This window comes from Geotrypetes seraphini, chromosome 7 (assembly GCF_902459505.1).
Source record: "Geotrypetes seraphini chromosome 7, aGeoSer1.1, whole genome shotgun sequence".
Classification (NCBI taxonomy): domain Eukaryota; kingdom Metazoa; phylum Chordata; class Amphibia; order Gymnophiona; family Dermophiidae; genus Geotrypetes; species Geotrypetes seraphini.
In genome coordinates, this window is record NC_047090.1 from 28,701,853 (window position 1) to 28,846,031 (window position 144,179).

General features: G+C 44.3%; 2 protein-coding genes across 4 annotated transcripts; one reads left to right on the forward strand and one right to left on the reverse strand.

Moving 5' to 3' along the window:
* Positions 1-2,379: 2,379 nt before the first annotated feature.
* USP44 (ubiquitin specific peptidase 44) lies at positions 2,380-65,635 on the forward strand. Of its 3 annotated transcripts, XM_033951729.1 has the most exons (7): positions 2,380-2,552; positions 4,294-4,365; positions 8,988-10,478; positions 40,059-40,257; positions 49,015-49,123; positions 50,490-50,695; positions 61,411-65,635. In XM_033951729.1, exons 3-7 carry the CDS (start codon positions 9,045-9,047, stop codon positions 61,587-61,589), a joined length of 2,127 nt encoding a protein of 708 aa, XP_033807620.1. In that variant the 5' UTR covers positions 2,380-2,552; positions 4,294-4,365; positions 8,988-9,044; the 3' UTR covers positions 61,590-65,635. The 3 variants fall into 3 exon arrangements, with proteins under 3 accessions (XP_033807620.1, XP_033807619.1, XP_033807621.1); XM_033951728.1 differs by lacking the exon at positions 4,294-4,365 and having other exon boundaries at positions 2,381-2,552; XM_033951730.1 differs by lacking the exons at positions 2,380-2,552; positions 4,294-4,365 and adding an exon at positions 4,398-4,416.
* A 9,291-nt stretch (positions 65,636-74,926) lies between these two features.
* METAP2 (methionyl aminopeptidase 2) lies at positions 74,927-144,149 on the reverse strand. Its single transcript, XM_033951690.1, has 11 exons — positions 143,765-144,149; positions 131,362-131,463; positions 121,160-121,231; positions 118,110-118,212; positions 96,594-96,755; positions 91,247-91,428; positions 91,050-91,144; positions 87,795-87,891; positions 85,028-85,131; positions 82,435-82,550; positions 74,927-75,666 (listed from the first exon to the last, which is right to left on the reverse strand). The coding sequence occupies exons 1-11, from the start codon at positions 144,006-144,008 to the stop codon at positions 75,414-75,416; spliced, it is 1,530 nt and encodes a 509-aa protein (XP_033807581.1). The 5' UTR covers positions 144,009-144,149; the 3' UTR covers positions 74,927-75,413.
* Between the last annotated feature and the right edge of the window lie 30 nt (positions 144,150-144,179).

The following is a 144,179-nucleotide window of genomic DNA, read 5'->3' on the forward strand; positions in this document are numbered from 1 at the left end:
GCAGAGCTGAGAGAAAAAAATGTAGATGATGCCTTCTACACAACTCGCAATTAGAGGTGAATAAAGACTCATGCCTTTTGCACTAAAAATACTGCTTCAAAAACCATATAAAACACTCATTTTCATAAAATAAATCAGCACAGGCTTCACATCTGCAACACGCTAGGGCCAAGTGCAGTTCACAGTGTTACAAGCTGGACAGACACAAAGCATTACATAATTTAAAAATGATATTTTATTGCTATATGCTGCAGAGGTGAAGCCTTTGCTGCTTTATTCAAACTGTCAACCGAAGTTACTTTAACCATTCCATATTTCACCACTGGAGGCAGTGTGGTCTTACATACAGTATTATTTACTGTAAACACAGATGAGTTTGCTGGATTAAAGTCCAAGATGCTCTGAGGAAAAGTCTGTAAAAACTTTCTTTTGAAAAGCACAGGGAAATGAACCAAAACACAGAAAAGAATCCACACAAAGAAATACTGAATCGGAGGTGTAAAGCAGTTATTTATTTACCCTCCCCCCTTCACAAAACTGCAAAAGCGGTTTCTAGCGCCAGCCAGCGCACTGAATGGTCCATGCTACGCCAATGTTCATAAAGTTCCCATGAGCATCAGGAGCAATGCAGAGCATTCAGCGTGCCTGCTGGCGTCAAAAACCGCTTTCACGGTTTTGTAAAAGGGGAAGTTATTTATGAAATTTATAATCCATTTAAACCTAAGTGGTTTCCAAACTACATATATATTCATAATCCATCAAATAACCCCCCCCCCCTTTTACAAAACCGCACAAGAAGTTTTTAGTGCTGACCAGAACTCTCAATCAACCAGAAAGAAAAAAATCTATGAAATACTGTAATACTTTAAATAAAAATGAAAATAAAATCAATTTCTGGTGGAAATTTAAGTGCAAACTTGGCACGCCACACCTGAGAATGCCCATGCTTTGCCTACCACAGGTACAGTAGTTTGTCCAGAACAGTTTATGGTATGGCATTGTATGGCGAATAGTATTTGTTAGGCCTATTTTTAATAGCAACTCTCAAGCAATTAGAAACTACATTTATCCGGCACATATCAATCCCACTGGGTGCCGGTTAACAGAGTCTACTGATTACGTTTTATTCCATTTAAAAGGGGGGAGGGGGGTTGCCAGGCAGTATTTAATTTTTATGGGGGGCTCTATAGCAGTGGTCTCAAACTCACAGCCCGCTAGGTACTATTTTGAGGCCCTCGGTATGTTTATCATAAGAACATAAGAATTGCCGCTGCTGGGTCAGACCAGTGGTCCATCGTGCCCAGCAGTCCGCTTCCGCAGCGGCCCTTAGGTCAAAGGCCAGTGGCCTAACTGAGTCTAGCCTTACCTGCGTACGTTCTGGTTCAATAGGAACTTGTCTAACTTTGTCTTGAATTGCTGGAGGGTGTTTTCCCCTATAACAGCCTCCGGAAGAGCGTTCCAGTTTCTCTACCACTCTATGGGTGAAGAAGAACGTCCTTGTGTTTTTACGGAATCTATCCCCTTTTAACTTTAGAGATTGCCCTCTCGTTCTCTCCACCTTGGAGAGGGTGAACAACCTGTCTTCTTTATCTACGAAGTCTATTCCCTTCATTATCTTGAATGTTTCAATCATGTCCCCTCTCAGTCTCCTCTTTTCAAGGGAGAAAAGGCCCAGTTTCTCTAACCTCTCACTGTACGGCAACTCCTCCAGCCCCTTAACCATTTTGGTCGCTTTTCTCTGGACCCTTTTGAGTAGCACCGCGTTCTTCTTCATGTACGGCGACCAGTGCTGGACGCAGTACTCCAGGTGAGGGTGTACCATGGCCCAGTACAGCAGCATGATAACCCTCTCTGATCTGTTCATAATCACAAAAGAAAAATAACAGTTTCTTGATCATATGTCTCTTTAGCTATAAATTAGGTAGCCAAAAGGAAAGATTTATAAACTATAGAGTTTTACCTCATGCAAAATTGTCATTTCTTTAAGAAGACATTAACTATATACCTACAAATCCAAAAGGTGGCCCTGCAAAGGGTTTGAGTTTGAGAGCACTGCTTTGTAGTGTGACAGGGAGAAGTTTAAAAAAAAAATAAATCTATAAAAATAGCATTACATAAGGGAATGATCCCTAACCAGTTCATCCACATCGTTCCTCAGCCGCATCGATCTCATCATGATGATTCTTTCTTGCAGCCAGTCCCTGTATCAATTTGCACTACTTCAAAAAGAATTCCACCAGAGCTTCTCTGTAGGGACATGTGTCGAATAAAGCAGAACTCGACGGTGCCTTCCAGTCCCCGCCCCCGTCCGAACGTTACAGGGCCACTTCACGCGCCGCCAGTCGGCTCTAGGTAGGCAGCGGCTCGAGCCGCTCGGCGCAGGAAGTCGGGGGGGAGAGAAAGGCAGTCTCGCGGGCCTTTGAAAACCGCGAGACTTCCTCAACTTCCTGTATCGCGCGACTCAAGTTTACCTAGAGAGCCGAGTCGCGGCGGGGAAAGGGAGCGTGCAGCCTCGGCGAATCCAGCCCCCCGGATGACGGGATTATTAGGCGGTAGGAGAGGAGGGAGGTGTACACGATACACACACAGACTAGGCGAAGGCTGATGTGTGTGAGAGCGAGAGCTTGGGGCTTTGAAAGAGATGGGGTGAAAGTTAAAGGAGGGGGTACGATATGAGAGACTGGGGGGTTATGAGAGGAACTGGGTGAAGGTCGAGGAAGGGGATAGGATTACACAGGGAGAGGGGTGAAAGTTGAAGGAGGGGGTGTGGGAGAGAAAGGAGGGAGAGAGAGGCTGAGCAAAGCCTAGGAGGCGATGAGAGACTGGGTGAAGGCTGTGGGAGGGGGATGAGAGAGAAAGACTGGGTGAAAATTAGGGTGGTATGTGCGAGAGGAAAGACTGGGTGAAGTCTGGAGGGGTACTTGCGAGAGGAAAGACTGGGTGAAGTCTGGAGGGGTACTTGCGAGAGGAAAGACTGGGTGAAGTCTGGAGGGGTACTTGCGAGAGGAAAGACTGGGTGAAGTCTGAAAGGGTACTTGTGAGAGGAAAGACTGGGTGAAGTCTGAAAGGGTACTTGTGAGAGGAAAGACTGGGTGAAATCTGGAGGGGTACTTGCGAGAGAAAAGACTGGGTGAAGTCTGGAGGGGTACTTGCTAGAGGAAAGACTGGGTGAAGTCTGGAGGGGTACTTGGGAGAGGAAAGACTGGGTGAAGTCAGAAGGGGTACTTGGGAGAGGAAAGACTGGGTGAAGTCTGAAAGGGTACTTGCGAGAGGAAAGACTGGGTGAAGTCTGGAGGGGTACTTGCGAGAGGAAAGACTGGGTGAAGTCTGGAGGGGTACTTGGGAGAGGAAAGACTGGGTGAAGTCTGGAGGGGTACTTGGGAGAGGAAAGACTGGGTGAAGTCTGGAGGGGTACTTGGGAGAGAAAAGACTGGGTGAAGTCTGAAAGGGTACTTGCGAGAGGAAAGACTGGGTGAAGTCTGGAGGGGTACTTGGGAGAGAAAAGACTGGGTGAAGTCTGAAAGGGTACTTGCGAGAGGAAAGACTGGGTGAAGTCTGGAGGAGTACTTGCGAGAGGAAAGACTGGGTGAAGTCTGAAAGGGTACTTGTGAGAGGAAAGACTGGGTGAAGTCTGAAAGGGTACTTGTGAGAGGAAAGACTGGGTGAAATCTGGAGGGGTACTTGTGAGAGAAAAGACTGGGTGAAGTCTGGAGGGGTACTTGCGAGAGGAAAGACTGGGTGAAGTCTGGAGGGGTACTTGGGAGAGGAAAGACTGGGTGAAGTCTGAAGGGGTACTTGGGAGAGGAAAGACTGGGTGAAGTCTGGAGGGGTACTTGCGAGAGGAAAGACTGGGTGAAGTCTGGAGGGGTACTTGCGAGAGGAAAGACTGGGTGAAGTCTGGAGGGGTACTTGTGAGAGGAAAGACCTGATGGGCCGCCGTGTGAGCAGACTGCTGGGCATGATGGACCTCTAGTCTGACCCAGCAGAGGCACTGCTTATGTTCTTAAGTCTGGAGGGGTATATGCAAGAGGAAAGACTGGGTGAAGTCTGAAGGGGTGAAGGAGTCTGGGACTTTTCAGGGGTACTTGCGAGAGGAAAGACTGGGTGAAGTCTGGAGGGGTACATGTGAGAGGAAAGACTGGGTGAAGTCTGGTGGGGTACTTGCGAGAGGAAAGACTGGGTGAAGTCTGAGGGAGGTAAGTGCGAGAGAGAGAGAGACTGAGGGGGGGGCTGTCAAAGGCTCTGGTGATATGTAAAACAAAGAATCTTTGTTTCTTTGCTTCACTTATGAAGAGGGTGCTATCACACAGCCGACAACATGATTTGGATAGGGAAAATACTGGCATCTGCCAATGATTTGCAGAGGTACCTTAAAGTTTCTTTGCCTGCAGACACAATAGGAAAATAGAAAGCTTAGTAAGTCAGTTTCTAAAAGAGCTACTTTTGATATGGGAGGGATTCCACCTTCCCTCTCCCTCATTCACTGGGAACAACATTGGATGGGGAAGGAGAAGCAAGAATAGCCAAAAATTTTTGGGTTGGATCCCAGATTTAATGACAGTTTTTCAAGACATGGAACAAGTTTTCCCATTTTCCTTCTAGGTTTCTTTTTATTCTATTTGCTGTCCTTTTCCTGTGTTCGTTGCTGTTGCATGTGTAATTTTAGACTGCTAAGAAACAAAATAGCTCAGATTTCTCCAGCAGCAAAAGCTGGTAGTTAGTGGGCAGTGTATAGAAACATAGAAATGTAGAAAAATGAAGGCAAATAAAGACCATTGTCCTATCTAGTATGCCCAACCATGCATCCCTTCTCTCCCTTAGAGATCCAATGCACTTGTCAGATATACTCTTTGTCTCCACCACCTCCACTGTTGATTGATAGGTAACTCGGGGCCATTTTACTAAACTGCCTTAGGTGTGCTTAATGTAGGCGCACTAAAGCATCCTACAGTAGTTTTGCCATTCATGCATGCTAAATGCATGATAATTATTTTTTATTTTTTTTAAAGAGGGCATGTGGGGTGGAGACTGGGTGTGGATGCACTTATCAGCTAGCATGCCAGCATCACCACTGTGCTAATTGGTTAGCACGTTCATAACACAGTTGCCCTTATTGCCTCCTAAATAGGAGGTAAATGCTCCCATGATAGGTTTTTTTTCATTGGCCACTAGCCAACAATTACATTAGATTAGCACACAACCATATAATCAAGAAATGGGAAAAAGTCCTGATGGCCATGTTAAAAATGTGCCAGGTCAGGTTTTCAGGATATCTACAATGAATATGTATGAGATGGATTTGCATGCACTGCCTCCTTGAGATGCAAATCTATCTCATGCATATTTATTGTGGATATCCTGAAAACCTGCCCTGGCTCTTGAGGACCAGAATTGCCTACCCCTGGCTTAGTGTACGGGAAAGTCCCATGTGTGGACATGCTAAGCCCATTTCTTTGTGCAACTTAGTAAAAGATCCCTTCAATGTGTGTGAGGGAAGTAACCATTAATTTTTATACAATTTAAGTATATTTGATGAGATTTAATTGAAGAAAAATTTTACTGAGAAATTTGGTATGGCTAATTAAAAACAAGTCTCATTTTAAAAAAACTCTGCCTTAAGTGAGAAAATTGCATTTGATCTATAAAACATCATTGTCGAGACTTCATGGAAAGTATCTTTACATTAAAGATTTTTTTAAAATTCTATTTTAGGTAGTGCTAGAGACAGTCACATAATACAAAGTATAAGTGAATTATATAGACATGCATTTCATATTGTAATGGTAGTAGGTTATCTTAGCTAAAATTGATGAATTATCCAAGAGCCCTGCTATCCACTCTATTCTATTTTCTTGAGGATTATATGCAATTTTACTTTCATTAGATGAGCATTTTACTATTTATTTGTTTTTATTTTGTTGTCATTTTAACACTGTGTATGTAAGCCATGTAAACTGTTTAGTTTTAGACATAAGAACATAAGCAGTTGCCTCCGCTGGGGCAGACCAGAGGTTCATCCTGCCCAGCGGTCCGCTCCCGTGGCGGCCCATCAGGCCCACTGCCTGAACAGTGGTCTCTGACTAATTTTATAATTTACCTCTAATCCTGTCCCTATAACCTTACCTCTACTCCTATCTGTACCCCTCAATCCCTTTGTCCTCCAGGTACCTGTCCAGACCTTCTTTGAAGCCCTGTAGCGTACTTCTGCCTATCACATCCTCTGGCAGCGCGTTCCATGTATCCACCACCCTCTGGGTGAAAAAGAACTTCCTGGCGTTTGTTCTAAACCTTTCCCCTTTCAATTTCTCCGAGTGCCCCTTGTACCTGTGGTTCCCCTTAGTTTGAAAAATCTGTCCCTATCCATTTTTTCTATGCCCTTCATGATCTTGAAGGTTTCTATCATGTCTCCCCTGAGTCGTCGCTTTTCCAGGGAGAAAAGCCCCAGCTTTTTCAGTCTGTCAGTATATGAGAGGTCCCCCATACCTTTTATTAGCTTAGTTGCTCTTCTCTGGACTCTCTCAAGTACCGCCATGTCTTTCTTGAGGTACGGCGACCAGTACTGGACACAGTACTCCAGGTGCGGGCGCACCATTGCACGATACAGTGGCAGGATGACTTCCTTCGTCCTGGTTGTGATACCTTTCTTAATGATACCCAACATTTTGTTCGCTTTCCTTGAGGCTGTGGCGCACTGAGCCGACGCCTTCAATGTTGCGTCCACCATCACTCCCAGGTCTCTTTCAAGGTTGCTCACCCCTAGCGGTGATCCCCCCATCTTGTAAGTGAACATCGGGTTCTTTTTCCCAATATGCATGACCTTGCATTTCCCTATGTTGAAGCTCATTTGCCACTTTTTGGCCCACTCTTCCAGCGTTGTCAGATCTTTTTGGAGGTCTTCGCAGTCCTCCATGGTTATGACCCTATAGACGGTATATAAAATTTTAAAATAAATAATAAAGTAACTGGAATCCAGTGTCTGGAGGCAAAACCCTTTTTAGATATACATTATTGTCTGGAATTTTGTCTTAATTTATCAAATCGTAGTTCCACTGTTCATTTCTAACTTTGTAAATTATTTAAATGCTTTGTGGTAAGATGAGTAGCAGTTAGGGCGATTATAATATTCTCAAAGTAGTATGCTTAATTGGAAAAAAAAATCACTCCCCTTTTATGAAGCTGCGTTATCATTTTTTTATTGCCAACCGTGGTGGTAAAAGCTCTGATGCTCATAGAATTCTTATGCGCATCGGAACTTTTATCTCCACGGTCGGCAATAAAAAACGCTAATGCGGCTTCATAAAAGGTTGGTGGGTATTATACCTGATGCACATAATTGAGGGCTAGAGAAGCTAACTTGCGCTATTATTATTTATTGACTTGATATACGCCTGTACCAGTTAAGGATCTAAGGGCTAGATTCACTAAGCAAACCGATCGTGTACCGATCGCTTTGCAACCCCTTTGCGACTCGATTTCCCTCTGACCCGATTCAATAACTTCTGTCCCGATCATCCTCCGATCCGCGCATGCAAATGAGGGGGAACGGCATTAAAATGATGGCAGGCAGTGATTCACAAACAAAAACTCTGCAACACTGACTAGGCTGGCCAATTATAAACAAGCGACTACTGGGGACCAGTCGTTCACAGCTTTCTGACTGCCATCTTCTTCTCTGCCTGCTATCTTTCCAGCTCTATGCTCCTGACTCTCCTGCTCTCTCTGTCCTGACTCTCTGCTGCGATTTTCTCCTGCTGCTCTGCTCTGCCCTGAATCTGCTCTCCTGCTCCCGACTCTCTGCCCCCAAATCAGCTCTCATGCCACCCCGACTCTCCTGCCCTTCCCTGCACTACGAGCCCATGGTTTTAACCCACAGATTTAAAGCGGGTTAAAACCACGGACTTGCGAAGAGTAAAAACAAATAAAAAAATAAAAGTTAAAAAAAAAAAGGTCGCTGCTCTTAAGCATGTGCAGACCATCTACAGATGGTCTGCGCATGCGTCACAGTCGGATTTAAATGAGGGCGATTCGTGAATCAGCCCCCCGGACACGGATCGGATCAGATCCCTCACGGATTGGATCGGATCCCTTATGGATCTAATCCAATCCGTGCCCTTTGTGAATCTGGCCCTAAGCGGTTTACATACTTTCTCATCAGTGCTTGCTAACAGTTACCCCCAAATTCTGTATATGAAACCTTATGTGTGCAAATTGGTGCTGATTTGCACACACAACTTGTTTAATCATCCCAATTGGTACTGATAATTGGTAATTAACACCTCATAATCAATGCTAATTGGCACTAATTAAAGGTTATACACACAACTTGGTCAATGCATTCTATAAATTGCTGCTCACTAGTTCCAGTGCTCAAATCTGAAAAGGGGGCCTGGCCAGGGGAGAAGAATGGGCAGATTGTAGGCGTTCCTAAAATTTATGCACACTGTTATAATACGCCCAATATGTGCACAGGTTAGGTGCAGGTATTTATGCCTGCTTTTCCATGGTCTAAATAAATGTGCCTAAAAGTTATGCGATGCATGGCACTTAGTGTGATTGTATAAGATGTACATACCTTTTTATAGACTTGCACTAAGCATTATTATAGTCAGCTCTGATGTTTAGGCCACATATATAGAATTTGGATGTTATTGTGCATAGTTAATAGTTCACATTGTATAAAATAATGGGATCCTTCAACAAATCTGCATTACCAGTTAGCGGTGTGCTGAATGCAAAGAAGCTCATTCTATTCCCATAGGCTTCTTCACATTCAGCATGCCGCTAATCGGTATAGAGCAACTTTGTAAAAGGAGCCCAGTGTGTATTAACAGCATTGGCAGATTTAGCCCTTCTTAGACCTCTCTATAGAAGACATTTGTCTTTTCATAAACAAATTGATTATTCTAGAAGCTTTTTCTTTGGGAAAGTATTATACAGAATAATTTCTACTTGCTTAGCTTAAGTTGCTTTTTCTGTTCTGTTCATAGGATACTGTCTTGGACAGAGCATGCATAATATTGCAGTTTACCACGTAAGGATTAAAAATGGATAAATGTAAACATGTTGGGCGATTGCGACTTGCCCAGGACCACTCAATTCTGAACCCGCAGAAGTGGCATTGTGTGGACTGCAATACCACGGAGTCTGTGTGGGCATGCCTCAGCTGTTCTCATGTAGCATGTGGTCGATACATCGAAGAGCACGCTCTCAAACACTTTCAGGAAAGTGAACATCCTGTGGCTTTAGAGGTGAATGAGCTATATGTATTTTGCTATATTTGTGACGATTATGTTCTTAATGACAATGCAACAGGCGATCTTAAACTCTTGAGAAGTACATTGAGTGCAATCAAAAACCAAAACTATGACTGCACAACACGGAGCGGTAGGACTTTGCGATCTATGGGCACTGGTGATGATCTTTACCTTTCACACGGGGGCGCCCAAGCCCTGCTACAAAATGAAGACCGCATGTTCACTGCTCTTTGGCATCGGCGGCATACGTTGATGGGCAAAGTGTTTCGTTCTTGGTTTGAGCTAACTTCCAGTGGGAAAAAGAAGTTGGAAGAGGAAAGAGCTAAGTTAGAGGCAGAAATAAAGCGTGAGGAAGCTAGGAAAAGACGACAAGAGCTTAAACGCCAGTTGAAAGCAGAGCTGGACAGCATACCCCCAAAGAAAAGTTTACGTTTGCAACAGCGCATGTACCCAGCATCCCAGGAAGTGGCATTGGATCAGCAGAATGAACCACAGAAACCAGCATCCCCTACAGATCCGAAAGCAATAGCATCTACCTCAGAGGAAGTTAAACTGAAAAAAATCAGTGACTCTCCAGTTAAAAGAAGGCCCACTGTGACTCCTGGTGTAACGGGTCTTAGAAACCTGGGCAACACTTGCTACATGAATTCTATTCTGCAGATTTTAAATCATCTGCGTGTGTTCCGCGAATGCTTCCTGCAGCTTGATCTCAACCAGACTCAAGAGCTGTTGGCTAATGCAAGCGGTGGGAAAACGAGGTCTGCTAAATTTTTTCCAGTTACTGAAGTGTTAAATATAAAAGGGAAAAACAAGAAGGTAAAAGGATCTCTCTCGCTAAGGCGAACTAGTTTGTCATCAGGGCTTAGTGGTGGAGCATCGAACAGCAAAAACATGGAGCTTATTCAGCCAAAGGAACCAAGTTCAAAGCACATTTCCCTTTGTCATGAATTACACACCCTCTTTCAAGTAATGTGGTCTGGTAAGTGGGCTCTGGTGTCTCCTTTTGCAATGCTTCATTCGGTGTGGAGGCTGATCCCTGCCTTCAGAGGTTACGGCCAGCAGGACGCTCAGGAATTCCTGTGTGAACTTTTGGATAAAGTGCAGCAGGAGTTGGAGACAATTGGGACCAGATACCCAACTCTGATCCCTAGTTCTCAAAGGAAACTGATCAAACAGGTTCTGAATGTGGTCAATACTATCTTTCAAGGACAGCTGCTCAGTCAGGTATGTTGGTCAGTTATAAATAATTCAGAGACAGTTTTAGGTTTGAGAAGAGGCAATTCTTTTTTTTTTTTTTTTAGTATTTGATCTTTTACAAAAGTAGTTCATGCAGGCGTGTAAAATTTTTTTTTAGCTAATATGTATCACACTGTTAAGAAAGCCTATTAGGCTTAATACAATAAAGATTGTGTTTTCTTTTGGCATGCCATAGGAACAAATAATTTAGGAATAAGGGTCTTTGAGAAAAAAAAAAATAGAGCATTTTCTACTTGCTTGCATGGATGTTCTTGAATGAAAGGCATTGCAGTCGTTTGTGTGTCTAGAAGGCAATCTTCCAAAGCATTTCATTTTGGAAGTTTCTGTTTAATCCGTTGCTCTTTTAAGGATTTATTCCGTTAAGTTGAAGATTTTAGCTGGGCTTGACAGCACCATTTTAAGTCTCAGCAGGCTGCTGCTCTGTGCCCTGTGTTGTCAACGCTATAACTAAGATAGCGTTCTGCTTACAGTGTTCAGCTTAAATGCATAGAAACTATTTTTTATTTATTTCCTTATTTAAAACAAACTTGATGCAGGTTATCCAACATTTCATAAGTGACAGCATTTGATAGTTGATATCTATCTATTTTTATGTGTAATTAATATAAATTTAAGAAAATTGAGACATGTTGGACTTTTTATTATAATGAGGAGCAATTAGGCAAAAAAAAAATCATCTCTTTTTGCTTAGGTATATGATGGTCCTTATTTTGTAACATGCAAGTTTTGTAAAATGCCTCATGTTTGAGTCAGAAAATCATACAGTAACTTTTGTAGTAGCACAGAGGAGAAGCAAAATAAAATATGGGAAATAAACCAAAATACTCAAAAATATACATGTTCATAAATATTAAATATATATATGAAGTTCTCAGAACCCAAATCTCCCACAGGTGAGCCGCAAAAGAGTCGATCAGGGACCATCACCACATGCCACTGTCCCATTCATCATCTAAATATGCCACAAATAAATAAATATATATATATAATATGCCACAAAAAAAAAAAAAAAAAAAATATATATATATATATATACAGTCAAACCTCGGTTTGCGAGTAACCCGGTTTGCGAATGTTTTGCAAAACTAGCAAAACGTGTCTCGCAAACCGAGTGTTGACTCGATTTACGAGCACCCCCCGATGACCAGCATCTCTCCCCCCCCCGCTCACAAAGGGCCCCCTCCCGCTTGAATCGGCACCCCCCGCGCGAGAACAGGAATCCCCCGCCCGACCAACTTTAACTCACCCCCCCTTTGGCACCGACACGCAGCCCACAAGTGCCGGTGCCGCTTGAAGATCTTCTTCCTTGTCTCTGCCGGCTTTGAGCATGCATCTGCGCATGCTCAAGCCCTTCTAATTCTCCCTCTTGCCGAGAATCTCGGTGGGAACGTATCAAAGCGAGTTTCCATTATTTCCTATGGGGAAACTCGCTTTGATAAACGAGCATTTTGGATTACGAGCATGCTCCTGGAACGGATTATGCTCGTAATCCAAGGTACCACTGTGTGTGTATATATATATATATATATATTAGTGTTTAAACCCGTTACATTAACGGGTGCTAGAATAGATGTGTAGACTTTTAGCACAATAGGGCACTGAGGCGTTTCTTTTTTTCTTTCTCTCTGTCTGTCTTTCTCTCTCCCTGCTCCCCTTTCTTTCTCTCTCCCTGGCCCCCTGTCTGTCTCTCTCATGGCTGTCTGTCTTTCTTTCTTTATATCTCTTCTTTCTTCCTTTAACCTCCCCCGCTGTCCAGTAGTACCCCTTCTCTGCACCCCCTGTCTAGCAGTAGCCTTTCTCCCTTCCTTTTACTTCTCCCCTGTCCAGTAGTACCCCTTCCCTGCACTCCCTGTCCAGCAGTAACCCTTCTCCCTTCCTTTTACCTCACCCCTGTCCAGTAGTACCCTTTCCCTGCTCCTCCTAACCAGCAGTAGCCCTTCTCCCTTCCTTTTACCTCCCCACTGTCCAGTAGTACCCCTTCCCTGCTCCCCTGTCCATCAGTAGCCCTTTTCCCTTTCTTTTACCTCCCCCCTGTCAGTTCCTTCAGCAGTACTGTTCCAAGCTATCATCTTTGCCGCTTCTCTTTCACTCTCCGGTTTCCTGCATCTGTTTGCAGAACACCTTAGACTGCTGCTGCTCGAGCTCCGTCATGACCCAGTTAAGCGCGTAGATCTTCGCCCGCTGCTTCAGGTCCTGCTATGCCGATTTCTGTTTGGTCTTCTCCTGCCGATTCAGTTAAGAGGCGTCCCAGCAGCGACAGCGTAGTCAGAAGGCAGGAAGTCAGCCGGTGTCAGAGATCGGGGTAGGCATTGTGCATGTGCGACATGGCACCACGGCGATTGAAGTGCGCATGAGAGCTAAGGGTATTATTATAGCGGATATATATATGCTAAAGCATTAAATTGGAGTTTTATTTTCATTTTATAGTTTGTCACATCACTTTGCAACCCCTCCTGAAGACGCCAACAGGCGAAACTTAGGTCTGGGTAGAAGGGAGCAAATCTTATAATGCACTCAGAAATGAGCACTTAGTGTGTTTGAAGGAGTGTATTATCCTGCTGAGCTGCTTGGAACTTTGAAGTTAATTATTTATAAGCAAAGCTGGAGCGCCAAGTGCCTGTATATTTACAGATAAGTGCGTTAGCTCCAATTTAATGCTTTAGCATATTTATACATATTTGTGGCATGTTTGGTTGATGAATGGGGCAGTGGAGTGTGGCGAAGGCTCCTGATCGACTCCTTTATGGTTCAACTGCAGGAGATTTGGGTCATACTAAATATTTATAAACATGTATATTTTTTGAGTATTTTGGTTTATTTCCCGTATTTTATTTTATTTATGTAGATAGCATATGGGATTTCATAGTGTTTATAATCCTATACTTTTTGTGGGAGCACAGAGGATGCCGTGTATCATTCTGTTCCATTTGATATAAAGGGGGTCATGGTTTTGCTGCTATACTGTCGTTATTGTTGTTGTAAACTATTTTGGTTTGGACTGCATCCAAAGAAAGTGATGTAGTCACGTAACTTAAACATGGCATAATATTGTTATAATGTATACCGGGTTGTATCTTTGATGAACTTCACAGAAAATGTGCAGCAAGGAATCCTGGGCAATAGCACAACATCACAAACTGAGTGAGGATCTTTGTGCAACCCTAAAATGCTGTTAAAAGGAGATAAACCAGGGGTGTCCAACCTGCAGCCCCGTGAAGTATTTTGTGCGGCCCCGGTCGAGGGCAATGCAGTGTTTTCCTCTGCTGCCCCCGGGTGTTCACCGTCTTACCGGCTCCCTCCTCTGTCTTGCTGCAGCGTTTGTATGTTTGTGTGGCCCCAGAAAAATTTTTTTCGGCCAATGCGGCCCAGGGAAGCCAAAAGGTTGGATACCCCTGCGATAAACTAAAAAAAAAACCCCAAAACCCATAGCCCATAATGGGAAGCAGGGAGTCGATTTCCATATGACATGAATGTTTCCTTGGGAATAAACAGTGACTACATTTATCAAATATATTTTTCAGTTTATCTGTGTTATATCATTAATCAGTAGATCGAAACTATTTCAATTCGGTATAGCTTTTCATCAAATATAGCAGTGGTTCAGTGGCAGGTATTATGCACTGTCATGCAGAAGGTATCTGTTTTAATGCCCAGATTAGTTCTTTGATACCCTGGGTCTCTTGAAGTTGGGAATGATGCAAAGAGGGAAAGGAAGGTCAGAGCAGGATACCAAGTAGTGGATTTAGGCCTGGATGCACTAATGGCAATTGGTAATACCAACTAGATTGCTTTTGGCCGATTCTCTGCCCGATTGTGGACCAGCGGTCGATGTGCTACCAAGTTTGCGTGCAAATGATTTGCACGCAAACCCGACAGATCAATCGCTCAGTGAGCGATTGACACATGTGCAGAGCCCTAACAGCAGTGACAGGGGAAGCAGCCTCCTGTCACTGCAATTAGGGCTTTTTTTTTTTTTTTTTTATGGCACAGATGTTGTGTGTAACATGCGCAAAATATCTGTGCCATTGAAAAAAACGAGGCAGACCAGTTGGTAACACAAGTAGGTCTACACAGTTATTGACAGGTCTAACCTGTTGGTTTTTCTGATAACTAAAATCCCTTTTTTTTTTTTTTGCATTGCCAAGTGATGTTAGTGTATCAATCGCTTGGCTACTTTGCATGGGGTTTTAGCTAATTTGCATGGCCGGATCGGAAAATGGGTGATCGAGGGGGAAAAACACGCGTTGAGCTGTTTTGTTAATCAGGTCGGTAAAAGGTTTAGCAACGATCACTGACTTTAGTGCATCTAGCCCTTAAAAGTCCATGAGACATTATCTACTGGTAGACTAAAAATTGCTGGAGAGTGTTAAAATAAGAACAAAATGAAGGTTCATGATGCCAAGATCCCAGTGTTCTTTTCAACTTGGAAGTAAAGTAACTTCCAATTTGAGAATAATTTTAGAAGTTCTGAGAGAGAAAGGCAAGTTGGGGGGAAAATAGGATAGTTTATATCTTAGCACTTATTTCACAGGCTTTTTTGCACTTCATACATTTTTGGTGTTCTTTTACTAAATTGCAGTAAGCACTTACCAAAGCTTAAAAGGGCTTACCGCGGGAATTTGCACTGCCATCTTACAGTAAATCTGCCTATTCCCCTTACATGGGGAAATACAGAACACAGTACATAACTACATAACAAAAATACATTTTGTTACAATACAGAACATAAAATCAAGAGCTTTCCATTTAGTACAATCAGCATAAATACTATCCTAAGTTATCACTGGACACATTCATCCTTTTTTACTAGAGAAAAGTTCTCCTAGCATCATTTCAAAACTCTGGAAGACTTCACTATCATTATTCTCTTTATAAACATCAAAACAGAATGGCCCGGAAACAGTGCCTAAGCTAAGTGAAAAACGCCATTTAGCAACGTTTTAAACTGATTTTCAAGATGCCTTCTAGCACCGAAAAAAGACGGCACTGGAATCGCGCCACTGTAGGCTGGCCTAACACTGGAAGTGGCGTTACAGAACTGTAACGCGCCTATGGAGGCGTGATTCATGTCAAAGGCAGGCACCAAAAATGTAGGCCTTGAAAACCCTCGTCTACATTTCCGGCACCTACTTTTACCAGAGGTGCAATTTTCTAAATGGAACCATTGCATGATTGACACGTGATCGGTGGCTGCTGACAAAGGTGCCATTTAGAGAATCTGGGCCAATTTGCCCGCTCAGATTATAACGCCAACATGCACTTGCTTCAGTAGCACCTATACTAAACTTGGAAACACTAAAAACCAGTGTATTGCAAACTGTGTGCTGCAGCCAATTCCAGGTGTGCCCTGACAAGACGCTGGTAAGGAGGAGAGGTGCCAGCTGACTGCTTACAGGACGTGCCTATTGCGGTGAGAGGCACATCCTGTAGGCATTCAGGTGGCGCCGACGACTCTCCTCCTCACCGGCTCTCTTCTTGCACCTCCCTTCCTCCTGGATCCCCCACTGGTAAAGTGACAGGTTCAGGGTCATGGCCGGAAGGCCTCCACGCATGCACGTGACATCGTCATGTCGACATCCGCGCACTTCCGGGTGCCTTCCGGCTGGGGCAGTGGGTTTAGTGCGCCGCCAGGTCGAAAAGTTAGCGGGACACTGTGCAAAACCAACTTAACCAGTACTCCCAGAAAAGAAAACCCAAAGGAGTTCTTTTACTAAACCTGCAGCAAAAGTGGCCTCAGCGTGCCCGCTTATGTATGTCTTTCCCGCAACTGGTGCTGCAGCCGTAAAATGGCTTACTTTCCCATTTTCCAAATTAATGGCCATGCGCTGTCACCATGGCCTGTCATGCCCACTTGCCACTCCCCAGATGCGCCCTCTTTATGAAAAATAAACTTTTTCTTTTTTAACTGCACAGTGTATGCATGCAAATACTGATTTACCTTTTAAAAAAAATAACTGTCTTTCATGCAAGCATATAGGGTAGTAGACTTGCTTTTTTCCCTGTAACAGGGTGAAGGACAGTATCCCAGCTCTCTGAAGTGAGAAAATATCTCTTGAACAGTGGCCAAGCCAGGAGGATAGGATCTCCATTTAAGCCAGACAACAATCCACAAGAAAAGCAGGGCCTTCAGAAGGCCTGTTTCTTCCTCTAGTAAAGATATTCCAACTTCTAAGGGACAACATCAGAGTTTTGAGATTTACATGTAACACAGTAGCATTTAGCAGCAGTTCCTGGATTTTCCTTCCCTGTGTCTCCACCCTCTGTCATGATTGCCTATCTCTCCCTCAGCATAATTAACCTTTCCTTCTCTTTTCTTCCCACCCTCCTGCCATAAATTGCTTTCCACACCCCATAACAATCGCCTTTTTGCTCCTCCTTCAGGATCACTTTGGAGAAGGGCGGGCAGTAGGGTTCAAATTAGTGCTTAGCTGCTGCCTCTGCAGCTTTCTTCTGAAGTCACAACACAAGAGCTTCATAGTCTTGCAAGGCCTGCCAGTGCCAACCCTCCATGGCTCTGACTGAAGAGGGAAGGCAGTAGTAGGAAAGAAAACACAGGGGGGGGGGGGGGAGAAAGCTAGGCTTTTCCTGCCTGCACTGGTAGCTTTTCTCTCTGCCAGGCTCTCTGACATAGTGTGACCATATGGCTCCAGAAAAAAGGGGACGGATTGAGACATCCGGGTTTTACTTCCATTGAAAGCAATGGAAGTAAGGAGAACAGATTGAGACATCTTGGTTGCTTTCAATGGAAGTAAACCCGGATGTCTCAATCCATCCCTTTTTTTCTGGAGCCATATGGTCACACTAGACATGCCCCATTTATTTCTGCTGGTATCAGACCTTTGCCAGGAACATAATTATGAGCAAACATTTTTAGAAAAGAATGAGCAGGTAATATTTCTCAAGACAACTTTTAAAATATCATTTCATACATTGTAAAGAAAATATTTCAAGAAGCTTTTCAGTTTCTCCAAATGTTCCAGATTTTTCATTACTGATCTTTGAGAGGGAGCAAGACGAGAGAGATTGGACTAGTGGACTGGCACACTCGGTCACGCTTTTGAAATCTGTTGTGAAGGTGCCCCCTCAAAATTTTGTAGGGAGAGTTATGGCTCACTGGTGGAGCCGCTGCCCCTGCACCCAGAGGTTATGAGATCAAATCCCGGTGCTACTCCTTGTGACCCTGAGCAAGCCACTTAATCCTCCAGTGCCCGCCACTTTGAATGTCAGCTTTGAAATGCCAATGTGACAAAAAGGCGGTATACAAGTCCCCTTTCCTCTTTGAATGTTTATACATTCTCCCTGCTGCTCTTTTCTTCCCCTACCTGTTTGCTGTTGAAGTTTGTACACTTCTCCCTCCGTATTCAAGATTTCGATTATTCATGGTTTTTAGCTTGCTGACTCCTTCCCCAAAATTACATCAGCTTGCATAGAGAAATTGCTGATTCCAAGCGTTTACAGAGAAAATCGCTGATTCCCAGCACTTTCTTCACCGTGTTTTGCCTCTCCTTCAGGAACAGGCCACGTCTCCCACCATGTTATTCGCGGTTTCACTATATTCACGATGGTTTTTAATAGAAAACAGTGAATAACATATGAAAAAGTTATTTGCGTTTTTTCTGTATTTGCGGTTCTGTTAATCCCCTATCACAGCGAATACAGAGGGAGAAGTGTACTCTATATTTCTCTCTGTTTCTTGCGTATACCATATCTTTTCCCCCTTTTTTTTTGGCTTTTTAATCCCACGCTTTTTGCTTCTCCCAAATCTTCTATTTATTTTTCCTTTTGACTGATTGCTTTGCAGGAATATACCTGCTTTCTGTTTGTTTTGTTTATTTCTTTCCCAGGTTTTCATTTGGCTACCATCAATCCTTATGCTACTTCTTGTTTTCACATGCAGCTCTTGGAATTTTCACTGTTCTCATTTTGCAACCAAAAGAAATCAGTGAAACTAATCTATGGCACTTTGAAAATCTGAGTGCCTGGATATTCAGGAGAAAGTGGAAAGAGAAGCTTCTTGGGTGTCTGACCCTTGATTCTCCATGGAAACTAAAATCCTGATTCATTCAGTGAGGCCAAGGGAAATCTTAGGGCTCCTTTTACGAAGGCGCGTTAGGGCCTTAACGCGCAGAATAGCATGCGCTAAATTGCCACGCGCGCTAGCCGCTACTGCCTCCTTTTGAGCAGGTGGTAGATTTTCAGCTAGGGCGCGCAATAGCGCGCGCTAATCCGGTGCGTATACTAAAACGCTTAGTGCACCTTCGTAAAAGGAGCCCTTAGGACTTTCCAGCCTGAGGGAAACCTACTGAAGTCTTTCCACTCTAGAGTAAAAACGTCTGTTTAATATGTTGTTCTCCTTTCTTTGGACCTATCTATTCTTTTAAGAACATAAACATTACCAAAATCGTGCTTAGAAATCTAGAGTGGAAATAAAAATTTTGAGCAAAAATTGGTTAAAAGTGTCACCTGGAAAACTTAAACATTTTGTAGTTATTAAGGAGATGGCATTCATACCCCCTCTTTTATGAACGCATAGCAGCAGTAACTGCTCCAACGCTCATAGAATTCCTATGAACGTCAGAGCAGTTACTACTGCTGCCGGCACTAAAACCCACGCTAAGCGTTCGTAAAGAGGGGGATAGGTATTGTAAATGTTCCTGTTAAAAGTGAATTTCATTTCACTGTATTTGACAAATCACGGGTACCAGGTTGTCCTGAGGACTAGAATTTCCTTCTGGTACCTGGGATTTTTTGTGCTGTGTTGCAACCATTGTCACTGCTGTTAATTTGAGAGTATGAGCATGCTCTTTGCAGCAATTCTGGTGTTGGTCTATATGGCACAGAGAGAGTGAAGTTCTTATTCTGTCAGCGTTCCTGAGCAGCTGACCTGAGGAGAAAGGGCTGAGGGTACTCACTAGCTTCTAGATGGAGAGGGCTATCTGGAGTAGGGTAGCCTGGGGGTGGTGAGGAGTAGCTGGACTAGGAAGGTTGGGAGCCTTCCTGAGCAGTGAGGGCTAATTATGCTGGGGAAGGGAGTATACTCCTCTCACTATATTCTTTAACCTTCATTGGCGTTCCTCTCTCTTCCAACTCTTGTAAACCGTGCCAAGCTCCGCGATTGTGGAGAGGATGTGTTATATAAACCTAAGGTTTAGTTTAGTTTAGTTTAAACAATTTAAGGGAGGAAAGAGATGGTGGTGTGAAGCGAGTAGGGAAAACTGGGTGATGATAGGGGAGTAGGGCTGCTGGCTGTGTATTTTTATATCGGTGGCTGGCAGGACTACATTAGGGGCCTGATTTTACTGACTTTTTCCATAGGAACTGTGAAAATAGCATTGGTAAATGAAGGCTAAAGAAGCTTTGTTAAACATAAGGTGGGGGAAGGGGGTTAGCTGCTAGCTCCTGTTTATCAAGACCTGATTTAAGTACTATATTAATGGCTGCATTATTGTTTTGTTGTGTTATGTTTGAATGAGAAATAACTTGCTTTTGCAGTTAAATCAGAACAGACGGGGAATATTGATCCAAATATCTTTCTGTTCCCAGATTGCATGTGTAGAGCTTTTTTTCATGTTTTAGGTAGCAATACACTTTCTAATAAATAGAATTTTGTGATAATTAAAAACCCTGGATTAACAATAGGCTTGCAATATAAACAATTGTTGGACTGTATGGGGTGTCTTGTATAGAAACCTCATGAATTTACATAGTTCTAAGTGGAACTTTTCTTGCAGGGAGGCTGTGCTGTGCAAAGTTTAGAAACAGTATAAATCCCTGCCTTCAGGTGTAGATTAACATTTCATTTCACTAAGCTTGTCAAATATAAATGCCAGTTGCTTCTTTTGGGGCCCTTTAAGTTTAAAATTGTGTACCATGGAACACACTTAAGCGTCCTGTGGTAAGTGCCAGACGTGTTCGTGCTAACCATACACAAAACATTTTGTTTGCAAAAGTTAGATAGTTCTAAGTCTAATAGATACTGGCACTGTCATCTTGATATATGGACACTGGATTAGAGAATGACACGGTGACAAAATTCATCACCGTTCCTGTCCCCGCGGATAACCGCGGGAAATAATCCCATGTCATTTTCTAGTGTCTATTTCAACCTCGGTCCTTCTACACCAGCATTCTTCAAAGCAAAGCTTGCGGGTCAGTGGCTGTGGCCATTCATACTCTGATTCTTCCCTCTCTCCTTAAAGAATGACATGAAGATGATTTCCCGCAGTTATCCGCGGGGACGGGAACGGTGATGAATTTTGTCACCATGTCATTCTCTACACTGGATCATCTATTGTCCTATTGTCCCTTGATACTTAAATTTTGGAGATCTATTTGGGGTCAAATCAATATGATTTTGGAAGTTCCGTTATCATTGTCATATGATGTAGTGTTGTTTGGAATGTTATTAATGCCCAAGAGTCCAATCAATGCAAATAAGAATAAATGACTTCTCATCATGACAAGAGTTGCTATGCAGCTTATCACGAAAACTTGGGATAACTTAAATTATAATTTTTGGGTGGGAAACCTTATGCCAAATTTATAAGTTTGAACATATGAATTTGTTACAATTGGGACACTATAGTAAATTTAAAGAGATTTGGGATCCATAAACAAAATTTTGTAAGAATGAATTATTACTATTTCCCTTTGATTCCTGAAGGAGTGTTGTACACATCCAGGAGGGGTGGGTGGGAGGGTCCGGGATGGGGTTGTTATGTACTTCTATACCATTTGATTGTTGCGAGTGCTGTTTATTGTATTAATTGCTTGTTACCCTGTTGCACTTTATATTGGATTTTAAAAAATGAATAAAGATTTATTTAAAAAAAAAAAAAAAAAAAGGCATTTTATTTAATCTTTTTTGAGGGGTGTGTCTGGAGGTTGAGAGTGGGCAGTCCTGAAATAATCAGCATGCAGTAATGTTACTACACTAGTGCAGGAGTAGTACGTGAGCCCTTACTGCTTACAACTTGGGCGATAGGAAGTGCACACTCACTAATTTTTTTTGATGGACGCACACTAATGGGAACATTAGTGCATGGCAATTAATACAAGAACTAGAAAAAAGCCATTTTTATGGCTACAGTAAAATGGCCTTAGCTGTGCAGCTTAATAAAAGGACTCTTTTATTAGTAGGATTTAGTTGCAGTGCCATAGTCTGTGTCCCCTCAAATAGCATAGAAAATAGGAATATTGGGACCAGCCAAAACATTTAGGACTCCTTTTACGAAGGTGCGCAAACATTTTTAGCAAACGCAACAGATTGCGTGCACTAGCTGAAAAACTACCACCTGCTTAAAAGGAGGCGATAGGGGCTAGCGCACCTTTGTAAAAGGAGCCCTTAGGAGAACATAAGAACATAAGCAGTGCCTCCACCGGGTCAGACCATAGGTCCATCCTGCCCAGCAGTCCGCTCCCGCGGCGGCCCAAACAGGTCACGACCTGTCTGAATCACCAGAAGGGGCCCCCTTGCCACCTTGGTTTCCCATTGAGTCCTATCTTCCCATCGAAGTCCTAACCCTCCGGTCTTGCACATGCACGACCTGGTTGGGTTTCTATACTTATTACCTGGTTAGCTTTCTATACCTGTGTTACATCCCAGCACCTCTCTCAGTATCCCACGATCCCTTTATCCCTCAGGAATCCGTCCAATCCCTGTTTGAGGGATTGAGGAGCTGACTAGTTTACCTTTACTGGGGGGGGGGGGTCATTTTGCAATCCGGCGCTCAGCACCAACGGCCAGTTTGGGAGCCCTTTCCAGCAGGGCCTCCGACACCATCTCTACTCCTCCCCGTTCCAGCAAGGGAGAACCGACAGAGGAGAAGTGCAATCCAGCGCTCAGCACCAACGGCCAGTTCAGGAGCCCTTTCCAGCAGGGCACCCGACAACCATCTCCACTCCTCCCCCGTTCCAGCAAGGGAGAACCGACAGAGGAGAAGTGCAATCCGGAGCTCAGCACCAACGTCCAGTTCGGGAGCACTTTCCAGCAGGGCACCCCGCACCTTCTCCTTCCCTCCCCCGATCCAGCAGAGGATAAATGTGAGCACGAGGGAGACGCCAGGGCCACACCGAAACCAGTAGCAGACATTATTAGAATTGACTAAGATATTGTAACTGTCCTATCCTCAATCTTATACCATACTAGATATGTCAGGTTCAGTGAGCTTCTCATCTTGCACCACCATGAGAACCACACTTTTAAGTTATGCTCAAGCAATCCTTCTGATACTTCTGCTCCTCACAGATTGGAAAACAACTGCTCACAACATATATCCAATACCTATAATAGCAAACTCCAGAGGAATTACCCAGCCAAACTGGCATTTCATATTAAACAGAAACACAATTTATCAGCCCTTTACATATCAATCCTCCCCAAAATCAACAACTAGAAAACCAACAAATCCATACAATACCACAATACCACCCCACCAAAGATCACTCATATACCTAAAAACAACAAGCAACTCGCCAATAGAATACACCCCTCTTAAATGCGCCTATATGAACATCAGAGCTATTGGCCCTAAAACAGAACGCATAAAAAACTGGATAGAAGAAGATAACCTTGACTGCCTTTTCCTCACAGAGTCCTGGCTCACCTCTGATACAGACCCTAGAATAACTGAAGTCTGCCCAAAAAGCCACAAAATGACACTGGTATGCAGAGAAAACAAGAGAGGAAGAGGAATTGCCCTCATAGCCAGAGACACAATAAACATACACCTACAAGACAAAATAACAGACCAATACATGGATTTACTTGCCTGTCAACTCTCAAGCACATCACTTAAAGGAACACTCACATGCATACTATGCTACATAACCCCAAGTAACTGGAACACAGCCAAACCAATATTTGAAGAATTTATCTATCGAAACTCCTTAGCAACTACCAACAACCTCCTCCTAGGAGACCTCAACCTTTACCTTGAAAACCAATCCTGCAAAAATGCTGAAACCGTACTAGCATACCTAGAAGCCCTAACATCCAAAATCTTAGATCCTCAAGCTACACATGAAAAAGGTCACCAGCTGGATATTGTAGCATATATGTCCCAACAGACCTCACACCTAAATATTCAAACCTTAAACGGAAAATGGAACCGTTCCCTTTGGTCTGATCACTACATCTATTCCTTCAAAATCAATTGGCCCAATAACAAATACTACTCAACAGACCACCTTCCTCTCACGCAAACATATAGATCCCACAGTATTCTGGAAAAAAACAGACACCATAATCCAACACTACACACCTAAAGACTTCATCTCAAAATGGAACCTGCTAAGTAAGGCCACCATAAATGAACTAGCCCAGAAAAACCAAAATCCCCAGAAAATCAGACAAATGGTTTGACAATGAACTACTCCAACTCAAAAGACAATGTAGACAACTGGAAAGAAAATGGAGAAAAAGTGACCAAGAATCCACAAAAACAGCATGGATAGCAACTAACCGAAAGTACAAACAAAAATTGAAAGAAAAAATAAGGACATACTACTCGAAGCAAATCGAAGATGGACCCCAAAACTCAAAAAAGCTATTCCAGCTACTAAAAGTTCTCACAAACACAACACCATACATAGAGAACAACAATAAGCCCCCACCTACAGCCACCCTTTTAGCTACCTACTTCAAAAACAAATTTGCAAATATCAGAGCCTCTTTTAATAGTACACCCTCACACATATAGACATCATTTCCACCAACAGAACAAGAATCAGTCGCAGCAGATAGAACCTGGTCCCATTTCTCAACTATAGAATGGGCAGAGTTCAACAATCTTTACAATAAATACAGCCATGCAGCATGTGACCTCAACCATTACCCCCCATACCTACTGAAAACTTCAAGCACATTATTCCGCTCCCTGCTTCTTCAATGGATATACTCATCGCTACAAGAGGGATATTTCCCACAAGAACTCAGCGAAATCATTATAACTCCAATATTAAAGGACCCTAAAGGAGCAACAGACCAACCATCCAATTACAGACCCATTGCCTCAATCCCATTGTACATTAAACTGATGGAAGGTCTTGTAGCAAAAACATTAGCCTCTTACCTAGAGAATCACAACATACTCCACCACACACAATCAGGATTCAGAACCAAATACAGCACGGAGACACTTCTAGGAACACTAATGGACACTGCAAGACAACACCTCAGTACAGGCAAGAAAATCCTGCTGATACAACTAGACCTTTCTGCAGCCTTTGGCTTGGTAGACCATGACATGCTTCTACAAACTCTCGACTCAATAGGAATCGCAGGCAAAATACTTACATGGTTCAAAGGATTCCTACAATCAAGAACTTACAGAGTCAAAACAATGCAAGAAAAATCAGAACCATGGTCCAACCCCTGCGGAGTTCCCCAAGGATCACCCCTATCACCTACACTATTTAATATATACATAGCTTCCTTCAGCTACTACCTGGATAATCTTGGCATAATTTTATACAGCTACGCAGATGACATCACTATTCTCCTACCTTTCGACCAACCAGAATCCATCATGACAAGCACAATACACAAAACCCTCGAATCAGTTGCGATTTGGATGACAGAGCACAAATTAAAACTTAAGCCTGACAAAACAAATTTCATCCTATTAGAAAACAACAAAACTCCAACATTAACTACTCTCGTTATAAATTTGTTATCATACCCAATACAACCTACACTAAAATTGCTTGGAATCACAATTGACAGAAGCTGCACCATGCAACCCCAAATAACAAAATAATAAAGGCATCGTTCATGACCTTGAGAAATCTAAGAAAAATCCGAAGCAATTCCTACTATTGGTACAATCTCTTATTCTTGGGATGTTAGACTACTGCAACATGCTATACTTACCATGTCCCGCAACCATGATGAAGCAATTGCAGACAGTATACAGCCCTAAGACTTGTCTATTCACAAAAAAAAATATGACCATATCACAAAGGCATACCATGACTCGCACTGGCTTCCAATAGAAGCGAGAGTGCACTTCAAATTCTACTGCTTACTTTACAAGGCTATCAATGGAGAAAGCCTAACTTACTGGAATAACTGACTAAATCAATCCTCCTCAACCAGACACAGAAGAACCCACTCACTATTCTCCCATCCATCATCCAGAAATGTCAAACGAAAAAAACTTTGACAACCTTATAGCCTCCAAAGCAGCTAAACTGGACAGACAAATCACCACTCTGTTATCTTCAACTACAAATTACAAAACCTTCAAGAGAGATACCAAAACCGTACTCTTCACAAAATACATAAAATCTATCCAGCACGATCAATCCCAATCCAACATCTAACACTCTTCATACCCTTAATACTCTCTAATACTCTTCTATTTACCAAACGTTATCTAAAACCCTTAATTCACCCTATTCCTATCTCCTAAAAACTTCTACTTCCCGTTAACTATTTGTACCCGACATTATTACCTTAAAATTTTATCTCATCGCTTATTCTATTCCTTCAAATTTTGAATGTAATTCTTGTTTTAGTTTGGATGTAATCCGCCTTGAACTGCAAGGTAATGGAATAGAAATCACTAATGTAATGTAATGTAATTTTTTTCACTCATTTACCATATTTTTGATATTGTAGCTTTTATGCTGCCTGTTCTTCAATTAGTTTCCATCCCTATCCTGTTCCCATTTCCACCTAATGTTGTCCACCAAACTTTTTTGTCTACCTAATTTTGTCTACTATAACATGGTGGGGACCAGGAATCAAATGTTGAGTTTTATGGGATTTTTCATCCTTGGGTGCAGTTTCATTTGCCGGCTCAAAAGATTAAGCATACCATCTCCCACTGGCCATTCATTTGGCTGGTACAAAAAATTCAACGGTGCACTGATTTCAGCTGCTATGTTCTGTGTAGCTGCACAGATCTGCTGATCTTGTGTTAAGCCAGGGGTGTCCAATGTCGGTCCTCGAGGGCCGCAGTCCAGTCGGGTTTTCAGGATTTCCCCAATGAATATGCATGAGATCTATTTGCATGCACTGCTTTCAATGCATATTCATTGGGGAAATCCTGAAAACCCGACTGGACTGCGGCCCTCGAGGACCGACATTGGACACCCCTGTGTTAAGCCATAGGAGTGAGATTTGGGGCCACGCAGGCAGCGAAACTAGAAAAACCAACTCTCCACTCTACTGATCATGACACTTTCAGAAAAGAAATAAAAACCCTGCTATTCAAGAAATCCATCAAGACAAACTAACACCGCAGGAAGCACTTCAGTCCCCCGAAGTAACCCGCTCAACTCTGTAACTCTTCTGGAAATGTCCAGATAACCTCTTATGTATTCCACCTTGAACTGCAAGGTAATGGTGGAATAAAAGTCACTAATGTAATGTAATGAATCTCTGTCCCTGACTTCCTAGATGCTTGTGGAAATGAGCAGTCAGAGCTTAGAGAAGAAAATAAGCAAATTAGCAGCAATGAGTGAAAAGAAAAGTAAATTCCCTGCTTTTAAAAACTGACTGCTATGTATGTTTTCTAAATATATCTCCAAAACATGTGACTGTGCTGAGTGACTGGACAAAAGTAGTACTGACAGTGCAGCTGTTTGTCTTGCACAAACTATACTACCTCAACCCCCCACAAGCACCTCTGAGGTTGAGGACCGAGGTAGTGGCTGCTCATTTCTGCAGAGTGGGCTGATAATTGGCTTATCAAAGTTCTGTCCTGCTCGGAGGGAAAAAAAAATCAGTTGCATCATTTGTCGAGACACTGTACTATAATAATAATAATAATAAACTTTATTTTTGTATACCGCCATACCAAAGAGTTCTAGGCGGTTTACATCAAGAAAAGCTGGACAATCAGCGAATCTTATAAATGCACCACATGACATATCATAAATACAATACAAAAACAATTAAGATATTAATTTATCAAACAAGTAGGTTTTTAGCATTTTTCTAAAAGCATGGTAAGATTGAGCTTGAGGAATTAAGATATACCACCGGGTGTTCAATTTACTAGCCTGGAATGCTAAAGTTTGATCAAAAAATCTTGTATAACGACAAGCTTTAGGATGGATTGTGAACTTCTGGAAGAGCCACAATCCCTGGAATATCTGGGAGTCTTATGCAACACAGTGAACAACCGAGTCTTTCTTCCAGAAGCACACAAACATACGCTTCAAGCTCAGATTACAGCCTTGTTAGCCAAGCCAGAGCCTACTTTATAGCATTACTTGCAAGTCCTGGGTTCCATGGTATCCCTCCAGGATACATCACTGTCTTGCTGGTCACCTTAGAGGGACTCCTTACAAGCTCCACGTTCCTGGTCAGCAGCAGCCAAGCACAGCATGATCTGGTGGCTTCGTCCACAGTCTGGCAAAGGGGATCCCCCTTTGGATCGATTCCTGGGTCATCCTAACAATGGATGCCAGCATGTTCAACTGCGGAGGGGTGGACTCATTGCAACGGTCACCCAGTCCAAGGCCAGTGGACCCTGTTTCAGCAGAAGTGATCTATCAACAGACTTGAACTCCGAGCAGTTCTGAAGGTGCTGCTCTGACTAAAGTCTTTGCTGGAAGGCAACCAGTCAGTCTTCTCCGACAATGCCACAGTGGTGGCTTATATCAACAGTCTGTTATATAAGGAGGTAAAAGCATTGTTCTGTTGGGCAGCAACTCATCTGCAGGTGATCTCAGCGGCACACATGGCCTGAATAGTCAGTGTTCAAGCAGATTACCTCAGCAGGCAGACATTGGATACAGGAGAGTGGACATCTCAGCAAGCCTTCCAGGCCATTGTGAGCAGATAGGGTCGCCCAAAGTTCAACCTCATAGCAACTGCAAAAAACAAGTAGGCAGATCAGTTCTTCAGTTGAAGATATGAGCCCGGAAGTGCAGGCCTGGTTCAACCATGGCCAGAGACAGAGCTCTTTTATCCCAGGACAAGCAGGCAGCATATTCTTAACGTATGGGGTGACGTCACCGACGGAGCCCCGGTACGGACACTTTTAACTAGAAAGTTCTAGTTGACCGCACCGCGCATGCGCGGGTGCCTTCCCGTAATTTTCTTCCTTTTTTGCTTTTTTCCCTTCGGGTTTCTTTTTCGTCTAAAAAAAAAAAAAAAAATTCTTTAATTTGTCTTTTCCTTTATTTTTCTGGCCGGCCCCGGCGGGGCCTGTTGCCAACATACAGGCCTCCGGGTTTGATTTTGCGGAGGCCGTGTTTCCATTCATGCCCCCTCAGCCGGGTTTTAAGAAGTGCCAGCGGTGTGCACGCCCGATCTCTCTCACTGACCCACACAATTGGTGCTTACAGTGCCTGGGTCCAGAGCATCGGGCTGACACCTGCACCCGCTGTGCTACTCTTAAAAAACGTACGTTAAAGAATAGGCAGATCCAGCAGAACATCCTTTTTGGCACCGGATCTGCCATGGAGTCTGCCACACCATCGACGGCGCCGCTAAAGTCGGCACCGACTACCTCCACACCGCCTGATCCTTCCTCGGGGTCGATGGCATCAGGTAAGCCGGCTAAGAAGCCTTCCACTTCCCTTGAGCGCCCTCCTGCCACAGCGGCGACACCGGTCCTCCCGGCATCCAGCCGACCCCGTAAACGCTCCGCCCCGATTTCGGTGAGTGCCTCGTCATCGGCCTCCTCATCGCCGGGGCGTAGAGCAGCACCTATGGTACCGAAAAAGAAAAAAGCGGTACCGGTGCCTCCTCTGGACGACCGCATTGCGGCTATACTCCAAACTCAATTACAGGAGCAGCTACAGCAACAACTACAGCACCTGTTGCCAACAATATTGGCCTCGCTCCTTCCGGTACCGGACCGGCCCGAGCCTCGCACCATACCACCGGAGTCGACTCCATCGGTACCATTAAACACGTCCATGCCGGTGCTCGCGGCGGAACCCATCAACCCTCTTGTGCAACTACACTCTGATGCCGATCCTCTCCGACATCGGGACCGTCGCCAAGCCGACCGAGACCGGCACCGCTCCTCTTCCCCCGGTACCGTCTCCATGCGTTCTGGCAAATCTCTCTCTAAGACTCGCCACGCAGAACCATCCACACCACCGTCCCGTCCTATACACACCGACGTCAGGGACCCGGACCTCTGGGAAGAATCCCAACCCGGTACCGACGATGAGGCTTCTTCAACCGACGAGGAGCCCTCCACAATCGATACCGGTTCCAAGCCTGAACAATCCTCGTTCACCAAATTTCTTCGGGAAATGTCAGCGGCTCTCTCTATCCCATTAGAATCTGACTCTAAGAAGTCACAGGCTTTCTTAGATGCCCTAGACTTCGAGCAATCCCCCAAAGAATTCCTAAAGTTACCCGTCCACGACATCTTACGGGAAACTTTCTACAAGAATTGGGAGAACCCTCTCTCGGTACCGGGGGCCCCTAGAAAACTGGATAGTCTCTACAGGGTCATCCCTATCCCGGGGTTTGACAAACCCCAACTACCCCATGAATCTCTTCTTGTCGAATCCACCTTGAAGAAAACCCAGGGATCCAGTATTTATGCTTCTACCCCTCCTGGCAGAGAGGGCAAAACGATGGATAAATTTGGCAAGCGCCTTTATCAAAATTCAATGCTTGCAAACAGAGCCAATAATTACACCTTTCACTTCTCCTTCTACATGAAGCATTTGGTTCAACAACTCTCTTCATTACAAAAGTATCTTCCTGAACATAAGGTCCCTCTTTTCCAACAACACATTTCCAGTCTGCTCCAACTCCGCAAATTCATGGTGCGCTCTATTTATGATTCTTTCGAGCTCACCTCTCGAGCTTCGGCCATGGCGGTTGCCATGAGACGTCTGGCCTGGCTGAGAGTTTCCGACCTCGACGTTAACCACCAAGACCGCCTGGCTAACGCACCTTGTCTTGGTGATGAACTTTTCAGAGAGTCCCTAGACTCCACCACCCAGAAACTCTCTGCTCACGAGACCAGGTGGGATACTCTCATCAAACCGAAGAAGAAGACTCCGCCTGCTCGCCCCTATAGACAGCAGTCTTCATACCAACGCAGATTCTCAGCCAGACCTCTTCATCCACCTCCGCAACAACCTCGCCGACCTCGTCAGCAACAGCAAACTCAGGCTCGCTCCCAATCTCATCAACCTGCCAAGCCTCTCCCTCAGTCAAAACCTTCTAAGCCCTTTTGACTCCTTTCTCCAGGGCATAGCCAGTCTCTCACCAGCGTTAGCTCTTCCTCAACCTATTGGAGGACGCCTGCAACTTTTTCTCAGCCGTTGGGAGGTCATCACGTCAGACCAGTGGGTCCTTACCATCATTCGCCATGGCTACTCTCTCAACTTCCAGACTCTTCCACCAGACAATCCTCCCGTAGAGTCTGCTTCTCACTCCTCTCAAACCCTCCTCCTTCTCAAGGAGGTTCAATCCCTCCTTCTTCTCAATGCCATCGAAGAAGTCCCCCAAGACCAAAGGGGTCAGGGATTCTACTCCCGCTACTTCCTGGTACCCAAGAAGACAGGAGACCTACGTCCCATCCTCGATCTCAGGGACCTCAACAAGTGTCTGGTCAAGGAAAAGTTCAGAATGCTCTTCCTTGCCATGCTTTACCCTCTTCTCTCTCAACACGACTGGCTATGTTCCCTAGACCTCAAGGAGGCCTACACTCACATTCCAATCAATCAGACTTCACGTCGCTACCTCCGGTTTCAGATACAGCACCATCACTTATGAAGAGTCTCTGTATATGCTTTAAGAGAGGAATGTTTGAGCTCTCTAAATGTTCAGGCTGTTATGTTCTTGCTATTGGGTTGTTATTTTTTTTGCATTACTGTTCATTCAGTGATTTGCATTTATCTGAGCAGATCAGACACTTTATTTTGGGGAATTCCTCATATCCCTCCTCCTTTCTCTTCTTATAGGGCTGTCTCTAGCTTTGGTACGAACTGAAGGGGGCAACAGGGACCGGGGAGAAGGAGGAGGAGCTGAAAGCTGTGATTTACATCTTCTACAGAGTGCTCGTCAGTATGTGAGATAAGGTTCAGCATATCATTCCTATTTACTGGAAAAGATATTATCTCTTTTTCTTACTCTAGTAGATTGGTTAGACTCTTTATTACAAGATAGAAAGATCTTACTATTGTGCCATTGCACAAGAGATGCAAGAGCCAGGAGGGCCAGACTTCCAAACTTTTCTTTGAGGAATATTTGTAGCTGCTGTCTGAAAACAAGCAAGATTAGTCTAAGGCCTTTACTGTTTAAACAAATTTCTTGTATATGTGTTAATCAGACAAGCAGCCATGGTTTTGAATCTGGAGGCCAAGAGGCATTGGCAATCAAAAAGTGTTTTGGAGGTAGGAGCAGATCCCATACTTGGGAATCCATCCAGGGGAGAAAAGGCTATATTGTGCTCCTAGAAACATAAAAGCATGATGGCAAATGAAGGCCAAATGGCCCATCCAGTCTGCCTGCCTGCAGTAACCGCTGTCTTCTCTCCCTAAGAGATCCAAAGTGCCTGTCTTTTCTTGAATTTAGACACAGTCTTTGTCTTCACCATCTCCCTTAATTAATGAAACTATTCAATGAGAATAGGTTCATTCAAATAATGAAGGAGCTATATTTTCTTTCCCAAACTAGCTAAACTACAAAGGAAGAAGATGGAGCAACTGTTGCTTTCTTTTATCCCATCCCACCTGAGTCTCCTTTCTAAATGGAAGACTTGAGGCGAGGGGAGGAATCCTGGAGCTCGCAGCTTTGTGCTGTCTTTCATACTGCTAACCTCCATTTTTTTAACTTGGGCGTGAGATGTAGGTGAAAGGAGGTGCACCAAGGCTGAGATGAAGTGTAGTTGGTGAAAACAGAGCACTATATGGAGAGAGGGGGTAGGCAGAGAGCATGAAGAGGAGTACCCTGGTGAAGGATGTGTCTTGTCCCACACATTGTCCATAAGGAAAGAGAGAAAAACAGGGGAGGAGGGGAAATCAGTCAGTGCATTCTCAATGCAGTGATTTTTTAAATTCTCTTTCTCAAGTTCTACCCTTGAGTCTAGTTTTCAGAATTTCCACATCCTATATCAAAATCCTAGCTTGTTTCTGTCATAGGTCTCACAGTTTGTATCCTACAATTTTCCTTCTTGATGCCTTGGATTTTGATATTTTTCTAGTCCTGTTATATATTTAAGCTAGGGTGATGAAGTATGCTTAGCTTTTGGAGTTTTACCCAAAGTTAAATAAGTACAAATATTCTTTGAAACTTTGGTTGTGCTTATCTTTTTTGTTGTCAAATTTATTTGCGGATGCTACACATCTGTAATATGTTAGCCACACCTGTAGTTATATGGTTTGTATTGGTCATATTTCTTTCTGTTGGCAAGAACACATGTAAATCATCCTGTGTAGTAAACATAAAAAGGTAATTCATGGTCTGTCTTTCATCATAGTCCATTGGCCCAATAAGGAATGACCATATCACTTTGTCAACTCTGGAATGGGTATGGAAGCAACATATGACTTTCAGGTATAAGAAGCTACCCTGAAACTGGCTCCTATACGATGGGAGGGAGGGTACTGGGGGAAGGCAACCTAGAAAAAGACTTGGGGGTATTGGTGGACAAAACAATGAAGCCGGCGGCGCAATGTGCAGTGGCCTCAAAGAAGGCGAACAGAATGTTGGGCATTATCAAAAAGGGTATCACTACTAGAACGAAGGAAGTTATCCTACCACTGTATCGAGCGATGGTGCGCCCGCATCTGGAGTACTGCGTCCAATACTGGTCGCCGTACCTTAAGAAGGATATGGCGATACTTGAGAGGGTCCAGAGAAGAGCGACTAGGATGATGAAGGGCATGGAAAACCTTTCGTATGCTGAAAGGCTGGAGAAGCTAGGGCTCTTTACCCTGGAAAAGCAGAGACTTAGAGGGGACATGATAGACTTATAAAATCATGAAAGGCATAGAGAAGGTGGAGAGAAACAGATTCTTCAGACTAGCGGGGACAACAAAAACAAGCATTCAGAAAAACAGGCAACAAAAACAGGCATTCAGAAAAACTGAAAGGAGACAGATTCAAAACGAATGCTAGGAAGTTCTTCTTCACTCAGAGGGTGGTGGACACCTGGAATGCGCTCCCAGAAGAGGTGATAGGACAGAGTACAATATTGGGTTTCAAAAAGGGATTGGATGGCTTCCTGAAGGTGAAGGGGATTGAAGGATACAGATAGAGGGTAACTATACAGGACACTAAATGAATAGGGAATACATGATTTAGGTAATGGATCACTTACAGATCATGGACCTGGGGAGCCGCTGCGGGAGCACGATGGACCCCTGGTCTGACCCGGCAGAGGAAATGCTTATGTTCTTATGCTTATTTCGATTAGTTATTTAAAGTTAACCAGATATTTGGCCATTTGAATATATAGTCATTGGGGGGAGGGGGGAAGGAAGTGATTGCCTTTGTATAAGTCTTCCAGACCTCTTTTGGAGTACTGCGTACAATACTGGAAACCATACGTTTGAAATGGTCCAGAGGGAGGCTGCTAAAACCTTCTCAGTGATCTTCTTAGGAAAGCATATGGGGACACATTTAAGATCTAAATCTCTGTATGCTATAGGAAAGGCAAGGAAGTAGGTATATAACAGAAACATTTAAGCATCTCCAAGGTATAAATGCATATTGTAGGAGGCAGGCATCTATCAGAAGAAAAAAGGTTGTAGAATAACGAGTTGGGGGAAGGGGATGCAAGGGGTTAAAATAAAGAATAATTTCTTTATGAATGTGAAAAACAGCTTCCATTTGAGGCTAGAATGTTATTTAAATTTGGATGCATTTGTTTTTAGGTTTTATTTGGCTTAGCACCGGCTTACCTTGTTTCTCATTTTAGTTTTTTTATTTTTAAGAAAAATATCCGGTTGGTTTTATTTTCCTTCAGCAAATGCATGTCATTACAAAAAATTTTTGGATAGGACCCTAGCATTCCAAGCAGGATTAATGAATTCATGTTTGAATCTTCTTGTTTCTCCATTTCTTACTTACTATCAATTTCGAAAATATCTTGAAACTCATTTATTTAAACAATATAATATACATTATTGATTTTCATATTATCATGTAGTTATAATGTACTTTTTATCTGCACTTATTTTAGTTGATATTATGTTATCCTTATTCATTAGTTTTAATGCTTGTATTAGTTACTCTGATTTTATTATGCATGATGTTATTATTATGTTGTATGCTGAGTACCTAATTGTGTAAACCACTATGAACTGCTGGTTAGGCGTTCTATAAAAATAAATTATTATTATTATTATTCCCAATAGAGGTAGTAGATGAGGACAGTATCAACATTGAAGAAGATGGGTCGCGTACAGGGAATCTCAGGAAGATATTGTCGAGCTAATCAGGTGGTGTGGGTGGGCTACCCTGCTCTATATACTTCTGTGAATTAAGGACTTACCGGTACTTCCCTGGGGGAAGACAGATGAGACCCTCCTGATGCTGTTCTTCCCTAAATGTTTTTCCAAATTATTATTATTATTTTTTTCTTTTTTAAACAATTGTAATTTATCCCTGTCTTTCTTATGTATCACTAATCAATTATGAATAAAATTGCATGTTAATTGTTTCAAAATTGTATGTTAATTGTTTCAAAAGGTTTTATCTGTCCCCCAAATTATTATTATTGTTATACGCATTGAAAATACTTGATATTGCATTTACATCAAAATTTCAAGAAACTTGAAACTTGGAGGAGCATTGAGAAGCTACAATTTTAGGACCTAGAGAAACCAGAATTCTCACAGCTCTCGAGGGAGGTGGTAGAGAAGAAAACTGTGATGGAATTCAAAAAACCATGGGATGAACAGAGGATTGCTAATTAGAATATGAATGGGCTAACTTTCACGGTCTGAATCCTGCAAATGAGAAGGTTTTGATAGACTGTAGTGAACTTACGTCAATTCCAGTAGTTAGAAACAAAATTCAGTACCGTGTAGACTTCTAAGGTCTATGGCTCGGAAATAACAAAGAAAAAAGACATTTTAATTTAATCATGAAATTGTGATTACAGGGCAGACTAGAAGTACCATTGAGGTTTTTATTTGCCGTTAGTTACTATGTTACCTCTCCTGCCATAGCCAGGGTAAAGGAGATAGACTGGTTAAACAAGAATTGGGAGGGTTTGTTTATCTTCAGACAAGTATGTTTTAAGTGAGATAATAGGCAAGGGTAGAAAAATACTTAGAAGACTTTGGCACCAGTTTAAACTATTAGAAGCCAAGAATATTTTTTGCTCTTGTTTTTTTGTTGTTGTTTTGTGTGTGAGAGGGTGGTATTTTGTTCTTCACTCTCTCCCCATCAAGACAACAGGTTGGGACAAAATTTATACAATTTGAAAATGGGCTCTAGAGAAAAATTCCCTCCAAAATTTTAGCTTAATATATTTCTGTGAGAGAAACAGCTCCAACTTAAGCTACCATTGAAAGGTGTGAGAAATTCCTTCTATGCACAAATTTTAGAAATGCCTCTCATGGCCACAACTCCTTTTAAGATGCATGCCCTGGGATTTGGGCACACATTGTTATAGAATAGCACATGGCAAGATGTGTGCACCAATCCAAATTAGTGGCAATTAGCAGCTAATTATTGGGACTAATTGGCTTGTGAGCTGGTTTAGTTGGTCACACAATGTTGGGTGCCATTTATAGAATCCAGCTAGTGGCTGAACCATGGAATTTGATACTGATGCTGGATGTACAGCTTCATAGTGGTAGAGAAATATAGCAGTGCCTGTTGCCTTGGATAGAAATTTCACCTACCTCCAGCCATCCCCAATGGAATCTAGCCCATTCCCACCTCTACCCGTTGAGATTCATTCCATTTCATCCCCACAGTTAATTTCCTGCATCCCCAACCATACCTGCAGATGTCAACGCTTTTACTCATAGCCCTCCATTTCTTCCTGATACCAAGCAGCCTCCTGCACTTTTTGAGTGATATTCACTATTCAACCATTGAGTGTTCCAAGCCTCAGTCTGGTGTACCAGCTGCCTTTCTAGGCATTGCAAGTCTCATTCAGGCGCTCCATTTGCCTTGCTCAGTACATTCCAAGCCACCTGGCATCTCCAGAAGTTTTTACTATGGGAAACCTGCAGCAACCTCCTCTGTTTGTCAGTGGCACCCTGTGGGTAAACTGTAAAATTCATCTTTTCACAAGTGGCATCTTATGGTCTGACAGATTATCAAACTTGGTTTCATTTTATTATTCTTTGCAATTCATCAAGAATGTTTGGGTACTATTCCATTCAAACCCCAGCCTCTCCTCCCTCCCCCACACATATGCATGCTTGTACCCTCTTTTACATAACATAACATTGTGCTTATTGATTGCGTAACCAGAAGTTCAACGTAGTTTACAAAAAGTTATAAAAATAAGCATATTACATAAAATAAGATGGTTAGTTAATCAGTTAAATATTTAGAAAAGAGATAGGTCTTCATTTGTTTTCTAAAATGTCTATAAGAACGGGTTGTAAGCAATAATATTCGAAATTCATTGTCATGAAGAGCTGCCTGAGATGCCAAAGTATGATTAAGAAGTTTCTTACTCTGGACAGATGGAAAATTAAACAAAGGATGAGTTCTTCTACTGTGTCTGTATGAAGCCAAAGAAAATCTATTGACTAGGTAAGAAGGAGCTATACCATAAACAGCCTTATTTAAACAACACCCGAGCTTCCTTAGGCAACCAATGCAATTCACAATAAAAGGGTGTGACATGATCATATTTCTTCAGGAGCCTATTCCACACATCTACCACCCTTTCTGTAAAAAAGTATTTTCTTAGATTACTCCTGAGCCTATCACCTCTTAACTTCAACTTATGCTCTCTCAATCTGGAGCTTCCTTTTAAATGAAAGAGACTTGCCTCATGCACATTTATGCCATGTAGGTATTTAAATGTCTCTATTATATCTCCCCACTCCCACCTTTCCTCTAAAATGCACATATTGAGATCTTTAAGTCTGTCTCCATATACCTTATGACAAAGACTACTGACCATTTTAGTAGCCTTCCTCTGGACCGACTCCATCCTTTTAATATCTTCTTGAAGGTGCGGCCTCCAGAATTGCACACAATATTCTAAATGAGGTCTCACCAGAGTCTTATACAGGGGCATCAATACCTCCTTTTTCCTACTGGCCATACCTCTCCCTATGCATCCTAGCATCCTTCTAGCTTTCGCCGTCACCTTTTCGACCTGTTTTACTCCTGCCTTTCTCTCTCTAGTACTTTTGTACTCCCTAACCATCTTCGTTGCTCTCCCTTTGACTTCTTTGTCCTCAGCCTTCCCTCTAGCCTTTGCTTTACATTTTTTTCAGCTTTCTCTGTAATTAAATTTTGGTTTGAGCACAATGCAAATGTTCTTGAGCTTGAATGTTCTGGTTACAAGTCATGTCAATCTTGATTTTAGATTCTGTGAGATCTTGAGCTTGGCAATGAGAATTTAAGAGGTGCTGATGATTAACTAAAGGGACTCTTGCATGTTTAGTTGCCTAGAAGGTAGGCACACAATGAAGGAAGATGGCAAACAGTCATAGATAAGGAGTAGTGCTGCCCGATTCATTGATTCAAATCAATTCACTTTGGTGAATCGATTCATTGGCCAAAAAAATCAGACTCACCGATTCAGCGTAAAACATCCCTCCATGGTGAGACCTGACATATCTCCAGGTCTCCTAAAGCAACAGTAGCAGTGACTGGTCAGCAGAGGCAGCACTCTGAATGGGCTGCTCATGGCCTCCCCTTCTGTGGCCATCCCTCTGCTGCATCACTGATGACATGGTAGAGGGAAGCCCTGGCGGGGCAGGCCGGCCACTGCCACTCTGCTGCTGCTTTGGGAGGCCCAGAGGAATGTCAAGTCTCACGGTGGGAGGGTTGGTGGGGTGCTGCTGCACAGGGGGATGTGGGGAGGGATGGAAAGCTGCTGCACGGGCAGATGGGTGGGAGGGATGGAAAACTACTACAAAGGGGGATAGGAGGGAGGGGGGGATAGAAAGCTGCTCAGGGGGAATGGGAGGGGAGAAAAGATGCTGCATATGGGGGAGAGGCAGAATTGTTGGGGTGGAGGAGAGGAAGGGAGAGATGAAACAAAGAGGTAGAAAGGAGTGGGAGGGAGACAATCTGCATATGGTGGAGGGGAGGGAGACATGCATGGAGAAGAGAGAGTGAGAAATGTTGGACATAGGGTGGAGGACAGGGAGAATTCTATCACAGTTTTCCTCTCTACCACCTCCCTCGAGAGCTGTGAGAATTGTGGTTTTTCTAGGTCCTAAAATTGTAGCTTCTCAATGCTCCTCCAAGAGGGTCTCATCTATCTTCCCCCAGGGAAGTAAGTCCTTAATTCACAAATGTTTCACATGATAATGGAGGGTAGAAAGGGAAAGATGCTGCTTGGAGGGGAATAGAGAGGTTTGACCCAGGGTACAAGGCAGAGAGAGAGAGATGGTAGACGGTGGGAAAGAAACAAATGTTGAATATAGCAAAGGAAGGTAGAAAAAAATTATGTTATTTTCTATTTATGATTGAAATGTGGATCCTGCCAGAGCTGGTGTTAGACAGTGAGCATGGAGGAGTGTGTGGCACAGTGGTTGAAGCTACAACCTCAGCACCCTGGGGTTGTGGGTTCAAACCCCATGCTGCTCCTTGTGACCCTGTGCTAGTCACTTAATCCTCCATAGCCCCAGGTACGGTAGATAGATTGTGAGCCCGCCGGGACAGAGAGGGAAAATGCTTGAGTACCTGATTGTAAAACCGCTTAGATAACCTTGATAGGCGGTATATAAAATCCTAATAAAACTTGAAACTTGAACATGACAGAGAGAGGAAAAGTCTTTTTTGTTTATTTATACCATAGCTCTGGTATGGGGTTGGAGAGAGCAAAGGCGGTTGGAGTGGGGTGGGTGGAAAGGCTACAAAATAAACCCGCCATTGGGTGGGAAAATCGAATTGAAAACTCGATTCAATAGGCCGAATCAAATTGAAAAAAATTTTCCCTGAATCGAGCAGCGCTAGTAAAGATTGGTGGCCTACAGGCTGGCTGGAAGGTGCTTGGGATTTTTTCACATTTGATAAGGCTGTGATATAAGTTCTAAAAATAAGTTTTTTCCCCCCCGCAGTTCACAGCTAAGGAAAGAAAAAGCAAAAACAATCAGTGTTCAGGACAACATTCATCTTCTAAAAGATATTGAAGCAGAAGTTTGTTGATCATCCCAAAATGTTTTCACAAATAAATCAGGTTATTGTGATTCTCATTAGTTGAGCAAACTAGGAAATTAATCTATCTATTCCAGAATAATATGTTATGCTCTGAGTGCATTGTCAAATGCATAAAGCTTTGAGTGAACTGTTGGCTAAAACTTGATTGTAATAAATGTTCTTCCGCATAGGGGTTGTTATTCTACTGTAGCAGATAAAATACTAAAGTTCACTAGTATATGTAAAGTAGCGCTTGGAATGTTTGTATACTTGAACTATTTCACTGGAACAACTTAACTGAATTGTTTGTTCTGCAGGTTACATGTCTTGCTTGTGACAATAAATCTAATACAATAGAACCCTTCTGGGACCTGTCACTAGAATTTCCTGAGAGATACCACTTCAGCGGGAGGGAGACTGCTTCCCATCATCCATGCTTATTGACGGAAATTTTGGCCAAGTTCACAGAGACTGAGGCTTTGGAAGGAAAGATTTATGCATGCGAGCAGTGCAACAGTGAGTAAAGGCAGTATGTACCCAGAGATGTCTGTTCTGCACACAAAACTTGAACTCTTCAAACAGGCTATTGAGAGAAAGCCACTAAGCTAAGGGGCAACTGTAAATATGTATAATTTGATAACTTTATGTAGCATGTATAATACTTAACTCTTCCTGGATATATAAGACAGCAAATAAACTTGAGTAGTTTCAAGAAACTGTTAAAAAAAAAAACATCTTTTTTGTAAGATGAAATATGGGACCTGAACGATATGTACCTAGGTTAGGTGCTGGTAGCCTTTTGAGATTTTTAAGAGGTTAGACATTATGTTTGTATTTTGTTGTGACCTGCTTTGGGACAGGCGGGATGCAATTAAATAAACTAAATTAAACTATACAAAATTCTATGTGACAAAATGATGCCTGTGACCCGCTTAGAACTCTAATTAATGAGGATTTGGCAGGACATACTTGTAACATAACAAGCTCCGTCTCTGGCCATATTCAAATCTAGGTTAAAAGCCCACTTTTTGAGTTTGGTTTTAACTCCTAGTTCCTAGTCACTTCTTCAGTACCCATGTCTATTTTGTTATTCCCAAATCCCTTATATGTCCTGTTTCTATCTCAATTAGATTGTAAGCTCTGTCAAGCAGAGACCGTCTCTTACGTGTTTAGTGTACAGCGCTGCGTGTGTCTAATAGCACTGTAGAAATAATAAGTAGTAGTAGAATCACATGCATTTCTAGTGCAAAGAGTACAGTAGTCATGACAAGTGGGTTTCTTCCCTTCATCCACGAGGATTGTCTACATTTTCCAACTCTGCTTCCTTGTGTCACTGGGCAATGCCTCAGCGCCTCAGTTTTTCCTTCTACAAGCGAGAAGAGAAGGTGTCTTTTTTTCTGCTCTGCATTTGTTTTATTATTTTTGGATTTCTATCTGACTTTTGAGGCTTCCTGGTGGTACAGAGGTTCCCAGAATTTCTGGAACAGCTCTGCCTGGGAGAAGGTTTTTGGATCAGAGGGTTGCAGCTGGATTGGGGGGAAGGGGGCAACCCTTTTGCAGAGCACCTACCTAGTTGGCCTGCACTAATTCTACTCCTGGTGAAATTCTGCACAAATATTTTAAAATTCTGCAACGTGTAGGGTTTTGCATAGAATTCTCCTATTCAGAGGCCTGAAATTCCTTCCTGCCTTCTCCTTTCTCAGGTTCCAGCCTCCTCAGTTTCTTTTCTCAAGCCAGCTTCTGTCTCCCTTTGAATCCCACCCCTCTCTCACTTACACCCTGAATCTCCTCCTTCGCCCCAATAGTCTGGCATCACTCTCTCCCTCTCTTCACTGGTCTTGGTCACTCTCTTTTCCTTCCTCTAGCATCCTCCCATCCCCACTTGCAGGTCCATTTCTCTCCCTCTCTAGTCAAGCATCTCTTTCTTCTCAGCCCCCTTTCTGGCCTGGGTTTCCTTCTCACCCCCTTTCCCCTCTGCTTACAGGTCCAGCATCCATGTCCCCTCCTCTTCCTTCCCCCCTACTTGCAGTCCAAGATCCATGTCCCCTCCTCTCCCCCACACTTCCCTTTTCCCACTTGGAGTCCAGGATCCATGTCCCCTCCTCTTCCCCTTCACACTTGCATCCAGGATCCATGTACCTTCCTCTCCTTCCCCCCCCAAAAAAAATATATATTATGGTCTAGCATCCATGTCCTCATCTCCTCCTCCTCCCCAACATGGGTCTGGCCTCTCTCCCTCTGACCAACACTCCCGAAAGATCAAAAATAACTACGGGCCTCCCAGAGCAGCAGCCAGCCGGCAGAAGCAGTGCTGTGAATGGGCTGCTTGCGGCCGGCCGGCCGGTCTCACCAGGGCCTTTTCTCTACCGTTTCATTTGACTAAAGGAAGTAATGCAACAGAGGAAAGCCCTGGCGGGGCTGGCCGCAAGCAGCCTATTCATAGTGCTGCCTCTGCTGCTACTGCTCTGGGAGGCCTGCATGTATGTCTGATCTCACAAAATGGGGGGAGGGGGGAGTGTCTGTCATAGGGAGAGAGGCCAGACCTGTGTGGGGGGAACAGAGACAGGAGCAGAATTCCGCCAGGAGTATAATTCGTAGGGCAGCTTAGGGACGTTCCTCTGGGAGCTTGGCTCATCCCTGATTTATCAGGTGCTTGAGCGCAGGCTGAATGGCGCCGTGTTGGTCCAGAAAATCTTATGGCCAGTGTGGCAGATCATACGTCATTGCCAGACAGTAGATGGTGTGCCCCATGAGGGTCAAACCATGGTTCCTTTTGTGGCTACAGGCAGTCTTGCCATGTAGCAATGGGTTCCTCTGCTCGGAGATCTAGACAAAGGTTTGGGGGCTCCAGAAAACCTCAGGCCCCATTCTGCAGCTATTACCAAGAAGTCCCTGAATAGAAGGAAGACTCTCAGAGTACAAGGAGGCCTGGGCAAAGATCTGTTCAGAAAAATGGGTGCTGGACGTAATTTGAGAGGGCTATAAGCTTGAATTTTTCACTCTTTGCAATTTCTTTGTAAACTCTCCAGCAGGAAGACTGGAGACAGCAAAGTCAGAGCAACAGTAAAATGGCTTCTGAAGCTCTTGGCCATGGAGTCAGTACCAGGCACAGAATTGGGCTTGGGCAGATATTTGATGCATTTTATTGTGCCCAAGAAAGACTTGGATGATTGGAGGCCCATCCTGGATCTGAAGTCTGTCAATGTGGTACTAAAGGTACTCAGATTCCAAATGGAGACTGTGCATTCGGTGCTAGCCTCAGTGGCTCTGGGAGAATTTCTGGCCTCACTGGATTTGATGGAGGCCTACTTACATAATCCCATTTTCCAGGAACACAGAAAGTTTCTCATTTCAGCACTCCCTTTCAAGTTAAGCACGACCCTTTGCACCTTTACAAAGGTGATGGTGAAAGGACACAGTCTTGGTATTACTGGACGTGAGGAGAGTTCTTCTCCATTATCTTGCTCTTTCTTGTTCATGCATTAATGTTGTCATTAATGCATGCTTTTTTGGATGCCCTTGATTTTGATCAGCCCCCAAAGGAATTTTTGAAACTTCCCCTTCATGACATCTTGAGGGAAACTTTCTATAAGAATTTAGAGACTCCTTTAACTGTCCCAGGGGCCCCACGTAAACTGGATTCTCTATATAAAGTAATTCCCATTCCTGGGTTCGACAAACCTCAACTTCCACATGAATCCTTATTTGTCGAATCCACCCTTAAAAAGACTTCAGGAGCCAGTGTATATGCATCTGTCCCTCCTGGCAGAGAAGGAAGGGCCATGGATAAATTTGGTAAGAGGCTCTACCAAAATGCTATGTTAGCAAATAGGGCTAGTAATTATGCTTTTCATTTTTCTTTTTATTTAAAGCATCTCCTTACCACCATGGCTTCTTTCGAAAAATATCTTCCTTCACGAAAGCATCCCGCTTTTCACGCATGCTTGTCGTCTCTTCTACAATTACGTAAGTTTATGGTGAGATCCATATATGACACCTTTGAACTAACATCCAGAGCGACAGCAATGTCAGTAGCTATGCGTCGTTTGGCCTGGCTTCGGGTATCCGAGCTTGATGTTAACCATCAAGATCGGTTAGCCAATGCCCCATGCCTAGGGGATGAGCTCTTTGGGGATTCCATGGACTCAACCACACAAAAGCTCTCTGCTCATGAGACGCGCTGGGATACCCTGCTCAAGAATAAAAAGAAGCCTCCTCCGCCAAGACCATACAGGCAGCAATCGGCCTATCAACGCCGCTTCACAGCTCGTCCATTGACTACCACTGCTCAGCAACCTAGGCGTCAGAGGCAACAACAACGTCAGCCTCCCAGACAACAGCAGCAGCAACAAGCTGTAAAACAACCTCCTCAGCAGAAGTCACAGCCCTTTTGACTTCATTCTCCACAGTATAGCCAGTATCCCTATTCCTGCTCTCCTGCCTCAGCCTATAGGAGGTCGACTTTCTCTGTTCCTCAGCCGGTGGGAAGTAATCACATCGGACCAATGGGTCCTCAACATCATCCGCCACGGCTACTCTCTCAACTTTCAGACTCTTCCGCCTCAAAGCCTGCCAAAAGAGTCTGCTTTGAACAGTCCTCAATCGGCCCTCCTTATTCAGGAGGTCCAATCCCTCCTCCTTCTGAACGCTATAGAGGAAGTTCCTCTAGATCAAAAGGGGCAGGGATTCTACTCCCGTTACTTTCTAGTTCCCAAAAAGACAGGAGATCTCAGACCCATCCTGGATCTTCGCGATCTCAACATTCATCTAGTAAAAGAAAAATTCAAGATGCTTTCTTTAGCCATCCTTTATCCCCTCCTAAATCAAAACGACTGGCTATGCTCCCTCGATCTCAAAGAGGCTTACACTCACATACCGATCAATGTAACCTCAAGACCATATCTCCGATTCATGATCAATCATTGTCATTACCAGTACAAGGTACTGCCCTTCGGTCTTGCCTCTTCTCCAAGGGTATTCACCAAATGTCTCATTGTGGTAGCGGCATTTCTACGCTCTCACCACCTGCATGTATTCCCTTACCTGGACGATTGGTTGATCAAAGACACTTCCGCTCAAGCAGTCCTTCTGGCCACCAACCAAACCATCCAGTTTCTACAACTTCTGGGATTCGAGATCAATCTACCCAAATCTCATATCATTCCCACTCAGAGGCTTCAATTCATTGGAGCGATCCTGGATACACTCCTCATGAGAGCTTTCCTACCATCCAATCGTCTCCAGACTCTTCAGTCTCTATGTCACCAGGTGCTTCCTCTGCCGTCCATCTCAGCAAGACAAATGATGGTACTCTTGGGGCACATGGCATCCACAGTTCATGTCACACCTCATGCCCGTCTTCACCTGCGCACTCCTCAATGGACCCTTGCTACCCAGTGGTCCCAAGCGTCGGATCCTTGCTCACGACACATATCTGTGACATCATCTCTTCGTCAGTCTCTTCAATGGTGGTTGGTATCCTCAAATCTATCCAGAGGTCTTCTGTTCCATCAGCCTCCTCATCAACTAGTCATCACCACCGACGCCTCTCTGTACGCATGGGGAGCTCACTTGAACGAGTTCCAGACTCAAGGTCTTTGGTCAGCCCAGGAAAGGAAGCATCAAATAAATTTCCTGGAACTCAGAGCGATGTTTTACGCCCTCAAGGCCTTCCAACACCTTCTCTTTCCTCAGGTCCTTCTGTTGTGCACAGACAATCAGGTTGCGATGTACTACATCAACAAACAGGGTGGGACAGGCTCTCACCTTTTATGCCAGGAAGCCCAGAAGATCTGGACTTGGGCCATAGATCACCATCTCTTCCTGAAAGCTATATACATTCAGGGAAAACAGAATTCCTTAGCGGACAAACTCAGCAGAATTCTCCAACCTCACGAGTGGACACTCGATCCAGTAACTCTGCAGTCTATCTTCAATCAATGGGGCACTCCTCAGATAGACCTCTTTGCAGCTCCTCACAATCATCAGCTGCCCCTTTTCTGCTCCAGACTTTACTCTCCACACCGTCTAACAGCAGATGCTTTTCTCCTCGACTGGTCGAATCTGTTCCTGTACGCCTTCCCTCCTCTGCCTCTCATGTTGAGAACCTTGTTCAAGCTCAAGAGGGAACGAGCCACCATGATTCTGATTGCTCCGAGGTGGCCCAGGCAACATTGGTTCTCCCTTCTACTTCAACTCAGTTCCAGGGAACCTTTTCTTCTTCCTCTGTTTCCTTCTCTGCTTACGCAACAGCAGGGAACCCTTCTGCATCCCAACCTCCAGTCTCTACACCTGATGGCTTGGTATCTCTCGGGCTGAACTCGACTGATACTCTTTTGTCTCAGCCCGTTCGTTCCATTCTGGATGCCTCCAGGAAACCAGCCACTCTACAATGTTACCATCAAAAGTGGACGAGATTTTCTTCCTGGTGTCTTCTTCATCATCTTGATCCCACTTCCCTAGCAGTGGAGACGTTGTTGGATTATCTTCTTTCTTTGTCTGACTCTGGCCTGAAGTCCTCTTCCATCAGGGTCCACCTCAGTGCCATTTCAGCTTTTCATGAGCCAGTCCATGGAAAACTTCTTTCAGCTCATCCCCTGGTGTCCAGGTTCATGCGTGGGCTTTTCAATGTGAAACCACCTCTTAAAGCCCCTCCGGTTATCTGGGATCTCAATGTGGTTCTTTCAGCTTTAATGAAACCTCCATTTGAGCCTTTAGCTACGTCTCCTTTCAAATTTCTCACTTGGAAGGTTCTTTTCCTTATTGCTCTTACCTCTGCCAGGAGAGTCAGTGAGCTTCATGCACTGGTTGCAGATCCACCTTTTACGGTTTTTCACCATGACAAGGTGGTTCTGCGTACACATCCAAAGTTTCTCCCCAAGGTTGTTTCTGAATTTCATCTCAACCAATCCATTGTTCTACCTGTTTTCTTTCCAAAACCTCATTCTCATTCTGGGGAACAAGCTCTGCATACTTTGGATTGTAAAAGGGCTCTTGCTTACTATCTGGAGCGTACGAAACCCCACAGATCAGTTCCCCAGCTTTTTCTGTCCTTTGATCCGAATAAATTGGGACGTCCTGTTTCGAAACGTACATTGTCTACTTGGCTAGCAGCGTGCATTTCATTCTGTTATGCTCAGACCGGACTGACACTGGAAGGTTCTGTCACGGCCCATAGAGTCAGAGCAATGGCAGCATCTGTAGCTTTCCTCCGCTCCACTCCTATTGAGGAAATCTGCAAAGCTGCTACTTGGTCCTCAGTTCACACTTTTACATCTCATTATTGTCTGGATGCATTCTCCAGAAGGGATGGTCACTTCGGCCAATCTGTTTTACAAAATTTGTTTTCTTAATGGCCAACCTTCCCTCCATCCCTCTTTTTGTTAGCTTGGAGGTCACCCATCAGTCAAGAATATGCTGCCTGCTTGTCCTGGGATAAAGCACAGTTACTTACCGTAACAGGTGTTATCCAGGGACAGCAGGCAGATATTCTTGCGTCCCACCCACCTCCCCGGGTTGGCTTCTTAGCTGGCTTATACTAACTGAGGGACCGCGCGCCTCTGTCGGGCGGGAAGGCACTCGCGCGTGCGCGGTGCGGCCGAGCTAGAACTTTCTAAAAAGTTCTTAGAGTGCAATCACTCTAAAATTGTCCGTACCGGGGCTCCGTCGGTGCCGTCACCCATCAGTCAAGAATATCTGCCTGCTGTCCCTGGATAACACCTGTTACGGTAAGTAACTGTGCTGTCTTGGTATTACTGGACGTGAGGAGAGTTCTTCTCCATTATCTTGCTCTTTCTTGTTCATGCATTAATGTTGTCATTTTGCGGTAATCAGCTAACCAGTTAGAGTGTGATAATGCTGACGCACTAACTGATTACTGCTACAACTACCACTAATCATTTCTGTAGCGCTAGTAGATATAGGCAACACTGTACATCAAAACACAGAAGAGACAGCCCCTGCTCAAAAAAAGCTTACAATCTAGTCAAGACAGACAAACTGGACAAGAAAGTGCTCAGGTAGGGGACTTACAGAGGGAATAAGACAAGGCAGATACTTAGATGGTAGGGGAGTTAACAGAGGGAATGATAAGACAGATATTGGTGCTTAGAAGGTGGGTTGGAGTTTGGAATTGTAAGAATCTTCAAAGAAGTGGGCTTTGAGTCTGGATCTGAAAAGAGCAGAAATACCTGCTCTCTACCCCAGACATGCCCCTCCAAAAAAAATTTTTAAAAATCTTTTTTTTTTTTTTAGATTCAGCATATATTTTTATTGTTTTATCAATGGAATGAACACTATGTCATCTATTCTATTGTGCTAATGTTCATAATTATTGGAATGCTATTTTGGATAAAATGTCTACTATATTTGCCTTACTCCAAAAATATACACATGTCTTATGAAATGGTTGTTCTACACTCATCATCCTCTGATTTAAAAATGTCTATTGCTCATAATAAACTCGCTATTATTATGGTTGCAATAGCCACCCACCCATGTGAACATTTGTAGCTTAATGCATCTGAATGGTGGAATTATTTATGTTCAGTAAGAAAGCATGAAGAAATTATTAGCTCAAAAAAATCACAACTTGTTACAATTTTAAAATCACAACTTGTTACAATTTTGGAAGACATGGGCACTTCTTGACTCTTTTTGTAATATCTGAAGATACTGGGAGGGAGTATGTTTTTATCTCTCTAGTGGTTATTTTGTCTGTTTGGGCACCTTTTTAACAGCTGTTATTGAAACAGGTCCAGCCAAAAATATCCTGTGTTTTTGCCCTGGACGTTTCTGCGATAATGGAACACTGGAATAAATTTTCACATCATAAATCTACCCTAGTTCTGCTCAACAAGTGCCTCCAACATGCCTGGTTGAGATTTAGGACTCCTTTTACTAAGCTGCGTTAGGGCTTTAACGTGCAGAATAGCACACGCTACAATGCCGCGCGTGCTAGACGCTAACGCCAGCATTGAGCTGGCGTTAGTTCTAGCCGCGTAGCGCAGGGTTAATGCGCGCTAATCTGTTGCATGCGCACAAAACACTAGTACACCTTAGTAAGAGGAGCCCTTAGACATGTTAAAATGATGAATTTTGAAAATAGCAACTTGGACATCTTTGTGGAAAAAAATCCATCAACCGCTTTATGTATTTTTTGGGGACATAATATAGCAGTACTACTTATCTCCATGGCACTGTTTATGGATATAGTTTAATTACGTTGCTTGACTAGTCGGTATCTAATCACTATATTCCTTTTTTTTATCCCAGCAAAACGTAGGAAGTTTTCAGCCAAACCAGTTATTCTTACAGAAGCTCAGAAACAGCTTATGGTGTGTCAGCTACCTCAAGTACTGAGGCTTCACCTTAAGCGCTTCAGGTAAGGAGCCAATACAAAGACTTACCCCCTCTTCTATTAAACTGCACTAGCAGTTTGTAGCGCAGAGAGTCACGCTGAATGGCCTGCGCTGCTTCCGACGCTTATAGGAACTCTCGGGAGCAGCGCGGGCCATTCAGCGCGGCTCACCATGCTAAAAACTGCTATCGCAGTTTCGTAGAAGAGAGGGGTTCAATCAGTGGTAACCTGAATGAGTATATAGTCTTTCATTCCCACTGGACCCTTCATTATGTAGCTATCGGTATTCCAGACTTCCTCATGTGTTATTTTTAATACTCCTGTTTGAGAAGTGCTGTATCAGGTTGTCAGAAAGTATCTTCCCAGCATTGTGTTTAAGGTGGAGTAAAGTCAACTCAGCATAATACTATCTACCTGAAAGACAGGGATTTCCCCTGCACACAGCTCCTGTTGGATTGGTGGTCTAGTGGAAAAAAGCTGTATCAAGCATTGCACTACATTCTGTACAGGATAGTATCGTTAATTAAATGTATTCATTTCAATATTTATATTCCACTCTATCGACAACTTTACATACACAATTCTAAACATCACAATTTAAATGTCACGTTCCATGTTACTGGACAAACAAAATAAAGTAAAATTTAATAAAATCAAAATTAAATTACAATCAAAATATTGATCTCTTCTTATTTATATCAATATCTTAACATTCCCATTTCTCATATTTTCCTATCAGCTCTCAGTAAGACTCAGGATTCTCAACAGTCCATCAGTCAATTATGGTGTGTGTTGAGGGATGTTTTATTTGTTTTGGCTTGCATTGTGTTACCTGCTGTGACAGTGCAGGTGACCTCACTATCTGGCACTGCAGGTAATGTGGTGCCAAGCAATGGCATAATAAGGGGGGGGGGGCAGGGGAAGCAGTGCGCCCTGGGCATTGACTTGGCAGGGATTACATCTCTCCTCCACTCTCCCCCCCCTCCTGGTGTGGGGGGATCTCTTAAATGCATTTCACCCCAACAGACTTCTAGTCATCACCAGAAGCAAGCAGGGTCTCCTCCCCACTGCTCACACTAGCCTCAGCCCTCTCTCTGACTAGAGAATGACACGGGGAAAAAATTGTGCCCATTCCCACCCCGTCCCCACGCCATCCCCGCAAACCATTTGATCCCACCTGCACAAGCCTCAAATAGTTATGATTTTATACTGAACTTATTTTATTTAGCAGTCTTTTAGTAGTATACAGGAAATATTGTATCTAATATAAAAAAGCATTTTTAAAAAATTATTGTTTATCAGTAATAATAATACGAGTGTATCACACTTGAATATGAATTGGCTTGGATGAAGACACAATTTTTTTTTAACTCTCTCCTTAATATTACAGGTGGTCAGGACGTAACCATCGTGAGAAGATTGGCGTGCATGTCAGTTTTGACCAGATACTCAATATGGAACCCTACTGTTGTAGAGAATCCACTGGTTTGCTGAAGCCCAAGTGTTTCATGTATGAACTGTCTGCTGTAGTGATGCATCATGGGAAGGGCTTCGGCTCCGGGCATTATACTGCCTACTGTTACAACCCAGGGGGAGGTATGGATGTGCTAACGTTCTTTGATATTTTCATTTAAAGCATGTTTCTTTGATAAGTTGCCAAAGTGTGGTCACTGTTTATTGGTACAGAAAATAAATGAGACTGCTTTACACACTGACAAAATACTTAACAGAGCAACCAAGATGATAAAAGGGATGGAACTCCTCTCGTATGAGGAAAGACTAAAAAAGTTAGGGCTCTTCAGGTTGGAAAAGAGACGGCTGAGGGGAGATATGATTGAAATCTACAAAATCCCGAGTGGAGTAGAATGGGTACAAGTGAATCGATTTTTCACTCCATCAGAAATTACAAAGACGATGAAGTTACTTTTAAAACCAATAGAAGGAAAAAATTTTTCACTCAGAGAATAGTTAAGCTCTGGAACGCGTTACCAGGGGTTGTGGTAAGAGCGGATAGCGTAGCTGGTTTTAAGAAAAGTTTGGACAGTTTCCTGGAGGAAAAGTCCATAGTTTGTTATTGAGAAAGACATGGGAGAAGCCACTGCTTACCCTGGATTGGTAGTATGGAATGTTGCTACTCCTTGGGTTTTGGCCAGGTACTAGGGACCTGGATTAGCCACCGTGAGAATGCGCTACTGGGCTTGATGGACCATTGGTCTGACCCAGTAAGGCTAATCTTATGATCTTATGCTAACCGTGAGTAAAAGCTCCTTTTAAGATGTGTGTGCAAAGGATTTGTTTACTAGTACCAACCAGACCCATGACTATAGATTATGGAATGCTGTTTGTGTGGCCAGTGGGAAAGCACCACAGTTTGAGGCTACACAACAATTTTGACCTAGCTTTTGATGCAGATTTAGGGCTTGATTCTATAAATGGAGCCTAAAATGCAGTTACTGATTAGAGTGGTGCAATGCTATACAAGATAGGCACATTTTATAGAATCTCACCTAGCGTTGCCTAAAGTGGTTTTAGATGTCTTAACCTTAGGCGTGCACCATATTTATGCCAGGGTTTTCTTGGCCTAAATACCAGTGCCTAAGTCCAAAACAGGTGCCTACAAGTAAAACATGCCCACCATCCACCCCCTAACCACACCTATTTTCTGGTAGGCGCCTACCATCCAATTAAATGCAATTAACATCCATTACAAGTTAATTGCCAATTATCTGCACCGATTAAGCTTTTAAATTAGGTGTGTAGATCGGCTAGGTGCACCAATGTAGGTGCCTGACTTTAATCTGGGCCTTACGACAAAGTGCTGAAACGTTCTTAGCCCAACCAACTTCCTAAATTTTGAGCGTTATTTTGCCACTGTAGCTGAAGAGAGTGTTATTTTGCAAAGTATCAATTTGAGAATCATAATGCTATATTTTGACATTGTTTCAGATCATTGATTGAACCATGTCAACAAATTTCCAAGTGTAGACCGCCGAGCCGTCATGAAGTTTCTATTACATAAGAACATAAGAAGTGCCATCTCCGGAACAGACCCTAGGTCCATCAAGTCTGGTGATCCGCACACGCGGAGGCCCCGTCAGGTGTACCCTGGCATAGTATTAGTCCCCATATCACTCTAAGCTTCTCATAAAAGATGCGCATCTAGCTTATCCTTACCTACGTCACCTTAAGCCACTCATAAGGAGATGTACATCTATTCTTGCAGAAGAAAACTACAAAGGAAATCCATGAATGTATGATGCAAACATTGAGTGACAAATGCCCACCATACTCCACAGTGAAGAAGTGGTGTACAAACTTTCAGCGTAGAGATTTTGAGACTGAAGATACGGCAAGATCTGGGAGACCTTAAACGATGTCAACTCCTGAAATTGTTGACCATGTTTATGACCTGATATTGGCAGATCAGCAGATATTGTCTAAAACAATTGCTGAGACACTACAGATATCCAGAGAACATGTTGGATGTATAATCCATGAGTAGCTGGGTATGCAGAAGCTGTCAGCCAAGTGTTTGAATGCTGATGAAAAATGATGTTGAGTGGACACTTCCAAGTTAATTTTGCAGCATTTTCATCGAGCTGATGTCAATGTTTTGGAATGACTAGTTACTGTTGATGAAACATGGTTACACCATTATGATCCTGAGACAAAACAACAGTCCATGCAATGGTGGCATTCAGGTTCTCCAAGGCCATGGAAATTTAAGACCCAAAAGTCAGCAGGAAAAGTCATGACCACAGTGTTTTGGAATCAGGAAGGTGTTGTAATGACTATCTTCTAAGTGGGCCAGACAGTTAATGTAGAGTAATACTGTAACTTGCTGTGCCGATTACAGGAGGCATTGAAAGAAAAAAGGAGAAGGGAAGCTGTGGAAAGAAGTTCTCTTTTTGCAAGACAATGTACCTGCTCACAAAACGATGGATGTTTTGACGCATTAGGGCAGGGGTGCCCACACTTTTTGGACTTGCGAGCTACTTTTAAAATGACCAAGTCAAAATAATCTACCAACAATAAAATTTTAAAAAACACAAAGCACACTGTACGCAGAGAAAATGTTAATTATCATTTATATTCTGTTTTTTTTTTCCAAAGAGATCAAGGCAGATGACTTTATGCAATGTCATTTCAGTAACAACTATACAAAGATAGACAAATATACCCCCTCCTATTTTACTAAACTGCGATAGCTGCGCTGAATGCCCTGCGGTTTAGTAAAAGGGGGCCATAGTGCAAAATATAGACAGCAGATATAAATTCTCAACACGGCCACATTTTGATCACTAAATTGAAAATAAAATCATTTTTCCTACCTTTGTTGTCTAGTCATTATTCAAATCTTGTTGGTCCCAGGCTCTGGTTGTCTTCTGATAACTTGCTTGCCAGGGTCTTCTTTCTTCTTTCTCCGTGCTATCCATCTATCTTCTATCTCTGTCCTCCCCTTCCGTTTCCCTTCCCTCCCCTGGAAGTCTGGCATCTTTCCTTTTTTCGTCTCCATCCACAGATCCACCTTTTTTCAACTACCCTTTCATCCACCATCTCTCCCTTTCTTTTCCCAACTACCCACCTATCCAGTATTCCTATTCCCCCTCCACACCATCCCTTATGTCCAACTTCTCTCTCCTTCCCTCTCTAAATCCCATTGTCCACCATCTCTCTCCCACTCCTGTTTTTAGACACATTATTTCTTCCTCCCCAAGTCCGGCATATGCACATCTCTTTGAACCCCCCTTCCCTCCCTCCCTCCCTCCCTCCTACACCAGGGCCTTCACCCAAAGGCCTGTCCCCCCCCCCCCAAAGGCCTGCACCTCACCCCTGAAGGCCTGCCTGTCCCCCCTCAAGGCCTGCCCTACCCCCTGAAGGTCTGCATCCCACCCCTAAAGGCCTGTCTCCCCCCCCCCCCCCGGAAGGCCTGTGTGTTCCTCCCTGACCTCCCGCACATCCCTTTACTTAATTTTAGCAGGGAGCAGCCTGCAGAGAGAATCGTCAGTACTTTAGCAATCCTTGCAGGTTGCCATAGGCCTCAGGAGCTGTTGTCCCTCTGCCGCAGTCCCGCCCCTCCTCTGACATCAGAGGCAGGATCGCGGCAGAGGGAAGATAGTTCCTGAGGCCTATGGCAACCTGCAAGGATCGCTAAAGTACTGGCGATCCTCTCTACAGGATGCTCCCTGCTAAAATTAGCTAAAGGGATGTGCGGGAGGCCAGAGAGAAAGCTGGACAGCACAGAAGGGAAACCGCATGGCTCAGCGATCGACGTATTGGGCACCCCTGCATTAGGGGTTTCAGTGCATAGACCATCCACCTTACCCACCAGATCTTGCCCCATCTGACTATTTTCTGGTTCCAAACCTTAAAAAGAGTTTGAAAGGGTGATAATTTTCCAGTGATTCAGAGGCGATTGCAGCAGCAGAACAGTACCATATTTCAGTGACCAGACATCAAGAGTATTTTTTGGAAGGGTTACAGAAACCTCGGACATGATGTGCCAAATGTGTTGAACTTATGGAATAACTTCATAAGTTTCATGGCTGCATGTCATTCCCTTCTTTGTTGGGCTGAGAACATTTCAGCACCCCCTCATATAGTTCATATATAGTTCCTATAGTGAAGGTGCTTTGTCTAGAGAAAATATGCAGAGATGAAATTCATTAATGGTACTCCACTTATAAACAAAAGTAACAAAACACCCCACTTCTCTCAGGTTAAGATTAAAATCTGTACAGTTCATTAAATTTATAAATCAAGCTTTTAACTGGGTGAAGGTGGAGAGAGCATAGTAGGCTACATACCTAACTTTCAGTCTTTTCTGGTTTTGACTGAAAATGAATCTTCCTAATGTAAAGAGTTGTACACTTCCCCCCTCTGTATTCGTGGGGGTTCGGGGCAGAGCTGGCCTGCGAATATGAAAAAAAACGCGAATAATATTCAGGCTGGTTCTGCCCCCTAACTCCTGCTTCCCCCGGCTATTTTAAACCCTGAAAGCCCCCTCTTAAGCCTTAACTGGTTGGCTGGATGGGTTTTCAGGCAGGAGCGATCTTCCCACGCTCCTGCCCCGTGCAAATCGCTCACAGGAAATGGTTGCCTTGAACTCCCGTAGTCTCTCGAGCCATTTCCTGTGAGCGATCTGCATGGGGCAGGAGCGTGGGAAGATCGCTCCTGCCCCGAAAACCCACTAGACCACCAGGTAAGGCTTAAGGGGGGGGGGGCTTAAATTAGCCTGAAAAATGAAAGTGATTTTTTTTCATTTAAAACCGTGAATCCGTAGATACGGAATTCGCAAATACGGAGGGGGAAGTGTTATAATATTTTGAAATGATTTGTTTGTGTGCAGCCTTTTTGGCTGAAATTTTGCTGCCTTGTTTTTTCAACACTGATACTTGCTGCTGGGGCAATTCTTCACAATGCAGAATCTGCGTCAAATTCTTCAGTTGCTGTGCACAATTTGGTCCAGGGACCAGAGTGAAACAGCAGTGATGACTGTACAGGTTACAAGGTGGATGCAGTGGCAGTAGTATCCAGAAAATACAGGAAAGAGGCAGGGTGGGCTGGAAAACAAGGGAAATGTAGTAGGCGTATTGGACAGAGGAGAAAGCAAAAGCTGGAGCAGGAGGGAACATTTATTCCTGTGCGCACAGGAGTTTGGTTTTTTTTTCCCCAGTTAAGGATTCTTCCAAGACCCCAGTCCCTGGGAGGTGAACAGCTGCACCTCTGTGTTAAGCAGCCAGCTGGATACTGAATCGACATTCTTCGCTGTATAGTCAGGAGGGGACAGGGCTTTAGACTGGAGCCTGCTAATGCAGTATTTGACCTAGCTCTTTAACACTGAAGTGCAGCTGTTAGAGCAATCAGCCTCAAACAGCTTAAACTTGAAAACAGGTCCATTGGACAGAGGAAGTTGTGGAACAAATGGCCAGCTGAGCGTAGAGAGGGCAATGCAGAGGAGCATCCAGGCCAGAGCAAAGCAAGTTGTGGGTTTTGGAGGAGATGGGGAGGGGTTCAATGTACAGAGAGCGCTGGGGGGGGGTGACCTTTCTTGAATAGATTGAAGGAGAGAAAGTTGGGAGGGGGAAGAAGCAGAGAAACAAAGCTGAGTGTGTTTGAGGTAGGAGAGGGGAGATGAAGTAATGAAAGTCAGGACTTGTTTTATTATGCTGGAAGGATTCTACACATAAATTTTAAAGAAATGTAACATCTTTCAGTAAAGTTTTTTTTATATCATAGATTATTTAAAGGCAGTGGTTACATTATATGGGTAAAATTGCCTCAACAAAGAATGTGACTGTTGGGCAGACTGGATAGACCACACCGGTCTTTTATCTGTTGTCATTTACTATCTCTATAATAAAACCCTAAGCCGCGCATGCACACTTCTATTTGCGTGTTCCGTATGTCCGTGGCCGGAAGAAGTGCACACTCACGGCCCTGTTTGCATTCCAGTGGCAGCAACTGAGTGGTGGACTGGAGAGCAGCCCCGCTCCGCCCGTTGACCCTCCACAAACCTCCCGGCTCCAGCAGCGTAGGCAGCACTTTAAACACGATGCTTCGTGCCCTTCTACTGCCGATTTCCTCTGCCGCGTCTCTGATGACATCATCGGAGACAGACACGGGAGAGGAAATCGGCAGTAGAAGGCCACGAAACATCGTGTTTAAAGTGCTGCCTACGCTGCTGGAGCCGGGTGGTTTGTCAGTTGTGGGAGGGTCGGATGGGAGGGTCAGGAGCAGGCCAGATCGAGCAGGACAACACAGTAAAAGAAGGGGGAGGGGCCGAACGGAGCAGGCCAGATCGCGGTAAGAAAAGGGAACGGGAGATGGGGGAAAATGCTGCTACTGCTGTACAGGGACCTGGAGGGGAAGGGAAATACCGCTGCTGCTTCTGCACAGGAAAGGGGGGGGAAGGAGAGAAATGCTGTTGCTGCTGCATAGGGAAGTGGGATAGAAATGCTGCTGCACAGGGAAATGGGAAAAAATGACAGACAGACAGCGGGAGGGAGGGAGAAAGAAAGAAAGACGCAGGGGCAGGGAGAGGGACAGAAAGACAGAGAAAGGGGGCCAGGGAGAGAGAGAGTCAGCGGGAGGGAGACAGACAGATATATATTCTAGCACCCGTTAATGTAATGGGCTTAATGACTAGATAATAAAACCCTAAGCGGCGCATGCGCACTCCTACCTGCATGTTCCGTATGTCTGTGGCCGGAAGGAGTGCGCATGCGCGCCTACAACTGCCCCACACTCGCGAAGGGAGAAGATATAGAAACAAAAAAGACTGACAACAGCCAGGGAGAGAGACAGTAAGACAGGGGGCCAGGGAAGAGACAGAGACACACAGGGGGACAGAGACAGAAAGAAAGGGGGGCAGGGAGAGAGATAAAAAACATAAAGTAATAAAGAAAGAAACGCCTCAGCGACCCATTGTGCTAAAAGTCTACACATCTATTCTAGCACCCATTAATGTAACGGGCTTAAACACTAGTGTTAAATAAAGCTGCAAACTTTGAAACTTTTTTTGTGCAGAATTCCATCCACTTGCTTTATTTGGGCTGCCCTTAATAAAGAACTACTGAGTAGACATTTTCCAATTTTTAGCTCATTTCTTACATTGGCAATAGACAGTTAACAAGTTTTAAATGAAAAGTAACATCTACAGGTCCATTGGACACAGGAGAGCTCCATGGGGGGATAGGATGGAGAGGATATTGTCTCAGCAATGAGTAAATATAAACCAAATTCCAGTTGTCACTGAGATCATGGAGGCATGGTTTGGATAGATAACACTGAAGGCTCAAGGCAGCATTGCTCCGTGGAAGCCTTTTCTGATTGATCTGGTATCCTAAACATAGGAAAGCCAAAGGAGTAAATTCTGTGTAAGTGGCCCCTATGGTGAAGAGGGCACCCCAAGGAAGATGTATAGTTGCAGCTAGTCTGGATCGTTTGAAGTAGATTCTCCTTACTGGGAGCCCATATTTTGACTCTACCACAACCTGTGCTGTAAATTGCTATACAGGGGCTTCTGTTTACTGGGAAGAGAGGAGATATATGGAGGCCCTGTTCAGTTCCTGATGGGAGTTAGTCACTGCAGAATGGTGACACCTAGTGGCTATATTTTAGAGCCTATGATTGACTGCACTCTCCTCTCCTCTGGGGTGTCTGCCAGGCAATTCCACAGCAAGTGCTATGGTCTGGGACAGTTATTTGCCAGTGGTGAAAAAGGAGGAGCATGGGAACCTTTGCTGACTTCTGCCATACGGTGGGCTCCGTCTCTGGCAGTGTTCAAAGCCCAGTTAAAATCCCCCCCTTCTGGAGTGCTTTCACCTCCTAACTCCTCTCACCTCACCCATCCCCAACCCTATGTCACGTCTGTCTGTCCAAGTTAGATTGTAAGCTCTTCTGAGAAGGGACCGCCTATTAAATGTCAAAATGTACAGCGCTATGCATGCATTTCAGTGCTATATAAGTGATAAGTAGTAGTAGTAGTAATGTTCCTTCTGCTCTCCCTGTACTTTGGCAGGTAGCATGAGCAGGCTGCCCTAATCCTCCTGGCTTTCCTTCAGCCTCGAGTGTGAGGGGTGTGTAGGCAAGGGGATGTTGTGTGGGTGCCCCGACCATGGCACATATAACATGTTTGCATGTTCTGCAAGGGGACGGAAAATGAGTGTGGAAGGAAGGGGGGGGAATAGGGACAGTGCACATAGGACAATGTGTAGGATTTGAGAGTAGTGGTTCACTTAGTAAGGAAAAAAACAAAAGGAATTGACCCCAAAATATCCACAAAGAAGAAAATCCAGAGAAAAAAAAAAAAAAACTCACCACACAATTGTTTCCCACGTACTCACCTTATAGGACCCCCAGGGACCCCTGAAGAAGACTTTTTGTCGAAACACGGACCGTGTTGGGTCCTGTATCCCTAGCGGACTAGGTCCTTTAAGGCTCTTATGTGGATGATTTACTTTTATGTGGATGGAATTATTTTATGTGGATGATTTTAGTGTACCTTTGGAACTTTGATACTTTCAAATAAAGTCCATTTAGGAACATCGTCACTCCACAGAGTTTTTTTTGGTTTTCACTTACTAAGGACCCTTGCCTTTTTTTGAAGAGAGAGACCCAGGTACAATGAAAGGGAACATAACATAACATCGTGCTTCTTAACCACGTAACCATAAGTTCTACGCGGTTTACAAAAGATTATAAACTAAAGACAATTTAAGAATGACAGAAAGAAAAAATTTAACTAGCAGCAATAACAAAGTGAAAAGAGGCGGTGAGATTATAAGCTAAAGATAATTTAAGAATGACAGAAAGAAATTATTTAACCAAGTATTTAAAAAAAAGATAAGTTTTCAGTTGAGTTCTGAAATGTTTATAAGAACAGGCTCCAAGCAATAACAATCAAAATTCTCTGTCCTGTGAAGCTGCTTGGTTGCTAAAGGGTTTGGATTTAGTTCACATTCCTTTTCAAGAGTAGCTCAAGACAATCGGATGCAATAGGTAGTTTCCTGTTCTAGAGGGCTTACAATCAACTTTGTACTTGAAGGTTAAATGAAGATCACAAGTGAGATTTGAATCCTGGCTTTCCCAGGGCCATAAACATTAGGCAGCTACTCCATACTAGGAGAGATCTACAACTAAGCAATCCACTCTTAGTCAGACTCCTATCTCCTTGCCCTTATGTCTTCTCAAGGTGTGTGTTGGGGGACAGAAGCTTTTCTGACACATGTGGAAACAGTGCCATGGTCCTCGTTAGTCTTTGCCAGTAGGGGAAGGGTGTAAAACTTTGCTGGCATGTCATAGGATTTTCAGGAAGTGTAGGAAGATGAGCATTCCTACCTGAATGGATAGATAGCAGCTGGACAGTGTCTGTCTTCACCTTGGTGCTGCTGGAGAACTGGTCTTGGGGGGAGGGGAAGCCTTTGGCACTAAGCTTTTATTACAAACTCTCTTTTTTTTTATGAAGCCCCCTTCTAACACAGGGCTTCCCAGCAGCTTTTCATTATTTTTAAAGATCGCTGCTAGGATAAAACAGCCTATATTGCAGACCAGCTTGTGATACTATTGGATATCCTGAAAACTCCAGCTAGCTGCTGATCATTTAGAATACTTGGGATAAATCCTTTTAATGAAATTAATCTCCAAGACATTAAGCCATTGTAGAGTCCTATGTTTGACTCCCTCGGAGTATGGTTACTGAGTGATTGTGCTCCTCTGGTTCTGCCCCATTCAAGAACTGAGTGAAAGATACTGCCTGGCAGTGCACAGCTGTGTTTGCTGTGCACACAACATAGTAATGAATGGATGTGCATTAAAAAAACACCTCTCCAAAAATAAGGAGCTATTTAGTAATTACTTGTGTTAAATTACAATCAATAAAAATACTCCACAAGTTAAAGAGATATATCAAGTGCAAAAAATGCTATATACCACCAATAAATATAAGTGAAGTGCTCCGTCACCAACCAATCTGTGTAAAAAGTACAAGCGCCGGTTGTAAACAGGGACCATCATAGCACTACCAGTCCCTTAACCTTCCATACATGAACATTTGTAATCAAAAAGGAAATTAAAAAAATCACTTATCTTTGAGTAAATATGAGGATGGTAGTAAAATATTGGATCCTGCACTTGTATGAAATCTCAATCTTTTTTGTAAACCCCTGTGTTTGAAACTCCCATAGCCTCCCTTTTTTAACTTGTGGAGTATTTTTATTGATTATTCATTAAAAAACAACATAAAAATGTCAATATTTAGTACTTTAGTCAATTACATCAAAGATAATAGTGTTTTCAAGTTTTATTAAAATTTAATTCAATTTCTTATCATAAGTTACAAAAAATAAAAATGGGTGGCATAAATTAAAAACTCATAAACATACATACAGAACATGATGATAAACAGACTAACTTGAACCAAAAAGGAAGGTGGGTTGAAGTACATTCTTTATAGGAAAAAAGACATTTATGGAAAAAATGAATTGGAAGGGTTCAAAACAAGAGCCTGGAGAATGGAATGGAAGGAGCTTTATTGATGACCGATTATAAACTGAAGGCATCCTTGAATAAAAAAAAGCTTTTCAGATTGCCTTTAAATCTGTCTAGGTTTTGTTCCTCTCTCATGTGTATCGGTAGAGCATTCCAAAGTTGTGGGGCAGTAAAAGAGAAACTGTCTTGGCGTCTTGTACTAATCATCTTCAATGATGGGACTGTTAGTAGCTGTACAACTTTCTTGGTACAGTTTTTTATTGTATTTGATGTATGCATAGTGTGATGCTAATTTGCATTCGTGTGATGTTCTGTCCTAGGATTTTGGGTACACTGCAATGATTCCAAACTTGCTATATGTACTGTGGAGGAAGTCTGCAAAGCCCAAGCCTACATCCTGTTTTATTCCCAGCAAGTTCTCCAAGAGACCAGACACTCTCTAAACAGAATACCAGCCCCAAACTCATCGATTGCCACTTCTGACCCAGCAGCATATTGAGGAAGCTGCACTAAATCCAAAGATGGTATATTCAATGCATAGTGGAACTCCGCTCTTCTGTATATAAATTTTAAAGTAGATAAATATTTTCTGATGAATTAGTGTACAGTATGTTTATATACTTTGTATTAAAGCACTCTTTTTAAAATTAGTATAAACTGATTTGTACATATACAGCAGGCAACTTCAGCATGTGTGTGCACCCAGCTGTGTTCTTGGAAATATTTCCATGACTTTGATTTTTACCTCAAGCTGTTTTGTTAATTTGATAAACGGTTTATACATTATAGGCTATTATCATGTCTCTAAAGTAGATTAGAATGTAGTTGTACATCTTTAAGAGACAGATCCATTACGAACTGGAAATAAAGCAGCAGGTGCTTGTAATTCCAGAAAAAGTGGAAAATCTTATTGTGGTCGAGGTTCCACTTGGCAAGTGCATTGGTTGCTTGACTGATCCTAGGACTAGCAACATGTAAGAAATGTTGATAATAACATTAGTCTAACTCGTTCCCTTATGCCTAGTCTGCATAACACTTTTAAGCAAAGAGAGGCAGTGATTCCAAAGTTTCCATCTGCAAAAGATGGCACTACCAACAGGTGGAAGGGATTAAGAAGGCTCCATACTAGGGATGGTATTTAGCCCCCAGTCCTCTAGCTGCCAAAGGTCATTTTCAGGATAGCCCTATTGAATATGCATGAACGAGACTTGCAAGTGTGCCACCACCATTATTTGTAAAGTTCATATTCATTAGGGATGTCTGACTCAGTTATGGCCCTCAAGGACTGGGAGTGAATACCAGTTAGTCTGAAAGGGTGGAGTTTTACTAAGAGGGTACATTGACAATTCTTCATTCACTTAGCTTACTTAATCTGTTATAAATATGATGGGTGCCTTTTTCTTATTACTAAGAGTTGATTTTTGCATGTTCTTTCATCTCATTTGTGTATGTGAAGGATGGAGATCAATTAATTTAAATGCTAATTGAAGCAGGTTTCCCCCTTTTCCAAACTGTCCGCAGGATGCCATGGTGGAAGATAAATCTGCTTGGTTTCCTGAAATTAGCAATGAATAGCATGAAAGAAAACTTCCATAGAATAGAGGCAATGTATGAAATTTCATGCATATTCATTGTGACTATCCTGAAAACCTCATTGGTAAGGGGCTACTCCAGGACTGACTTATGAAATACTGATGTAGAGGAATGACAACAGTACCTAGCAAGAAGAAAAACTCATTTCCTCCCTAAAAATGAAACTTGCAAAAAGACTGCTCTGTTTGAAACGGTAATAATGTATTCAAAATCCTCAGTGCTGGTCTAGTTTTGTATGGGGAAGAGTAATCTAATGCTAGAACTGCTGCCTCAGCAGCTTGAAGTTGTGGGATCAAATCCCTCCTCCTTGTAACCCTGGGCAAGTCACTTAATCCTCCATTGCCCCAGGTACAAAATAAGTACCTGTATATAATGTATGTAAAACACAAAAAAGCAGTATACTAGTCCCTTTCCCTCTTATCATCCTGTCTCTGTTGCCCTGGTAAATAAATGAGACATCTGTGACACTTCTCATCTCCCTGAGCATTTTTGAATACTTCATCCAATTCAGAATGTTACAAATAGTGGAGTGTTTTGTTTTTTTTAGTCTGACAAAGAGAGATCACATTAATTCAAATATTTTGATACCCCACCCTTCTGTAGTACAACCAAAGCAGTTTATATAGATTGTCTCCCCTGTGGCTTACACACTAAATCTATTATTAAGATGGACTTGGGGAAATCCACTGCTTATTCCTAGAATAAATCACCTAAAATCTGTTTTATTCTTTGGGATCTTGCCAGGTACCTGGGTTGACCACTGGATGAACCTTCAATCTATCCCAATATGGTAACTCTTATGTTCTACTTATTTTGTAAGTAGGGCAATGGAGGGTTAAGTAACTTGCCCAGGTTCTCAAGGGGCCACCTTGGGAACGGAACTGTTCCCTAGGTTAGCCCACTACTCTAACCATTAGGCTACTCTACACTGTCCTAGGGAACACCCAGGTTTTGAGAATAACCCTAGTGAATATGCATGAGACAGATTTACATACCTGTTACTTTCATTATATGCAAATTTGTCTCATGCATATTCACTAGGGTTATTCTTAAAACCGGACTGACAGGGGTCCCCCAGGACCAAGTTGAATAGCAGTAGCCTAGAGTCTAGTTTGTTACAGAAAACTGGACTAATAGAAATTCTATACGGTATTTCACTTTTTAAACAAGGTAGATTACAACCAAACATACACAAAAAAATATATCAGAATTGCCAATTCATATAAGACTAATATCTGTGTATTTTCCTTTCCAAAAATAACTTTTGAACCATATAACCATTCAGAGTTTGGCCATATATAGAACAGCTTGTGTGTCTTTCCTCTTCTCCCAGAATCACCTACACACAGCAAAACTTTTATACCTTACTTTCTAAGAGAAATCCAACTCTTCATTCAACTTTCTGTTCCCTACTACACCCACTGACCCCCAACTCACAATTTTCAGGTGCCTTTACTTCTCACACACCACTTAGACTACTCCACTGTTTGTATTTAGTGCAGGAGAAACATTTCAGATCACATTCACTTTGCAAATATGCTAGACCACTGGTCTGTAGTTATCATATTCAAATTGTGGTACCTAACTATTCACATATCTTGCTAATAAGCTATTGCAAAAGGTGATTTGTTAGACCTTCAATAGAAGTCATCTATGTACAGTCACTTGTGCATGTCTTTATTGTTAGATGTACTACCACTATTCTGACTATTCAGGGCCATTGCCTAACCGCAGCACTTGCACAGAGAACTGAACTCAGAATAAGAAAAATTGGCATTTTAAATTATGAAACAGCAGCAGCAGGAGAAATGGGTCAGAATATAGGCCTATGAGGAGTTCTAATTTGTTAAATCAGTCAAGTCTCTATTAAAAAAAGAGGTGATATGGGTTAACATTAAAATTTTAAAATCAACTTCCAAATCTATCAAGTAGTTTAGCCGAACAGATCCCTCATTTTTAAGTATCAACCTTAACAGGTTTATGTTTTTTTTTACTAAAAAATTGGATTTAGCTGCAGGCTTACTGTGACATAGAAGTTTGTAGTTAATCACTGTTAACTAAAACCTCTCTGGCTACTAGCCTAGTTCAGCTATTAGAAAGCTCATTCCTCCTGCTGATGAAATTGGAATGAAATATGACAATGGTGTTTGTAGAAGGTTTATTATGGCAATGAAACATTTTTATGAAAAATGGAAATTAGTTTTATGGATTAAATTTGAATTGCCATAAACACCTATGCAAAGTGTTACCTCAGCTGTTCAATTATACCTCAATAAACAGTTTCATACTGTCTGTGATGGCTGATTTAGACATATTTAAGTCTTTATTTTGATAACCTAATCGTTGCCCTATTAGGGGAAAAATATTTTGGTTATTAGACTGTTCTCACTTGCCTTTGTTGAAGCTTGCATCGTATAACAACCACAGATGTTTTAAAGTTGCATATATCTGTATATTTGTGAGAGTTATAGACATATTTAGAGAGCTTCATTTTCTGAAATTGATCTATCCTTACTAAGAATTAGAGAAGGACATGGGGGGGAGGGAGGATATCTGTCCCTGTCACTGCTCCATCACCAGACCACCATCCCCTTCACTGTCCCATCCCTGCAGCATCCACCCTTCCCTCTCGCCACCTCACCGCCCTTCAGCGGCCTGAGAATCTCCCTCCCTCTTACCTTCTTGGCATAAAGAAACCTAAGGGAAGGACGGCGCGGTCACCAATCGCACGCACAGCCCCTTCCTTCCCTCCCTCCCCCTTACCTTTGCAGCGCTTTAGAAAAGAAACTGATGCCGGCGAAGCCTGTCTGTGTCGCCCTGCAGTCACATGTGTGGGGGCATAAGCTTCTCCTCTGACAATTGTCATTTTATAAACACAAATAAAACAGAGCAAGGTTCAACAAAACCCATCTCCCCTCCCTTTCACAAATATCCCCTTCACTATTGTGAAAACTGAACAGACCAAATTACAACAGAATGCTACATAGAAAAATCGAGCTAACAGAATACTTTAGTCACACGAGGCAAGAATAATGTTAGGGGAGTGCAACTAAGGCAACTGCCCCCTAGTCAGAGAGAGAGAGCCCTAAGCCAGCTGGAAGCTAAATAAGCACAGCCTGGACTTTGCAGTCCCCAGTTATGTCTAATACCAGCTCTAGCAAGATACATATTTAAAATCTGAAATATTCTAATCACAAAATATAAAATAAATTTATTTTTTTTCTTTTTGTTGTCTGGTAATTTTATTCTTCAAATCACATTGGTCTCAGGCTTTGGGTTTAGGTTCCTTCTGTCTTCATTGTGGCATGGCTGGCTCCTGAAGGTAAAATAGGCACAAGAGGAGCTGGGGAGAAGATGCCGAGTCTGACACGGGCACAATTTTTTTTTTACCACAGAGTAAGACTTTTCATTGCTCCCACGGGGCGGTAAAAGGTTTTGTCTCCATTCCCGCGGGGCAGTGAAAGGTCTTGTCCCCATTCCTGCGGATTTACTGCGGTTTACTGTTGTAAACAGTCCCCACGTCATTCTCTACTAAGAATAGAAGCATGCCAGCACAAAACAGTTCCAGTTTTATACTAAAACCCCTTCAAAATGAGAGCCAAGTACCTTAATAGGTTTACTTGACTGGACATGCAATATGAAAAGAATGTCATAATCTCAACAGACATCATGGTCCAAGGCTCAAAAGGCACACTCGTTCACTAAAAAAATAAAAAGGGCTACACCCAGATGATGTTTCAACAAGAAACTGAAGGTAGAACTGGAGCTCATTGGGGGGGGGGGGGGGGGTGTTACAATGATTACTAAAGGTCATAATCAACTTGTGACAAGACCAGCCTTACAACAATACTGCTGCCAACTAAGCAATGGGGGATAGTGACTTGCCCAGGGTCACAAAGCATCAGTAGACATGGTAAGTGAACTTGACCTTCCCTATTTCTCAGCAGACTATTTTAAAACTAATCTACTTTCTAAGCATATTTCATAACTTGAATTGCTGAACATACCTGACTTTTGATGTACATACATCAGTTTATTGTATTTGTAACTCATAATATCCATCATTGTATACAAATTCTCAAGCTGATTCATTCTTTGCCAACCAAACAGCAGCTGCATCTTAGTTGGCACAGCTTCAGTTGCTGTATTAACTAAATTCCTGAAATTTACAAGGTCCCTATAAAACCAGCACTTGTTAACTTTATTATTGAACTAGAGATACCTTCTGATATGCCTTATCCAGGGGTGTCCAATGTCGGTCCTTGAGGGCCACAATCCAGTCGGGTTTTCAGGATTTCCCCAATGAATATGCATGAGATCTATTAGCATACAATGAAAGCAGTGCATGCAAATAGACCTCATGTATATTCATTGGGGAAATCCTGAAAATCCGACTGCGGTCCTCGAGGACCAACATTGGACACCCCTGCCTTATGCTAACACTTCCATTTAAAGGCACTAGACTCTATAATCAGGCTTTAACTGTGGCCCAGATTTCCTGAAACATGTAAGCAAATTTTATCCAGCGGCAAAGATGGTGGTGGTGGTGGTGGTGGTAAGCTTTGGGGAGTCAAAGTGATTTAAATCAGCCAAAAACAGTTCCTGGCCACTTATAAGCACTTGTTTTTATGGGCTAACCCAGAGGTAGGGAACTCCGGTCCTCAAGAGCCGTATTCCAGTCGGGTTTTCAGGATTTCCCCAATGAATATGCATGAGATCTATGTGCATGCACTGCTTTCAATGCATATTCATTGGGGAAATCCTGAAAACCCCACTGGAATATGGCTCTCGAGGACCGGAGTTCCCTACCCCTGGGCTAACCAGTTATAACTGCTGAAAATGTCTAGTTAATGCCTAATGTAAAACTAGCTATTTTGAGAGTGCTCCAAGGCAGAATCAGCAATTGGCCAGTTAAGTACAAAGATTCAGCATTTAACATGCTAACTAGGACTATGTAAGTCAATCCTATTTAATTTATTTAGCCCATCCTCCCAAAGGAGCCCAAAACAGGTTACAGGAGTACATTCATAGTATGGGTAGAACATATTTTAGTGAGAAATACAGACTTTACAGCATTTACAGCCTGGACAAAGAGATTTAGATTATAGCATTTACACTATAGACATAACATGCAGACTTACAAATACAGACTTAGTGGACATAAGTTGGTTTAAATTGCAGCATTTTGAGTGTAGATATAACATGGAGGTGGAATAGCTTTTCTCCGCCGGTGGGTCGTCAGAGAATGTGGTAGTAATTCAGATTATATTTGCGGTGGCATGCAAATTTTAGTGAGATTCCGTTTGAGATCCATCCATCCAGGGTGTAGATGTGGATCTTCAAGGAGCTGGGTTTGTAAAGAGAAAAGTTTTCAAGGCTTTTCTGAAGTTCCAAAGACTAGTGATCTAATGGATGGGGGAATGATGTGCCAATTTCTGCACACATGTAATGAGAATATGAGCGTCTTTGGGCTGTCTCAAATGAGACTAAGCGGCCGGGTGGCAGGACCAGCCATTTTTCTGTTTGGGATCTCAGTGATTGGTTCTGGATGTAAATTTGTAGTTTTGATGCTATGTAGTTTGGTGTCATTTTGTGGAAAGTTTTGAAAGCTAACACCAAGGCTTTAAAGGCACATCATTTTTGGATAGGCAGCCAGTGCATGGATGTTAGTGCAGGGGTGATAGTCGTGGAAGCCCAAGTTTTTTTTAGAAGTCAGATTGCGGCATTTTGCACACCTTGTAAACGGGAGAGTGTTTTTGTGGGTAAGTCCACTAGTAGAGCGTGGCAGTAATCTAAGCAGGATAGTATAAACGCATATAGTAGCTGGGCGAAATCATTTTCTGAAAAGTAAGCACGGATGCATTTTAGTTGTCAGAGGTAATAGAAGGATGATGATACTATTGTTATGTAGTTCACCATAGTGGAGTTGAAGATTGGCCTAATGGTTAGGGCAGCAGCAGCAGCAGCAGCACCCTGAGGTTGCAAATTCAAGCCCAGCACTGCTCCTTGTGACCCTGGGCAAGTCACTTAATACTCCATTACCCAGGTAGTCTCCCCAACAGAGGTGGAGACAAAGACTGAATTCAAAAAAGTGTGATACAGGCACATGGGACACCTTACGGAGAATACGAGATAGTGGATCTGCTGCTGGGAAGATTGGATGGGCCATTGGCCTTTATCTGCCATCATGTCTGTTTCTCTCTTCAGTTGGACCAAGATAAATAACCTCTGAAAGAGAAAATGATAACAAAGAGGGGTGTTGGGCACTCCCTGATAACTTTGCTCTGTCCTACAATAGGAACAAAAATCAGTAAACAAACATTGCAAAACTACCACACCTTTTCACTCAAAACTAAAGGTGGAACCAGCTCACTACCTACCTGCGTGCAACCAGCACTAACACTTATATAGCTCTGTGAAAGCAGTGTTTAGTAGAACTCTAATCCACTGCCTTACAATAATTTCCTTTTCTTTTTTGCCTGCCACGAACAAAGTCACTAGAAATTCAACCCAGACATTCAACACAGCTGTATCCATCTCTGACAGTATGGGGCAGAAGGAATTGTATGCTGTTCTACAGGAAAGAGGATTATCGAGGTAAGAATCTAATCCTTCCTGTGCAAACATATTTCCTTACGAATGAGATGTGCCCAAGCAGTCCCTTGAACCTGCAACAAGCACTGAGGATCCAAAAGCCACTTCTGCTTGTGCCGACGCATCCACTCTGTAAAACGTCATAAAAAGTATGAAGAGTGGACCATGTGGCTGCTCTGTGAATTTCATAAGGTGACATTGCCCTGGACTCTGCCCAAGAAGCCACACTTCTGGAAGAGTGAGCTTTCAAAGTGACTGGCAGGTGCACAGAGAGTGTTACCTCAGGGTGAAGCCCCTTCAGTCTGTGGAGCTGCAGGAACCAGAGATCCAGGCAGAAAAGGACTAGGATGATTTGTGTCAGATATATTGCTCTCCAAGAAAACATCCGCTTTGGAGGATCAGTGGCATTCCTAGATCATAAGAACATAAGAAGTTGCCCCCGCTGAGTCAGACCAGAGGTCCATCTTGCTCAGTGGTCCGTTCCCGCGGCGGCCCATCAGGCCTAGTGCCTGAACAGTAATCCCTGATTAATTTTATAACTTACCTCTAATCCCATCCCTATAATCTACCTCTACTCTTATCTGTACCCCTCATGGAAAGGATCTAACAGTGCAAAGACTTTTCAAACTGTTGGATTTAACTGAAGTTATTACAGTTTCTTTGCGGGAGCTGGATCTAGAGTCCCTGCAGTCTCAGCTGCTTAGTTTTCACCATTATGCAGTACCAAGTCACAGTCCACGTGCTTCGCTTCTCATCCAGAGATTACCAGGGTAATAATGGTGCATATGAACATGCCAGAATGTAACAATATGTGAGACAGAGTCAAGTAGAGGGGAGGAAATGGTATCAGAGGGGCATGTAGTGGACTTGGCTGGGGGTAATAGTGGACATGACAATGAAGCCGTCGGCACAATGTGCAGCAGCCGCTAAGAAAGCGAATAGAATGCTGGGAATAATCAAGGGTATTACAAGCAGAACGAAAGAAGTTATCCTGCCATTGTATCGGACGATGGTGCGCCCGCATCTGGAGTACTGCGTCCAATATTGGTCTCCGTACCTAAAGAAGGATATGGCGATACTCAAGAGGGTTCAGAAGAGAGCGACAAGTTTGATAAAAGATATGGAAAACCTTTCATACGCTGAAAGATTAGAGAGACTGGGGCTATTTTCGCTGGAGAAGCGGAGACTTAGAGGGAATATGATAGAGACAAGATCACAAAGGGCATAGAGAAAGTGGAGCGGGACAGATTCTTCAAACTTTCGACAACTACAAGAACGAGAGGGCATTTGGAAAAATTAAAAGGGGACAGATTTAGAATCAATGCTAGGAAGTTCTTCACCCATCAGGTGGTGGACATGATAGGACAGGGTACGGTATTGGAGTTCAAGAAGGGATTGGACAATTTTATGAAGGAAAAGGGGATAGAAGGGTATAGATAAAGGGTTACTATACGGTCCTGGACCTGATGGGCCACCGCGTGAGCGGACTGCTGGGCATGATGGACCTCTGGTCTGACCCAGCAGAGGCATGGCTTATGTTCAGTTTCTTCCTCTGTGATTTCAGAGAAGGAAGAAAAGTTAGCTCAAGATGTTTATCCCTATCTTAAATTTAATCTTCTTGTTAGCCAATATTTACGGATCAGGAGAGTATGTTCATCTATACAGAGTTTTAATGAAGCAGCTAAAGATCTAGATCAGCGTTTTACTGATAGAGGTTACCTTAAAAAAAGCTATTAAACGAGCTTATCTTAAGGCTCGATATGTACATAGAGATCTCATAGTGAAGACTGTAAACTCATATGCATCTTACCTTTTTTTGAGTCTTCTACAATTTTGATATCTTATATAAAAAACTACTAGCACATTCTATAATACTATTACATTACTATGAAATATTTTCAGAAATACCAATGTTTGCCTTTACTCGTGGCAAAACGATTGGTCAAATGCCGACTTGTTATACAGGATGTCATAATAAATGTAACAGATGTCAATTGTGTTGAAGGAGAGTAATGGCAAGATCCTCAGTCTAAAAATTTTTTTAAAGTAAGACCCATACGACCTGTCGTTCTGCAAGAGTTATATATATTTATATAGGACACACTATGCGTCCAGTTCACCTAAGACTAAATGAATATAAATCGAGAGTATCAAAAATATTCAGGCTCCTATTGTTCAACTAAGAAACATAAACTACTGATTTAAGATGGAGAGTCATTGACTCTGGATATTACAGGAAGGGTGGAGGGACATTTAGAAGATAAACTTAACTATTCTGAACAGCGCTGGATTTATAGATTAAACTCAGTAAATCCGTTCAGATTAAATGAATTAGAATGGACCTCTTTATTCTAATTCGGAAGGGAGGATCATCCGATTCTCTATTAAGACACTTATTAAGATTCTCTGGCATTGAGCGGCTGTTAATGCTTAAAAATTGTATGGCTTAATTTTGGTCTTTCCCGATTTCCGTAGTCAGATCTTCTGGTTCCCCCGTACTTCCGGTGTTATCAGCTGACTGTCTGGTTAGATATAAACTGTTCTAAAAACGCCACCACCATCTTCGTGGATATAGAGGTCTACGATACTGGCGACTTGAATATGAGATGGGTGACTTACCAATTGAAAAGTTTTATGTACATATAGAATAATAGCTAATACTTTAATTCTATGCTTTTTAAGGACTTCACCTTGAAAAAGCTTATTAGCTAAACATGTCTGTGAATTTCAGTCCCCGATTCAGACTACAAGAATAAAACTAAGTACCAACTAATATATAAAATACTTTATGAAAGTGAAAGACAATCATATATAGTTTTAAAAATTAATGAAAATGAATTAAATATATTTATAAAAAGAATTTTTGTGAGCCGATGACGATCTAACACTTAAAGCTTAGGGTAATGAAATCAACTGAATTCTAAATGGTGCGTCTGAGGATCGTATAAACATCTAAACTTTATAAGGGTGTTATATTTATAGGGATCTTTAGAGTTTTCTTTCCCTATTTTTTGTGACTATCATTGAATAACCTCAGTCCTATTATTGGATATAGTGGTATAAGTTTGATATATCTGAAGTATATTTACTGTCATTTATTTTGGTAATGTCACACAATTTTGGCAAACACTATTAAATATATTTGGCTATATTGAACAGTACCTTCAATCTGAAAGAACATAAATCAGTCTACCAACGCTAAGTCAAGGCACACGATTTAATTAAGAAAAAATTAAGAAAAAAACACACACCACACCAAACTTTAGAATTATGAAATCAAGACAAAATTCTTGAATTGTTCTTCCAAATTGAAACTATACAGTATGTTGAAGTAAACTCCTACTTTAATGAATTTGATTGTATATTTTAGACAGCACTACTACATTAATATAAGAACATTAGCCTTACTGGGTCAGACCAATGGTCCATTAAACCCAGTAGCCCATTCTCACTGTGGCCAATCCAGGTCACTAATACCTGGCCAAAACACAAGGAATAGCAATATTCCATGCTACCAATCCATGGCAAGGATCACCACTACCTCCTACACTCTTCAACCTATACATTGCTTCCCTCAGCTCTTGCCTAGACAAACTAGGCCTTACATCCTACAGCTACACAGACATCACCATTCTACTTCCTTTCGACCAACCAGCACCCTCCATGGCAAGCACAATACACAAAATACTTGATACAGTAGAAATATGGATGAAAGAACACAAACTGAAACTAAACCCTGACAAAACAAACTTCATCCTCCTCAAAAATAGCAAAACACCAACTAACAAACCTAGTAATAAACTCAACCTCATACTCCATCCAACCCACTCTAAAACTCCTGGGAGTGCTGATAGACAGAAGATGCACCATGCAGCCACAAATCAACAAAACAATTTTAAAAAAAATCATTCGCAGTCATGAGAAACCTAAGGCAAGTTCGAAAATTCTTTGGGAAAAAACAAACAACCATTTTCAATTTATAGTACAATCCCTAGTCCTAGGTCTATTGGACTACTGCAACATACTATATCTCCCCTGCCCAACAACCATGATGAAGCAACTACAAACAGTACAAAACACAGCCTTAAGACTTATCTACTCACTGAAGAAATATGACCACATTACAGAGGCATACCACGACTCACACTGGCTCCCAATACAAGCAAGAGTACTCTTCAAATTCTACTGCCTACTATTCAAAGCCATAAACGGAGACAGCCCAGTCTACTGGAACAGACTAAAATCAATCCACCTCAACCAGACACAGGAGAACCCATGCATTATTCATGCACCCTCCAACCAAAAACATGACATGAAAAAAAACTGTATGACAACCTCCTAGCCACTCAAGCAGCAAAGCTGGACCACCAACTCTCCAATATACTGACTTCGACCACAGACTACAAAACCTTCAAAAAAGAAACAAAAACCTTACTATTCAAAAAAATACATAAAACCAAACTAGCACACCTAGATCTACCTCAAAAATCACCTGCAATTTGCTCCATTCCTTGGCAAACTAGAAAATATCCAGACCACTCCTTATGTACTTCTAAATGTCCTGACAATTCATATGTAATCCGCCTTGAACTGCAAGGTAACGGCGGAACAGAAATCACTAATGTACCGTAATGTAACTTAAGATACTATTTGGTATATGTTCCTCACTTGTACCTCTTTCCTGGAATTCTCAAAGATTGGGTCTAGTCAGAACCATGCAAAAACTTTAACTGTTTTTTCCCTCTCTCATAAGGGATTGTTTTCCCTGGCAAATCAGGTAAATCCTATTCCTTCAAATTAACAGAAATATGGAATGATATTACCTTAAAGCTAAGAGAATTGGGTCCATTTCAACTTTTTTGCAAAAATGTAAAAACATGGTTATTCTCTAAATTGTAAGTTTATGCCCTTTCTTTATTTCTACTTGATGTAAACCGAATTGAGCTTTATTATATGAAGATGACCCGGTCTATAAATCTAAGTTTTTAGTTTAGTTCTTGTGGGATCTAACAGTTTTTATCTGTGGGAAGGGAGACTCTGTGCTAAACATACTGTTTGAGTTTGAGTTGTCTCATATGAAAAGTGCTGTGCCATGCGAAAGGTCTCTGGTTCCATTACTAAGTCAGGTCTTCTGAGGCTACTATACAGGCCACAAGCAGAGAGTCATTGTAATTGTTTAAGAATAGTACCTGGTATCCAAAAGCTGGGTTACGATTACAGGATTTCAGAAGGAACTCTGGTGTAGTGCTGTCGCAGCAACATACCAGACTAGATAACTACAAATAAAGGCTCATGGTGCCAGATTCCAGCCCTGCTCCCAACTGAGCTGAAGCAGCTGCCAGATCAAAATTACTTATTTTGAGGACCTCTTCTGCCATGCTCCATAGAGGCGGGAATGCGTTACCTGCATCCTCAACACAGTGACTTACATTTTGCTCATCAGTATTACTCAGCCCCTTACTTCAAACAAATACTGTACATCTCATACAGCTTCTGTTTATAGGGCAAACACTTCCAGAGGCATGGTGGGACTGTAAAGTGATCAATCACTGAAATCACAGTATTTACACTAGAGAACTACTGCTTCTCATCTTTCTCTAAATGGTAGAGTGTTAAGGCCACTCAGAAATCACTACACAAGGCGTTGAATACTATATTTATAGATCTGAAAATTTCAACTTTTAATTTTATTTTATTTTTTACAAAATGGGTTCCAGGGAATTTTAAAAGGCAACATTGCTTATATGCAGAAATCAGAGAGAGTCAAGTTTATGAAAGCACTGAGGTTGGAATATAAATATTTGAAAAAACATAAATTTTATAATAAAGTGTTCTAAAAATTAAAATGTAAAAATGCTGAATCCAAACTAAGAATTTGGTTTTTTTTGTTTTAATTACACATTCCCCTGAACAGGGGAGAAAAAGGTAACAGTTGAACACATGAAATCTCTCTACAGGCTCAAAAGCTTTCCAACATTATATTAAAAGTCTTGACTTTCCCTGAATGCCTCCTATTCCGAAAAGGAAGGAAAATATTACATAGGTTCACTGTTAGTGAGATGTGTTGCAAATTAAATCTGGTATACTGCATTCCAACAAAGCAAAGAACAAGATGGTGACAATGTCAACATTCAGTTTAATAATCTTCTCCTCGACTGACAACTTCTTTGCAAGTAGGGCGTAGCAGTATAGTATGCTCAAACTGGGCTGTATAGGAACCTTTAATGTCGCACAGTGGAGGGTAGGGATCCACTATTCCCAAGTCACACAGATTTTTCAAAGCCATTAGGTATTTACTCTCTCCTAGGCGATCTAGCCACCTGCGACAAAAGGCAAGAGTGCCAAAGTTTTCATTGATGACATTCAGCAAGTGTTTTGCTCTTGGAAGCCTGTAACAGAAGAATTCAGTATTTTCTCTCATTCATGTGAATGAAACTTCATTTGAAAAGCTGAACTATATAGCATAGCTATCAAAAAGTAGCTTATAAAAACATAAGTAGTTTATTCATTTACCCAAAAATACTCACTAGGATATGCATTCGATTCGTTACATTTTGCACATACAAAAAATAAAATGCACATTGAATAAATTTATGCATATTAAAAAGGTTTCATTTTAGTATGGAATGAACCAAAAAAGAGCAAAAATGAGGTACAAAAGCCAAAAACCAACCAAAGTGTTTTGCCCTTTGCACATTCCTAATGTCATTTAGAAATGCCAAAATGTACTCCTGTGGTTAAGAGCCTAGAAAACTATTTCACACTTGTTACATTAAAATGCAAAAATCCAGGTTAGAGCATTTCTTTCCAGTTATCTTAATTTTAAAAAAGAGAAAATAAACCAGGTAAAGGCAATACTTTCAATCTCCCTGCCTATAGTCTGCTTACAAACCACATGCCGACTCAGGGGTGGGACTAAAGATTCATACCAGCTGTGATTCCTTCCATCAAGCAGCAGAGCTATGTGGGGTTTAAGAAAATTTTAACAAGCACAACCAAGCTCTGCCTATTTCTGGCCACTGTAAGGTTTCTCACCATTTCTTTTAAACGCAAAAGCATTGATGAGGAATGTTTAAAAAAGGAGCAAATTTAATCCCATTTTGGGCCATTTCATAAAGGGGGGACTTCAGGAGTGTGCATTTATAAGGACGACAATTTGAGTTGCCAAAAAGCTGTACATTAAATCTGCATGTGTACAGTCGTGCTGGATCTTATTTTATTACTAGCTTCTCGATCCAGAAGAAAATTAGAGGTCAAGGGATTCAGTAATATTTAATTTTCACTAGAAGTATTGCCCATCTTGCTCATATAGCACAGTTACTTACCGTAACAGGTGTTATCCAGGGACAGCAGGCAGATATTCTTGACTGATGGGTGACGGCACCGACGGAGCCCCGGTACGGACAATTTTAGAGTGATTGCACTCTAGGAACTTTTTAGAAAGTTCTAGCTCGGCCGCACCGCGCACGCGCGAGTGCCTTCCCGCCCGACAGAGGCGCGCGGTCCCTCAGTTAGTATAAGCCAGCTAAGAAGCCAACCCGGGGAGGTGGGTGGGACGCAAGAATATCTGCCTGCTGTCCCTGGATAACACCTGTTACGGTAAGTAACTGTGCTTTATCCCAGGACAAGCAGGCAGCTATTCTTGACTGATGGGTGACCTCTAAGCTAACAAAAAGAGGGATGGAGGGAAGGTTGGCCATTAAGAAAACAAATTTTGTAATACAGATTGGCCGAAGTGACCATCCCTTCTGGAGAATGCATCCAGACAATAATGAGATGTAAAAGTGTGAACTGAGGACCAAGTAGCAGCTTTGCAGATTTCCTCAATAGGAGTGGAACGGAGGAAAGCTACAGATGCTGCCATTGCTCTGACTCGATGGGCCGTGACAGAACCTTCCAGTGTCAGTCCGGTCTGAGCATAACAGAAAGAAATGCACGCTGCTAGCCAATTAGACAACGTGCGTTTAGAAACAGGACGTCCCAATTTGTTCGGATCAAAGGACAGAAAAAGTTGGGGAACTGATCTGTGGGGTTTCGTACGCTCCAGATAGTAAGCAAGAGCCCTTTTACAATCCAAAGTATGCAGAGCTTGTTCCCCAGAATGGGAATGAGGTTTGGGAAAGAAAACCGGTAGAACAATAGATTGGTTGAGATGAAATTCCGAGACAACCTTGGGGAGAAACTTTGGATGTGTACGTAAAACCACCTTGTCATGATGAAAGACCGTAAAAGGTGGATCTGCAACCAGTGCATGAAGCTCACTGACTCTCCTGGCAGAGGTAAGAGCAATAAGGAAAAGTACCTTCCAAGTGAGAAATTTGAAAGGAGAAGTAGCTAAAGGTTCAAATGGAGGCTTCATTAAAGCTGAAAGAACCACATTGAGATCCCAGATAACCGGAGGGGCTTTAAGAGGTGGTTTCACATTGAAAAGCCCACGCATGAACCTGGATACCAGGGGATGAGCTGAAAGAAGTTTTCCATGGACTGGCTCATGAAAAGCTGCAATGGCACTGAGGTGGACCCTGATGGAAGAGGACTTCAGGCCAGAGTCAGACAAAGAAAGAAGATAATCCAACAACGTCTCCACTGCTAGGGAAGTGGGATCAAGATGATGAAGAAGACACCAGGAAGAAAATCTTGTCCACTTTTGATGGTAACATTGTAGAGTGGCTGGTTTCCTGGAGGCATCAAGAATGGAACGAACGGGCTGAGACAAAAGAGTATCAGTCGAGTTCAGCCCGAGAGATACCAAGCCATCAGGTGTAGAGACTGGAGGTTGGGATGCAGAAGGGTTCCCTGCTGTTGCGTAAGCAGAGAAGGAAACAGAGGAAGAAGAAAAGGTTCCCTGGAACTGAGTTGAAGTAGAAGGGAGAACCAATGTTGCCTGGGCCACCTCGGAGCAATCAGAATCATGGTGGCTCGTTCCCTCTTGAGCTTGAACAAGGTTCTCAACATGAGAGGCAGAGGAGGGAAGGCGTACAGGAACAGATTCGACCAGTCGAGGAGAAAAGCATCTGCTGTTAGACGGTGTGGAGAGTAAAGTCTGGAGCAGAATAGGGGCAGCTGATGATTGTGAGGAGCTGCAAAGAGGTCTATCTGAGGAGTGCCCCATTGATTGAAGATAGAGTGCAGAGTTACGGGATCGAGTGTCCACTCGTGAGGTTGGAGAATTCTGCTGAGTTTGTCCGCTAAGGAATTCTGTTTCCCTTGAATGTATATAGCTTTCAGGAAGAGATGATGATCTATGGCCCAAGTCCAGATCTTCTGAGCTTCCTGGCATAAAAGGCGAGAGCCTGTCCCACCCTGTTTGTTGATGTAGTACATCGCAACCTGATTGTCTGTGCACAACAGAAGGACCTGAGGAAAGAGAAGGTGTTGGAAGGCCTTGAGGGCGTAAAACATCGCTCTGAGTTCCAGGAAATTGATTTGATGTTTCCTCTCCTGGGCTGACCAAAGACCTTGAGTCTGGAACTCGTTCAAGTGAGCTCCCCATGCATACAGAGAGGCGTCGGTGGTGATGACTAGTTGATGAGGAGGCTGATGGAACAGAAGACCTCTGGATAGATTTGAGGATACCAACCACCATTGCAGAGACTGACGAAGAGATGATGTCACAGATATGTGTCGTGAGCAAGGGTCCGACGCTTGGGACCACTGGGTCGCAAGGGTCCATTGAGGAGTGCGCAGGTGAAGACGGGCATGAGGTGTGACATGAACTGTGGATGCCATGTGTCCCAAGAGCACCATCATTTGCCTTGCTGAGATGGACGGCAGAGGAAGTACCTGGTGACATAGAGACTGAAGGGTCTGAAGACGATTGGATGGCAGGAAAGCTCTCATGAGGAGTGTATCTAGGATCGCTCCAATGAATTGAAGTCTCTGAGTGGGAATGATATGGGATTTGGGTAGATTGATCTCGAATCCCAGAAGTTGTAGAAACTGGATGGTTTGGTTGGTGGCCAGAAGGACCGATTGGGCAGAAGTGTCTTTGATCAACCAATCGTCCAGGTAAGGAAATACATGCAGGTGGTGAGAGCGTAGAAAAGCCGCCACCACAATGAGACATTTGGTGAATACCCTTGGAGATGAGGCAAGACCGAAGGGCAGCACCTTGTACTGGTAATGACAATGATTGATCATGAATCGGAGATATGGTCTTGAGGTTACATTGATCGGTATGTGAGTGTAAGCCTCTTTGAGATCGAGGGAGCATAGCCAGTCGTTTTGATTTAGAAGGGGATAAAGGATGGCTAAAGAAAGCATCTTGAATTTTTCTTTTACTAGATGAATGTTGAGATCGCGAAGATCCAGGATGGGTCTGAGATCTCCTGTCTTTTTGGGAACTAGAAAGTAACGGGAGTAGAATCCCTGCCCCTTTTGATCTAGAGGAACTTCCTCTATAGCGTTCAGAAGGAGGAGGGATTGGACCTCCTGAATAAGGAGGGCTGATTGAGGACTGTTCAAAGCAGACTCTTTTGGCAGGCTTTGAGGTGGGAGAGTCTGAAAGTTGAGAGAGTAGCCGTGGCGGATGATGTTGAGGACCCATTGGTCCGAAGTGATTACTTCCCACCGGCTGAGGAACAGAGAAAGTCGACCTCCTATTGGTTGAGGCAGGAGAGCAGGAATAGGGATACTGGCTATACTGCGGAGAATGAAGTCAAAAGGGCTGTGACTTTTGCTGAGGAGGTTGTTTTACAGCTTGTTGCTGTTGCTGTTGTCTGGGAGGCTGACGTTGCTGTTGCCTCTGACGCCTAGGTTGTTGAGCAGTGGTAGGCAATGGACGGGCTGTGAAACGGCGTTGATAGGCCGATTGCTGCCTGTATGGTCTTGGCGGAGGAGGCTTCTTTTTATTCTTGAGCAGGGTATCCCAGCGCGTCTCATGAGCAGAGAGCTTTTGTGTGGTTGAGTCCATGGAATCCCCAAAGAGCTCATCCCCTAGACATGGGGCATTGGCTAACCGATCTTGATGGTTAACATCAAGCTCGGATACCCGAAGCCAGGCCAAACGACGCATAGCTACTGACATTGCTGTCGCTCTGGATGTAAGTTCAAAAGTGTCATATATGGATCTCACCATAAACTTACGCAATTGGAGAAGAGACGACAAGCATGTGTGAAAAGCGGAATGCTTTCGTGAAGGAAGATATTTCTCGAAAGAAGCCATGGTGGTAAGGAGATGCTTTAAATAAAAAGAAAAATGAAAAGCATAATTACTAGCCCTATTAGCTAACATAGCATTTTGGTAGAGCCTCTTACCAAATTTATCCATGGCCCTTCCTTCTCTGCCAGGAGGGACAGATGCATATACACTGGCTCCTGAAGTCTTTTTAAGGGTGGATTCGACAAATAAGGATTCATGTGGTAGTTGAGGTTTGTCGAACCCAGGAATGGGAATTACCTTATATAGAGAATCCAGTTTACGTGGGGCCCCTGGGACAGTTAAAGGAGTCTCTAAATTCTTATAGAAAGTTTCCCTCAAGATGTCATGAAGGGGAAGTTTCAAAAATTCCTTTGGAGGCTGATCAAAATCAAGGGCATCCAAAAAAGCTTTAGACTTTTTGGATTCAGCCTCCAAAGGAATGGACAAGGACTCACACATCTCTTTCAAAAAACTAGAGAAAGAGGAAGTGGCCTGTTTGGAGGATGGGTCAGGGACAGCCGAATCCTCCTCCTCTGAGGAACATTCTCCTTCAGAAAGAAAGGGTTCCTCTGAGTCTCCCCACAGATCAGGGTCCCTTACATGGGAAGAATGGTCCCGAGACTCAGGTGTCGACGTTTGCATGTGTCGGGTTTTGCGCATCGACTTACCCGACCTCATCGATACCGTGTCCGGAGAAGTTATCGGACGCACCGGTGCCGAAGTCTGCACCGATTGATGGTGAGCTCTCGGCTCCGGTGCAAGGACTGGCATCGATACCGATGAGGTTAGGTGAAGCGGTACCGAAACAGTGGAAGCGGTTAATACGGGTTCCACAATCGGTACCGATACAGGTTGTTCAACAACCGGTACCGATGGCTCGGTGCGAACTGGCACCGGAAGGTTCGGTGTCATGATAGCAGGAAGGAGTCGTTCTAATTGCTCCTTAAGCTGCACCTGAAGGATGGCCGTAATGCGGTCATCGAGGGATGGCACCGGTACCGCTTTTTTCTTCTGCGGTACCTGCGGTGCCGCTCGACGCCCCGGAGATGAGGAGCCCGATGTCGAGGGACTCACCTCTATAGGGGCGGAGCGCTTCCGCTGGCGTCGAACCGGCGGCAGGATTGGGCTCACTGCACTCGAGGCCGGAAGACGTTCCAGCGGGGAAGGCTTCTTAGCCGGCTTACCTGACTGTTGGGATGCCGGTGTGGAATCACGCGGCGTCGAAGACGAGGGTGCCGACTGAATCGGTGCCGAAGCCGGAGTCGAAGGAACGGGGTCGGACATCTCGGCACCGAACAACAATCGCTGTTGAATTAAGCGATTTTTTAATGTTCGTTTTTTCAAAGTAGCACAGCGGGTGCAAGAAGAGGCCTGATGCTCAGGACCCAAACACTGTAAACACCAGTTGTGTGGGTCCGTGAGAGATATAGGCCTAGCACACCGCTGGCACTTTTTAAAACCCGGTTGAGGGGGCATGAAAGGAAAAACGGCTTCCGCCAAATCGAAGGCCGAGGCTTCGATGGTGGCAGAAGGCCCCGCCGGGGAAAACCGAAAATTGAAGAAAAAAATGAAAGATTTTTTTTTTTTTTTTTTAACAAAATAAAAGAAAGAAAAAAGGCAAATTAAGCCAAACGTTTACGCGAGCGGGAAGGCAAGTTAGGAAAAAATTTCAACAGCCGTTGAAAACGCGTCTTCTTAGCTCCGCGGAAACTAAGAAACTGAGGGACCGCGCGCCTCTGTCGGGCGGGAAGGCACTCGCGCGTGCGCGGTGCGGCCGAGCTAGAACTTTCTAAAAAGTTCCTAGAGTGCAATCACTCTAAAATTGTCCGTACCGGGGCTCCGTCGGTGCCGTCACCCATCAGTCAAGAATAGCTGCCTGCTTGTCCTGGGATAAAAACACCTACTTTTGAACCTGAGATAGAATTCACCTGATTTCTTGCTACTCATCTACAAAAACAAGGTAGAAAGTAGCAACATTTTGATGATTCCTGAACAGAACAAAGGCTAAGCCTCTAACCTTATTGGCACATGCCCAACATCAAAGTTCTTCATGTAGTGTGAGCATTCCATATCATCATGAACAATTCCTTTTCCTGTGCTTCCAAAGGTCTCGATAGCATATACTTCTCCTTCCTACAAAGGGGGAGAGTCAGTAAATACATGCAGTGTGCCTGGAACCACCTCTCAGAGCGTGTGCTCTGTTTTAAACATTCCATCAATCCAAGTTTGATATACAACAGATTTGCCTATAAAGAGGAAATCCCTTAGAATATTTTATTCCCCCCTCCCGCCAAACATTCGCTGCCATGCTGCTCTGGCTCCACGTAGCATTTTTGCTGAGGAAATATATATATATTTTTTTATATAAACTTTCAGAACACCAACCCCCCTAGCAGTTGAAAACAGCAGCCAATAGCCTAAATTGGGAGCAGGGGAACTGCCCCCACCAAGGACTTTAAATGAAGAGCATCACTGACCAAATATGTCCCATTAACCTGGACTAGCTGCACCTCAGCCCCACCCTGCTCAACAGGTTGCTCTGCCTCACTTGGGAGATACATTAACCCCCCACCCCCAAAATAAATTGCCACTGGAAGTTACAACCTAGGACAACTGGTGTTCCTCTCAACCAGGAGGAACAGGGAGCCCACCATCCTAGAAGCTGTAGTAGCTGTTCAACTAGGGGGTACAGCCTGGCTGTCACTCAACCTGCAGATCCAAAACCAGGTCCAAGAAGCCTCAATCCTCCTAAATCAGGCCACCATGTGCCATATCTGCAGAAAGCAGAGAATACTGAGGCATAGCCCTTTATATACAGTGCTTTTATTGCTACAAAAGCTGTTTTCTGCCTTCATCTCCTGTCTAGGTGACAAACCCACGCAGATAAAAAAAAAAGATAGAAAAAAATCATTTTTATTTTGAATTTAGCAATTAGAATGTGCCAGCTTTAGGAAAGTTTTATCATTTTTGTGCTTTATTCTATACTAGTGCAGGAGTGAGTTGGAGTAGAACGGGTACAAGTGGATCGATTTTTCACTCCGTCAAAAATTATAAAGACTAGTGGACACTCGAAATTACAGGGAAATACTTTTAAAACCCAATAGGATGACTTTTTTTTCACTCAGGAGAATAGTTAAGCTCTGGAGCGCATTGCCAGAGGATGTGATAAGAGCGCATAGCATAGCTGGTTTTAAGGAAGGTTTGGGCAAATTCCTGGAGGAAAGGTCCATACTCTGTTATTGAGAAAGACATGGGGGAAGCCACTGTTTGCCCTGGTTTTGGCCAGGTACTAGTGACCTGGTTTGGCCACTGTGAGAAAGGGCTATTGGGCTTGATGGACCATTGGTCTGACCCAGTAAGGCTATTGTTATGCCTATGCTGGTTTCAATCTCAAAATGGCAGTCACAGGAAATTGCAGCAGTCATTTTGACTGTAGAACCAGAATGGGCAGGAGCAACTTGGTAAGCCGGGATGGGAGGGAGGTGCTTGTATTATTTTTAGTTTCTGCTAAGGCCAAAACCATACTGTCAATTTTTGCCACAGATTTGGTTTCAGCCAAAACCAAAAATCAGCGTCACCCTTTGCCCCACTTCCCAACATCAGGCAGCCTTCCTTTTCAGTATTAGGTGTTCTTTTCCAACATAGCAACACAGATAGTAAATGATGGCAAATAAAGACTCAAGTGGTCGATCTAGTCTGCCCAACTATACATGCTCCATAAATTTATTATTCAGTTTAAAATAAATAATCTTTTTTCTTGGACCAGAAACCAGAGCCCTGCCCAGTAGTGTGCTTAGGTTCCATCTACTGGAGTCTTCAAAGTTCACTCCAGCCCATCTTAACTATCGAAACCCTTCCCAGCCCATTCTCAACTGAATGTTCATATACGGGACCTTATTCACCCCATCAGATCCCATCTTCTCTCCTTCCTTTCCCATTCAAGTGTATCCACTCATCTTCCCCCCACCTCTCCATCCGATTAGGAAACTTATTTGGCCTCGACTCTGGCCTTCTCTCCCTTCTTAATCAAATGTCTCCACTCTGGACTCAGTTTCTTGTCCCAAATCTAGTACCCCATCAAGCATACCTGGGTTCTAGAAACTTCTCATGATTCTTCACTTACAAGGTGCCCTCCCCTCCCCAACGTCCAAAAGCTCAAATGCACTCTATGGGTTAACACAGCAGGCAACCCTTTCCGAGTCAGTGGATACATAAATCAAGCATCCCCAGCAGGTGATAGTGCCTTTTCTCTCATTCTTCACATGTGTTTCAGACAAGCAGGCAGATACCATTTTGAATACCTAATTCCATACTTGCTGACCTCCAAAGAAGCATGAGGCATGCTGATTGACTCTTGCTAACTAATTACATCTGCCTGCTCCTGCGCCTTCCTCCACAAGGATCCCATTGGTCAGGCCTTGCTACATTACCACAAATGCATGCAAGTTTTGCAATTATGCACACAATTTCCTAGGGTGTATTAAGCAACCACCCTAAGCTCTTGGGTCCTAGGTGGCTCAAGTTCTCAGCATCTTTTGAATAAGTACTATACTGGAAAACCAGCAGAGAAAGCATTTTTAAAAGCTGGTTAAGAGATCTCAATATTTTACCTCCATTCTTGTTGCTTCTCCTCCTTTTACAATGGGGACAGTTTTGCCAGCATGTATTCTATATGGGCCAATGGAATGCCCATTCAGATTGCGAATCGGTTTCACTGTTGAGGAAAATGTTACAAGCTTTCAGAAATAAAATTTGAAAATATTGAGCTGTCAGATGAGATTCTACTGCAAATACAGGGTTCTAGAAAAGTCTGCCTCCTTGGACACTAGGGTCATTGGTACTTGAGGTCTTATGTACAAAGTTTCCCCCCTCCGCCCCATACATCCACATGAGGGAAAAAAGTCCTTAATGAATTAGGTTAATATGTTAGAGGTGGGATCCTAAATAGAAACATGATGGCAGATACAGGCCAAATGGTCCATCCAGTATGTGGCCTCCAAATCTTCTGAAATTTACCAAAGTAACCTTTCTGTGTTGCTATTGTGCGCTCCATTTTATATATATGGCATACCGAATTCCACCAAAAGTTATAACTTAATCTGTCATAATTTTTCCAGTTACATGTTATTTGTTGAATTGCTACTCCAGTTAATATGAATAAAAGTTTATTATTATGTGACGAAATTTGACTTTTTGCTCTCATTGTTGTACTTTCCAAAACAATAATATATATGGACAATAGAATAAAAGATTTCTTTAATAAGACATTAACTATTTTTTCTGAGGCCCTCCAAATACCTACAAATTCAAAATGTGGCCCTGCAAAGGGTTTGAATTTGAGACCACTGCTCTAAGAGATCCCATGTGCCTATCCCAAGCTTTCTTGAATTCAGACAGTTTGCATCTACCTCTTCCAGGAGACTGTTCCACACATCTACCACCCTTTCTGTAAAAAAAGGGTATTTCCTTAGATTACTCCTGAGCCTATCACCTCTTAACTTCATCCTATGCTCTCTCATTCTAGAGCTTCCTTTCAAATGAGACTCAATTCATGTGTATTTCAATGTCTCTCTAATATCTCCCCTCTCAAGTATACAGATTGAGATATTTAACTTTGTCCCCATACACCTTATGGTGAAGACTACACAGCATTTAAGTAGCCTTCCTCTGGACCAACTCCATCCTTTTTATATCTTTTTGAAAATGCGATCTCCAGAATTGTATACAATATTCTAAATGAGGTCTCACCAGAATCTTATACAGGGGTATCAATACCTCCTTTTTCCTACTGGCCATACCTCTCCCAATGCAACCTAGCATCTTTCTAGCTTTCGCTATCACCTTTTCAACCTGTTTGGCCACCTTAAGATCACCACATACTATCACACCCAAGTCCTGCTCTTCTGTTGTGCACAAATTCTTCACCTCCTAAACTGTACCGTTCCTTCAGGTTTTTGCAGCCCAAATGCATGACCTTGTATTTCTTAGCATTAAATATTAGCTGACAAATTTCAGACCATTCTTCAAAACTTTGCTAGGTCTTTCTTCATGTTATTCACACCATCCAGGGTGTCTATGCTATTGCAGATTTTGGTATCAACTGCAAAGAGGCAAATCTTATCCGACAGCCCTTCAGCAATAGTGCTTACAAAAATGTTAACGGGCCCAAGAACTATACCTTGAGGCACACCACTGGTAACATCCCTTTCCTCAGAGCGATCCTCACTGAGCACTATCCTCTTGTCATCTTCCACTTAATCAGTTCCTGACCCAGCCTGTCACTTTGCGGTCCACCCCGAGGGCACTCAGTTTATTTATTAGACATATGTATGGAATACTGTCAAAGGCTTTGCTAAAATCTAATGTACTCCCTTTACCCAATTCTCTGGTCACCCAATCAAAGAAATTGATAAGATTTGTCTGACAAGACCTACCTCTAGTGAATCCATGTTGAGGTCCTGTAATCCACTGGATTCCAGAAACTTCACCAATCTGTTTTAAAAGTGCTTCCATTGATTTGCTTACTGGCAACAATTCCCTACTTCTTCCTTACTTTCACTTTTATGGTGAGGGACCACATCCACCTTTCTCCAGTCCTCCGGTACCATTCCCGACTTTAGAGAAGCATTGAAAAAGTTAGTCAGAGGAGCCACCAGAACTTCCCTAAGTTCCTTCAGCACCCTCAGATGTACACCATCTGGCCCCATTGCTTTGTCTACTTTAATTTAGCTAGCTCCCCATAAACATAGCCATCTGAATATCGATCAGGGTATACCACGCCTCCATCCCTAGAAATATTTGTTAAGCAATTCAGCCTTTTAGCAGCTTCTATATATTTCTCCCTTTCCCCTTTGAGTCTCAATGCCACTTTTGCTCTTCTTCCTATACTGATACATCCCAAAAATCTCTTATTTTTTTCTTCCATTTGTATCTTTGCTTTACCGACTACTTGAGCAGCCTCTCACCTTTTCCAGATATTTTTGCCTGTCTTTCTGCAATCTTTTGTAGTTTATGAAAGTTAACCTCTTATTCCTTACCTTCTCAGCTACTACTTTTGAGAACCAAAGCGGCCTTCTTTTCCTCTTACTAGAGCAGAAACGTTTGCAAGAATACAATAAAGGAAATAGATATGACCTACCAGTTTACAGTAGCTAGGGAAATCTGACCTATATGAGAATGCCAAAAGTCTGCAATTCAAGTTAAGATTCTCAGTTGAAATGTAGAATGTAGTACAGTTGTATGCTTTAGGGCACTGAACCTCCAAAACAAAGAACGCCAATTCCTAGCATTTGCTAGGCAGCTGCTTTTCATCATCTAAACATTGACCACTGAGGGTTGAACAACCTTATGCCATTTAGAAAGTGAAGATCACATTACCTTGATATGTTTTACCATCGATCTCTACTTCATAAGACTCCATAACTTCCTGAACAGCTTCACCAACATCACAGAGACGAACATCGATTCCTGCATACTACCATAAAAACAAGGATTTCATTTATTCTTAAATATTTTAATGGTGAATGTGTAAAAACTTATGTTAATTTCCTCTCCTTGAGTCCTGCCCAATAAGTAACTATACACCCTCAACACTAAAAAGGAGACTCAGAGCTGACTTTATGTCCATTAAGTGGGGTTGATAAATATGCTAAGAGTGAAAGCAGCAATATGTCAAAACTAAGAACCTAGGTTAAAAACAAGAGAGACACACACAGACTCCTGGTTTCTCTGCTGCATTAGTTCACATGTCTGCATAATCTGCTGGAGACAGAGGGATATGGAACCGTGCAGTGGCAGACCTAAGGTTATGTGGCATCATTTTTTACCCCCCCCCCCCCCATATAAAAAATAATTTAATAGTTTTATTTATTTTTACATCCCATGCTTCCCAGAGATCTCAGAACAGGTTACAATTTAACATTCACAGTGTTAAAATATAACATTACATAAGGTTACCATCTCTCCAACCCCTTGCTGGCGCTGTGGTGTAAACAAAATAAATAAAAAATATTTTTCCTCTCTGTTAGGTCCTAACTCATTCTTGTTGTCTAACACCAGCTTTGGCAGGATACACATTTCACATTTAACATATTGTAATCACAAAATAGAAAATAAAACTATTTTTTCTACCTTTTGTTGTCTGGCCATTTTATTATTCACATCATGTTGGTCCCAGACTCTGGTTTCTGCTTGTCTTCTGTTAATTTGCTCGCTAGGGTCTTCTGCTCATTTGATGTTTTCTTCTTTCTCCATGCTCACCATTCATCTTCCAACTCTGTACCTTCCATTCCACTGTCATATCCAACATTTTTGTTTCTTTCCCACTGTCTACCAACTTTTTCTCTCTCTCCTTGCTTTGTGCACTGGGTCAAACCTCTATTTCCTTCCATGCAGCATCTCTCCCTTCCTCCCCTCCATTATCATGTGCAATATTTCTTTCTCTCTCCCTATGCACCATCTCTCCCTGCCCTCCACCCTATGTCCAACATTTCTTCTCTCTTCTCCATGTATGTCTCTCGCCCCTCCACTATATGCAGGATTTCTTCCTCTGTTGCATCTCCCTTCATCTTCTCCAGCCCATGACCAACAATTTTTTTCTCCCCAATGTGCAGTAGCTTTTTATCCCTCCCTCCTATCCCCCTGTGCAGCACCTCCGGAGCCGACCAAGCCCCACCCCGTTGTGAGATTTTTTGCAACCTGCTCTGCCAGGGCTTTTTTCTGCTGCATCATCAGTGACACAGCAGAGAGGAAGGCCTGACACCAGCAGAGCAGTAAAGTTCCCAGACCATGATGCTGACCCTAGGGGCACCCCCTTATGGCATTTTCTTCTTGGTTAGACTGAGAACTTTTCAGTATCTCCTCCTAACTCAAGGCATAAAGTTCTCATTGTAAAGCAACAAGGATAACATTTTCCTATAAAAATCTCAACTATGCTCTTACATATATGGTCACTCTATGCTGATAGTATTCTGGCTACTTAAAGAAATGACAATTCAATACAATCATATAACCTTCATGGGCAAGGAGAAATTGTAGCAACCTTTGAAGCTATATTATGATCAGAATGCCAGTGGGGTAACTTAACCCTCTTTGGTTGCAGTCGTCATCGATCCTCTTCAAACTTTAACAACATTTTTCACATGCATTTAATTCTTAATTTGAATTTTGCTATTAGGGCTATTGTTACTTTATCTTGTATTATAAAGATGATATCAAAGTTATCTTTGCAGCGGCATCTCTTCTGATGCAAATCACGTTTCAAGACTTTCATGAGGATCGAGGTGCTTAGAAATTATAATCGCAATTGGCGCTTAACCCATCTCATTCAGTTTAAAGTAACACAGCAAACTAGCAATACTGAGTGGGATGGACTAAGCGCCAATTGCGATTATAATTTCTAAACACCTCAACCCTGATGAAAGTCTTGAAATGCGATTCCTGAAGGAGTGCTGCTGCAAAGATAAGTTTGATATACATTCTTTATAATCCAAGATAAAGTAATAATAGCCCTAATAGCAAAACTCAAATTAAGAATTAATTGCATGTGAAAAATGTTATGAAAAAGTTTGAAGAGGATCGATGACGACTGCAGCCAAAGAGGGTTAAGTTACCCCACTAGCATTCTGATGATCCTCATGAATATAGCTTCAAAGGTTGCTACAGTTTCTCCTTGCCCATGAAGCCTACATATGGTGGCATCAAAAGGCAAACCTGTGATACTCAAGACCAACTTCCTAGTTATAGACCTTCACTAACCTGGTCAGGAAGTGATGTAATTATGGGCGAAGAGTAAGGAAGGAGTTTTACTCACTTATTACAGCCAACTTGAGGTGGTTCTCTGAGGAAGCCACTGGCAAAATGCGTCAGGACCCGCTGGAGTGAGACAGCGTCCTAACTACCTTACCTTCATTTCAAGCTAAGTTTTTTCAAAACAACTTGCACTTAAATTGATTGGAGTTTGCATTTTTTTTTTTTTTTTTAAATAAAGAAATGAACACATTTCAATATTTATTTAGACACAGTTAAAACCTTTCCACCGATTGAAGATGGTGCAATGATAAGACTACTGAAAACACTTACAGGAGCGTGTTCCCAATTTATGATTTTCTTACCATCTTATTGTTTCTAAGGATTTATATCTCTTGTACTCCCTCTTTTTTGGTTTATTGATTCATTCTAAATATTTGGCACAAGCCCAAATGATTCACCAGCACTGTGTTGCTTACAAGGCAGTGCTTAGGGCTCAAGAAACAGGTCCAGATAAGAATGAGATACCGTACAGATGCAAACCTATCCTGGCAGTACACCTAGCTAGTCCATTTTTCACGATTAGTGCTTAGGGCTCAAGAAATAGGTCCAGATAAGAATGAGATACCAAATGGAAGTGTTATGCAAACCTATCCTAGTCTGGTTTTCAGGGTTACTATAATGAATAAGCATGAGAAATCTTCATACATTGGAGATCCATTGCATGCAATTCTCTCCGACATATTCAGTGTAATAATTCTGAAAACAAACTAGCTAGGTTTGTCCGCAGGAGAGAGTTGAGAGGCACTGCCTTAAAGCAGATCTGCCTTAACAGAGTTAAGAACAAAAGCAAACCAAGTTGGCAGATTACCATAACATACATACTCTGATTCCAGTGTTTGTAGCATCTTGGACAGCTTCTAGCAGTTTGTCATACTTTGAATTAAATGTGACTGTGAAAGCACAGTCAATAATACGACCTGAAAAACAGAAGGAATTCCTTCAACTGTGTACATTTAACACTATTATCAACTAGTTATACAATTGCCTAAGAACATATTACATGAAAAGTAAACACTAACCATTAATATGGGTTCCAAAATCTATTTTGCATACATCGTCATATTGCAATACTGTTAGGTCCCCAGCATTGGGTGTATAATGAGCTGCACAGTTATTCAATGAACAACCAGTGGGAAATGCAAGTCCTGCATTTAAGCCATCCTCCTTTATCAACTTCCGTGAGCAATCTTCTAGTCTTTCACTGGAAGAAGAGAGAATCAAAACGGCATTAGTCACCACCATTGTTCGTTAATGAAATTTTAAACACATTGCAAACCTTCCAAATACAGCGTGGTATGAATGTATTAATACAAGTAGTCAATTAGATTGTCTAGGCCTAGACCTATTTATAAACCCCTCAACAAGTGATTTAAGTCCTAAAAGTTCCAAGAGTGTAATTTTGGAAATTTCTGCATGGGATACCAAGGAGACAAATCTATAATTACACAAAATTAAGAATCCAGGGGCTCAATCTGAAATATAGCCATGCAGCTGTTTTAAGTTGTCCAAGTATGTAAGTGCAATGCATACAAAATTTGGCACCACACAACATTTTCTGTGACTAATGGCAATCAATTTTAGTCTATGAATACAATACAGGACTTATTATTAAAGAAAGATTAGGTTCTTACCTCAGTAATTTTCTTTCTTGTAGAGGTCCTGAACACAAGGGTTCTGTATCCCAATTCACCAAATTGCTTGCAGAAAACTGTCAAATCATGTTTTCAACTCCGCCTTCTTCCTAGGGAGCTGCTCTTGTCCCCTCTGTTCGTACAAAAGCAATAAAGTAGCACTGTAATAAAAGACATAACTGGAAGGAGGGAAACGGAAAAATCCCCAACCCTACAATTTTGTTCTGCTCTGTTACAAATATTACCAATTAATATAACATTCAAGTAACTGCTGAAACCAGATACAAAATGTGTGCAACAAGCACTAACCTTATATAGCGCTTGTAGCTATTTGCATGTCCTGCTATGAAGCAGAGACTTAACCAGACTTTGTGTTCTTGAGTAGTTTGGGGTTTTGACGTTTTTTTGTTTTGTTTTTAAATATCTCTCAGTTCCATCTGAGACACAGAGAATTTTTCAAATCCAGACAGATCCTAAGGCAGAAGCAGGTGAAGCCCATTCACAGGGTGGGACTTCAGGACCACTAGACACATCTACAAGAAAGAAGATTACAGAGGTAAGAACCCAATCTCTCTATCTAGTGCAATGTATCTAGTGGTTCTGAACGCTAGGGACATATTAAAGAAGACCCCAGAATCTAGGGAGGGCCCGCTGAGCCTGTCTTTAAAACAGAAGCCCCCAAAATAGCATCCTTCCTGGCTGCTACATCCACCCTATAGAACCTAGTGAAGGAATTAAGGGTAATCATATAGCCTCTCTACAATTTCCTTGGCTGAGACAGCCCTAGTCTTTGCCCTTCAAGGCAGTAACTCTCAATGCCCTGGGCAGCTGTTTACCATAGCCCATGTAAGCAGAGGAAATGGCCATTTTAATCCATCTGGAAAATCGAGGCTTTGACGCTGGCCTTCCTTTCTTGGCATGACTGGTAAGAGCTAAAAGGTGATCAGAAAGGTGAAACTCATTGGTAAAAGAAGCACTTGCTTGACATTCAGCAAATGTAACGCTTTATCCTTTTTCTTAAGCCCCATAGGACGAAAGGGAGACAACAGGCTTCCTAATTGACATGGAAGAACAGAACCGTGCATAAGGAGAGCCCTACTTCCGTGATCCTAAGGAACGGTTCCATGCAGGAAAGAGCTTATAACGCGAAACTCATCTCACTGACAAATCACCAGGAACACGGTCTTGACTAAGATCCAAGGGAAACCTCCTGTAAGGGCTCATTTGGAGCTGTACTAAGACCTTGCAATACGATGTTAAGGTTCCAGGGAAGGAAAGGAGAACACAGAGGGTGCAACCAAAGAGCTCCTTTAATAAGTCAGGCAACATTTGAGTGATAAACTAGGAAGCCTTTTTCCCTCTGAGCTTGGAAACAGGAAAGGCCCTCCATCCACACTTTCAGTGATCCTACTGACAGCCTCTTCTGAAGTCCCTCCTGAAAGAAGTCCAGGACTATTGAAATTGAAGCTCGCGAACGCTCTACATCCTTCCCTGCACACCAGTTCTGAAATGACTTCCATGCCTTAGCATAGGCTGCTACTGTCGATGGCTTCTTAGCTTTGAGCAACATGGTCAGGACCTTGTCTTGAATAACCCTTGCTCGCCAGGGCCACCCACTCAAGTGCTATGCCATAAGCCCAAAGCATTCCGGATTCTCAATATGAACCGGTTCCCGAGTGATAAGACCCACTTGGACTGACACAGTCTGAGGCCTTCGTCCCTCTGGAGATGGACCAGGTCTGCATATCATGGTCTGTGAGGTCTAGAATTGGCCTCCAATTATTTGAGTCTTTCTTTGGCATGATGAAGAACATGGAGTATCTGAGGGCTCTCTTTGGCTGACCAGAGAATCTACAAAGTGGTCTGGTAGGGGAGCATATAACTCAACTTTGTAACCCTGCCTGAACAATGTCCAGAATTCAGTGATCTGTGCCAACCTGAGACCAGACCAACTAAAAGACTTGACAGCCTGCCTCCTACCTAGGAAGGCTCAGCCCTTGCTCTGGAATCATTATGTTTTCTTAAAGGCTGGGGAGGAATGAGAACCTGAGACTTGCTGTTTCCTGCCCCACTAAACCTCTGATGTGGCCCTTAAAAGGATTCTGCATTGCTTGGCCTTCCACATAAGCACGGAAACTTTAAGAGCTTCAAAAATTGCCCCATCCTGTGTCTGCTGTCTGGTTAGGCCTTGGAGCGACAGTCCACAATACTGGTCAGCAGGTAATCTAGACCCTTGCCAAAGAGCATCTGCCCCTGAAAAGGAGTCTTAGCGCAGCTTTAGAGGCAGATCCAGAGCATCCATTGGGCGGAGATACCATAGGCCGAGACCTTGCTCATAATCGATATGCAGAGCCTCTGCTATATAATTCACCACAGATAGGAGCATTTGGGGATCCTCAGGATCCTATGGGTCTCAGGTTCGAGACAAGCACATGCCACGAAGGAAGATGCAGCTTTAATCTCTAGAGCCAAAGTTTCAAACTGCTATATGAAGAGCAAGCTCACTTTGCAGACTTTAATATCCTTCAACATCACCCCCTGCTTTACTAGGCAGAGGAGTTTGGTTAGTGACCTGCGTTACCAGCGAGTCCATCTTTAGCTAAACAAAGAGCTGCTGACAATCAGGCGTCGCCAAATAAAGCTTGGCCATAGTCTTAGCCGTTCACAGGGACCCTTCTGAATACTCCCAGTGGTCTGTGACCAGCTTAGTGATGTCCGGATGGAGAGAGCGAACACATGGTCCGTAACAGAGTTGCTCATAACTGAGCACTGGGACAAGGAAGCTGGGAGGGACTTTCGGCTTTAATTCTCGCAGTGAGGTGTAAATAATGCCTGAGTGTGCAGAAGCTTTGAATGGCCAGTGCACTGAGGGGTCTTCCCCCTGATCAAGGGCAGCCATCGTTTCTTGACTGCTGCTGGTCTCATACAAAAAAGTAGACTCTGCCAGAGAAACTTCATCCTAGGACAAGAGGCATGGAATCGGATTTTCTAAACCTCCCAGTCTAACAGACTGAACTTCCTGGTCCAGGTCTATGTCCTCATTTGGTTGGGGTGCATGTTGAGGGGAGTGCCCCTGCACTACCACTAGTGAACTGTAAACAGATGCAGAGGACACCCAGCAGTTCAAATAGGTATTCCATATAAAGCTCAGAATTTTGAGTGAAGCCTTGTACTGGGGGATCTCTAAGACCTTGGAAAGGACCTCCTGATATCCTCCTGGGCTCCATAGCACCCAAGCAACTGTGCTTGGCGAAGCCACCTTTGGATGGACCTGGTAAGGGTCTCCTAGCCCCACACATGCATCTCCTACGTGTCCCAAGCCCTGGATAACGCGGAGGAGGCAGAGTCCAAGGCTCTTGCCCTTCCCCCCCATACACACACACACACGCAGGACATGGACACTCTCTAGTCAGCCATCCAGTGCAAACCTGGCATGATATAGGGTTAAGGTGGTCTGAGGAGTCCATCCCTGTCAATTTTAAGCAAAAAAAACAACAAAAAACACAAGAGGGGTTTTCAGGCAGGCCTCAGAGGGGGAAAAAAAAAAAGATTGTTTAAAATCCAAGATGGCCACCACCCATAAATTTGCGCCAAAAAGCAGCCCATGGAGACTTTCCCAAAAATGCAGGGAAATGAGTTTTAAAGGTGTGGTACTTAGGCCCTGCCTGCAGAAACCTTCAAAAATGAGTTTTGGAGACAACCTTCCCAATTTTCCCCGAAGGCTCACAGATTCACTAGATCAACCTGTCTTCTGGCTGCCAGTCGGACTGAGCCTCAACCCCCCCAAGCCTTGCTGTTAAGGGGAGGGGGGGTGGAAGACCACAAAGCCAGTCCATCGTTAAGCCAGAAAGAAGTCAAACAGTCTGCGCTCAAGCTCCTGAATAAGTCAGGGATGTGAGCAGCTATGCAGGGGACAGCCCCTGAGCTCAAAATATATAAAGCATGCTGGCTAGCTAGGTGTCCCCAAGGGCAGATCCTGCTAGCAGTAGACCTCCGCGGTGTGGGTCTGCGCATTCTCCCAGGCAGAGGTCTCAACAAATGGGAACCTCTGGGCACCGAGCCTCCAAATGAACAACAAGAAAAAAAAATACCTGAAAATAATAAAACCACAGAGCACATCAAAAGCACTTCTGAGCAACTTGCTTGCAGAAAACAAACTGAGGGGGCAGGAGCAGCTCCCTGGAAAGGAGGCGGAGTTTTCTGCAAACAACTTCCAAGTTGGGATATATAACTCTAGCATTTAGGACCACTAGACACATTGCACTAGAAATCAAAATATTAATTGACAACTTGTAAATGCTGTATAAATGCTTTAATTCTGCCATAGGAAAAGATTTAAAAATCAGACTTAATTTTACTAATTTGACTAAAATCTGTGATTCAGTGGTCAATGAAAGCACATAAGCTTCAATCTAGAGCTTCAATCATACCAGCAAGGGATTTACCAAGCCAGTATTTTGATGCTGTCAGCATATTTCTCCTGCACACTTTAAAGCAGATATCGAACCATTTGCAGATCTCCAATTACTGAGAAAAGAAAAAATCTGCTGCAACTCAAAGTCACAAAATATCTTCGTGCTCTTCTGAATGGTGAATACATGATTCAAGAGAGAGAAAAATAATGCCGAGGAAGTGCTCTATATAGTTAACACAAACTTTTTGAAGACATGCAGCTCTTAAGTTTCTATATGTAATTTAATAAAAGAGATTATTTTTAAATACTAGATTCCTTTACCAGATTTCTGTCATTGTCATTCCAGGCTTGATCCAACTCATCACATATTTCCTCACTTGTCGATGTGCTTCAGCAGCTTGCCTGAAGTCATTCCAAATCTCTTCACTGGCTTGATCTAATGCCTTTTTCTCATCATTAGTTACTCTCCAAGCTGCTGTACGCCTTCAGGGGACAAAAATCAAGGTGATAAGTTACAAAAGAAGAAGAAGAAAAAAAAAAAAAAAGCAGGAAACTACTAGTGGTTAACAAGCAAAAAAGAAGGCAAAAATTAAACAGTCGTTCGCTATCTGTTGAATCCACAGATTTTCTAGTTTAACTATGTAACAAAAGAGTAAGAGCTGTGACATGTTAAAAGTAATGAGAGCCAATTTTTAAGATCTGTAAATACTTGGCTGCTTTGTTCATACATTTACTAGGCTTAAATATAAAATACTTAATTCACAGACCTCAAGGATGGATTCCTGAAGCTTATGCCTGCTGATAGACAAGGTGGAAGTACAGTAGTGTCTCTTATCTGACCTGTACTAATCCGACCATCCAGCATATCCGATAGACCCCCCCAAAAAAACAAAACAAAAAGACATTGCGTTGCTGTTAAGAAGTATGCAAGTTCTCTTCCTCTTTTCCAGCTTCACATGCTGCAAGGAAGCCACGTTTGATCCGAGACCATGCTGTGCAGCCAATATTTCTTGCAGCCCTTGTTGCTGTTAAGAAACATAGAAACATAGAAGATGACGGCAGAAAAGGGCTACAGCCCATCAAGTCTGCCCACTCTGCTTACCCACCCCCTGTCTATGCCCTAATGACTCAATTTCCTTATCTTGACCCTCGTAGGGATCCCACATGGGTATCCCATTTATTCTTAAAGTCTGGCACGCTGTCTGCCTCGATCACCTGCACTGGAAGCTTGTTCCAATGATCAACCACTCTCTCTGTGAAGAAATACTTTCTGGTGTCGCCATTAAATTTTCCGCCCCTGAGTTTGAGCGGGTGCCCTCTTGTGGCCGAGGGTCCCTTGAGAAAGAAAATATCATCTTCCACTTCGACATGTCCCGTGAGGTACTTAAATGTTTCGATCATGTCTCCCCTCTTCCTACGTTCCTCAAGAGTGTAGAGCTGCAATTTGTTCAGTCTCTCTTCGTACGAGAGACCCTTGAGCCCCGAGATCATCCTGGTGGCCGTCCGTTGAACCGATTCAATTCTGCGCACATCTTTACTGTAATGTGGCTCCAGAATTGCACACAGTACTCCAGATGAGGTCTCACCATGGCCCTGTACAACGGCATTATGACTTCAGGCTTTCGGCTGACGAAACTTCTATTGATACAACCCAATATCTGCCTTGCTTTAGATGAAGCCTTCTCCACTTGATTGGCAGTTTTCATGTCTGCACTGATGATTACTCCTAAATCTCGTTCTGCTGAAGTCCTAGTTAAAGTTTCTCCGTTCAAGAAGTACGTCCTGCATGGATTTCCGCTTCCGAGGTGCATGACCTTACATTTCTTAGCATTGAAGCCTAGCTGCCAGGTTGAGGACCAACTTTCCAATGTAAGCAGGTCCTGCGCCATATAATTCTGTAAACTGCATTCACTTACTATATTACATAGTTTGGCGTCATCGGCGAATAGTGTTATTTTACCTTGAAGCCCTTGAGTCAGATCCCCTATGAATATGTTGAAAAGGAGTGGACCCAGGACCGAGCCCTGCGGCACTCCACTGGTCACCTCCGATGTTTTAGAGAGGGTACCATTAACCACCACCCTCTGAAGTCTGCCACTCAGCCAATCATTGACCCATGCAGTTAGTGTCTCTCCTAACCCCATCGATTCCATCTTGCTTAGCAGCCTGCGGTGTGGGACACTGTCAAAAGCTTTCCTGAAGTCCAGGTACACGACGTCCAAAGACTCTCCCAAGTCCAACTTTCTTGTTACCCAGTCAAAGAAGCTGATGAGATTGGATTGGCAGGACCTACCCTTGGTGAATCCATGCTGACTGGGATCCCGAAGATTCCCTTCATTCAAGATCGTGTCCAATTTGCTTTTAATTAGTGTTTCCATGAGTTTGCACACTATTGATGTGAGACTCACCGGTCTATAATTCGCAGCCTCTGCCCTGCAACCCTTTTTATGCAGAGGAACGACATTAGCTAATTTCCAGTCCAGGGGAACTTTCCCCTTACTTAGGGAGAGATTGAATAGCTCAGCCAACGGTTTCGCCAGGACATCACTCAATTCTCTGAGCATTCTTGGGTGCAAATTGTCTGGTCCCCTGGCTTTGTTCACCTTGAGTCTTGCCAGTTCACTGTAAACTTCACCTGGTGTGAACTCAAAATTCTGAAACGGGTCTTCTGTGCTTTGTGTTGCCTTCAACTGGGGACCGTGTCCCGGTGCCTCACAGTTGAAGACTGAGCAGAAGTATTCATTCAGTAGTTCGGCTTTATCGGAATCTGCTTCCACGTAACTTCCGTCCGGTCTTCTAAGGCGTACTATCCCGCCTGTGTTCCTTTTTCTGTCACTAATATACCTGAAGAAGGATTTGTCCCCCTTTTTAATGTTTTTTGCCAGAATTTCTTCCACTCGAAGTTTTGCCTCCCTAACTGCCATTTTGACCGCTGTAGACCTGGTCCTATATTCTACTTTTGCCTCTCTTTTCTCCGTGCGCTTGTAGGAAAGAAACGCTTTTTTCTTCTCCTTAATGAGGTGCGAGATCTCCGCGGTGAACCATTGGGGTTTATTGTTTCTTTGTCGTTTATTTACTGATTTTATGAAGCGGCTAGTTGCTTCATGTATGGTTGATTTCAGTGTTAACCACTTAGCTTCTACATCATCGGTCTCCGCTTGGTCCTGCAGCGTCTGATGGACGAAATCTCCCATGCGTGCGAAGTCTGTGCCCCGGAAATTGAGTACCTTTGTTTTCGTGTTTGATCTAGGGAAGCCTTTCCTAAGGTTGAACCATACTATATTGTGGTCGCTGGAGGCTAGCGTATCTCCTACTGAGACCTCTGAAACGCTTTCCCCATTGGTGAGTACCAGGTCGAGGATCACCTGGGCCCTAGTGGGCTCCGTTACCATTTGTTTGAGACGTGCTCCCTTTATGGAGGTTAAGAGCCTCCTGCTACCGCTGGTTGTCACTGAAAATGAGTTCCAGTCTGCATCAGGCATATTGAAGTCCCCTTCTTTGTCTGTTTTCCAGTACTGTATTTGCAGTACTGTACTCCCCCGAAATTCATGAGGGTTCCATTCCCGGAACTCCCGTGAATTAAAGAAAACCTGCAAATGCGGTTTTTCACCTTTCAAATGCAGGAGAGGACAGCTGGCACGCCGGTGGGTATAGAAAATCACTCGTGGTATGCTCCGACCACCTCTTCCTGTTACTAAAGTAAGGCTACACCAATCAGGAGCTTCTTTGACACACAGCTCCTGATTGGTGTAGCCCAACTTTAGCCTGAATCAGCATCCACTTTGAGGCAAACTATAAATTCAATAAATAAAACACCAAAGTACATACTGTACTGCTGCTATTATCTATTCCTAAAATAGCACATGATGGTAGAAACAAAATGGCCCTTAGTCTCAACAGGAGTGTTCTGTCCACTTTGAACATAAGAACATAAGAAATGCCTCTGCTGGGTCAGACCCGAGGTCCATCGTGCCCAGCAGTCCGCTCACGCGGCGGCCCAACAGGTCCAGGACCTGTGCAGTAATCTTCTATCTATACCCCTCTATCCCCATTTCCAGTAGGAATTTGTCCAATCCTTTCTTGAACCCCAGTACCGTACTCTGCCTTATAACGTCCTCTGGAAGCGCATTCCAGGTGTCCACCACACGTTGGGTAAAGAAGAACTTCCTAGCATTTGTTTTGAATCTGTCCCCTTTCAACTTTTCCGAATGCCCTCTTGTTCTCTTATTTTTCGAAAGTTCGAAGAATCTGTCCCTCTCTACTCTCTCTATGCCCTTCATGATCTTGTAAGTCTCTATCATATCCCCTCTAAGTCTCCTCTTCTCCAGGAAAAAGAGACCCAGCTTCTCCAATCTCTCAGAATATGACAGGTTTTCCATACCTATTATCAGACGTGTTGCTCTCCTTTGAACCCTCTCGACTAACGCCATATCCTTCTTAAGATACGGCGACCAATATTGGACGCAGTACTCCAAATGCGGGCGCACCATCACCCGATACAACGGCAGGATAACTTCTTTCGTTCTGGCTGTGATACCCTTTTTGATTATACCAAGCATTCTATTCGCTCTCTTAGCGGCCGCTGCACACTGTGCCGACGGCTTCATTGTCATGTCCACCATTACCCCCAAGTCCCTTTCCTGGGTACTCTTATTCAATAACATCCCTCCCATTGTATAGTTGTACCTCGAGTTTCTGCTCCCCACATGTAATACTTTACATTTTTCAATGTTGAACTTCATCTGCCATTTCGCCACCCATTCTTCTAATTTGTTCAAGTCCCTTTGCAACTTTTCGCAGTCCTCTGTAGTCCGAGCTCCATTAAATAGTTTGGTGTGAGGTACACACAGAATTCTCTGATAGAACCTAACACTAGATCCAGCTCCAGTTCCCACTAATTCATTCATGTAGAGAATGACACAGGGACAAATTTGTCCCTGTTCCCGCGAGTTTTGTCACTAACCCTGTCCCATTCTTGTAAGCCAGTGGTCTCAAACATGCGGCCCGGGGGCCACATGCGGCCTGCCAGGTACTATTTTGAGGCCCTCGGTATGTTTATCATAATCACAAAAGTAAAATAAAACAGCTTCTTGATCATATATCTCTTTAACTATAAATTATATTATTATTATTATTATTAAGACTTAGCCAAAAGGAAAGATTTATAAACTATAAAGAGTTTTGCCTCATGCAAAATTGTCATTTCTTTAATAAGACATTAACTATTTTTTTCAGAGGCCCTCCAAATACCTATAAATCCAAAATGTGGCCCTGCAAAGGGTTTGATTTGAGACCACTGTTGTAAGCTCTGCCTTAACCGCACAAACACTTATGATTCTGAAGTGTGAGGCTTGTGCAGATGAGGACCGAGCTTGCAGAAATGGGGCAGGGACAGGCAAAGAACTCACCGGAACAAGATGGGAAAACGAGTTATCGCAGGGACGGGGAAAAATTTGTCCCCATGTCATTCTCTACATTCATGTCTCTCACTCACTGCAGTGCAGGTTACCTTAGGTGAAAACACAACATTTAAATTATAGCATCTCACTTGTTTGGGGCTGAAACTGCTGCCACGTATGGGTTAGGTTACTCAGACCTTAATTTACATTCTTTGTATTGTAACCATTTTTTTCTCCACCTACTCCTTTGGAAGAGTATGCCAGACACCTATCACACTTCATGTTACACAAAAATCCCAATGTTGCTCTTCCAGTTCAACTGGAATTACACTATGGAGATTGTTGTTAGGAACCTTTATTTATAGCTCTGTCTGCATCCACCCCCCTACTCCCTCCTCATCACATCTAAAGTCCTTGGTATATGCACATACTGGTCTAGCCACTGGTGTCACACAAGGCCATGCATGCTGTTTGTAGACAGGTTTGAGAATTGAACCCAGGTATCCTACAGCACACTGCCAGTGAACTGGCTATTATTACTTAGCAGACTGACCGCCATCAGCATTACATATGCCAACTGTACTACACTGATAAAGTAAACTCCCTGACAAAAAATCAAGGACTAACTACTACTCCAAAGAACACCTTTAATGAGAAGAAAACACAAAAACTCAACTTAGGTCTACATATTACAGAAAACTCCCATATTACTAGACAGTTTTAAATCAAATTGTAATTCAGCTAAGGAATTATGGTAGAAGCTATCACAAAAATTACACAGGGGGGGGGGGGGGGAAGATTCAGTTGCCTAGCACTCAGTTGTAACTTGCGAATGAATTAAAAAAGAAAAACCAACAACCAAACAAATGGTGCTCTGATCCGAAAGGATCATAAAATGTAGTTGGAATAAAGTTTAACCCTAGCTGTAGAACCTCAACTTGAGGGGTAGTCAAAGTCCTTTTGGTTAAGTTTATGATTGCAGAGTGTTCCGAGTTATCGGGCCCCCTGTTCCTCTCATTCTCACACTCCGGCCCCACTTGCTGCCTCGGTTCGAGGTGCCTAAAAAAGGCTTTGTAATGCTCTTATTGTTAGTATTTTCATTACCACCATCACTAGAGTATTCAGATTCTCCTGTAGAGTTGTCAAAGGCTAGTTTTTTTTAGGTTGCTGTTTATTTGATTTAACGTTACTTTTACCCCAGTTATACACTATCATTCTGAGTCATATTCATCTCTCTTAAATTTTTTTAGTCTGTCGCAAGGAGTCCTTAAATGAAGGATTTCCAACAGACACTTACATCATCTGTTTATCATATTCCTCAGATTGAAAGTTATTTTTAAGTTCAACTTCCATACTAGCCAATTTTATTCTCACTATGTCCTCAACAGCATTGGTAGTTTCTACTATTAAAACCATCAAATCGTGGCTACAGCAATTGAAGATTGCCATCTATTTCTCTAAGAATACTTTATCTATAGTGAACATTTGTGGTTCCTTGAGCATTCGCAAACCCCGTGGTATTATTGCCTTTCTTAAATATCGGATCAGGGTGCTCCCATGGAGTTCGGCCCTTATCATTCTCTTATGAGTTTCTTATACCCGATTCACCACCTTCATCCAGAAGAGCAGGTTTTTGTAATCATTTCTGGACCTGCTCGTTGCTGTATCCCATAAATTGTCATTATTATATATTTCTATGAATTTTTCATTAAAATCATATTCTGAATAAGGAATGTGTACAGCAATCCTTTGTACTGGTATACTATTACATTACATATTTCTATTCCGCCATTACCTTTCGGTTCAAAGCGGATTACAAAAAGAGTTATGGAAGAAGGGTTACAATGTTAGATCAGAGAAGGTTTCCAAGAGAGGGAAAAGTAGGATCTGGGGTAGGGAAGGGGATGGTAAGAGGGGGGTTAAGCTTTATCATGGTATTAAGCTTTATTAAGGGATTTCTTGAAGAGCATAGTTTTTATTTCCTTTCTGAACATCTTGCAGTCTGGGGTTGTTGTCAATAGGTTGGAGACTTGGTTGTCTATCTTTGCTGCCTGAGTGGCCAGTAGTCCGTTGTATAGTTTTTTCCGTTTTACTTCTTTGATTGGGGGGTAAGTGAATGGGGTGTGTGTGTTTTTCTATGCCTGGTAGAGGTGGTTTGGATGAGGCGGTCGTTTAGGTAGTTTGGGCTATCTCCATTTATAGTTTAAAATAGTATACAGTAGAATTTAAATTGTATTCTTTCCTGGATTGGAAGCCAATGAGAATTGATGAATGCCTCAGTAATGTGATCATGTTTTTTCAATGAATAGACGAGTCTCAGAGCTGTATTCTGAATTGTCTGTAGTTGTTTAATCATTATTGCAGGGCAGGGGAGGTAGAGGATGTTGCAATAGTCTAGGATACTTAGGATTAGAGATTGTACTAGGAGCTGAAATTGTGTTTTTTCGAAGAATTTTCGGACTTGTCTAAGGTTTCTCATAACTGCGAAAGATTTCTGTATTGTTTTGTTAATTTGTGGTTGCATGGTGCAGCCTTTGTCAATAGTCATACCTAGAAGTTTTAGGGTGGTTTGCAAAGGGTAGTTGATAGAGTTGATTTCTAAGTTGGTTATGGTTGGGATTTTGTTATTTTCTAGGAGGATGAATTTAGTTTTGTCTGGGTTGAGTTTCAGTTTGTGGTCTCCAAAAACAGTACTTCACAACATGTTTACTTATAGCTTTTTACTTATTCATTGGTGTTCAGAAGTGCCAGTATTAGCCAATTGATTTGAGTGGCCAAATACTATGTGGCACTAGCCTCCTCATCAGACCGTTGTTTTATATAAAGTGCTTTAATGCTTCAATACTTCAGTAAATAAATAATTAAACATGTTTTGCCCGAAGGTTGTATCAAGAAAAAATGTCCCCTGCAATAAAATACATTCATTAAACTCAGTATAAAATATCAATTTAGTAAAAAAGTGTTCTATAATGTACTGCATGCGTTTTTCATATATGACTTTTCCCAGATCAAAAAAGGGACGTCATGAGCAGAATGCTAATCTGCACATGTTGCCAGTGGGGGGGGGGGGGGTTCCTGTTCTTTCCTTTTATTGAAAAAAATAGTATTTAGAAAATGGCAATTCATACAAGGAACATTTCACAGAAATGCATATGAGATAGGGCAGTGAGGAAGGATAGGGAAATTTACAGATCTAAAAAAAATGCTGATCTTTATGATCTTTTACCGTAAAAGCACAAAACCCGACGCACAGGAGAGTATCAAACTTCCTTCCCCTCAATAGACAGTGTACAAAACAGCTATTTGTTTAGCCATTAAATAAATATAAAAATAAGGAAAACTGATTACAGGTGGACAGAATTATCTGATGTGATGCTTTGTCCTGAATTCCTAAGGATCTGAGAGAGTACAAACAAACAAACAAAAAAGAGCAAACAGAAAGGGAGAAGGAAAACCAAATCAAGAATATCACCTGGCTTTATGCCATGTCAAAGCATAGCTAGATTAAAAAAAAATTAATGCCAGTGTTTTTAAATAAAGAATTTGGAAAAGGGAACCTGAGCAAACAAATTCAGTTATTGGTCTTGCCTGTTCTCTGGGAGCCTTTTGATAAATCCAGGAAGAATTGCTATGACTTTTAGTTCTAGCTTTCTTTCCCTCTGGTAAAAAAAAAATAAAAAATGCACAGATATAGGTTTTGTCGATGTTTGAGTGATTCTTAGCTTTGAAGTGGCTCCGTACAGGAAGGTTTAACCTGACTGGAGAGTTACAGGCATTTGAGGTGTTACTATCTGCTGAACTATTCTGCCCCAGACTGCAGCACTTTTTAACATCTTAAGCCGGAGCGTTGGGAGCCGAACCCCTGCAGGCAACCGCAGAGGATGACTCCTGACGTCACGCGGGTCCTCTTCCCGCGGTTCAAAGGGACGCCGCGACTGCAGGAGACTGGAGAGTTACAGGCATTTGAGGTGTTACTATCTGCTGAACTATTCTGCCCCAGACTGCAGCGCTTTTTAACATCTTAAGCCGGAGCGTTGGGAGCCGAACCCCTGCAGGCAACTGCAGAGGCTGACCCCTGACGTCACGCAGGTCCTCTTCCCGCGGTTCAAAGGGACGCCGCAACTGCAGGAGACTGGAGAGTTACAGGCATTTGAGGTGTTACTATCTGCTGAACTATTCTGCCCCAGACTGCAGCGCTTTTTAACATCTTAAGCCGGAGCGTTGGGAGCCGAACCCCTGCAGGCAACCGCAGAGGCTGACCCCTGACGTCACGCGGGTCCTCTTCCCGCGGTTCAAAGGGACGCCGCGACTGCAGGAGACTGGAGAGTTACAGGCATTTGAGGTGTTACTATCTGCTGAACTATTCTGCCCCAGACTGCAGCGCTTTTTAACATCTTAAGCCGGAGCGTTGGGGGCCGAACCCCTGCAGGCAACTGCAGAGGCTGACCCCTGACGTCACGCGGGTCCTCTTCCCGCGGTTCAAAGGGACGCCGCGACTGCAGGAGACTGGAGAGTTACAGGCATTTGAGGTGTTACTATCTGCTGAACTATTCTGCCCCAGACTGCAGCGCTTTTTAACATCTTAAGCCGGAGCGTTGGGAGCCGAACCCCTGCAGGCAACCGCAGAGGCTGACCCCTGACGTCACGCGGGTCCTCTTCCCGCGGTTCAAAGGGACGCCGCGACTGCAGGAGACTGGAGAGTTATAGGCATTTGAGGTGTTACTATCTGCTGAACTATTCTGCCCCAGACTGCAGCGCTTTTTAACATCTTAAGCCGGAGCGTTGGGAGCCGAACCCCTGCAGGCAACCGCAGAGGCTGACCCCTGACGTCACGCGGGTCCTCTTCCCGCGGTTCAAGGGATGCCGCGACTGCGGCGCGCGGCCGCAGGGCATGCCCTAAGGGGCATGATCTGCCCCTTGGGAGCCCCTTGGAGACACTGGGAGAGACGGGAGAACTGTATGTATGAATGTAATATGGGGAAGAGAAAAGGGAAAGCTAAGGTATCTACACCTATTTTGTTAGGACCCATAGATAGGCATTTTATTTCATCTAGTGCATTAAGCCATAATCAAGGAGCGGACTCGCTTTCAGGGGCATCTCTTAGTCCTCCAGGTAGAACTCCACCACCTCCACCAAATATTCCGGAAGTTTTGGAGCCCAAATCTGGCTCCAGTTCTCAGCTGGAGGGACTCTCTGAGCAACAGGGGTCACCCTTATTAGTTTATGGGTGATGCCAAAAGCCTTATCTTTTTAAGATGAGGCTTTATTTGCTAGAGAGCCCCAGGCTGAACCTCAGGAAGTTACCTTGAAAGATTTATGGCAAATTAATACTGGAATGGAGGGGTTATTAAAGTCTGTGGTAACACAGAATCTTAAGTTTTCACAGGAAGTGATTGATAAGTTCGTAAATTTTGATTCTAATTTAAAGATTATGGAAAAATCGATTAAAACAACAGACTCTCAAGTGGTTACATTACAAGCAGTTTCCTCAACAGCAGTTAAGGATTTTCATATCACTCATATGAAATTTGAAAAAATGGAAAATTTGCAGAGAGCAAAAAATTTATGTCTAGTCAATTTCCCCAAAACTCATTTGTTGTCTCCAGAAATATTGGTTAAGAAATATTTTAAAGAAGTTTTGGGGATGACTGATGTAGATAATTTGCCTCTAACAAATTTATACTATATTCCTCAGAGGAAGAAAGTTTCCATAGAATCGGGTGTAGATCAGTTGGAACAAATTGATTTTGATTTAACAGGATTTTTGGAGGATTCACAAGATATAATTCTAACTAGATCTACACTCCTAATAACGTGTACAAGAGAGATAGATAAATCCTTAATAATGAAAGCTTATTTTCAAAATAAGCAAGTTAAATTCTGTGGAGATAACGTATTGATATTTCCAGATGTGGCCCAAGCAACACAATTAAGAAGAAAATCTTTTTTGGCTTTGAAATCTAGGGTGTTGGCTTTGGGTGCCACTTTTTACTTAAAATTCCCTTGTAAATGCTTGATTACATTTGAAGAAAATGATTATGTTTATTGGGACTCGATTCAGTTAGAACAATTTTTCCAACATCATGAAGTTAGTTCTTCTTCTGGTACCACGTAATTAATATTTGGAGTTTTGAAAATATCAAGGCACCATTTTGTTTGATCATTTGATCATGATTATATTTGATTGTTTCTGATTAGTTTAAAGCCTGTTTGTACTCTCTCAATTTATGTGGGCTTGAGGAATCTATTGTAATAACCTTATGAGTTATAATTACTTTTCTTTATCTTGTTTCTGTAAATTTCCTTTCTTTATTATTTGTATAAATGATAATGTTTAAAAATCTGATAAATAAATAAAAAAAACAAAACAAACAAACCTGACTGGGGAGCCGGCGAGGGAAGAAATATGCAGTGACTCCAGGTTTTGTATATTTTATTTTTAGACTCATGCCTCTTTAGTGTTGTAATAGGTATTCTCCTGGGCTGTGCCTAGAAAACGTTATAATGGAACATAGTGGTTCTCAGCCCAGTCCTTGGAGCACTCTTAGCCAGTCGGGTTTTCAGGGGCTAGTTAGGTCTATGCGTTTTGAAAGTACTGAGAGCAAAATTCTCACACGAGTTGCCATTTTCATAGGAGCCAGCTCATAGGAGCCAATGGGTGCTGATGACTCCCAATATTGAGCAAGCTCTTTGAATTGGATCTGGACACAGGGGGGAAGAGAGAGACAGAAAAGGACCATGAGGAGGGGTGGGAAAGCAGACTTGAACCAAAAGGAAGGGGGAAGACGGAAAAATTATGTTCTTACCTGTTAATTTTCTTTCCTTTAGACGCAGCAGATGAATCCAGAGACCAACGGGATAGCATACATCTACCAGCAGGCAGAGATAGAGAAACTGATTAACAGGTGGTCCTATTGGCTGGCACTCCTCCTGTATCTCCAGTATAGCTCCTTGCCCAAGCATCCGTAACCATCAATAGGCATAGCATGTAAAAAAAACCTTCTTTCCCATTAACAAATCTCAAAAGGCAATAATACAGAATACAACCATCAATAACAACAAACTTTGAAAGTTGGAAAAGAAAAAAAAAACGAAAGACAATATCCAGAAAGGGTGGGGCTCCGAATGATCTGCTGCGTCTAAAGGAAAGAAAATTAACAGGCAAGAACATAATTTTTCCTTCCTTAGCAACAGCAGCAGATGAATCCAGAGACCAATGGGATATAGCAAAGCAATCCTCAATCTGGGTGGGAAGCAAACGCCACCTCCGCAACAACCGAAGCACTAAACGCATCTACCGCATGCACCCCCACATCCAACCAGTAATGCTGAGAGAAAGCATTCTCGGAAGACCAAGTAGCGTGAGACAAAACTTCTCCAAGGAAAAAACCTCTGGACCGAGTCCAAGAAGTAGCTATCGCTCTGGCGGAATGGTCATGAAGTTCTTTCGCCAATCGCTTTCCTACCATCAAGCAAGCGTAAAGAATGTCCTCCTGGACCCATCAAGCAATGGAGGCTTTGGACCCCGCCATACGTTTGAGGCGTCCCGTGAAGAAAACAAAAAGGTGATCTAAACAACTAAAAGTAGTTAGAAACCTAGCTCGCAGAGAATGCTATGCACTTTCAAAAAAATGCAGTGAATAAAAGCACGTCTCCCCATTTCTCCTCCCAGGAAGAAGGAAGGAAAAGTGAGAGTGTCATCAAAGAAAGGATGACACCTCCTTAGAAAGAAATTGTGGTACCATCCGAACTGACACCCTAGATTTTGTAAATCAGAAATAGGAATCCCCGCCAAACAAGGCCTGCAACTCAGAAAACTGCCAAGCTGAAGCCATGGCCACAAGAAACCCCGTGTTCAACGGCACCGCCCTTTAAGAGTCTCAAAAGACAAGGATAAAATGAAGCCATCGGTAAACTGCGAAGAAGTACCTCAAGACTTAAGGTGTACGAATATACCGTACTCCGTTTAGGAACTGAACTACATGAAGCTGAGAAGTAATCAAAGAGCAATAAATCTAGCCCTTGTAACAAGCTAAGAATGGCACTTGAAGCTGAAGGGAATTGAACGCTAAGCCGTTGGCAATACACTTGTGCCAAAAAAACTCTGGAAGGGTGCAAAGGTTGAGAAGTACCCAAGAAAGAAAAAAGCACAGTTACTTACCGTAACAGGTGTTATCCAGGGACAGCAGGCAGATATTCTCACATGTGGGTGACGTCATCTACAGAGCCCCAGCGCGGACAGCTTTTCAAGCAAACTTCATTGAAGTTTCAAGTTTGCTATGCTGCACCACGCATTTGCATGCCTTCTTGCCCACTAGAGGGCGCATCCCCACCTCGTGGTCCTCAGTTCCATAGCCAGCAAAGAAGCCATCCCCGGGGAGGAGGGCGGGTTGTGAGAATATCTGCCTGCTGTCCCTGGATAACACCTGTTACGGTAAGTAACTGTGCTTTATCCCAGGACAAGCAGGCAGCATATTCTCACATGTGGGTGACCTCCAAGCCAACCAAAAAAGGGCAGGTGGGAGGATGGCAATTTAGGAAAACAGGTTATGCAAAACCGACTGGCCAAACCGGCCATCGCTCCTGGACAACGTATCCAGACAGTAGTGGGAGGTGAAAGTATGAACCGAAGACCAAGTGGCAGCCTTGCAGATGTCCTCCGCTGGAGGAAAGCAACAGAAGCTGCCATTGCTCGGACCTTATGTCCCGTGACCCGACCATGCAGCGCGAGACCAGCCTGAGCGTAGCAAAAAGAAATACAAGCAGCCAACCAGTTAGACAAGGTGCGCTTGGAAACCGGACGTCTTAACCGATTAGGGTCGAAGGACAAAAATAATTGAGGAACCTTCCAATGAGACTGAGTGCGTTGAAGATAAAAAGCCAACGCCCTCTTACAGTCAAGCGTGTGAAGCGCCACCTCACCAGGTTGCGAGTGGGGCTTCGGAAAGAACACCGGAAGAACAATGGACTGATTGAGGTGGAAATCAGACACAACCTTCGGCAAAAATTTAGGATGGGTGCGAAGGACCACCTTGTCATGATGAAACACAGTAAAAGGTGGGTCCGCAACCAAAGCCTGCAACTCACTAACCCGCCTAGCTGAGATGAGTGCAATCAGAAAAATCACCTTCCAAGTAAGAAACTTAAGATGAGATTTGTCAATAGGCTCAAAAGGAGGCTTCATCAGCTGAGCCAAAACCACATTAAGATCCTAAACCACAGGAGGCGGTTTCAGAGGGGGATGAACATTCACCAGACCCCGCATGAAACGAGTCACCAGAAGATGAAGAGAGAGAGAGCGACCCTCAAGATGCCGATGGAAAGCAGCAACAGCACTAAGATGCACTCGAATGGAAATCGTCTTCAGCCCAGACTTGGACAAATGCAACAAATATTCCAGAACCGAAGACACCGGAGCCGAACTCGGATCCAAATGGTGCGAGGAACACCAGGATGAAAATCTGGTCCACTTCTGGGAATAACAAAGCCGAGTTGAGACCTTGCGCGAGGCTTCCAAAACCTCCCTAACCGACTGAGAAACCGAAACCGAAGTCAAGGGGAAAGAAACCAAGCCGTCAGATGTAAGGACTGAAGATTGGGATGCAACAGCGAACCCCGACTCTGAGACAGCAGAGAGGGAAAGACAGGCAGAAGCAGAGGCTCCCTGACACTGAGTTGAAGGAGTAGGGAGAACCAGTGCTGACGAGGCCAACGAGGCGCAATGAGAATCATCGTGGCTCCTGACGATTTGAGATGAACCAACGTCCTCAAGATCAGAGGGAAAGGAGGAAACGCATAAAGGAACCTCACTCCCCAGTCGAGAAGAAAGGCATCGGCCTCGAGACGGTCCGGGGAGTACATCCGAGAACAATATAGGGGCAGTTTGTGAGTCTCCAGGGAGGCAAACAGATCCACCTGAGGAGTCCCCCAGCGGTCGAAGACCTCGTGCAGAACTCGGGAGTTTAACGACCACTCGTGCGGCTGTAGAAGACGACTGAGTTTGTCGGCCAGACAATTCTTCTCTCCCTGAATGTAAACCGCCCGCAGGAAGATGTTTTGGGAAACCGCCCATTCCCAAAGGCGCAGGGCTTCCCGGCACAGGGACCAAGAGCCCGTCCCCCCTTGCTTGTTCACATAGTACATTGCCACTTGGTTGTCCGTCCGCACGAGGACTACCTGATCGTGCAGCAGGTGGCAGAACGATCGAGCTGCCAGAAAAATGGCACGAAGCTCCAACACATTGATGTGACAAAGACGGTCCTCCGCTGACCATAGACCTTGAGTCCGCAGACCATCGAAATGAGCCCCCCACGCGTACTCCGACGAGTCCGTGGTCAGGACCTTGCGATGCGGAGGGACGAGAAAGAGCAAACCCCCGGAAAGATTAGAAGAGTTGGTCCACCAACGGAGCGAGCGTCTCAAGGAAGGAGTCACTGCTACAGGAAAGGAGAGCGGGTCGCGGTCCTGACGCCACTGGGAGGCCAAGGTCCACTGAGGAAGCCTCAGGTGCAAGCGGGCGAACGGTGTGACATGCACCGTCGACGCCATATGGCCGAGTAGAACCATCAGACGCTGTGCCGACACCGAAGTCTGCAGCGAAATCTGGGAACTCAGGCGCAGCAGGGTCTCCAACTGCGGAGGCGGGAGAAACGCCCGTAGGCGAACTGTGTCCAGCACGGCCCCGATAAACTGAAGGGATTGAGCCGGGCACAACTGAGACTTGGGAAAGTTCACTTCGAACCCCAGACGTTGAAGGAAGATGATAGTCTGTCGGGTCGCTGAGATAACCCCCTCCCTGGAAGGGGCCTTGATCAGCTAATCGTCCAGGTAGGGAAAGACCTGCAGACCCTGAGACCGCTGCGACAACTACCATACACTTTGTGAAGACTCGAGGGGACAAAGCCAGCCCAAAGGGGAGGACCCGATACTGAAGGTGCAACTCTCCCACCTGGAATCGGAGAAACTTGCGGAAGGCGGGATGCACCGGAACATGGGTGTAAGCCTCCTTCAGGTCCAGGGAGCACATCCAGTCCCCTGCTTCCAACAGCGGGTACAGGACCGGAAGCGACAACATACGGAACTTCTCTCTGACCAGGAACTTGTTGAGCTTCCGGAGGTCCAAAATGGGGCGCAAGTCCCCGGTCTTCTTTGGAACCAAAAAATAACGGGAGTAAACCCCCCGTCCTCGTTGTTTGGGGGGTACCGGCTCCACCGCCCGAAGTCTCAACAAGGCCCTGGCCTCCGAGAGGAGGGAGCTGGTGTCGATTGGAAAGCGCCGCATCTGGCGGGTTTTCCGGTGGCGGTGTCAAGAAGTTGAGAGAGTAGCCCTCCGAGATGACACAGAGGACCCAAGCGTCTGAAGTTATCTGAGCCCAGACTGAATGAAAGGCTCGCAATCGGCCCCCGATGGGCAGCGGGCTCGGCGTCAGTGCGGAGGGGGCCAGCCCCCATCCGCGCAGCACGTCAAAAAGACGGCGCGGGCTTAGACGCCCCTTGCGCCTGAGGCTTCTGTTTGGGCGCTCTGCTCTGCTGAGGGGGACGCCGAGGTGGAGGCCTGGAAAACACCGGCGTCGACTTTTGTGGGTAGTGGTGTGGTGGCGGTCTGAATGGTTTCGGCGTCGCCACCCGGGGTTTGGGACGGACCAAAGAGGCGATGGAGCGCTCATGTTCCGACAGGCGTTTGGTCGGCGCCTCAAGAGATTCATCAAACAATTCAGATCCTACACACGGCAAATTGGCCAGGCGCTCCTGCAAATTCGGGTCCATATCAACCGTGTGGAGCCACGCGAGACGGCGCATGGCCACCGCAAAGGCAGCGACCCGGGAGGACAACTCAAAGGCGTCGTACACAGCATGGAACAGGTACAGATGCAGTTGAGACAAGGAGTCCATAAACTTGCCAAAGTCCCGTTTATGGGAATCCGGCATGACCCCGTGAAAATGGGGCATCTCCTTCACCATGTGCCGCAAATAGGATGAAAAGGTGAAGACATAATTAAGGACCCTGGTAGCCATCATCGAGTTGTGGTAGAGGAGACGACCAAATTTGTCCAGGGTCCGCCCCTCCCGCCCAGGCAGGACCGCTGCAGAGACCCGAGAAGGCTGCGATTTTTTTCAACGCCGACTCGACCAACAAAGATTGGTGAGACAACTGCGCCTTCTCGAACCCCTTACAGGGGACCGTACGGTATTTCGACTCCATTTTGGAAGGAACCGCTGTGACGGTCAGAGGGGAGTCCAAGTTCTTGAGAAACGTCTGGTGAAGCACCTTGTTCAAAGGCAGACGCGGAGACTCTCGCGGAGGAGAAGGCAGATCTTGTTCCTCCAAAAATTCCTTAGTGTATTGAGAGCCCGACAAAAGGTCGAGGTCCAATGCCCTCCCCATGTCCAAAACAAATCGATAGGATGAGGGCCTGGAAGGCGGGGAAGGAGAGCGAGAGGCCCGCTCCGCCAAAAAGGAAGGAGAAGCCTCCCGGGAATACCGGGGTCTACCAGTGCCAGACTCCGAGCCCCAGGAAGCCACACCCAAGGACTTGGTTGGGGTCGGAGACCTCCGATGCCCCGAGGACCCCCTGAGGGAAGTCCCCGGGGTACGAGGCACCGAGGCAAGCTCCCTCAACTTCGGCGAGGGGTCCCTCGATAACCCTCCCTCGGAAGAACGAACAGCCTCGGATTATCGAGGCGGAGCTCCGAGACGCGCAGGGTCTCCGTCCGGGTCGTCGAGGAGCGACCGCGTCGTCGATGAGAGCCCCGATGGCGATTGGGCTTCCTCGCCCGACGCTTCGCCCGAGGCCGACCCGAGGGCGATGAGCCCCGGGAGGACCTCGACGAGGAGGAGGTGGAGGAAATCCGGCGAACCCTACGCACCTTGTCCCGAGGCCGCACACTCCGCTCAGGCTGGTCTACTACCGAGGTCGAGGGCAAGGACGGGTTCGAGGCCGGGGCTACCCCGGGAGTCGAGGCCGGGGCCGAGACTGGGGCCACCGAGACCAAGGCCGCCGAGGCCGAAGCTGTCGAGGCGGCAGCCGGCTGCAGATGCGTGAGGGCGCCGGACAGCTCAGAGGCAATAAGCGCCCGGAGCAAGTCCTGGAATACAGGCACGGCAAACATGGACGGTAAGTCCGGGGCCGGGGGGTGCTCCCTCGAGGGCGACCTCGGTCTCGAGTATTCCCGCAGGGCACCCGTCTTCGACGCTCGGGGCGGGGCCGAGGACGACCCACCCGCCCCCGTCGAAGAGCCCGAGGATGGTTTCTTGGAGGACCCTGGAACAGAAGAAGGAAGTGAGGACTTACCCACCGTCGACTTCGGGGTCGAGGATGCCGGCTTCGACGAGGCGGGCTGACGCGGCGAGGTCGAGGGAGTCGAGGCCGAGGTCAAGGCCGGGGCCGAAGCCGAGGCCGACATCGAGGCCTTCCCCGCCGCGGGGTCCACAGCAAAGAGCTCCGCCATTCGAGCGCGACGGCGGCAGAGAGCTCTCGGCTGAAAAGTAGAGCACCGAGTGCAGGAGTCTGTTGGATGCTCAGGACCCAGGCAAAGCAAGAACCACCGGTGGGGATCGGTTATGGAAAGCAACTGATCACACCGGGTGCACTTTTTAAAGCCCGTCAAGGGATGGGACATGAATCAAAAAACCGGCCGGGAACGAGCGAGGTCCCGCGGCCGCGGCTCCCGGGAGCCCCCGGCAGCCGAATGAAAAAATATTTTTTTTTTTTACAAAACGCACACGCGAACGACGAAAATAAGAAATAAAGCACAGCGACCGAGAAAAAACAATCAGTCGCGGTGGCAGAAGGCCAAAATGCACGGAGCACAAAACGAACAGGGCTTCTGGCTCCGCGGAAAAAACAGAACTGAGGACCACGAGGTGGGGATGCGCCCTCTAGTGGGCAAGAAGGCATGCACATGCGTGGTGCAGCATAGCAAACTTGAAACTTCAATCAAGTTTGCTTGAAAAGCTGTCCGCGCTGGGGCTCCGTAGATGACGTCACCCACATGTGAGAATATGCTGCCTGCTTGTCCTGGGATAAACCTCCAAAAGGAAGCAGAAGCCACAGGTGAAGATGTCTGTATCGCCTGGATAGGAGAAGAAACAACCTGCTTCGCATAACCCTTACACGTCAGCCATGACTTTTCAAAAGCTAGGTCGCAATACCAAAGTAGTACGAATATCCATGTTGATCGGACCCTAGGTGAGCAAATCCAGAGATACCAGGAAACTCAACAGTCCAGCTGTCGAAAGACTCATCAGATCCACATAGAAAGGATGGCACAGCCAATCCAGAGATTCTACACATACTGTGCTCTGAAAGCGAGCTTGAGATGGCAAGTCCAAGCCATCATCAGCCAGGGGAAAACACTGAAAAAAGAGAAACCAGAGGCGAGAAAGAAGCCACGCTACTACCCCCTCTGACTCCCACTCCCTGTGCCTGTCGAAAAAGCTAGGAAGCTTAGAATTTTGATACGAGGCCATGAGGTCTGGTTCCAGGAGATCTCACTTCTATAAAAGAGCTGGAACGCCTGAGTCAAAATTCTCAATATCCAGGATGTAGATTTCACTAGTACTAACATTTACACTTTCTAGAGCGCACACAGCGCTGTACACTGTAACATACAATAAATGGGTCATGCACAAATTTTGCGGAGAGAAAGTCTATCCAAACTCTTTTCCTGACCTATAAAATGATCTGCCTACAGAAGAGGAAGACGAGGGTCCACCCACTGGAGTAGAACCACAACTTTACCTGCCAACTGAGTACATCACCTACTGCCCAGGCTGTAGAGAAATACCCCCATCATAATACTGACTGAAAAGACCTTCAGCGTCATTCCGGAAGAATGGTCTGAAGCTCCAAAAGCGGTAGCCGGACCATTCTCCAGAGTAGAAGAATGAACAAGTACTGAGTCGCCTCTTAAGACCAGACTCCTGGAGCTGAGGATGGAAGGCACCGAGCCCCCCAATCCGACAGCCCAGGATTATTGGTGGCTATGAGCTAGTCCAGCAAAGACCGAGACATGCCTTCGAAAAGAGAAATCTCGCTGAGCCACCAAATCATACAGAGCGATGCTTGAGGAGCCTACCAAATAATTGGAGCCCTGAGATACCAGGAACCAACGGAACAAAAGAGACTGCTATAGCGTTATAATAGGAAAGCAAGCCGAAGTTCCCAGTGGAGTCAGCAACATGGATCCTAGAACCTGCACAGAATCCCATACTCTTGGTCATGGTGACCGAAGAAGAATGCAAACCTGAGACTGAGAAAGGGCGGGACCGCCAGAAGACGAAGCAGCGTAGACGCAGGGCTCACAGAAGGGCCGGGACTGCCAAGAGGAAGCAGCAGGACACCGGTAGGAGCTTCTACATGATAAGCGGGGGGGGGGGGTCGGGAGGCTGTTAGGGTGCGAGCGGTCCTTCAGGGTGGGGGTGCGGGTGGGAGTGCGTGCGAGCGGTCCTTCGGGGAGGGGTGCGAGCGGTCCTGCGGGGGGGTGTATCGGATGTCGGGGGGGGCATCAGGCTTTCAGGGTGGGGACAGGACTTCAAGGGGGAGAGGAGAGTCGGGGCGGGGGAAAGGAGAGTCGGGGTGGCCAGAGGAGAGTCAGGGCGGGCGAAAGGAGAGTCGGGGCAGCATGCGCGGTATACGGGTGTGCGCAGTATATAAATTTTTTTTTTACATATATGTCGGTTTCCCGCGCGTTTTACACGGGTGCGCGTTATGTACGTGAAAATACAGTAGTACCATCTTTGTGGTTTAAATATTATATCCAGGTACCTTCTCTGTCCCTAGTTAGTTCCCATCTAAGTTTTTATACCTGGGACAATGGAGGGTCAAATTACTTGCCCAAAGTCACAAGCATCTGCAATATACTGTGGAATCACTGCAGTTCTGCCAATGATGGCAATAAAAAGGTAAAGCCATATACACATGCAACAACATATGAAACAGCCACCTTCATGATAATATCTTGACTGATTTCTGGTGGAGTAGTCTGCAGTTTGCTACTGCATTCCTCAGTCAACTTTACCTCCTTCTCCTCCCTTACCCCACTCCAGACCAGATATTCATTTACCAACCATGTGGATGGATTGATGGATGAGCTGGGCAGAGGCCAACTACTTGACAGAGATACACTGGATTTGAACTCAGTCATAGATGAAGTAAGCAAATGACCTGACTACCATAAGTTCTCCCAATTATGGTACTGGAGAAAAAAAAAAGCCAGTGTGCTGGGCCCTGGCATTTCTACTGCTTGCAGCACAAATGTGGGCAGCTCTGTTCACTCCACCAATTTCTTAAATTGTAGCCTGGGTCAATGTTTATAACAAGGTTGATTCTTATTTTCAAAATGAATTTGATTCTCCAACCCACTATTGTTATAAAATTCCATGAATAACTAAGTTGTACCATCAATGCCTTAAAACAGTTTAAAATTCATACATACCCATCTTGTGTCGGTGGGTATTCACATTCCTCTCCTTTTGGAAAAACCCCACTAGGATATAGATCAAATATTGGAATAGAGGGTGGATCTGTCTGTCCTTTGGCTGTTGAGTAGAAATGAACGTCTTAGAATGTTTAGTATTACCTGCAAACACTTTGTATATGTGGTTCTTTCACCACAGAAGCTTTAAAAAGGAATTTAAAAAGAACAATGTATAACAGTTCAGGCATGAAAGGAAGAGGGTAGCTGAAAAGGGCCAATGCTCGCTTTACTGTTAAAGTGTCTTAGATTCAGCATCTATACTGATATTTAAAATTTAAACAAAACAAAAAACAACAACAAAACAAACCACACACCATATTTTTCTCCCCCAAAAGTAGGTGGAAATAAAGTTGTGTCTTATGCAGTGAATTACCCCCCCCCCAGTACCTTTTTTTTCCCACTCCCGTTGGTCCAGCACTGTATCAGCAGGAGCTTTCTGCACTCTTGCCGATACAGCACTGGACCAACGAGAGTGGAAAAAAAAAAAAAAAAAGTACCGGGTAGGGAGCTGCCTATCACTAGACCTGCCCTGTACCCTGTCCCAGCCTACCACTAAACCACCGGGGGGGGGGGGGGGGGGGAGGAAACAGGGGACAGGGCAGAGTGGTGGGCAGATTGATTATTTCCTTGGCTTTTCCTCCTTTACAGGGGGGTGCGTCTTATGGTCAAGTGCATCTTATAGAATGATTTTAAAAATTATAATAATCGCATCTGAAGGAAACCTAAGTTGCTTGTATATTAAAAAAAAAAAAAAAAAAAAAGCTTTTCATCTCCCAGCACAAATATCAACCAGAAAGTGTGACTCCCTCCTGGGCATGCTCCCAGCTATAATAATGTACGAGAGTTCAGGCCCGAATTTCAGCCTGCCTGTCTGACATTGCCGCTTGGATGTCTCGCCGCCATCTCAAACTGAATATGGCTAAAACTGAATTCCTTATCTTTCCCCTCAAAGCAGCCTCCCCCCTCTCGCTGTTCTCTCTCTCTGTGGATAACGTTATCCTCCTCCCTGTTTCGTCGGCTCAAAACCTTGGGGTGATCTTTGATTCGTCTCTCTCCTTCTCAGCTCAGATCCAACAGACCGTCAAAATCCTGTTGCTTCCTCCTCTATAACATTAACAAAATCTGTCCTCTTCTCTCTGAAAACAAGACCAAAACCCTTGTCCATGCTCTAGTCATCTCGCACTTAGACTACTGAAACGTACTTCTCAGGCCTCCCATGCACCTGTCTTTCGCCTCTTCAATCTGCTCAAAATGCTGCTGCGCGACTCATTCTGTGAGAGCTGCTATTCTCACATTACCCCTTTTCCTCAAGTCGCTTCCTGTCCATTTCCAAATAGAGTTTAAACTCCTCTGCTGACCTACAACTGCGTTCGCTCTGAAGCCCCCTCCCCCCCCGATATCTCTCCTTGCTCACCTCCCCCTATGCTCCCCCCACCAATGATCTCTGCTCATCGGGCAAGCCCCTCTTATCTATACCCTTCTCTTCCACGGCTAACTCCAGACTCCATCCCTTCTTTCTTGCGGCGCCTTATGCCTGAAACAGGTTGCCTGAATCAATACGTCGTGCTCCGTCACTGGCAGTGTTAAAATCCAAGCTAAAGGCCCACTTTTTGAAACTGCTTTCAACTCTTAAACTCCCCCTCACTGCTGTCAGATACCTAGACCCACTATAACCTCCCCAACCCTGAAATGTCCCATCTAAATTAGACTGTAAGCTCTTCTGAACAGGGACTATCTATTGTAAGTTAAAATGTACAGCGCTGCATATGCCTTTCAGCGCTATAGAAATAATAAATAGTAGTAGTAGTTGCCACAGTTAACTTTTCTCAAAATAGCACATAAGAAAGAATAGCATTGGGACAGGTTTAATGGTACACATTGTAACTACAGTTTATTTAAAAAACAAAACAAAACATTGTGCTGGGGGGGAGGAGGTGGAGTTTACATATAATGGGATTTGGTGTATTATAGAAGAATCCAATATCTAGTATATGAATACTGTTTTATACCCTATACACAAAACACAACTCTTGTAATATCCCAAATAGCACAATTTTCAATTAAGAGAATTCCAAAAACAACAAAAAAAAACACTCAAGCTTTGAAGAGACTTAAGTGTTAATATAAAGCATTCAAGAGCAGATTAAAATTTCAGTCTAGACAGGACCTGAAACATGTTTGTCAAAGATGTAAAATGGAAGAAAACTAAGCAAAACATCAGTCTGAAGAATCTGTCCCTATCCACCCTCTCTATGCCCCTCATGATAGAGACCTTCAAGATCATGAGGGGCATAGAGAGGGTGGATAGGGACAGATTCTTCAGACTGAAGGGGACAACAGGTATGAGGGGGCACTCGGAGAAACTGAAGGGAGATAGGTTCAAAACAAATGCAAGGAAGTTTTTTTTCACCCAGAGGGTCGTGGACACTTGGAATGCACTGCCGGAGGAAGTGGTCGGGCAGAGTACGGTACAGGGATTCAAACAGGGATTGGACGGATTCCTGAGGGATAAAGGGATCGTGGGATATTGAGAGAAGTATCCAGGAAATAAGTATAGAATCCCGACCAGGTCATGCATGTGCAAAACCGGAGGGTTAGGACTTCGATGGGAAGATAGGACTTCAATGGGAAACCAGGGTAGCAAGGGGGCCCCTTCTGGTGATTCAGACAGGTGACCTGTTTGGGCCGCCGCGGGAGCGGACTGCTGGGCATAATGGACCTATGGTCTGACCCGGCGGAGGCACTGCTTATGTTCTTATGTTCTTATCTCTTGTATGCAAAAATATATATATCACAAAATGTAATCTCAAATACATAACTGCAAGTCAACATGGGACAGACACAAGTTCAGCTAATTAATGTTATACACAAACACACTTTCCCATCATGTTCACTATAAAAATGTTTTCATGCACCTAATAGGAACCAGACGGGAAAGGAACCAGGTGAAACCTCTCTGAAATAAAGGCAGACAAAAAGGACACAAAAATTGCTGTCTCAGGACTCACATCCTCGCTTCTTTTTCTTCTTCTTCCTTTTCTTCCCTGCTGCTCCATCTCCTTCTCCTTCCCCTTCTCCATCTAGTAAAACCAAAATACTACTGTCAGTAAGAAAAGACATGTTACCCACAAAAGCAGTAGAAGCAAGCATTTAAAAACAGCTCGTTAGCAGTACCCAAGCTTCAAGAAACCCAATTTCATTTATGAAAGCTGGCCAGATACTGGGCGTTGCAGGCAAAACTGTTTCACAGTTTCATAGTAACATAGTAAATGAAGGCAAATAAAGACTAGAGAGCTGCACAGGAACGGGGACGACGGGAATCCCGCGGGGATCCCACGGGTTCCCCCTTCATGTCGCGGGGATCCCGTGGGGACGCCCCCTAGGGTCGCGGGGTTCCTGCAGGATTGGATGCGAGGCTCGTCTTCTCCCTACCTGCCCTGCCGCAGCACACAGCCAATCGGAACGGAAGTCTTCCACGATGTCAGCGCAGACGTCTGAGGGAGGGCTTAAGCAAAGCCCTCCCTCCCTCCGACGTCAGCACTGACATCTGGAAGACTTGCATTCCGATCAGCTGTGTGCTGCGATCGGCAGTGGCATACCAAGGGGGGGGGGGCGGGGAGGGCGGTCCACCCTGGGTGCAGCCATAGGGGAGGGTGCACAGCCGGCCAGGTCCCCTTACCTTTGTGGTGCTTCCTCCGACCGACCGACCAACAGGCCCGGTTCGACAAACCTCCCTGCCCTGTAGCCGCGAATCTAAATTACTTTCTTACAGCAGCTTCAATACTCCAGCTGCTGTAAGAAAGTAATTTAGATTCGCGGCTACAGGGCAGGGAGGTTTGTCGGACCGGGCCTGTTCTGTTGTCAGTCAGGCGGGGAAGCCCCACAAAGGTAAGGAGCAGGGAGGAGAGGTGGAGTGGAAAAGATGCTTAAGGTAAAACTGAGGGGGGAGGAGAAGGACGCTGAAAGGACATGGGGAAGACGGGGGGGGGGGGAGGAGAAGGACGCTGAAAGGAAATGGGGAAGAGAGAGTGGGGAGAAGAAGCTGTCAGGGAAGAAGACAGAGATGCCAGACTATGGGGGGAGCGGAGGGAAGAAGATAGGTGCCAGACCAATTTGAAAGGGGGGAGAAAGAGAGAGGCACAGTAACAGAGCAAATGGAAGACGCAGAGAGAAGAGAGATAGTGGATGGAAGGAATTGAATGAGAACATGAGGAAAGCAGAAACCAGGCAACAAAGGTAGGAAAAAAATTATATTTCTTTTTTTTTTTTTTGCTTTAGGATAAAGTAGTATATTAGTTGTGTTGATAAAAATTTATAAACATTAGAGGTTCTGGTAGAAACCCGTTTACAAAGTATGTATTCTTCCCAATTAATATTTCCAAATTAATAACGTCTTTTTGCTTGTTTGTAAATGGGTTTCTACCAGAGCCTTTAATTCAGTAGCATAATTAAATGAAATAACTATTTCTTTAGTTTATAGGGACGGGTGGAGACGGAGGGGTTTCCTCGCAGGGACGGGTGGGATTTCTGTCCCCGCGCAACTCTCTAATAAAGACCCGTATGGTCCGTCCAGTCCGCCCAATCATATATGCTCCATAAATCAATTTAATTTAAATGGTCCTTTTTCTTAGATATTTCTGGGCCAGAAACATCTCTTTCTATGTTGTTCCATATTAGTGTACATTTCATTATTTTCTTTTTAATAAATAACAAAAAAAACAACAAAAACACAAACAAAAAAACAGTACATCCCTTTGGGGGCACAAGTGGTGTAAATCTCAGTAGGTGTCAGTTAAATGGCTATTTCTGGAGTTGCTCTGTTTTGAGGAAATAAATCATACAGCAGTGCCCTCTAATGGCACTACCTGATTTGGTTCAGATTCCGTATGATTCTTCAATTCCTTCTGATCATAAGCAAAAACAATTGCCAAAGTGTAGGTAAATGTTTAGAAGACTGAACTTACTAAAAGGTCTTAACCACACAAATTCAGAGATACTGCATCCCTTTTTAGCTCACTAGTTTCTTCCTGCTTTGCTAGGTGTCTGCCAAAATCAAAACCAGATCAAGGCTCAAGGCACTACAGCCCTAGTAGAAAACCCATTTTTATCCTTCGCCCCTTTCCTTATTTAGCCCAGCCATCAGTGCAACAAACTGTACGCCTGAGCTTCCTAGGAAAATGGTACATGCATACACAGAATTATAGCCACTGCGTGCTAGTTTTGCAATGGCTGAGAGATTCCTCCACCCAGGAACTGTGACCGAGGTTGGGTAATCGAATAGAATTTGCAAGCAGATGGGTATCCAAGTTCATTAGGCAAGTTGTTACTGTCTGTGCTCTTCTTCACTGTAAGCTCAAAGTTTTCCACTTTTGCAACATATCAACTTGGGAAAGCTATTCTAGGTTTAAGTCACACTCCCTTTTTACACATCTTAAGACTGCTTTTACACTAAGCTCACTGCTTTTACACTAAGCTCACAGAGAAGGGATTCTCATCCATCTCTTTTTTGTGCACATATATCTAACAACACTATAGAATAAGTAATAATTGAGAGAGTATAACGTGGTTAAGTTGTACTGAATACTGTTTTAAGATTACTAGTTGGAACAAGCTCTAAGGCAGTGTATCACAAACTGTGTGCTGCTGGCTGACTGTCTACATACAGGATGCGTCTCTCACGGTAAGTCTCTCATGGTGAGAGGTATATCCTGTAGGCAGTCAGCCAGCACCTCTCCTCGCCTCTTCTCTTCCAGCACCCCCCCCAATGGCAGTTCAGGGCCTCATCTGGAGGGCTTTTTAACATGTGTTGATGTCGCCTAGGTTCCGAGTCTTGACGGCTGAGGAAGTCTGCTTGAACGTTGGCCACTCCATCTCATGCACTGCCATCAATATCAGGAGATGAAGTTGAGCCTCCTGAGCCAAGGAAGAGTTCTTGGTTCCTCCCCAATTAACATAGGCCACTGCCGTCATTGATCGACCACTTCTTTGGTGACGGAGTCCAACAGTCCTGAAAAGAACAATGACCGCGGTGAGACCCTTCAATCATGAAGGTTGGCATCCATGATTACTACAATCCAGGAGGCAATGCTTACCATAACACCCTAGCAGAGGATTGAGGATGAAGCCACCAGGTCAAACTCACTCTGGCCTCCACAGTCCACAGGAGACTCAGCTCTAAGCCATCTCGTTGGAGCGCCCAGCAAGAGAGTAAGGCATTCTGAAGAGGACACATGCACCCTCGGCCCAGGGAACCACTTCCAGCTTGGCAACCCTGGAACCCAGAACCTGTAGGACATCCCATGGTGAAGGGGCTGCCATCTTCAATATCTCAAAAATCTATGCCCAGAGATTATGTTCCCAAGCCTCGGGCAGGTAAACATGACCCTCTACCGTATCGAAAAGAACTCCAAGGTATTCCAGTGACTGCATGGGCATCAGATGGCTCTTTTTGAAGTTGACAATCCAGCCCAGGTCTTCCAGTATGCAGAGCATTGTCGCTACCGTAGTGTGCCCCTTTTCCGAGAGCACTCTGAGCAACCAGTCGGCCAGATAAGGGTGAGCCTGCAACTCCACTTCCTCAGTTGAGCCACTACTACCACCATCACTTTGGTGAAGGGTGCTGACACCAACCCAAAAGGCAGGGCCGAAAACTGATAATGCTGATCTAGCACGTGAAATCGCAGAAACTTATGGTGATCTGGAAAAATGGGAATGTGCAAATTCGCCTCTAAGATCCAGGAAGGCCAGAAACTTCCTCAGAGCCTCTGCTATAAGGATCAACTGCATGGTCTCCATCCAGAACCGAGGAAGCTTGAGAGCCGGATGGAAGTGCTGCAAAATCAGAATCGGTCTCCAATCTTTCGATCCTCTCTTAGAAACAATAAAGTAAACTCGAATGGTCGCTTGGCACCAGTTCTACTGTTCGAATATTCAGCAAGCGCTGAACAGCAGCCTGGACTTAGCTTGCTGTGTCTGGGCTCTCAACAGAAGACACAACCAGTCTGACAGGAGCTGGGCAAATTCCAGCTTGTAACCTGACTGAATAATTGCCAAGATCCACTGGGCTGTCCTAAAATGCATCCAGGCAGGCTGAAACTCCGAGAGCAGACCCCCTAATCCACAAAGGGGCCCTCAGTTCCCTGTGTCATTGTGTTGTATAGGCAGGTCAGGCAAGACGGGTGGTGGTAGGCAGAGTGCGCCTGGAGCCTGGAACCCTGAGAAAATCTTTGTGATGAGGAAGGAGAATCTTGCCTGTAGTCACAAAAATTTTGTCAGGATGCCCAGAACCCTTGGGCCATGCTCTACTATCCAGCAAGGTCTTTGTGTGATGGTCCATTACCAAATTCATGACGTCATCCATACCCTTGCCAAACAATAACTGCCCCTTAAAAGGCAGTTGCGCCAGAGTTGCCTTGGAGGTGGAATCACCAGCCCACTGTCAAACCCAAAGCATTTGGCGGGCCGAAATAGAATACGCTGACACCTTCCAGCACTTTTCAAAAGGTCATATAAGCCAGTGGTCCCCAACCCTGTCCTGGAGGACCACCAGCCAGTCTGGTTTTCAGGATAACCCTAATGAATATGCATGGGGAAGATTTGCATGCCATTATATGTAAATCTCTCATGCATATTCATTAGGCCTATCGGGAAAACCAGACTGGCTGGTGGTCCTCCAGGACAGGGTTGGGGACCTCTGATATAAGCCATCCACCAAGTAGTCCATCCCAGCCAACAGAAGCTGAGGAAAAGGCGTTCATAACTGAGCTAGACAGGTGTGTGCCACAAAGGACCTAATCACAGCAGCTTTAATGCCTAAAATGGCTGGTTCAAAACTTTCCAGAGAAACACATCCACCAGTCTTGTCATAGCTTTCAACACAACTCTCCCTTTACTAGGGAGACAGTTGCACCGGGTCAACTAAGACACCAGGGAATCTCTCTTGGGCTGCCACAAAAGCTGCTGACCCTCCTGCACCAGAGGATACAAGCTGGACATAGCCCAAGCATTCCATAAAGGACCCACCTGAGAGTCAAACTGCTCTGTAACCATGAACTCTTAGCCGGATGCCAGGAAAGGTCGCAGACTGCAAACGAACGCTGCAGAGCCAGGGAATAGTTGAAGAAATGGAAGGAGCGGGCTGGGTATCCAAGCTCAACTCCTGTAAAGATGCAGCAATTAGATCTGGCAGTGCCTCAAACTTAAACAAGCGCCTGACAGTCAGATCATGTCTAGGATCCAGAGCCCCAAAGGGATCTGTGAATCCAGCGGATCTGTGAATCCAGCACCCAAGTCTGGATCCTCAAACCCGGGAAGTGCAGCACTGTCCAACAAAGGATCAGGTAGGTCCTGATTAGCTGCTGGAACCCATGAGACAGTCTGGTAAGGAGGAACAGACAGCGCAGGCAGAAGCGTAGCGACACCCCCTCCACCACCCCTCCCCGAGGACACTTGGGCACTGAGATACATAGCAGGGGGAACAGAAGAGGATCCAGCAGCCAGAACCTTGGATTGAAATACGGACCTGAAAAATCTCATGAATTCTGAGAAGGTATCTGGACCCTGGGGCATAAAGTCACTCTTAGATGACTCAGACTTGTGCTTCTTAGGCTGCGGAGGGTCGTCTCGTAGCTGACAGACGAAGCCGCAGAACCAAGCCCCGAATACAGAGGTGGCCGCTCCAACGGACTAGCTGAGCATGTAATCAGCCTGCTCCAGTGAAAGGGAGGCTGAACCGCACCATGCAAAAACGCTCTAAAAGGTGGCAATTTTGCACATATTTGGTATGAATCCATACTAGAAGACCCCAAGGACTTCTGGCAGTTTTTCTGGCAAAAATTCAAATTTTAAAGAAGCAGGGAGAAGTTGAAAAAAATATTGTTGAAAATCCAAGATGGCTGCCGCACCCAAATTCACACCAAAAATGCACTAAAAACGGCACTTCCATAATTAACAAATTACAAAAAATAGGATTTTTCAGGTGGGGGAACACAGAGGAACACTAGGAAACTTTCAAAACACCTTGAAATTAACTTCTGAAAATCATCGTTGGAGCCTGTCAGCTCCTCTGTACTCACAGATAACAGATACACAGCTGCTGCACCTGCTTCCAGCCTTTTCAACGGCCGGTTCAGAATTCACTACCACACTGCTGGAATGCATCCTTCAAGCTAATCTTTGTGCTGCCACTCAGACTCCATTGTCGGACTATGCCTTCACCCCTGCGGACCACTGGATGTGCACCTGGAAGGGTGGAGGCATTACAATGCAGCCAGTATGCTGCAGAACACTGCTGAGCCCACTAAGCGCGCTACAGTCTGCGCTCAACCCCCCACTAAACAGGGAGTGAGACTAGATCAGGAGGGCCCCGAGCTCCAAGGAAGACTAAGCAGATTGGCTAACAGGTACCCCGAAGTGATTGGCTTGTCAGCTACAGACCTAAGTCTGTGAATTCTCAAGCAGGCAGAGCTTCAAATCCACTTCAAATGCAAAAATACTCGTGAAAGGGACGAAACTACATCGAATTAAAAATAAAATGGGGAGAGCAAAATCCACACAGCTGCATTCATGCTTGCAGAAGAAAAGACTGCTAGAGGGCGCTAAACTAGCCTGTGATATGCTCTGGAGGCAGACTGAAAAACCTGGAATGGATTTCATTTTGCAGCTCATGTGAGTAAGGAGAATAACCCTATGGTCTAATGTCTCACCTATTGCAATCTTTTGTAAGCCACCTGGATCTGGATTTGCTAACCACAAACTATAAATGCTGACTGTAATGTAATATAATCACTATGTTACCAGATAAAGAGAACATGTGCCATCGTATACAGTTCAAGATCTTATTGCTGACCTACAAGTGTGTTCATTCTGCTGCCCCTCAATCTCTCCTCGCTTCTCTCTCCTTATTCACATCCCAGAGAACACCGTTCCTCAGATAATTCACTTTTAACATTACCCTTCTCCTCCACTACCAATTCCAGACTTCATTCCTTTCATCTAGCTGCCCCTTATGCCTGGAATAAATTACCCGAGTTTGTCCGTCAAGCCCCTTCCCTTGTTTAAAAGCAGACTGAAAACCACCTTTTTGATATAGCTTTCAATCCTTAACCCTACTTCTCTGCCCTCCAACCCAGCCAGCTGATTAACCATTACCCTTAACTGTATCCATGACATCTTGTTTGTCTGTCTTGCCTGTTTAGATTGTAAGCTCTTTCGAGCAGGGACTGTTTTCTTATTCCTGTGACTCTGTATAGTGCTGTGTGTGACTGGTAGCGCTATAGAAATAGTAGTGGTCTTCCCATTCATTCCATCTATTAAACTCTAATCATTTCTTCTCCCTTAGAGATTCTCTGTATTTGTTCCATGCTTCCATTAATTCAGATACAGTCCTCATCACCAGATACCTATTGCATCTAATTCTTCATTTACAACCATACATTCTAACTCATTTTTAAGATTTTGGTCATTCAAAAAAAATAGACAAATAAAAGTATGATTTTTATTTCTATTTACAAACTACATGGCAGTTGATAGTAGTAATGTTCCCTCTCAGCTGTGCGGCTGCACACCTCTTTTGAGGCCGCACAACAATTTAGGACTGCCACACACCAGGAGCAGCACTTTTCCACCTCCTTCCCATCGCCATCCTGGCCACTGCTGCTACTTCTCTAAATGGACAGCAACAGCAAAATGGCTTGCCTTACTCTCCTGCGGGGCCACTTACGCAGCAGCCTCAGTCTGATCAGCGGCTGGCTTTGCCCCCGGAACCAAAAGAGAATGTTAGAGGGGCATGACCAGCAGCCGTGCAAACTAAGCTGCGAGGGTGGACCCAGGAGAATGAGGTGGGCTGTTTTGCTGCTGCTGCTCGTTTAAAGAAGAAACAGCGGCAGCAGTTGGGGTGGCCATGGGAGGGAGGATGGGAAGGCACAAGAAGCAGCAGCCAGGGTAAAAAAGAGACAGCAAGCAGATGTGATGAAAGGGGGAGGAGGCAAGAGAGACGAAGACACTGGATGGAAAGGGAGAAAGGGGCAAATGTTTTATAGAAGGGAGAGAAAGAGGGCAGATGATGGGGGGAAGAGAGAGGTGGAAAGTGATGGAAGGGAAGAAGTGAAAGGGGAGATGCTGGATGAAAATGACACTGTATGGAAGTGGGGGGGTGAGAGGGTGGTCAACACTGGATAGAAGGGGGAAGAGACAGGAGGATGAAATGGATGGAAGGGGGAGACGGATGCTGTAGGGAAGTGGGAAAGAGATTCTTGACAGAACAGTGGGGAGAAGCAAAAGGGGAGATGCTGGATGGAAAGATGAAGGGGAGAGGAAGCACATGTTATATGGAAGAAAAAATACAGAGAGGAGGGAAATATTGATGGCAGGGGAAAGAAGAAGAAGCTGTATAGAAGGAAGAAAGAGAGGAGAGCAAGGAGGAAGATGTGATGGAAAGAGGAGGTGAGAGAGAAAAACACCGATGCCCAGATGCACTAAAGTCAGCGATCCTCAAATAATTGTCGCTAAACCAGTTTTGACTAGTTTAGTGACGATCGGATTTGCTGACCCAATGCAGAAAATAGATCACCGCATTGTTTTCTGCAGGATTGCTCATTCTCTGATCCGGCCCTGCAAAATAAGCTCATTAATATTGAAATGCCATGTAAACAAACAAAGTGATTGATGCTCCAACATGGCTTCCTGATGCACAAAAAAAGTGAAAGCTAAAAAACGACTAGTCAAGACCAGTTGCTTACCTATCCCACCAATACGAAAATATTTATAACATGTCAAATTTGTTTTATTTTTTTTAAATGGGCACAGATGCTGAGTGTGTATTACACATGCACAATATCTGCCCCAGAATATTACCAAGTTTCTAATAAGTTTCTCCCCCCTCTTCCTTGCACCATCATCTCATCCATACATTGAGACTCCAGAGCTCTTCGGGTCTCTTGGGCCCTGAATGTGGAACAAGAAGCATTTCTGAAAATGTTACCCCAGAGGTTCTGGAGTTCAGCTTTCCATATAAGAGTCTAAAGTTTAGTTTCCAGAAGCTCTCTCACTCTTTCTTATGCCATCAGTTCTCACATGTACCAAAACAGCTGGCTCCTTCACAGCACTGTGAAACCCTGTGTGATACATAAGATCTTACAACAAACACTTTCACTAAGATGAAAAGATGTCACAAAAAAGAAAGCAGCACTGCTATAGTTCCAAAGGGGAGTTACAGCTGACTGGAGGAAAAAGCCTCAGATAGGAGCCCTTACACCACCACAATGGTGGTCCAAGGTGGTCGGGCGTAACACCTCACTGGCAAAAAACCTCCAGACCGACTCCCCGTAGTAAAGAACTTAAAGCAGGGCGGCGGTGCAAAAGATAGAGGATAACAATCCACTTATCTCAATTGGTAGATCGGTACACCGATCTACCAATTGAGATAAGTGGATTGTTATCCTCTATCTTTTGCACCGCCGCCCTGCTTTAAGTTCTTTACTACGGGGAGTCGGTCTGGAGGTTTTTTGCCAGTGAGGTGTTACGCCCGACCACCTTGGACCACCATTGTGGTGGTGTAAGGGCTCCTATCTGAGGCTTTTTCCTCCAGTCAGCTGTAACTCCCCTTTGGAACTATAGCAGTGCTGCTTTCTTTTTTGTGACATCTTTTCATCTTAGTGAAAGTGTTTGTTGTAATATTATTGAGTTTCACTATTCCGAGTTTTTTCTTGATACATAAGATCTGCCATCTTTGCATTAAGTGAGAAAGTTACTAAGTAATCCTCTCAACCACCTTCCTTCCTAATGATTGAATCATGAACTACAATGGCATCCCAGCTCTTCCCTCCTAGGTACAAGCCCCTGGAGAGAAGTTCTCTGTGCAAGAAAATATTGTTATCACTCAGAAGGCTGGTCCTAGCAATAGGATCACTTCTTATCATATGAAGACTCCTTCCAAGTGACTTTTCTCCTCCAAAGCAGCAAAGAGCATTCCAAACTGAAGGTGGGACTGCCCTACTACGTCCCTAAAGGTTGTTTTTTTTTTTTCTCTCTCTCTCTCTCTGTCTGCTTCAACTTCTGAAAGAGTATTTTATTATGTTAAAAATACTTTAATTTACAATGACAATCATTTTTTATATAAGCTGTTCTGATTAAACTATTAACAGATGAACTGACACTTTCTATCTGGAAATGGTATTCATATTTAATTACAGAAAATATCCACACTTGTTACCTTCTTCATCATCATCCTTGTCATCCAATGTTTGTTTCTCCAGTTGCTTTGTTACATCATTAATATTGGCAGCTCCCATATCCTTTTCTATATCCTGTGGTCCTTTAAAAAAAGATCAAAATATACTTATGCACACTATCTACATCACAAAAAAAAAAAAAAATCAATAGCTTCAGCACAGTAAAATGATGCATGTCCCCATCAACCCTTGCAGTAATTTGTCCATTCTCTGACTCTCTTCCCTCAGGTTATCTCCAAATAAATCTCCTCGAGGGTCTGTCCTAGGATTCAGGGCTACTGGTTTATAGATGCTCTCCATCCACCCCCGCCTTCACTCCCATCATTAATCTGAGTAACAATCAAGTTTTTTTGCAAATTCCACCATTAACATGGTTTAGATAAGATCTGCTAATATTTGGCAGTGGGAGGCAGACATAGAAGCCTAAATGTTTTGTGAGGAAAGATACAACTCCACAAGAAAATCAGCTATCAAAAAGTCCCCCGACGAAGCCAATAATCTGGCGAAATGGGTCCCGTCGGGCTCTTATCACTAATCCAGATAAGTGCATTATATTATCGATTACATACCGATTAAAATGTGAAGGAGTTGAATACACTATTGAAAAGTTTTTGTTAATCGGTTATGAGAGGTTTTTGAGACCAATGATAGAGAACCTGTCCTGCTGAGAAACCATTGCTAGAATTTATTATTCTTTATGGTGCAGGCTTCTGAGGTCTTTTCCTCTTGTTTAATATCAATTCAATTGCATGTGGAACCTGTATATTTTTGATTTGTTTACTTTTTCATGCCACCAGGCTGGAAAATATTTCTGGAGAGAACACTGAAGTGTATACTTGGGGTTCCTTTTACTAAGGTGCGCTAGCGTATTTAGTGCGCGCTAACCCCTGCGCTACAGTTCAATGGTGGCGTTAGCGTCTAGCGTGCAGGGCAATTTAGCGCATGCTAAAACCGCTAGCACAACTTAGTAAAAGGAGTCCTTGGTGTTTATGTTGTCAATAATAAATTAAACGAGTGTAACAGGACTAATAATTGATCTAATGTTCTTTTAGATCATACATAAGAACATAAGCAGTGCCTCCGCCGGGTCAGACCATAGGTCCATCCTGCCCAGCAGTCCGCTCCCATGGCGGCCCAAACAGGTCACGACCTGTCTGAATCACCAGAAGGGGCCCCCTTGCCACCTTGGTTTCCCATTGAAGTCCTATCTTCCCATCGAAGTCCTAACCCTCCGGTCTTGCACATGCACGACCTGGTTGGGTTTCTATACTTATTACCTGGATACCTCTCTCAGTATCCCACGATCCCTTTATCCCTCAGGAATCCGTCCAATCCCTGTTTGAATCCCTGTACCGTACTCTGCCTGATCACTTCCTCCGGTAGCGCATTCCAAGTGTCCACGACCCTCTGGGTGAAAAAAAACTTCCTTGCATTTGTTTTGAACCTATCTCCCTTCAGTTTCTCCGAATGCCCCCTCGTACCTGTTGTCCCCTTCAGTCTGAAGAATCTGTCCCTATCCACCCTCTCTATGCCCCTCATGATCTTGAAGGTCTCTATCATATCTCCCCTGAGCCTCCTTTTTTCCAGAGAGAAGAGCCCCAGCCTATCCAACCTCTCGGCGTATGGGCAGTGTTCCAGCCCACTTACCAGTTTCGTTGCTCTCCTTTGGACTCTCTCAAGTATCGCCATGTCCTTCTTGAGGTACGGCGACCAATACTGAACGCAGTATTCCAGATGTGGACGCACCATCACTCGATACAATGGCATGATGACTTCCCGCATTGTTATGCCCCTCTTTATGATGCCCAGCATCCTGTTGGCTTTTTTCGAGGCTGCTGCGCACTGTGCAGATGGCTTCAGTGATGCATCCACCAGCACACCCAAGTCTCTCTCAAGTCTGCTGTCTCCCAACAATGCCCCCCTCAATTTGTAGTTGAACAACGGGTTCTTTTTCCCTATATGCATGACCTTGCATTTTTCCACGTTAAAGCGTATTTGCCATTTGTTTGCCCAGTCTTCCAGCTTCTCCAGGTCCCTTTGCAGGTCCTCACACTCCTCCCTGGACCTAACTCTGCCGCACAGTTTGGTATCATCTGCAAATTTTATAACCTCGCACTTTGCCTCCTTTTCCAGGTCATTGATAAATATGTTGAAGAGTAACGGCCCCAGCACCGATCCCTGTGGCACACCGCTTGTAACTCCCCGCCAGTCAGAATATTGGCCCTTCACTCCGACCCTCTGCAGTCTACCCGACAACCAATGCTTGATCCATCTGTGCACATCCCCTCCCACCCCGTGGTTCCACAGCTTCCTAAGCAGCCTTTCATGTGGCACCTTGTCGAAAGCCTTTTGAAAATCGAGGTAAATGATGTCTATGGGTTCCCCATCATCCACCCGACTGCTTATTCCCTCAAAGAAGTACAGAAGGTTCGTTAAGCACGACCTTCCCTTACAGAATCCGTACTGGCTTGTTCTCAGTAGGCCATTTCTCTCGATGTGCTCGCAAATGCCATCCTTGATCATAGCTTCCACCATCTTCCCTATAATTGAAGTCAGGCTCACCGGCCTGTAGTTCCCGGGGTCACTGTGTTCACTGTTATTCAAATTTTTTACTGCTGCAATTGTCTATTGCTTATGTTTGATATATTCTGCCTTGAGTAAATGCTTTTAAAAGGCAGTAAATAAGTCCTAATTAAGGAACCTATATGTTTTCACACATCTAAAATATCAACTTTGTGGGCAGCCCCAGGGGCTCAGATAAGTTCTACAGACCACCATGTAGAAGGCTCAATACTTCTACTTTCGAGGTCATAAGGGAATATTCACACATCCTTACATGGGCTGGGAGAGTTGTGGTCACTGCATAGGAATGGTACTTTTACAGTGATTTCTGACTGATCATCTAAGTTACAAAGGAAACCAGAGTGCATGATTGCTATCCCAGGATGATTGCTGCCATGACAACTAGATATGTTGAGTTTAGAAGAGAATATAAAATATGGGTTAAAAAGAAAACAAACAACAACAAAAAAACCCACAACAACCCTTAAATAGTGCAAATAAAGGTTCATGGCACCAGATTCCAGTGTGGTTCTGACTCAACTGGAGAGAAAAGAACCACATTTATAAAAAGGTAAAACTTATAAAAAGACCAGTTTTCTCCAGGACCAAGACAGCTCTAATACTCTGGTTAATGTGTTCAGAAGTAAACTGCATTAATAACGTGATAATTGAGGAACACATGAATAGCAGTCATAATAGGTAAAAACAGTATAAATTCTATGCCAAAAAATGAGATACTAAAATTAGAACCAAACAGCTACTACAGCATAAAGATGAACAACTACACAAACTCAGCCTTTTATATTACTTAGTTAAACCCTATCTCTCATCTCTTAATCAGAGGATTAAAGCAGAAGGTAAAAAAAAAAAAAAAACAGACTCAAAAAGCACTTTGTGCTAAGATGGAGGGAAACGAAAAGGAAGGCATGCCAGGTCATGCTTGACCCTTCTGCTCAATATGCTTACGCAGCACAGAATGAGCTCTCACGAAGCACTTGACACAGCATAAACACTAGATATCATTATGTCACCAAATGCCTTAAATTCTAACTCCAAAACTTAAAGTGCATAATAAATTCGATTTCTAAGATAACCAAACTATGTAATTAAACTTGTTCTTGATTCAGAAAAACAAAAATGTATAAATTGGATGAATATTCATTATTGGATGTGCTAAATAAAAGATCCATTTATAGCTAGAGAACACAATCTTTACTCTTCAACAGTCAATCTTCATGCCCTTGTCAGCACTGGTAATGGGAAGATGCAGTACAACTGATTACAAAAGAATCTATGAAACCCCAAAATACGTGAAGGGGCATAATCAAAACATACATCTAAGTACGATTTTGATATAGGGCACTAGTCGCCCAAAGTCTGCAGAGGCAAAACGTCCATTCTCGAAAGTGCATCTCAAATTTTTTTTTAAAATGTCTTATCTGTATGTCCAGGAATTTGATCGTCCAGACCACTAATACATCTCTCTTTATACCACATTCTCAACCAAAAATTTGGCCAAGTCCCAAACAACCAGAACAAGACCTTTTGGAGTGGGAGGGGACAGCAAAGTGATAGACTGGCCACCCAGACATGGCAACAGAGTAGGGGGACACCTTACAGGGCACTACACAAAACCTATAGGTTATGGTGAGCTCCCCCCCCAAAAAAAAAAACCAAACAAACAAAACACATACACACACCACACTATACCTACCTGTCTACAACCCCAGTAGCCCTTATGGCTGCAGAAGGCACCTGTATGGCAGTACAATAGTGTTTTGGGAGTTTAGTGGGTTCAAATTTTCCACCATGAATGTAGTGGTTAGAGTGGCTTATGAGCCCGGGTCCTCCTTTCTATGGTTTACTAGAACACCCACACAGACTACTCAAGCCACCTCTGTACAGCTCTACTAGGTTTTCCTATGCCAGGTACTGATGTTCCAGAGGCAGGTATGTACCATACTTTGTGGGGGGGTGACGGGTCAGTGAGCACAGGGGGAGGGGAGTGTGTGGATGTCTTCACTTTGTCTTTGCAGTGGTTATCTAATCACTTTTGATACCTTTTGGGCACTTATACCTGTCTTTACTTCATCTAACTCACGATGTATAATTTCACCTAGGCAGTCTCATCAAATCTTCGATTATCCCTGCAGGACGACCAAGTCTAGGTTGGCCCACATCCTGCACTAACCATTCCTCCAAAAACGTCCCTTTGAGCTCTGGGCGCACAGCGCGATTCAGAGACCTAAAATATCCCTGGTTATATCCAAAAAAGCCGTTTTGATTATTAGTACTTGGACAACCTGTCTCTTAGATTGTCCAAGTGCCGACTTGGGCAGGTTTTAGACATATTTAAGTTTCAATTATGAGCCCCATACTGCACAATGAATCTCCAGCACTAACTCACTGATGTCTCAACAAATGTTTTCTTCTGCTCTGAAGTCTCTTGCTACCTCACTCTTTGGGAGGGGGGGGGGAAGGCAGAGTTCTGGTGTCCTATATACTGAAAAAAGACTACACTAAGTAAGGTCTGAAGGGATACAATGTCTACATCAGTGGTCTCAAACTCAAACCCTCTGCAGGGCCACATTTTGGATTTGTAGGTACTTGGAGGGCTGCAGAAAAAATAGTTAATGACTTATTGAAGAAATGACAATTTTGCATGAGGTAAAACTCTTCATAGTTTATAAATCTTTCCTTTTGGCCAAGTCTCCAATAATAATATTGTCATTTATAGCTAAAGAGACATATGATCAAGAAACTGTTTTATTTTACTTTTGCGATTATGATAAACATAGGGAGGGCCTCAAAATAGTACCTGGCAGGCCGCATGTGGCCCCCGGGCCGCGAGTTTGAGACCACTGGTCTACATGCATGCAAAAATAGGAATCAACTAAGGCTTATGCAACACATTCTAAGATACCAAGTGCAGCAAAACCAGTATACTACCAAAAGGGGCAGCTTGTAATTACTAAACCACTACACATGTAAAGAAGGTTCTCCTAGGACAAGCAGGATGAGTCAGCCACATATGGGTGTTGTCCCAACACCTCCCAATTTGCGGATAAGCTCTCCAATAGCTCAGAGAGATTTTTTTTTTTTTCTCTGAGCATGTGCAGTGCCCGGGCCCTACTGGGCATGCCCGAGCCCTACCCCTACCCATTTCCCCCTGCTTCCCCCTAATCCTCAGTCTTTAGTTTCCGCCCGTTCCCATCGGTCGGATTTTTCTACAGCTCTCCATTACAACTTTTCTACTCAACTTGAAGATGCCTGAATCATCTAAAGAAACAACTGGGATGCAGGAGGAGGATGAACACAATGGATCCTCATGAATTGTGCGCCCACTGATTGGATCCGGCACTCGAGGTTTCCGTGTGGCTTGCATTGTGCGCACATGTCACCACGTGCACGCAAGCTAAGGAAGAGGGCACTGAGAGACTTCATGAAGAGAAGTGAGGCCCGAGAATCTTCCTCCAGCAGCCATCCTCATCGGAGCGTAGCAGCGGGGTATCCACAGACGAATCCAGTGAGGAGCCTCCAGGACATCCTGGCTCAGTCAACCCCCCCGACTGCAACTTGCCCGGTCGAGAAATCTCTCCCGGAAGTCCTGCATGCTGTCGCTAGCTGCCAGCTCCTGCAGGAAGCCGATAGGAGTCTCACCAGACCGAGAGATCTCTCCAGGAGTTCCTGCATGTTGCTGCTTACAGCCAGCCTCCGCAGGGCATGAAGAGAAGTGAGGCCCGAGAATCTTCCTCCAGCAGCCATCCTCATCAGAATGCAGCAGCGGGGGATCCACATGCTACAGTGGCAAGGAGCCTCCAGGATGCCCTGGCTCAGCTAATCCCCCCGCCTGCACTTGGCCCAGTAGAGAAATATCTCCCGGAGTCCCTGCATGTTGCCGCTTAGAACCAGCCTCTGCAGGGCAGCCAATAGGAGTCTCGCCAGACCGAGAGATCTCTCCAGGAATCCCTGCATGTTGCCACGCAGCCATCCTCTGCAGGGCAGCTGATAGGAGTCTTGCATGCTGCTGCGTAAATCCACAGCCTCTGCAAGCAACAGATCGGGGCTTTCACCCTCCAGACGGCATGCTGCCTCTTACAGCCAGCCTCTGAAGGGAGCCGATTGGGGTTCAAAGGTAAGTCCTATCTGCTTGTTTTTGGGAAAACCTCTGATAATCTGTTGCAGCCCCGAGGGCTCTGCCCCACCCTCCTCCCAATCTGAATTTAAGGAGAAAGAATCTCCCATGCTTCTTTCCCTTGGAGGGGACCTGCAGACCTCTCCCCCCAGTAGGAGACATGCTGCCCCAGAGTTCAGCTTATAAAGGACATGCTGAAAAAAAAAAACCAACTCGATGTTTCTTTCCCTCTTGGGGTCCTGCAGAGTCTACAATTCACACCTTTCCCACCCCGCCCCCCTCCCCCTCTCAGGTTGGGAACGAGGAGTCTGCCTTTCTCAGCAGGGTGCTGATATCTTCAGAGATGCAGCATGTCAGACCATGCCTCTCCAAGGGTGGGGGTTTGAAACTCCTCAGTCTAAAAAGCTGTTTGCTCTTCATAAAACCTAGGCAGAGTGCTTTTCCAGCTAGCATGAGGGACTCTGTACTATTCATGATTTCTATAGCACTAAAGGCATATGCAGTGCTGTACAGTTTAATATACAATAGGCAGTACAGCAGCAGAAGCCCACTCAAGAGGCATTATCACTCCTTTTTCTCTGCCTCCAGGCACAGTGGGAAACGCAGCCAGGTGCACTGGCATAGATGAAGGGGTGCATCCTGCCCCTTCTCTGCAGGCTCTCCCCCCCTCTCAAGAAGGACAGAGAAGGGCGGTGGGGTACATGGAGCCACCCAACCAGTCAAGTGGAGCAGCACATGAACCTGCGAACCACCAGGGGTGGGACCAGCAGCCACAGTTAATCCTCCTGCTGACCCACTCCTCTCTCAGCGGGCTACACTCCCCACTATGTCCCCCTTTAGAGGGAGCCACGCACAACAACAAGGCGCGGTTCAGCGGCATGCCATGCACCCAAGCAACGGAGGATCAAGCTACACACCAGCCTCCAGCCACGCCCCGAGTCACCACCCACAAAAATAAATATTTACTAAAAAAAAACAAACCCACAAATGAGGACTCACCCCAAGTCCCTCCAGAAACTCACAGCCTTTCTCAAGATCCACGTGGGTGGACAACAAGTACCCAAGACAGAGTACTACAAGGCCTGAACTACCAGTACCAGTACTTCACGCAGGCAGTGGCGATTCCAGTCCACAAGAACCTCCTGGACTGCAGAGACGAGATTTGGCTGACTCCCTCCTCAGGGCAACCAACATCAAGGAGACTGGGATTGAAGTACCAGATCTTTCCAGCCCAGGGATTCGACAACCCGCAGCAGCCATACATGGACATTGCGGTAGCTTAAGAGAAACAGGGCAGCACAACCCCCCCCCCTCCAACCCCCGTCAGGGAAGGACCTGAAAAACCCTGGTTTCCACGGGGAAAAAGACCTTCAAGGGCGCAATGCTGAGCGCACGAATTGCTGCGCTCCAGTTCCAGATGCGGCTTTATCAGGAGGCCAGTGAGAGGAAATAAATAAATAAAATAAAATAGAGACTCCAGCTCACATCTGAGCCAGTCCACACTGGCAGCAGTCTGTGCCCCAGCGCTCACAACAGTAACATAACTGCTATGCAAACAAGCACCGCCCGAGGGGCAGGGGCATCCAAGGGCAGCCCTCTCCCCAAGACAAAAACAGAACCTTGACCACCCTCTGGCCCAGCAGGATCAGATTGTCTGCGAAGGCTTGGCCCAGGATCACCATCGACCAGTGGGCCCTCAGCATCATCAAGCAGGGATTCCGAATTCATCTCCACTCCCCCCCCCCCGAGTGGGCGGGGCACCCTCCATCTGACGACCCAACTTTCCTGCAGCAAGGAGAGGACCTGCTTCGGCAGAATCAATAGAGGCGGTGATGAACAGAGGAGATCACCAAGGGGTTTCTACTCCAGGAACCCCCGCGTCACCATGGACAAGGACAACGCTCGTCCCTGGATCTCTGTAACTCAACAGATGCATACACAAGGTCCAGATGCACTCTCTGGGTACAGTCTTGGCCCTGTTACAGCCCGAGTATTGGCTAGTATCCCATGCACTCAGCCCACAGGAGGCATCGTCGCTTCTAAAGCCAAGACAGACGCCTCCAGTACAAGGTCCTGCCCCTTGTACTCTCAACGGCTCCAAGAGCGTTCACAAAGTGCGTGGCAGTGGCACTTCCTTGCCTTCAAGGGGTGCATGTCCTATCTTATCTCGACAGCTGGCAGCCCCGTCAACCACCATAACCCTACTCCAAGAACTGGGGTTCCTCATCAACTACATGAAACCCCACCTGATACCCACCCAGGGGATATCGTTCATCTGGGCAGTCATCGACACCACGCAGACAAAGGCCGTCCCATCGGGACTACCAGATCGACGCCATGACATCCCTGGCCCAGTGCATCTCTGCCAGCAGCTCATCGTCAGCACGCTCCGGTCTATGTTGTGCAGCACACCAGACTACTCATGTGATCCCTGTAAGGGCACCTCAGACGTCACTGGGACCAGTGTACCCAACCTCTGACCACCCACCCACTGGAGCTCAGGGCCTTAGGGAATGCCCTCGAAACCTTCAAACAGGCAGGGCAGTCCTCACCCAAACAGAAAACCAGGTGGCCTCGCACTATATCAGCAAACAGGGAGGGACAGGGTCAACCTCGCTATGCAAGGAAGCTTACCACATGTGGGAATTCTCCAACTCCATTCAATGCACCATCCAGGCAACTTACCTCCTGTGGGAGCAGAACGACCTGGCAGAAAGACTCAGCCACCAGTTGGATCCCGATGAGTGGTGTCTCAACCCAGCGGCGATGAAGAAGATCTTCAGCACCTGGGGCACACCGAGCATCGACCTGTTTGCAACCGAACCGAACTCAAAATACTTGACCTTCTGCGCAAAGAGATCAACCCATCGCCATCTCAGCCCCGACGGTCTGTCTGTGAGTTGGAACACCCTAAGTCCTGCAGAAGATTCTTCAGGACAGAGCAACGGTGATCATGATTGCCCTGATCGGGCTCCTGCAACCAGGGTTCCCGTTCCGGCAAGGGATAGCGGTTCACCCACCTCTCCCCGCTCCAGATCAGTGCAGTTCTCATTACCTCCTCCACCACGACCTGCGTTCCTTAGCCCTGACTGCATGGATGATGAGAGGATGAACCTACCACAAGACGTGGAGCACACTCTTATGGCAGCCAGAAGACCTTCAACCAGAAAACGCTATGGGTTGAAAGGGAGAAGGTTCCGCTACCAGTGCACAGACACGCAGCGAGACCCCTACAACTGCCCCATACCAGACATCCTGCAGTACATACTGAGCTTATCTCAGGGGGACCTAAAACCCACTTCCATCAAGGTCCACCTAAGTGCAATCACGGCATACCACGCTGGCCTAGACAGCAAACCAGTGTCGAGGCATCCAGTAATCACAAAATTTCATGAAGGGACTTTCCAATCTGCATCCACCGGTCAGACCACCACCAAGATGGGACCTCAACTTGGTGCCGCATCATCTCACCTCGACCCCTTCAAACCTTTGGGGGAGGCTGATCCCGTATTCCTGGCTGGGAAAACCCTGACCATCGTGTCTACCGACACACTCCCTCATGAGAACAGGGTGGTACCCAGAACCCACCCCCGATTCTTGCCGAAGGCGGCTTCAGCGTGCCTCCCGGGACTCTACATCTCCCCACAGGGAGGCACACCGCCACCTCAGCAACACCTCCTGGACTGTGTGCGGGCCCTGACTATGCAGCAGATTAGACAAGCCTCAATTGTTCGTCTCCTACGACGAAAACAGACCAGGACTTCCGGCCACCAAACGCAGGCACGCGCGCTGGATATAAGAGTGCATCCCCTTCACCTATAGAAAAGCGCAGCATCAACCGCAGGTGGGAGCCAACGCCCACCAGCGCAGAACCATAGCCAACACAACGGCACATCTGCACCACACACCAATAGGGGACATCTGCGATGCAGCCACTTGGTCCTCCATGCACACCTTCACCAAGCACAGGTTCCCTCCCGGGAGGGACAGCAACCACTAGCACAGCCTTGACAAACACTGATCAAGTAGGGTGTTATAAATATCGACAAACACTGTTCAAGTAGGGTGTTATAGATATTGATTAAGTAGGTCTTCCAGCACTCCTTCCTAGACTGAATGTGGAATAGGCAAGTATGAATTCTCACATGCAAGTACAATTTGTCACTGTTGACCAGTTGGTTTCTCACTGTTCATTGATTGTCATTGACCAATTTCACTGTGCTGTGAGTTAAGTAGGTCTTCCAGCAATCCTGTCTAGTCTGAATGTGGAATAGGCAAGTATGAATTTTCATATGCAAGTACGAATTGTCACTGTTGACCAGTTAAGAATTGTCACTGTTGACTAGTTGGTTTTCTCACTGTTCATTGATTGTCATTGACCAGTTTCACTGTTCTGTGAGTTAAGTAGGTCTTCCAGCACTCCTGTCTAGACTGAATGTGGAATAGGCAAGTATGAATTCTCACATGCAAGTACGAATTGTCACTTTTGACCAGTTGGTTTCTCACTGTTCATTGATTGTCATTGACCAGTTCTGTGAGTATTATTGCTCAGTTAACACAGCACTTTATCTAAAACCTTGTTTTCCACAACTTTACCTGCTTTGCCTGATTACCCTGCCCGGCTCGGCCTCCACAGCCAGGCAAGGGATGCACAAAGCGCTAAGGCGCAGGTCCAGTCGGTACATCCCTCGGCTAGGGAGTCACCCATATGTGGCTGTCTCATCCTGCTTGTCCTAGGAGAAAAGTGTAGTTACTTACCTGTAACGTAGGTTCTCCGTGGACAGCAGGATAGTCAGCCACACAACCCACCCGCCTCCCCCTACGGCCGACCCGGCCACAGCTAGGAACATCCTGGGGATTAGGGGGAAGCAGGGCCCGGGCACTGCACATGCTCAGAGAGAAAAAAAAAAATAAATCTCTCTGAGCTATTGGAGAGCTTATCCGCAAATTGGGAGGTGTTGGGACAACACCCATATGTGGCTGACTATCCTGCTGTCCAAGGAGAACCTACGTTACAGGTAAGTAACTACACTGTCAGACGCCAGTAAGGATAAGTTAAAAGAATAGTTTTGCTGATCCACAACAGTTACTGAAAATCCCCAAACCTGTCCCTCCCTTCCCCCCTCCCCAGAGGGAAGCAGGCAGGAACCCCCCTCCCAATCTTTCTTCCATAGCGCTCTCCCCATCCTCTCAAAGATCTTACACTCCCCCTTTCCCTCGTATGTCGTCAGTCTGTTTCCCTTGCCTTTGGCTGGGGTAGATTGTAGCTCTGCTTATGCCCAGTGGTGCTACAAAAAATGGTGCTGCGTTAAGCCACTTGAAAGTATAGAAATAAAGGTTAATAAAGAAAAAAAAAGAGAGAGAGAGAAGTAAAACCTTTTTGTTAAACTAACAGTGAAATTTTGACCGTTGTCGTCCAGACTGAATGAGCAAAAACCCAATACTGAAACGTATGTCAAATGTCCTATTTGATTAGATTGTAAGGTCTGTCAAGAAGGGGATTGCCTCTTACATGGTCAACGTAATGTGCAACCCTATAGAAATTATAAGTTAACAGTAGTATGTCAACCAATCCCTTCCCCTTTTTTGCCTCATTCCCCTACCACTGCCTCTCCCTGGCTTCCCTCCCCCAGAGCCCCGTCTACATTCGCGTCTCTCTCCCCACCCCCCTTGCCTCTGTTCCCTACCTGCCGCCGTTTTACTCTTTTTCTTCTTTTTTTTCTTCTTCTTCGCGGCCTCCTCGGATTCCAACTCCCCGTTCAGGTGAACCTTGTCGGGTAGGCCCTCCGGCACCCGAGACTCCTGCTGTTCCTCCTTTCCGGGCACCGCTGGGGGCTGCCGCTGCAGGCCCGCCATCTTCCCGCAGAGAGGAAGCGAGACGAGGCCGCCGACCGTGTCGGCTCTATGGTGAGAGCCGTTCCTCAGAGGCATGCCGGGATAGTGGCGGCTCTGGAACCCGGCCGGCTGGCCTCTCTCCCACGCCTCGCCGCCGTGGGCGATGCGACTGAAGTCGAGATGGCGCTAGCGCGTGAGCCTTCTGCGCCAGAGAAGGATTCAGGGGGAGATGGGGGGGGGGGGGGTGGAGGGAGAAAAGAAGCTTGG

What these genes read in the sequence shown, in the direction of transcription:
- USP44 (XM_033951729.1), top strand. Translation starts at nt 9,045, where the DNA reads ATGGATAAATGTAAACATGTTGGGCGATTGCGACTTGCCCAGGACCAC. An exon ending in AAGGACAGCTGCTCAGTCAG is followed by an intron (nt 10,479 to 40,058) that starts GTATGTTGGTCA and finishes TTTGTTCTGCAG; the next exon opens with GTTACATGTCTTGCTTGTGA. An exon ending in CTTCACCTTAAGCGCTTCAG is followed by an intron (nt 49,124 to 50,489) that starts GTAAGGAGCCAA and finishes TTAATATTACAG; the next exon opens with GTGGTCAGGACGTAACCATC.
- METAP2 (XM_033951690.1), bottom strand. Translation starts at nt 144,008, where the DNA reads ATGCCTCTGAGGAACGGCTCTCACCATAGAGCCGACACGGTCGGCGGC. An exon ending in AAAGAGTAAAACGGCGGCAG is followed by an intron (nt 131,464 to 143,764) that starts GTAGGGAACAGA and finishes CTTTTTTTAAAG; the next exon opens with GACCACAGGATATAGAAAAG. An exon ending in TTTTGGAACCCATATTAATG is followed by an intron (nt 91,145 to 91,246) that starts GTTAGTGTTTAC and finishes TCTGTTTTTCAG; the next exon opens with GTCGTATTATTGACTGTGCT.